Below are 122,814 nucleotides of genomic sequence, written 5' to 3'. Positions count from 1 at the left end.
GTGGAGGCTATACTGAAGATTTAATACTCACTAGGCAGTTGGTCTCGCTGAGAGAGGATACTTATAAAAAGAATAGGATTCTAGGAAGAGAGAGTAAAACAATTGCAAAAGGAAAAGCAGAACTAAGTGCAAATGGAAGAAAAAAAGATTCCCGGCAAGTAGGCAAATACCATAGTGAAAACAAGGTAAAAATGATAGTATTAGGCAATGGTGGTATTATCATAAAAAAAAATTAATCACAAAAGGTAAAATAAAATCAGCAGTTCAATAGCTGAAATAGAAATGCCAAAGAAACTGTGGACCCATAGACCCAGTTGGCCAAACTGTGTTTATGCTAGGAAAAAATACATCATTTTGATTTTGGATTATTGTGTGCAGTGGATCACAGTTTGCTTGCTAGGAGTTTAAAGATTTTGTTGAAGTGTGTGATTTCAAGCACATCCTGCAGAGTTCAGAAAATCCATAAAGGAGCCTTCTTGAGCAAAATTGCTAGAGTGGTACTAGAGAGTTAGATTCAGTTTAAGAGGTAGAATGTTTTTAGCCAGCCTATTTTACCTGCGGTCATGCTATTCAGAAATTTAGCTTGTGTTGAAATCAGAGGTAATGCTTATTAACGTATCAAATAGCAATCGTGAGAACCATTATGAAGAATATGATGAATTACAATTGAGAATCACCTGCGTTAAACCCTGTCTGCCCCAAGGGACCATATGTATGGTCACAAAGGGAAACCTAGGTACAAAAGACCAGCTTTCTTGTGAAGTTGCTGCTCATTCCTGTGAGGTGATTATTGGACAATAGGAACAGTAAAAGAAATCTGCTTTTTCCACAAGCCAAAAAAGAAAGGACACAATGTCAGTGATGAGAAACAGGGTGCGCTGTAGTCGAGCCAATGGATTGGACAGTGTTCAGGAGAACCTGAGCAGAGTGATGCAAAGATTAAAACTGAAATGCTTTATAGGTTTATGCTAGATAGGAAAAACTTGGAGAGCTTGATTGATAATGTATTGTGCTATCAGTATTATATGTTGTATCGTTTGCTGGGGGAAGGTCTGGAAAAGTATTAAGGTATCAGGCAACACTCTAGTTTGAGCAGGATGCTAGAAGAGTCAATTGTTTCTCCATCCCCCACGTTAATTTCTTGCACGTTTTTATTTCCTTGCCATGAGAGTAAGAAGCCGTCTACCTATAAGCTCTGGCTTAAGTTTTTTCTAAATAATATTTCATACTCATGATCTGTGGTGTTCTCAGTATCAGAGAATGGTGCACTACCAAATGTTTCTATTGTAAAATTAGTTCCTCAATTGAGGTATTACTATTCATCCCCCAGGGAAGACTGCAGCCTTATTTAGGAGTGTTTGTGCAGAAAAAAAACCATTCAAGTTCACATCTGACAAAGCATCACAGAACTGCTTTTTGGCCTTAGTCAACTGAGTGAAAAATCTGATACAAAAGCAACCAATTATAACAAAATAACATTATTACAATTCTAGAAACTTCAGCAAAATATTTTTACATGTTTGGTAGGGAGCAGTCTTCCCTGTGACACAGAAACACAACATTGACAAAAGATTGAGACAATTGTAGGAGCCATCATTGTAATTTAGGAGCCCCTGCCCTCTAAAGAACGTGCTGTGTGATTCTACACAAAAATCAGAGTAAGTCAAAAGCATTTCCTGCTGCCATATCAATTCAGCCATTTCCTGATAGGAATCTTAATCCCTGCTTTGCAGATGCTGCCAAACTGAAAGGAGGAATGAGTAGCCTTTTTTTCAGGTACCTTGGAGTTACCATAACAAACATAGTGAAGCTGAAAAGTGAGTTATGATCAGAACATTCACAAAACCCCACTGAAACTGGAACCTCTCCAGTGCTTCCAAGAGTGATCTTTTAATGACTATGTTCTCAGTGGATGTGGACATGGATTCAGCAAAATACTTAAGTTTTGGCCTTTAATCCAGAGGTGTCCCTGGCTAATGGTATACTGAAAGGACGTCATGCAGTTTATCTCATGAACCTCCTCTGTCAGAGAGGAATTTTGGTTAAGCATAGCTTTGCCAGGTACAACTTATGGCAAAAAAAAAAAAAAAAAAAAGAGGGAGAAAAAAGATGATGACCAATGGCCTTCTAGGAAGGAGATGTCACAAGAAGGAGCGGCTGCTGTGATGGGAAAGCCGCAGTGTAGGTTACAGTCAATGCTTCCGGAAGACATCCTCTAGGCTGAAGCTATTGCAGGACAAAGAGCAGGTGGGAAGACAAGACCACCAGGATTTTGTTCTGGTGGACTTTATTCATCCTGGAACAGCAATCCCTCCCTCAGTGTAGGGTGAACTACATCTCACCTCCTCCCTGTGAACAGGTAGGCAGACACACATCCTAAAACCTCCTGCAAAATATCATTCTCTTCTAGTACTTTAAATCTAGGTTTCTACAGATTTTTCTTTACGAGCATAATAAGATATAATCAAGGATGTTTGATTACAAGCACACATTGAATTAAAATGCTAAATCATAATAAAAATATTTCATAAATTACTGTAGCTTAAGATTTGTGCAACAAGTGCCTCATTACTCACATTTCCAGAAGAGAAGCACTTGGTTTAAAAATCATAGCCTGCCAGACCCTACTTCTTTCCTGGTGAAAACAAATGGATATGATTTTTCAAATCACTATTAGGGTTTTAGTCTTGGTTGAAATGGGTATGTTACCTGTAATAAGAAATATATTCTAATTTGGTGACTACAATGAAGCTGTGTTACTGTCGTAACTAATAACCAGTCCTCCAAAATAACACATTTCCCAGCTTATATAAATAATATGCAGCTGACAAGAACGCTAGAAATTTTATATCGCTGCTAAAGTTATCAGGACAGCCATAGCATGGCAAAGCGTGTGTTGGGAAGAACTTTCTCCTTTATGAATTCAAAATTCTTATCAAGAGCTCTTCCTCCAAGTTACTGCCTGCAAATAGAGGCTTAAGATTATTTGGCTGATATCACAGCAAAGCAAGGGTTACAAATTATACTGCTGCTTATTTAAATGTCTAGCTTCCTTTTTTTTTTTTTTTTTTTTTTTTATTTTTAGCAGGGAAAGTGGATGATAATTCACCAGCTTCCCGAAAAAATTCCTAGCAGCTATTCAAATTCAGAAACCATCACAACCCCATTATAAGGGCTTGTTTGCCCTGGCCTGGTTCTAACTGCAAACGTACCGCTGGGATGAAGAGCTGCAGAGACACAAACTCATGGAACGATTCACCTCTTGCCAGTAGCTGTCCCACGACAGTTCTCTCCAATGGGGAGGATTGCTGAGGCCAAGCTGCTTCCACAGTGATTTCTCAGGCTGCACCAACCAATGGCTGTGAAAGGGGTCTTGTGGGGTTTTTAAAGCAGTGCCTGGAGCCACGCAGCTGCTAGATATGACGGCTGCAGAGAATGCCTTACCTATCACTCAGAGGGAGGCAAGACTGTGTAAGTGATTTGCAGGTGTTGTTAGGAATTGTTTAAAATTAGGGCCTAATCAGATAGCCAAGTTTTTCTGTTAGAGAAGGGTTTGCTGGATTGTTGTCATGTTTTGGGTTTTTTTAAATATAATTTCCATAAAAAATGTAGAAAGCAGGTGTTGAAATAGTCCCTATGCCACAAACAAGAGTCAGGGAGTCCACATTCACCAGAAAAAAAGCCCTGGTGTCCTGAAAAAGGGCTACACCTTTTAGGTGATAATTAATTGTGAAAGGTGAAGTTCCTAGGAAATATTAAAACCTAAATTAGTGATCTCTTAAAGCTGTTGGTATGATCTGGGAAACTCTTTAAGGCAAGGGGTTTTGTTTGGGTTTTTTCATTGTTTTGTTTCTTTTCTTGTTTTCCCCAAAGAGCCCTAGTAATATGGTGCTATGAAGTGTATGAATATCAACTGGTGTAACATATGACTGAATAAGCAGCTGTGGATCAGAATGAGAAATTTCTTATTATCAGTCTTCTTACTACTGTGTGGGTAACTTCTTTCCTTGGTTTTTTTTAATGCCTCTCATTTGACTTCATGCCTCTCTTTCAACTATGTATGTAGACTACTTTTTTTTCTTTTATCCAATACAACTTTAAATTTAAATGCCAAAGGAAGATATACTTGTATATATGTGCTTAAAAAAAATCAACTTAGAGCTTGAAAGCAGGTGTTGGTGCTTCCATACAGCCTTGAAAGACCTTTATTAGTTACCTGCATGAAAGGGGGGTTATTCCTAGAAGTAATGATGTAGTCTATGAACTTGATGTGCTGCTCTATAAAGGTAATGGTGCTGCTAGCCTGAAAGAGTCAGGTAAGATTTTTTGTTTGTTTGTTTTTTTAAATTATATTTCCCATGTGAAATAAAAGCTAGAGCCTTTTGCAGGCTGACACATTAAATCATAATTAAAAAAAAATAGACTTAATAAGTGATCCTCTGAAAAAAATGAAGGTAGTTGGATTTATTACTTTATGGTGGTCTTGGCTATTTCTTTGTGTTTTCTACAAATGTTCCAGTAATCACCTTTCATTAGTAGAAATTATTAATCAAAAACTTGATGACTATATGTTTCCTTTAGAAAAAAAGCCCCCCAAACCTTCAGTTTTAAGGTTGAGTAATTGTTACCAGCCATTCACTCAGCAGCAGCAGTACTGGAGATTACAGAGGCTTTTTTTTTTTTCTGCCGTGGGGATTAAGAACAGGTTTTTCCAATGCATTTTTCCACTAGTCAGACTTCTTACCAGCTGCTTTCATAAAATTTCAACTCCCATCAAAAGACTTCCTAACATGTAATTTATGTCAGATTAATATTATTACATACATGTAATTCTCATCTTCTGTAAAAGGTAGCTATTTTCACCATAAAATGAGGAGGTTTCCTGCGACAGCCAGTATTTTTTATGAATTGTTGGCACTATTCTTTTATGTAGCATTAAGCACAGTTGTGCTGTTTTGATGCTGCATTTGTGCTGCTAAGGTCTCCCCAGACCTTCACTATTTTGCTTCTGTGTGGGTATGTCTGAATTCTGTGATGCCAGAGTAGGGCCATGTCTTGGCTTAGGCCCAAATCTGGTAAAGTTTCTTAAACACCATTTCTCTGCCCATTTTCCCTGCTTGGTCTAATCCAGAAAGTATTCTGAGGATGCATGATCCATAATCATCAGTGAGAACCTTTAAGAACCTGAATTTTTTTCTCCCTAATTTTTGTCTTCTGACCTTCTTGTAGAGGATTCTTAATGAACCTGAGCTGTGGAGCAACGTGTTGTGGTGCGGTAATGATGTGGGGGCAGGCTCTGTGCCCTCCTTCATGGGAAAGACTGAGTAGCACGAATCCATGCTGATAGCCAGAGCAGCTCCCTGTGCTTGAAAAAAATGAGCCACTGGATGGAGAGGAGTGGAAAAAGTAAGAAAGAAAATATCATAGTATGATGCCACAAACTGCATCCCTTAGGATTACCAAGTTTTCCTTCAAAAAATTATTTTAGAAAAAAGTCAGTTAAACTTGTACCAGAGTTGTGTCCTGCTATATTAATTTGTTTGAAGACAGATACATAAATAGTAAAATAAGAAAAAAAAGTCAGTTTTATGAAACAACAAGGAGTTTTATTAAGATATTTTATTATGTGTCTCTGTAAGGAATAGACCAACAACCATATAAAAGCTTACAAAGATGGTTAACCTTCAACACTATAAATGTGTTAACGTGACAGAAGTAGTTCACAATTTTGCATCTTTATTGACTTTTACAGAGTGAAGGGAGAAAGTTCTCAACTATGACATGCCAATGACGATCTTTGACAGGAGACATTTACAATTGCATTAAATCCTTTACCTTTTTTTTTTTTTTTTTTTTTTTTAGCAAGTCAATAACCCTGACTTGCAGAGTTAGGAGTGAAAAATACATTAGCACCATCATATTAGTCTTTTACACTTCCCTAATTTTAGTGGTCTTGACCAGCAATGACAGGAAAGTAGAGAAGCACCTTTGATAACAGAATACAATCCAACAATAAAATTACGGTGACAACTGACATTAAGGTATTAAACTCTTAAAATACACTGTACTTTTTCACAGCTAATCAGTACAGAAATAGACAATTTTGTACCAAATGATTCCACTGAATTGACCAATGGGTTTTGATTGAGTTTTGGTTTGACTCATCAGACACATCCCAGTTTCTGTCCATGTTGAGGTAGTTGAAACAGGGAGGTCTTTCTAGCTTTATGGACTGCATCTTAGAAAGAAGGGTGAACTTTGGTACTGGGAGCAATCAGTGCTTTGTAAATTGGCTAACATTCAACTAATAGAACACAGTGTTGTTTTATTAAGTGTTGAAGCTGTATTATAGCACCACGGAGACATGTTTTGAAGATGGAATTTGGTAAAAAAAAAATAGAGCAAAAAAGCATTTTTACTGTAGTTTGTGTAATAGCGAAAAAAATAACCCTTAATATCAAATTGATTTTTCCCCCAGAAATTTTGTTAATAAATAACTGGGATACAGATGGTCACCTGTACTAGCTGACAAGGCTAAAACAAAGGAGCACAGTTGGAGTGTGAATCTGTTTGCTGGGGTTTCAGAAAGAGCAGGGTCTTTGATTTATAAGAAGCAGACCGGGCCAATGTCCACGCCAAATTCCTGATCAGGACCACCAATATCTATGGGTGCAATATCAACCACAGGCAACCTCATTGTCTTGCGCGTTCTGTATTCAAAGACTGTTTTACCCCATTCACCAGTGTGTTTCTGTGAAGTTAAAAAGAAAAGAAAAGGAGAACATGTTAGAGAAATCAGTGTTGGGCTATGTGAAAGTTAGTTATCCTACAGTTTACTGGATTTCCTACTTTCTCTTTCCATATTAATGTGTGTCTCTCAACACCATGAAAACTGGTTGCAGTCTCTGTAGAAATGAACATGTAGATAGACATTCTTAATTTCTGGTCCTTTTATGTGAGGTCTTGTGGGGTTGTAGACCTTGCGACTCAGAAGGGATGGGATCCCTGATGGACACTAGGGTACTCTGGAGCGGTGCCTGTGCCCTGACTTAGGACTGAAACGTGGTCTGCATGCTGGAAGACGGTACAAATGGCTACTCTGGAAAGTGGTTTTTGGCCTCAAGAAAAAGCGACAGCAGTAATGAGGTAGCTCTTCACGTTCATGAAGAAATGGCTGCAAAATAGACGTGTTCATGCATCCTTAAACGGCAGGTTTGCCAGACACATCAGTGTTTGTTGGGCTTTTGGGACCTTAAACACAGCAGGAGACACAAATTGTGGATGGTGTCACACTGTTTTGTATTTGTTACTGAAAAGGCTGCAGATGCTCATAGACGAGCATGCTCATTGATGTTACCGCTCCTCTCCAGTACTTCCTGCTGCAGCGAGCAAGGCACAGTGAAGCAATGTTGCATCTGCGAAGTGACTGTATTTGCCCCTTCCCATTGCCCATGGCTGCCCATGGCTTGCATCAGCTAGCCTTGATTTTTTTGTATGAGTAAGATGATTCCTACTGCTCTTAGTTTTAGAGTTGACATGAGATAGATCAAAACTTGGTCACCGTGACTTCCCTGACTTTGACGCTAAAGCAAGGAGATACCTGTAAAGCACAGATTTAAATGGGAGTGCACCTCACTTTCTACAGGAGTGACACTTCTGGTGTACAGAATGGAAGTTTCCCCAGTTAGGTGCAGCTGTGTCCTTTCCTTACCCAGGTCATGCAAAGCACTCTCTTCCTTTATTACAGGTCTAGTCCTTGAGAGGGAATTATTTAGTAAACTGCCATACTAAAGTCTTGTTTACTTACAGTACAGCCATCTTCCAGAACAGCATATGTGAATTTGCTGTTTCCTTCTGCCTTGATCTCACTCTCCACAGAGCTCATGAGTTTCAGAGCTTTTTTCACATTTCCACTGGCTTCATCCATGTAGGCAATGCTGTTCTTGCAGTAGTAGGTGATGTTCTGGGAGGCACGGCTGGAGAGGATGCGGAGGAAGGCCAGCTGAACTTCTGAGACATCCTCTGGAAGCTCAGGATCGCCGTAGCTGAACTGCAGAGCACAACACATAAGCAACAGGTTTTGTTTAATCATGTCTAGGGACAGTCCATATAGTTATATTTCACCCACGAAATGTTTAGCTTAGTTTAATTTCAGGATTATTTTTTAGTACATTGTGATGTATGCAAGTACAACATGTATACTACCTTTTGGGCTGCTAACTGTGGTAATTTCTCACCTGGAAGCCTCCGTTCATAGATTCTCCAAACCAAATGTGTTTGTTTCCACTGCTTTCACTGGTCCACCAGTTTTTCCTTGGCACAGTGCTGGGGTTAGCATTGAGGCACGTCTCACCAGTTTCCATATTACAGTACACTTTAATAGCATCCATCTTGCAGCCTTGGTTAGGATCAATCCAGTACTCTCCTAGAGGTAAAAAAAAAAAAAAAAAAAAAGAAAAAAAAAAAGTGTTAAGGGGCTTAATATATTTGGGGAAGAATCTGACTGCGAGAGTGAAGCTTATTTCTATGCCAGATTCCTGAGCCAAATTAGGAAGCATATTAGTTTTGACATAACAGATGCCACACAGAAAATAAGATGATATAAAAATATACTGAGTTCATGAGAATACTGTTATATGACTGACATTAGAAATAAATATAGAACTTATACTTGTCATGGTTTTTTTTCCATAAAATTATTGAAAAAAAATGTTCACTTATAAGCATGTAAGGAGTGGAGTTGAAGTCAGTGTATATACTATGTAAATGCACAGTAAATTAAAGTGTAAAATTATTATTACATTTATCATCTTTATCATGACATTTGTTTAAAAAACCAAATTTTTATAGCAGATCTCTGCATTTAAATACTCAGAGACAATAGCATTCATGGGGAAAAAAAAATATATCAAGAACCGCTACCATTGTTAAAAATAAAAACCTAACATACCACTCTTGAGCTCGGGATGGCAGAATTTCAGATCTCTGCAGTTACGAGCTGGATTCTTCCGTGACCCATCAGGACTAATGATGTTTTCAATCTGGTTGTTAATTGATTTCATTGAAGATATGATGTCACCCAGATTGATTTCATTTTCTTTTGGCTCATCTCGATATTCATACCCATAGCCCACTGGACCTTTTTCACCACCGACCAGGGGAGAGACAGCACCACAACATGGACCAGGAGGACCAGAAGGACCAGGAAGACCAGGCTGGCCTGGTGGACCCTAAAAAAAATGGCAAACATAGTGCTAAATAGAGATCACAGGTTAAAACTAAAAGTCCATGTGGGCCCTAATCCTAAAAAATGAGAATTCTCACATAAACATTTAATTTACATATTCATTAAATAATGGCACTTGCTATAAACATCTGTTAGACTTTCCGGGCCTTTATTTTCCTAAAGTTGGAAATTTCTTTTCCTAATTTTGTCAAGTTGTGACTGTCCTTTTTCTGTCTGGGCTTTGAGAAGGAGAAGGAACCCTTTCCACCAAAATCCAGAGAATAACCATTTCTTGGCTTTAGAAGTGACTAGGCTAGTGACCTTTGCAGCACTGGTCTCTCTAGAGGAGTCTAGGAAACCCACTTCATAGCTTCCAAGACAAAGGGAGTCTGTGCTCTGAAGTGAAGAGGAGATCCTGCTTACCCTTGTATGTAGAAAAGTCAATGGTTATCTGAGACTAACACAATACCCAGTGTATCAATAGTTACACTGAACTACAAATAATCTGTATTTTTTTTTATTTAGCCTTGATAGCTAGATACCTCCTACCACAAATTCTGTCCATGAAATACAGAATTTTCTGAGAGAGATATTTAAATGGGAGAGCGCCCTATGTTTCATGAATAATCCCTACAGATTTGTTTGTTTGAATGAGCACAATTTACTTACTGCAGGACCACTTTCACCTCTGTTACCACGGGGGCCAGGAGGACCAATTGGACCTGCATAGCCACTTCTACCATCTTTTCCAGGCGGCCCGGCTGGTCCTGGGGGACCCTAAAACAATGTTGAACACAGATAATATGGTCAAAATTGTTTACCAGATAATCTCAAATCCAGAAATACTTTGTGAGATATTTCAAACATTTCTGTACAATTTATCAGGTGTTTTCTCTTTCTTCAGCTGTTGCTTGTTAAGATGGCCAATTTATGTTTTTATTTTTTTGTTAAACAGTCTGAATCTTCCTTCCAGTTACGTTCAGTAAGGATTTTTTCTTACCCTTGCACCTGAAGCTCCTGGACTTCCAATTGCACCTTGTGGACCCAGGGGACCCTATGAAGAAAAGTAAAGTCAGTCATACACCTCTCAGTAATACTTTGCAACTAGCTGATGTACCTTAAGTAAAGGCATTGAAAACATTTTTAAGATTATATGAAACACATTCTTATAAAAAGACTATGTCAGGTATGAGAGAGAATGGTTGCCATTCTTTAACCAGAAAATAATATCAAATGCTGTCTATATGAAAAAATCTTAGTGATGTGATACCCGAAATGCAAGCAAGCCAACCAAAATCAATGAGGTTTGGATGAAATCTTGTATTCATAAGAATACATAGCTATAGGCTCAAAATGCTGCAGTTTTAATCATATTACCAGTAAAGTTATTTAAATAATTTGACAAACACTCATGTTTTCAAATGCATTAAAAACGTGCTCTATTTATACACCACAAAGAACTAAGCCATATGTTTAAAAATTATTGATCATCTCGCTGCCATAGTGTAAATGAGAATTTATCAGTTTGGGGTTTTTTACTTGTGTTATATGTTAGACAACAGGTTATATTGTGTTGTTAAATAGGTTGGTATTGGTGGCATTTATAGTTAACACTCCCATCTTTTTGCCACCATTGGTACATTAATTAAGTTGGTTTCCTGATTCTCACTTGTATCATGAGTGCTAGTAATAGTTCTTTTCAGTATAAATCCCTTTTAAAATTTTTACTTGTTATAAATACCTAGGGCATGCCTGTCTATTACCCTTCAATTCTTTTAGCTATTAAGAACTGTTCAAAACGGTAATGCATGTTTACAGTTCAGTAGTTTACAATTTCATGCCCATTTTGCCCTAATATTAATTACTGCAAAAGATGCGTGACAGAAGAGAGGTATTTGGACTCGGAGTAGCTTTTTCATGGATTTAGTTGTCTGTCTAGCATAGATTTCTAATAGACATAGATATTTCAACCCCTATTTCTACCTTTTATAATTTAATCAGGAATAGCCTATATAAATGAATGCAAAAAGTGTTTGTTCCAGACACAGGCAGACACATAGCTGAAAGGGATTATAGCAAACCCAGCTTTAGCTCCTAGAATTTTCTCCCAGTTCTTTATTAATACTTATTTCAGGTTGATTCAGGGAATCTGGACTTTTGAACACATCTGACAATCAAATCACACAGGTTCTTTATAATTTTTTTCTTTCCTCAGTAAATTAGTTAAAGCTAACTAGTTACCTGGGACCTACACCACAGAAACTAAGATCAGCCATAATTCCCAATCCAATACAAAATACTCACAGGAGGACCAGGGAGACCGGGGCTACCAGGAAATCCTCTATGACCCTTTATGCCACTGCTGCCTCGTTCACCAGTTTCACCTTTATCACCACGAGGACCTTGAGGACCCTTTAAGAGCACGTTTGCAATAAAAGGAATATAAAAAGAAATAAGAGAAATGCCCAAATAACAGGAAATAGTGAATGTATGATATCACAAATACTTTAAATATGACTTACAGCAGGACCACGAGCACCAGCAGGACCAGCAGAGCCAGGAGGGCCGGGTGGACCCTATGACACAATAAGAATAAGGTGATATGGATCACTTGGAGTTGAATAGACCATTACTTTATTTCCAGATTAGCAGTATGTTCAAAGCCAGCAGCTGTTTGAAAACAAGGGGAAGCTATACACACACACACACTATATATAATCAGCAAGAATTCTAGCCAGTTCCTTTTTCTACCATGTTAGCCTTACTCAGCTGCTTGTAGGCACTGCTACATACCACATGCACTAGACCCCTCCTTCATTTTGTGAGGTGCTCAGTGCTCAAGCTGTGCTGGTGTCAGCACTTCTCACAAATAACTTGAAGGCTTCCAAAGTTACTCCCTTCGTTTAAATAAATAACATCACTTGTGCTGCATGAGCACCAGATGGGATGGAAATTAAGATAGGTCCTGGTGGGATGATGTGCTTTTTGGCATCCTAAGTAGTACGTGGATTTTGAGCTTAATTTATATACAGTTATCAGGAACATAAACTGTGATGTCTTTCCCCTCAATATTCTTATAAAAGAGGTCCTCAATGCCAAGAAACTATAACAGTAACAAATGTACAACTCTTCCAAACTTCCACTTTATTACTGCATGAAATGGATTTTGTATAGGAAAGGTATGTAAATAAGCAGTAAGCCATTTACTTTGGTCTTACCTGAAATCCTCTTTCACCAGCTTTTCCAGGTGCACCGCTGCTACCTGCAGGCCCAGGGTGACCAGGAGGTCCTGGAGGGCCAGGAGAGCCATTTTCACCACGGTCACCCTGCAGATAGTAACAGTTGACAGGATAATAAATTTAAACATTTACAGATCTACAATGTAAGGAGTCTATTCAGTGGAGCATAGAAGGTTCAAGGAACAAGTTACATAGCACAGAACTACGTAAATTGTCATCTCTACACAACATTTATTTGGCAATCTGAAGATATTGGCGATTTCTTACTTTGCCTCCTGGGGATCCATCACGTCCAGGCAAGCCATCTGAGCCAGGGTTACCCTGGAAAAAAGAGTGGTACAGTTTGTTCATAGACTGGACAGCAAATAGACAGCTTGTTTTCCAGTAAGCTGAAATAACGCTCATCAAAGAGAGAGTTTTCAAGAAAGAAGAGTTCCTGGAGGTGGAGTGAGCCCTAAAAGATCTGCAAGACCTGTATTATTTTGTAGGTGTATGGGCAGTGCCATCAGTTCAGTTCCAAGTGAGACAGAGATGTGGTCCACAGGCAGTAAAAGGTATAGCAGAGACAGCAGGCTACACTGCCTTAGATGAGAATGTAATCTGCCCAGGCCCCTGTGCATCAGGCACTTGAGTGAGGCTTTGTGAACCTTAAAGCATATCGACTCCCAGAGTCTCCCGTTTGTAACTCACAAGCTAGCAGGAAGGTCTAACGCATCCACTCACATCTCGGCCAGGCTCCCCAGGTAAGCCTCTTTGTCCAATAGGACCTTGCAGACCAGGAGCACCGCGTTCTCCTGGGACACCATTGGTGCCTGGTTTACCATCTTCACCCTGAACAAAAAGGGAAAGGGTTTAGTTGCAGATAATGTACTTAGGAAATACCATCACGTTATACATCTTTAATTAAAGATGCAGTGATTATGAAGGACACCTAATAAAGCGAAGGGCCAGTGTGACTTTGGTGATTGTGAATACTCAAAATAAGAAAGAGAAAAACTTGGCCAAACTGGTTTCTTTTCACTGCTGGTAATATTCATGCAAGGTCATTGAACCCAAGGAATGTTCCTTATGGTTTTGTCAACTAAGAAATAATAAATGGGTATGTCTCTTCTTATGTGTGCCAAAGCAATAGCCAAAGCAGTTAACAAAAAAATGCCGGTCTATCGCTATATTAGTGATAATACACAAACCAAGCCTCACACCCCCTTTTCTGGAGGGAGGTGAAAGTAGTCTGTTTGGGTCATAATATTTAAGCAAGAAACATACTGAGAATTAAGCAAAGATAAACAACTTGCTGTAGGCGAAGCTATGACTCAAATCTTGTCTCAAGAAGAGTTTATAGCCCATGACCCTCCTTAAGTGTGTGAAGGTGGTTATATACTTCTAGACAATGTGATCCAGAACTCTTGGTAATAGAGGTTAAAGACAGTCTCACATGCCACAGCTGCTGGTTACTGGACATCTTAAAGCCTGATCTTACAGATGTAAACACAAATAACTGTAAATTCTGTGGTCTCTGGACTAAAAAGCATTTAAAGAAACCCCACAACACGTTCATTACTTTTTGTATCTCTAAGCTATTTTTAGCAGCTGGATTACAGTTGTTGGGTTAGCTTCGAGGCTACTGCTGCAGTGAATGCACTCTCACCTTGGCACCTGCCATACCGGGTGGACCACTTGGGCCACGTAGACCTGGCAAACCTGTGTTACCCCGGCCACCGACAATGCCTTGAGGACCTGTTTCACCTGGTGGCCCCTGTTTAAGAAAAGGTCAGATCAGTCAATACTGAGCACCTTTAACATTCAAGAGGGGGCTTCTTATTCTTGATGGACAGAATCCCTGCCTATTGGTGTAACAGTCCCTGGCTGGATGTGTACTTACCCTTTCTCCTCGTGCTCCTGGTGGCCCTTTTTCACCTGGTGAGCCGGGCTCACCTCTTGTTCCAGCAGGTCCTGGACTGCCAGGAGAACCGGCACTACCGGGGGGTCCAGGAGGCCCATCCTTGCCTGCAGGCCCTGCGTTACCAGGGGGACCTGGACTACCCTAAAAAGAATTTTAAAAAGAAGAGTGTGAGCTGTGTTATCTGAAACAGTAGCACACGCTTAATGGCACTGATCTTCCTTCATGAAAGCCAACCTGACTTGAGTCATTGCCTGAAGGCAGATTTCAGGTCCAACCCCTATGCACCCAAATCTGATCTGGTCTTATAAAGAGAATCCTTTTGCCTACCATTTTCAAAACTGATACTTTTTTCTCCCTACTGTCTGGACATACAGTTTGCATAATGCAACACTTGCATGTTTTGGATGCCCAGTGGTTGTAATGCATCCAACACAGGATACACATTCCTCACCCACGGCTCTGCCACAGAAATTTGAAATAGTAGCAGACCTGCTGATTTCTTGAATTGCTCATGCCAGATACCTTTAAGGTGGTGTCCTGGACATGTGCAGCATAAAATGTCTTTCGTTAAAACTCTTAGCCGATCAATGGAAAGAATTACCTTGACTTTAATGGTACCTTAAATAAAATCCTACTTTTTTCTTTTTACTCAGCAATATTCTAATTTGCATCTCTCTGTAACTGTAAAACAGAAAATAAAAATCTGTTTATTCAAATATAAAAAAAAATTTTCTTACTTTATATCTCAGTTACCATACAAGAAAGGATAATTTATAGTTTTGATTTTAAAATGGGTGAATCCATTGTATTCTTTGTATTTTCTTAATTTTTAAACAATCAAAAATCAGAATCTAATTTTGACTATGTGAGTCAAAAATAGGTGCATGTTGAACATGCAAGGATATTATGAAACAGCTTTTCTTCACACACCGATATTGTATAAAATATTGGAATTAGCTGATACACCAGCATACCTATTTATAATAGGACACTGCAGACTGGTAGATTAAACTTCAGATGTAGGCCATATCATAAGAGTGAAACTTTGCCACAAGAATCTTTCCAAACTTCTCTTTCCCAAGATAATTAAATCTTATGCCATTCCATTCTACAGGCAACTAAAAAAAATTCTCAACAGGGATCTACAAAATGTAGTTTTGAAAATGCATACCAATTCAAGATCCTGAACTGAATATTTCTTGCATCATAGAAGAGCAAGAGAGAAAACAAGATGTCTGCCACCAACAGAAATACTCAAGGACCTGATCCAGGAGAAGGACTCCACTAACTCTGATGGGCTTTGGAAAGCAAACCATAATAGAAGAAGGAATACCAAGACAGTAAGTGAATGAATTGCTATTCCATATGACACAAGAAAGAGGAGAGTAAACTCGCTTTTGCAGAATTTTTTCCCTAAGTCCAAACATCATATTCAGAATTCTTTTGCTTATGTTATATTCATGTCAAGGTACACACAGCTTAATATAGTTTAATATATTAATATATGTCTAAATAGATCCACAAGGTAAGAATAAAAGAAAAGGGGGATAAGACAACTTACATTGCTACCAGGGGGACCAGGTAGACCACGAGCACCAGGGAAACCAGCAGCACCCTATGAGAGATGAATACTTTTAGTTGTCATTTTCTGCAGGTTGGAAAAACATGAACAAATTGATTTTTGTACAACAGCTGACTTTAAATTATATTTAGCTGTTTCACTTAAAACCTGAATTAAATGTCCTGTAACTGAACAAGAAGTTCACAATTATAAATTTTTTTTATTTTCTATTTTTTGCAAGCGAAGGTCCTGTATGTTCCTCAAAGGGTAACAAATGGGCTCTAAGAAACTTGGCAAAGATGGCATGTAAATCTAATAATTGTTGAGATAAGCCATTTTATAGATTTGGGTCACTGTGCCAAAAGCTATTTGGCCCCTTACTTATATTAAAATCAATGTAGTCCAGATCACTAAACACCTCAACTTTAATTACTCCTTCTGGAACACTTTAATTATTCTTGAACTGCAGATATTGAAGTCACTGAAGGTCTTGTTTTTCATTTACATCACGTTTGTTGTAATAGCTAAAGTCATTTGTCAGTGACTAAGTCAATGAGATACTCACGGGGCCTCCAGGAGATCCACGTTCTCCTTTTGTTCCTTGGGGACCAGGCGGACCCTACATGGAAGGAAATAGATAAAGGAAGTGATTTGATAAATAGATTAAAATTATAGGAAGTGTCATTAAGTTTCCAGTAGTTCAAATGCTTGCACTTGGGCCCCGCCACCTTGAGGCCGAGGGAGAACTGAAGAAACCTCTCTTTGTAGCAATAAGGAACAGCAAAAACTTACTGGTGCACCAGGACCACCCTGTGGACCTGCAGCTCCGGGGGGTCCAGCCTCTCCTCTTAGACCAGGTGGGCCTCTTTCTCCTTTCCCACCAGGTTCCCCATTTTGGCCCTGTAGAAAAATTATGTTGTTATATTAGGACTCAAAATATGCAGAAGATATCACTGTGATGAAAAATGCTATCCAGATACTCTTCTGAAGGGAATTTAAACATTCAATTAAATGTGAATGCAGTTGAATACTATTGGTCTACAGTACAGGAAGGGAAGAATAAAGAAATGTTGCTCTGTGTGTGACTAAGTACAGAAAGAGTAGCAAATGAATCAAATGTATGTAGCAGGTATGTATATTAAAGGGGTTACAGCAAGCCTTTCTGAGATGTGGATGAACTTAGAGAAACTAAAAACTCATAATCACATTCAATTGCTTTTAAGTATTTATACTTACTGGAGCTCCAGGGAAGCCAGCAGGTCCAGGAAGACCTTGTTCTCCTCGTTCACCCTGTAGAAAACAACATTAGCAGTGGAAGATGTTAGAAAGATAGGCTTCACTTTACAAGTTAGAGAACACTCCCATGAATACTCCTGAAGTTTCTTCGTCTTATCAGCCTTTGGAGGGGGAAAAAAACCCAACCCAAACCGGAAACAACAGCTGCTCCTGAGCACTAAAAATAACGGTTCAGGAATTATCTGATAATTATCTGAAGTGTGACAAACTAATCTCAGTTACATCTGTATAAACCCTGAGCAAAATCCATGGTGTTCCCCAGATCCAACTGAGATCCAAATGTGCTGTTTTATCAATCTAAAAAGTAAATATAAGAATAAAAGTACTAATAAAAGTTTACTTAACTGTAAGACAAGATGGAAACAACTATTGCTCACACTCTTGCCCTGAACTGTCACCATAGCCCTCTGATCCCTTTACAGTGTTAAAAGCACTGATTTTCTGAAGTCCTTAGCACCTGTAAATCCTAAAAGTCAACAGGAGCTGAATGCACTTAGTTTATTTTGAACTCAAGCCACCTGTGTTCCTGATCGGGTAGGTGCAACACTGATGCCTATACTAGGCTAGAGGAGCCATGGTAAAAGTTATACTGGGAGAAAAGTACTATCACTTACGGGACCACCACGGGAACCCATTGGACCTGGGGCACCTGCTGGACCAGTCTCTCCCTGTAAGGAACAAGAATGATTACTAGGTGTTTTTCTTCCCATGAGACAGCCACTGGTGTGACTCTTTACAGTATCAAACATCATTACGGTGGATGCTTTACCTTATCTCCAGGTGGGCCGGCAGGACCAGGAGGACCAATGGGACCTACATTACCCTGAAGAATTAGAAAATAATATATTTTGTATCAAAATATGACAATGTTAATTCCTCTATTTTGAGCAGTAGCATCTATGTTTCAGTGTAAACAGGTTGCTAAAGATATTTAAATGGAAGTAAGTCTACAATGCCAGTGTGTTGTTGCACACTACGTTTTGGAGTGACACTCCAAGATCACACCATTTTGTGACGTGAGAGATTTCCAATTGATTGATCCTCTTTTTTTTTTCCCCCACCATCTAAACTTAATCCAAAACCACATGAAGTTAATAGGTCTCTTTCAATGGTAGACAATCAAAGTTATCTATTGCCCTAAATTTTCATATAAATAATTGGTTCACATTTCTTCAGTATATGTTCAACATCTCTTGACTAGCTCCCTGACTTTTTTCTTTCTTGAGAATTTAATGTGTATCTGATGGTTTGAAATACAATTTTTACATTTCCTCCAACTTACACAAGCTGCGTTTTTTATATTTGTCATCCCTCGTTATTTTGATGTATATACTGCTTGTATGTACTCATTAGATACACGTGTATATTTCAAGTGTCTGTTTTATGTGTATATGCTATATAGATATATAAATATACCATATATAGTATCTGTAGAAGTAATGTGTATGAGAACACTTACTATCATAATGTCTTTTTGTGCTTCATTATAACCAGCATTTTTCTCATCAGTCGGCTAGATTTAGGAAGCTAGTAACATTTTCTCTAGTTTTGTACTGGTGCTTTCCCTCAAAAACATTATCCCAATTAATTGTAATCTTCTGCTTGCAAAAAAATTCTATTCCATCTACCCAAGCAGCTGTAATCACAAAAACTAGTATAAGTCTAATTTAGTTTATGAAACCAGATTTGCACTGCCGGAATGAAATACAATGGGATTACTACTTTACGTCTCCTAGACAGTACTTATTCACTGTAAGTTTACTTATGTTCTAAGTGTAGACTATGTGAAGCTAACTGATAAACTGCTAGATGTTTAAAGATGACTCACTCTCTCTCCTCTTGCACCAGGAATGCCATCAGCACCTTTGCCACCAGGTTCTCCCTAGCAAGCATAAGACATAAAAAGCATAAGCAAAAATCAAGCATTAGACAAGCATAAGGCAGGGGGGAAAGAAGAATTAAAACATTAGTGAGGAGAGGATCTCATACTCAGGGTCTCTCAATAACCAGATTTCCTTATTGTTATAATACAAATCTAAAATTGGGGATGACATTCTGCCCAGTATTCAGCATCAGATACTGAACACTTTGATGGAAAAAAACCCAAATTAACTCAAAATGGAGTCTATGCCAAAGTGTTTGCCCATGGTAATGAACTATTCTCATTGTTTATTAGCTTCATTAGAACTGTTTTGATGTACCCTTTCCCCAAGAGATCTAGCACAGCAAAATATCTAGCATATATTAAACCAGGTGAAAAATCCTGTATTTTTTTACATATAGGATCCGTATCACACAGCTAAATCAACAGTACTGCTACCCAGTCAGCACGTCTGAAATCAGGCCAAAAGTGAAGACATGAACAAACCCAGTGCCTTGTGGGAAGCTACCACTAAATTAGCATAAAATTGGCAGACTGTGGGTGTGTTACCTTATCCCCTTTTGGTCCAGGACTTCCAGAAGCTCCTCTTTCTCCTGGCATTCCCTGTAAGCCAGGCAGCCCTGTGCCTCCAGCTGCACCAGGTGGTCCAGGAGGACCCTAAACAGTAACAAAAACTAATTAGAAAAGAAAAAAAAAATTAACCTGAATGGTAGACATAATAGCAGGAAAGCAAGCAAGTCTGTGCGTACCTTAGCACCTTCTGAGCCAGCAGGACCTGGCCCACCTCTTGCTCCAGGAGATCCTGGAGGACCCGGTGCACCACGTTCACCTGGGATACCATTTTCACCCTGTGACAAAAAACCACATTATTCTTTGTTTTCAGGTTCATAGTTTGTTAATTCATTCATGTCATTATAGAAAAGTTGCTGTATGATTTACCTTAGGGCCTGGGAATCCAGGTCCTCCAATATCACCTTTTGGCCCCTGTTTATGAGAAAATAAATGCAAGTTATCCATGCATTTTACTTAGTAAATCTGCGTTGTGGTTGGCACTCTGTTTCTCTCACCTATCATCCCTAAAATCAGACTTCTCTGCTCTGCAGAGTGCTGATAGCTGTCTGAATTTGGAAATGTAATCTAGGAAGAACTCATGTATTTTTTGTTACTTAAAAAAAAAGGAATTACTACTTACTGGTTCTCCAGGCTTTCCATTCTCTCCAGCTGGTCCTGGTCCACCAGGCAATCCCTACGTGAAGGAACAGTATTATCATCTATGTTTCATAGATAAATTATGCATTTTCCTATCTAGCAAATTTTTTTGACACAAAGATGTGTACTCAACTCATTCCAATCCTTTACAAAGGAGGAGGTGCTAATTTGATAGCTAGAGGTTTTATGTGACAGAATCTACTGGGCTAGCCATCTGGTTTGCAATTATGAAATATAAAGCAGTAACTTTTGTCAAGCAGTTGATCTGTCTTACTTCAAAATATGATGACATGCACCCTAGTGAAAATGTTTAGATGCCTCCTTTTTGTGTGTGTGTGTTAGTCTATAAGAAGAAACAGAAACCAATAAACAATAAACACACAGCACCTGGAGGCCGGGTGGACCTGATGGTCCTGGTTCTCCTCTCTCCCCAGAAGCACCCTAGAATCAAACAAAAGAGAAAAAAAAAAATTGTCCAAGATCATTTCAGTGTATAAACACCTCCATACCACCTCTAATCTATGCCTCCTTATTGTCATCAGATGATGATATTGCACAACCCCAAAGACTAATGTATCCTGGTGTTCTGGTATTTGTTCTTTTCACTCACTGTGTTAGATTCAGCAGACACATTTATACTTGATGCTAGTCTGACATGCTATAAAGGGAGCAATAATATGCTTCAATTTGAAAAGGTGGTAGGACCCCAAGAGCTCTAAATTGACTTTTCATTTCAACTTATACCAGGTCTACCCAACTCAGATCTCTCCTAACAAAGTTTTGAGTATTAATTTATTAAAATAATGGCAAAGATTAGCTCTTTTATTTGTCTTCATAAAAGGAGATTTCTTTATATCATTAAAAATATTTTCCTTCCCCTAAATTCACAGTTTCTATCTGTAGATGCCAGACCATCTCGGCAATAATTGATAATTGCCTCTTATGGGACTACCACACTTACAGTAGGTCCAGGAGGACCCGGGAGGCCAACATCACCATTCTTCCCAGCAGGACCCTATACAAAGACAAAATTAGGGTATGGTTATGAGTTGATATAATTTTTACATGACTCACCAAGTTATTATTAATTAATATTATGTCATTATTATATTATAAAACAAAATGTTAATGAAACTTACAGGTGTTCCAGGTGGTCCACCAGGGCCTCTTTCTCCATTCTTGCCTGGTGCACCCTTACAAAAGAGAAAGATCACAATTAGAATACTTGTTCTGGTCAGTATACAATAACCTAAAGCTGCAGCATGAGATAGCCCCACTATGGAGCAATTTATTTTAACATTTGAATGATCAAGCATAAAGCACAGGAGAAGTGGAGAAATCCCACTCACCTCATTGCCCTTAGGACCAGGGAAACCCATTACACCTGGTTGACCACGTGGGCCTGGAGGGCCAGGTGGACCAGAGCGGCCAGATTCACCCTGACTGCCCTGGGATAAGCAAAAAAGAAATGAAGACATGACATCTGTTAGGTGAAATAAATGAATATCCATGACTATTAAATAGTGAGGGTGAGATCAGGCTAAAGACATTATCATTCAAAATTTATTATGTGTTTTGTATTTCAACTAAGCTTCTGTATAATCTGTATTTTAAATGAATTACAAGATTTACAGAATATTATTACAATGAGACAGGATATCAAGTACTCTGGTAAATAAAACAAACAAAAAGGAGACAATCAGACTGTGATAACAACCTGTCATGTAGATACTGTGGGATGAGGGTAAGGTCAGTAGGAGGACTAGTATAAAGTATCTGCACAATGTACATACTGGAGGGCCAGGTTTCCCGTCACTTCCAGCGCTTCCTGGAATTCCAGGCAAACCCTGCAATCGAAGAAAAAAAAAAAGTTATTCTTCAGTTTAAAATGTGTAGTATTAAGTTAGAATACTCTCCTGGTTTCAGCTGGGATAGAGTTAATTGTCTTCCTAGTAGCTGGTACAGTGCTATGTCTTGGGTTCAGTATGAGAAGAATGTTGGTAACACACTGATGTTTTCAGTTGTTGCTAAGTAATGTTTAGTCTAAAGTCAAGGATTTTTCAGCTTCTCATGCCCAGCCAGCAAGAAGGCTGGAGGGGCACAAGAAGTTGGGAGGGGACACAGCTGGGACAGCTGACCCAAACTGGCCAAAGGGGTATCCCAGACCATATGACGTCATGCTCAGCATATAAAGCTGGGGGAAGAAGAAGAAGAAGGAGGTGGGGGGATGTTCAGAGTGATGGTGTTTGTCTTCCCAAGTAACCATTACCTGTGATGGAGCCCTGCTTTCCTGGAGATGGCTGAACACCTGCCTGCCCATGGGAAGTGGTGAATGAATTCCTTGTTTTGCTTTGCTTGCGTGCACGGCTTTTGCTTTACTTATTAAACTGTTTTTATCTCAACCCACGAGTTTTCTCACTTTTACTCCTCTGATTCTCTCCCCCATCCCACTGGGGGGGACTGAGCGAGCAGCTGTGTGGGGCTTAGCTGCCAGCTGGGATTAAATCATGACATGTACATAAATATAAATATACACAAATACATTTTAAACTACTTGCTTGATTTTAACCTCTTTAATAAAGATTAAAACTCCTCCCATTTCCCCCCATCCCATTAAGGGGAAAAATCGGAGAAAGCTAACAAATTATTTTGTTAGGAGCTTATTGCTTTCTCTGAGAGGCATTGAACATTAATCAATGTGCACAAAAATTGTATTCTTTCATTATTTGGGAAGAAAACTAATTTCAGATGGTAAAAATCAAGGAATGAAACAATTTTGACTATGTATCTTTATAACATATTTTAGTTAATTTGTTTTATATTTTTAAACATTATTTTTGTTATATTTTGAGTAATTAATTTTCATTTCCAATAAAATCTTGTTTAGCTCCCAGAAGCCTGCAGTCAGGCTGACTTCTGAATTTCAAGGTATTTGTTGTCAGCAGTTGCTAATTCTTAGTATAGCTCTCAGAATGTTGTTACATCCTGTACATATTATGCAATAGGTTATCTCTGAAAATCTTCTTGATATGTACTATGAAAATCTGACCAACAGCCTATTTGTTGTAATTGGAAAGAATAAGTAATAAATACAATATTTAAGTATATTGAAATATTTAAATTAATGTATAATTTAATTATTTAAATGTTAAATTTAAGCCTGTTTAAATAATAATTTAAATATAAATCTATTTAAATACAATAACACAAATACATCTTAAAGATAATAAACAATGCATTTTATAATAAATTATAAAATCTGCTAAAATGTAAATAGATAATACAGAAAATCATCCGATGCTAATTCGCATTAAAGCTGTATCTCATGATAGTGCATGGCAAACTCTGAGAACTGGGGAGCGTGTTCAGCTTCATCCAAGTTTCCTCATTCTCTTGTGACAGATGTTCTCTAAATGCCCCGTGTCTCTGCACGGTTACCTATTGCACTATGAATATTTGTAGTCTACTTTACTTTAAGGAATTAATAGAAAAATTTTCTAAGTGGACTCCTCTGTTGTATCAGCTCAGATGAGGCATCTCTAACAGAGTTTATCACATTTTCTTGGAGATGTCCTGTCTTACTCTCATTCCGGGAAGACCTGGGCCTCCATCTTGTCCACGCTCTCCTGCGGGTCCGCTGGGGCCAGGAGGACCTGGGCTACCACGTTCGCCTGCAGGACCCTAAAAAAGAGATGTTGAAATTCACAGCAAGGAAATCAGCATCATAATGAATCTGAAATTGTCCATTCAAATTCACATGGATTCTCCAGAAGTTTGGGGTCTTTTTTAGAGGAAGACTTATACCTTTTCACCTGGAAGTCCATTGCTACCGGGTAAGCCACGGAAACCGGGGGAGCCCTGCCAAATAAAAGAACAAAATATGGATCGTAGGCAATATGACTTAGGTAATGGCAACTGTATGGTTTTTTCCTAAACTACTTACCATTAGACATATTATTATGAAAATTAAGGAAAGAAATAGATGGAAATGACATTTCACTGTAGCAATGAAGTCTACAGAATTATTTTCTCTTTGGATATAACCCTGCTGTTGAAATCATAGCCTGTCCTCCATTATTTTTAACCAGCCCTGCATTAGTTACTTTATTTATGAGTTTTCTAAATTCATATCAAACATAAAACAACACATTCAGTCTTGAACAATTATTTTCTTCTAATTCAATACTGAGAAGAGCTCTATTGTATTGTTTTAATATTTATATTTACTGCTATCTTCATTACTTACAAGAAATTTGAATTTTAAAATTTAATTTGCAGCCCCATTTATATATTTAATATGATTCATTTGTTCACTGTGCATCTTTGGTTTCCTCATAGCTTCAGCAAATACTCCAATCAATTATTAAATTAGGAGTTATAAATAGATCAGCACAATTTCCTTTCGTTCAGATGGGAACAGAAATCTGAAATTTGTAAGTATGTTGCTATTTATTTTGTTGAAAAATATCAATTCAGGAATTCCTTTGTAAGAATGCTCTTTGGAAAGTTATCAAATCTGCTAGCCAAAAAACCTGTTGACCGTAAAGATATTTTACCATAGAAGACATCCTGACAACATCGGTTTTATTGACATTTAAGATCTATTGACAATAAAGATGTTGACATAAAGACATATCCTGAATGTAGAAGAACTGGTGTTAATTTCACTTTCCAGAGCTGAAATTTGTGATTGATTGTTCATTTTTGTTAACTATGAAGCAATTTTGAAATTTGTATTTATTTATTTTTTTTCTGCCGTGTAGTTCTCACAGTTTTTGGTTGCTTTTCAGCACAAACGTTTCGATAAAACTTCCAGGTATGTAAGATCAGTGCTTCTTCAGTATAAAAAAATGAAAGAAATTAATTTTTTTCAGACTGAGATAGATCCAAGTGCTGCAATTCAGATGAGGAACTAGATAAGAATTCTCCCCAGTTTTGTAATCCAGTTTCACATCTGGAATTTGCTGAGAACAGATATGGAGCCAAATTTCTCCTCAAAGTATTTTGAACACCAGATTTTGCTGTCTCTGTATTAACTCAAAATGTACCTCGTGTGCATGGTCATCTACAGCAGCTTACCCTTTCTCCAGGGGTACCAGGTACACCATTCTGGCCAGGTTCACCATTTGCACCTCTTTTGCCTTCCTCACCAGGAGGTCCAGGAGCTCCTGGGGTGCCGTTTTCACCCTGACAACAACAACAACAAAGCCCGCCAGTGAAGTTAGAAGTCTCAAAAAAACCCCCCAGTGAGTTTTGTATGGGGAATGATTCAGGGTTCAGACTTCCTTGGAAGAAGCCTCTGAACGCATTTTAAAATTACTTACACGCTCGCCTTTTGGGCCTGGCTCTCCTTTTGCACCATTCTTACCAGGTTCTCCCTAAACAGGAGAAAATCCCATTAAAATCATGGGTTGCAACAGGGTATTATTCTAGAGCTATCAGATGTACTAAAATACTAAGAAGTAGACATGATAACTTTCAAATTACTGACTCATTTTTATTATTTTACATTCTGCAAAGGAATTAGCATGCACTGTTTGAACCTGGATGTGGAATGCATGGGGCTCCTTAAAAATCCAGTAACAGAAAGAAGTGATACAATCTTAAACATCACCAAGTAAAATTTTACATCTGTTTCTGAGCTCTTTCAGACATCATTGAGACTTTTGCTTGAAGTCCCTGAGTATTTTCTCTGACAAAGAACTACGTGTGGTGTAAGGCTGTCAGGAAAGATCCTGCTGGGGTAAATGACAGTATAAGAATAGCTACAACTCCCTACGTGCAGTGGACTGTGGACTCAGCCCGTGGGAATTTGAACAGGTGAAATTAGGTTTTCAAAACAACAGATTTTGTCTAATGTAGCCATTTTCGACAAGCTATTTTTTTTTGTTGTGTGTTTCTGAATTGATAGATAATTTAGGAAAGCAAATAAATATTATCATATTTATGTATAATTTTATATATAGCAATATATAAATGTGTGAAAGGTAAATATATATTTAGAAAAATAATTGCCTATTGTTATTATAAAATAATTTTTTAGACCATCTCAAGTGAAGAGGATGAATTCAATGGGGTTTTTTTAATGGTATCAGAACTACTTTCACCATATTTGTTTGAACAACCAGTGTAATGAATATTAGTAACTCACCGGAGTGCCTTTTGCTCCAGGGCTTCCACTTGTACCTGGAGGCCCAGGAAGACCACGGCCTCCTGGCAGACCAGGAGCACCGGGAACACCAGCAGGTCCCTGTAGAGAGTGAATGGCAGACGGGGATGAAGAAAGCATAGCATTGTTGGACTCTGCCCAGCCCAAACAGTGACCTTCACCAACACAGCGCAGCAATAGACAATGATATGAAAAGTACCCACCATTTCACCCTTGCTGCCAGGGCTTCCAGCTCTTCCAGGAGGGCCCTGAAAAAATAAGTGTATAAATAACCAATGCTGCTAACCTAGGACTAAACCAAAGGACGTGTAGGGCTTTGTGAAGAGCAGGTGGCACAACACTTCTCAGTTCCCATGTGGTATTTATGTACCTGAGGCCCGGGTGGCCCAGCATGTCCCTGAGGGCCAGGTTCTCCTCTCTCTCCAGGACTACCACTAGAACCAGCAGGACCAGGAGGACCAGCTTCACCCTACAGAAAAACAGTAAAGGGAGAAATGAATGCATTTGAGTCTTGTCTCCAGGGCAATCAGTATTAGCGTCATAGTTTCTTCCTCTACTGTGGCATCTTTGCATGATTTGGGAAGAAGGTTACCACCATCATCACCTGAGTGCAAGAGCCAAATCAGCACAGCGACCCTGGTGCTGAAGCACGAGTGACCCATGGACTCCAGCCAGCACAGGCTGCACAGGTCCTCTAGTTGTGGGAAGTTCACTTGAGCCCCTCCCATAATGCAACATAAAGCATTGGGTCTACCACTTAGTGGTGTTTTGGGGTGGGTATTCATGAAGGTGATGAGGATAGGGTTTGTCTCATGCTGCATATGAAAACACATCAGTTCCAGGCTTGCAAACACTGTAATAACAGCCAGAAAAAGGAGGACTCATAAAATAAAGATGTATAGTGACATAAGCTGCCTAACTAGAGAAAGGACCAAATCCTGTATTAGTATGCATCTTTAGCTGAATACCTTAAAACCCGGAGAGCCTGGAAATCCTGCAGTTCCAGGGGGACCTGGGGGACCCTTAAAAGTGAAAGAAATACTATTAATGCAAAAGGTAAAAGCCATATGGAATTAATCTTAAGTTAAAAAAAAAGTCTGATTATGGGATATTTCTCTGAGTAAGGAAACACCTGGCAAAATAGCAAATATAAATCATGCTGTAGAAGATGAAGTCTGGCTAGCCCTAAAATATCACACCTACATCTTAGTTACCCTGACTTTTACATGTTCAGCTAAATTTCTGTGTTGTAAATTTAAAAAACATGAAAGCTATCATTAAAGAGATTAAGTTATAAAAAATGTTCAAAATTTGTTCTAATTATAAAAAAAGTGTAGGAGGAACAAAAAAAAGCCAACGTAGCTGTTATACATATAAGTGGACACACTCAGGTTTCTAGGCAGATGGGAAAGAAAAACTTTTGTCCACCTCAGACAGCTAAATAATGTATTTGCTAAGACCATTCAAAATTTGATCTGCATAGAGAACAGCAATTCTATCTATCTATATGTTCTCAGAGAATAACCTGGCTTTGGATTTATGCAGTTTCTGATTTACAGTGTTAAAGCTCTCCTATTGCACTGTATGCTTCAAGTACCTTAACCAACACAGTTATGAAATATAATTAAATAAAATGCTCATTCTTAAATCAGTGCACCCCCAGTCTCAGGTTTGCTGGCACTGCAGAACATCTGCTAGAAGTAACTAGACTTCAGCAACACAAATACTTAAAGTCAAACATCTGTAAGTCATCTTACAGGTGGGCCTGCTGCTCCTGGAGTTCCGTCTTTGCCATGGGCACCCTACAGAAAGAAGAGAGGTGTTGGGTACAGAGCACTAACCTGGACACAGAACCCACAAGTTTTAAAGCCCATGACACACAGACCATCTTTTTGCATCTGTACATTCCCACTTAGTTGACCGAGACCCAAGGATTCCTCAACTGTGAAACTCTAAAATAATAATTAACTAAATATTTTGTGAAGAAATATACAATGCCTTGCGTGACTTGTACTGTAATGATGAGACAGAAAGATGCAAAAATGTATTCTTATTACATTTCTTAAGGAAATAACAGTTACGAAGCATCATCTGTATGGACAGTTCTTAAGGTTAAATAAATAAGATCACAACAGATGTATATTTCAAAGTAACAGTTACTTCTAATTCACATGAGAGACTAAAATTTCACTCCAAAACCTTAACAGACAGTGGTATGACTTAAATCCTCTTGCCTGTCTTTTAGACATGTTAGACCAGGTCTGCTGCTCAGGTTATGTAGTGTTTGTATGAACAAGTTGCTGGTTATTATAATTTAGCTGTGCTTTGTTGATTGTGTTGGATGTTATCAACTATGACTTCCTTCAAAGCAAAGAATGTACTCCCTAATCTCAGTCAAAGAGTAATTTTATCTTTTTCCTGCAACTTAACTTCTGAGATTGCATTTTTTCCCTCTACCTTCTGTTGCTGCCCTTTGCTTCCACTCCTCCTCCCTATTGCTCTTGGCTGAATCTGAGCTTATGCTGAAACACTGAACTCTCGCTCAAAGTGTAATCTATTCATTTAAAAAAGGGAAATAGAAAATAAGATGGTGAACATGTGAGTTATAAATGTTACGTCTTTAATTGGGGACTGAAAAGTTTTCATGTATGATTTTACTGATGTTATATAGTTTTCTAATCCTTTGCATTACAACTGTTTTAAGGTAAATCTATGAAGTAGGGAATTCTCAACATACTGAAAAAAAATATATGCTGCTTCTGGATAAGAACAACAGCTGCAATTACTTACAGGGCCACCAGGATTCCCAGGTCTTCCTCTTTCGCCAGCTGGACCTCTCGGTCCCTAGAAAACATAAGAAAACAAGTTTGTTAAATGGCTTCCAAAATAATATGGCCGAGCAAAGAGACATTGCTCTTATTTGCATATCTCAGTATTGTTCAGTGCTTGTGGTGGGGTAATTAAAGTTAAAAGAAAGATGAGTAACTCACTTAACGAGGATGTGCCATTGGCACTTCCATTTAAATACTACAGGGTACACATATTTACCGGTTGGCCCGGTGATCCATTTGCTCCAGGAAGACCAGTTTCACCCTGTTATGGAAAGAAAACACCAATGACAGAATGAACTTTGGTAAGAGCATTTTTTGCTTTACATTCAAGGGGAAGAGACATAGAAATGAGACTGCCTAATCCATTGTCCCTTTCTGTGTGGTGCTGAGTTTCCTCAGCATGAACTGAGGTCTGTGAGGTCTGAGAAGTCTAAACAAGTGCCAGAACAAAATATTTAAACGGGAAAAAAAAAAAATCAGGAAGACTCAGTCCTTTAACATTATGCAATAAAGTCAGATGATCCAGGCATGTCCTTTCATTTTGTAATCTCAGCTTTATTATGGCTGGAAAATTGGGACTTGGTGTGGTTCAGAAAGTCTAACTCCTTTGGAATGATTCTTATTCTTGTCATGGAGATATTCAATGAGTTTCTTTAATGTTAAATGGATTTTTGTAATTGTGTAATATGCAAAGCATAGCTATATAGCAAAAGATGGAGGGTATTACTCTATTACAAAGATGACACTATAGTTTTCTACCTTTGGACCAGGAGCACCGCTGTCACCTCTGGCACCATCTTTTCCATCAAAACCCTGTGGGAAATGAAGACCATATCTGTGAGTAGTACTCCTCTTGCATTCTGGAAAATGTGATTCCTCTTGGCAAAATATTAAGCTTCAAGTCAAACTCAAATAGAGGGCCATATTTTTAATAATGAGTGCTATCAGCTATTGGAACACTTTTTGAAAGAAAATTCTGAATCCTCCATTTCTCCACAGCCATTAGTTAACAGTGGATGCTTTTCTGGAAAGCATGCTTCAGTCCAGCATTTGGGATGGAGCTCTACAACTGAGGTAACTAGATAAAATTTAACAGTCTTTGTTCTGGACGGTCAGATTACATTGAAATTGGCCTTTAATTCCGTGATTCAGTCTCTTTAGCTGGGAATTGACGACTGAAAGAGCACAACAGTGCAACACCATAATTCGAGTGGAGTAACAGACTCAGCTATACTCAATATACTCAATACTTACTCGTTGACCTTTCATTCCAGGCATCCCAGGCATGCCAGGGTGTCCCTTGTGACCCTAAACACACAAATATAGAAAGTTTAATAAATCACATACTGTGTGAAGGGCACAAGCCAATGTTCATTGTGTGTCATGTTCACTTGACTAACTTAAAATGGGAAAACAAAACCTTTGATTAGAAGACCATTGTTACTGGGGGCTTTTCCATACCGGTAATCCAGGGATTCCACGGTCTCCATTTCTGCCTGGTCTTCCTGGTTCTCCCTATTGAAAGAAAGTAAATTTTTTTTACCGTTTTGCTGTTCCTTCAGTTATTGGCAAAGAACCAGTCCTAGCAGATTGAGGCAGGTTAGAATAAGCAGGTGAAACTTCCACCAAAGACAGTCAGGAAAATTATAGCAGGGTGATGGTTCACTATATGACTGCCTTCTGAAAAACAGTTGCCAGAATTTATAAAATCAATTTTTAACAAGATTTTGGTTAATATGTGATTTATATCAAGCCAACTTTTAGGAAGAGATGATCACAGAAAACTTATTTTTCACAGTGAAACACTCAAAATGGACAAAAACTTTAGCTGCTTGTCTCACCTTGTACTATACCTATTTAGGATTCCCAGCTGTGACACAAAAGATGGTTTTAACAGCCTTAACTCTCAAAGCAAGATTTGAAGGGAATGGACAACTACCACTATTATCTGCTTTTCTTTATAACTGCTAATTTATTTTGCACCAGATCAAAATAGCGTATTTCATGCTTAGGTTTTCTCTTTTTAAAAAATTTTATCAATCAAATTGCCTGCTAAAATTGAAACTTTTTTGGAATGGACATTTATACCTAATGTAAGCCAAATCTAGTTTATTATAGTGGTGTTGTCAAATTGAGAAATTAATTGAGATTTAATCTGCTGTCTTACCATTTAATGAATTTTCTTTCTTCCCATTTATTAATTACTGGATGAATAATAGTGAACTTACATCTTTTCCTGGTGGACCAACTGGGCCTATCATTCCAACAGGGCCTGGAGGTCCCTGTAGAAAAATAATTAATATTAACTGTAATAATAAAAAATATTAAGTCTCTTTCAAATTAAAAATGCATTAGGTATCATAAAATACTTGTACATTTGACATGCGTGATAGTAAACAGACAGGATGAACTGTAAAATTTCAATCCACTCCAGTGATGACACAGATTCATGCTTGTAAGATCATACCTTTAATATATATAGTGATAGGTAATGTATACGTACAGGAGGGCCAGGTTGTCCTGGTTCTCCGGGGGAACCTTGGTATCCAGCAGAGCCCTATAATGCGGCAAAAAAACAGTTGAAATGTGATCAATGACATGCATCATTCCATGGTGCTACTATATTTTATAATAATTTCATAATTGTAAAGAAAATGGTAGTCAGAACTGTCAACAAAGGACCAAAGGTGAAATTAGCAGAACCAAGCAGAATATGCCTCTATGAAAAAAGAATTAAAACTACTCCTTTAAAAGGAGATTTACATCAAAAAACTCAGACTGTGTGTTCACTGAATGTGTATTAGGATTCCCACTTTCCTTTATGTCCTGTTAAATTTTTGCATGAATAAACATTTGGGAATGTTAACAGAGGATGATAGGCAGTGGCATGTCTTAAGACAACACTAGCTGACATCCCACAGAATTGCAGAAAGCTCAGGGGAACACACGGACTTAAGCAAGCACAGTATATAGCCCTCAGCCATTGGGTCTTGGTGGTGCATAGATGGTACAGCCCAATTAACAGAAGATGACTTTTATCCGTAAAATTCTTCAGCATAGTATCTAGATTTATCAGTTGAAAATGTACCTAACATTTATGACAGAGAAAAGGAGAAGGAATATGAGATGATTATAAAAAGATTAATTTTACTTACAGGGGGACCTGCATGACCAGGTGGGCCAGGGGGGCCACTGGGGCCAGGGGGTCCTGGAAAGCCGGTCTATAGTGTAGATTAAAAAAATAGTCATTACATTAATGTAATATAGCTATAAAGCTTCATGTAGTTGCAATAGTCACCAATAACTGTGAAATATATGTTTACATATTAGTACAGAGAAAAATCCAAGGTGACATGTACTTGGTGCAGTAAAAAAGAAACAGCAGTATATATACACATTGCTGCATATATTTCTCTTTGCAGCCTTAGCTAACATACTCCAAAAGATATTTTCAAAGCTCTAATTTTTTCTTTTGAGTCACTATTCCCCTTCTCTAGACCCCCAGAAGTATGGTCACAACTCAGCTTTTCAGCTACCTAAACTGGAAGAATAGATAAGTGGAACTCTTAATCTGTTAAACAGAGTAAATGAGCTTCAGCATCTCTGCCATGTAACTGAGCTTTATTAGCCTAACACTACATCTTCACTGGTGGAGCCAAAGTGTACTGATAAAATTGCTTGCTAGTCTATTGATGCCAGATTTTGCTTTCTAAAACTAATTTTAAAATTTCTCACCTGCATTCAGGAGCTATATTACATATACATATACAACCCATGAGAACTTTGTATGATAAACCCTGTTTATGACCCTAGACTTCTTAAAACTTACAGGTATACTGAATTAAGGCCATATTTTTGTTACTGTCAGAAAGGCAAGCATTTTCACCAGTGAAACCTTTTCTGAAGTTTAATGGTACTAAGCCATAAGAAATAAATGATGTCTGGACTAACCAAAGGACTCAGAGGATGAAACCTCAATATACATATGGTTTAACTCAAATCAGTAATACTGTTCCTTATTTTAACTGGTCAAAAAGGGAGTAACATATTACTAAGGAAATTCTCAATTTGGGAAGAGTGCTAATCTTTCTACTTCCTGTAGCAACAACCACAAAAGCATTTGATACTGCAAAACGGAAAACATTTTAATATTAGCACAATGGTTTACTGCAGCTATATGTGGTTCTTAAAAAAAAAGGTTTTGTTAAATTAAACTTCATGGGTTTGATAGAGCCAAAACAATTGAAGTATATGAATTACATGAGAATCACTCTGTGCTGCAGTACTGGCAGTATATTCCTTAGCTTAATATTGCACATAATGCGTTTCATGGGATATTGTCATATTGTGTCAGAATAGGTCATGTATTGCAGATGTTACGTGAACCTAATTTTCATAATACAAGATTAATAGTATTGCTATACTATACTAGTATATGTAGTAGAGTATACTACTATAGTACAAATATATCATGTTAATATTAGTTCACAGATTGTCTTTTGTCTAAAAAAGAGAATCATTGTAATATTTGCTATTTTGTAGGAGAAGAAGTACACCTAGTGGCAGAGCAGTTAGTGTCTGGGTAAATCGGGTTGCCTTCAATGTGTGAATACAACGAGCAGTCCCTTGCTGTTAATTGTTAGAACTCATTTGGTATAAAATAAATCTGGATTCAACATGAATTAGAGCCGTCAACTCATCAATTGCAATCAATTGATTAGACATACGGCTATAAATAAACAAGACATTTTTTTTTCAAGGTGCACGCTGAGGAGATAAACTGATAGTTAGGTATGACATTTGCTTGCTGCCAGCACCTCCAGACTGTGAACAAATGAGCATATTTTGGTTAGAACATGTGTACTGGTGGAAAGAGACAAAGACAATAATATGTGGAGGTTATAGGAGCAAGTAAAGAGAAACTGTGATGTAAAGTACAAAATCACTCTACAAGCAGTGGAAAGCCACCGGCAAGACAGTAACGGAGAGATGTGTGACTGAGCAAATACCAGGCATGGTAACCACCCACGGATAAATGTTAGTGCTATATAGCTGGCATTTTTTATTTTATTACTCTTCCCAATTATTTCAGTTTGGATATTTATTCAAACCGAGTGTTTAAGTTGAAGATTGATACATGAAATTTATAAATTAATAAATAAATTAATCTATGTAATGTTAATGATAAACATTATTTAGTTCTAGTGATTTTAGACACATCTGCCTGTAACTGCTCTGTTACTTACTTTGCAGTCATGTATTGCATGATGCAATATATAAAAGACCACATGATGTGAAAGTATACAGACAATCCTGGCTGAAGACATTCTAGGGTGCCCAGTTAAGTTTGGGGTTTTTTTAACCCAAGTCCAGGGGTCAGAGCACAAGAAATCACTAAGCACCTCAAGGAAAAATACCAAAATAGAGAGGAGTAACTGTAATAGTTAACTGAAGGGTATCTCGGTTACCTGCCTGGTTCAACACATCCCATATTAAGACACCAAGTAACAAAACGTAGATGATATGATAAGCTGTGGGCAAAAACTGTGAGGAGCTGAATATGAATAAATGACTAAACAAATACAAAAACTGGTGCTTGAAGAAGACCAATGCATGGATGGATGATCATATTAGCAAATGAACAAGGTAGAAATAAACAGATTAAAATAAAGGTGAGAAAATAATGAACTATATTTCAGGAAAAACAGCTGCCATGATTAGTAAAATTTATTTCATAAGATGATCTGATGGAACCCTGAGAAATAACACATCCACTTGGAACTGCCTAGATATGTTACAACACATGATACCCAAACCTTGTTATGCAGCATTGGACTGAAAATAATGATTATGCTTAAAGAAGCAGCAGCAGCAGCAAATCTCAAATAATAGCAATTCACCACATCCTCTATATAGCAGATTGCCTGAATCAAGAACACTCCATGTCATCGATGGTGAATATCTCTAAATCCCAGTGCCTAAAAGGAAACTCATGAGGTGAACATTCAAATTTATTTCATACAGGAAGCATAGCATAGCATAACTCTTTCAGGCAATCCATGCTTTATCTCACTAAAAAACTGTGAAAAGCTTGGGGCTGGCCTAGCAGGCAGACACAGCATCCTTAGTACACAGTCTGAATAGCTGTGGGTAAAAAATGGTAATTGTAAAAAGAAAAAGTGAAAAGCTTTTGACTGCTTTCTAGGATGAAAAAAAAGATTATAAGAGGGGTTTGCTCACTTATTATCGGGCAAATTTGAGTTGTGGAAAAGTAAACAAGTATGGAGTATCATACTGAGTAAAGACAGAATGCTGCCGAATGGGTACAGGAAGATTAGGGACAGTGGAAGAGGTAAAAAAGTGGTGGAAGGGAGGGAAGCAATTAGTAGAAGAATACCGAAGCAGATAAATGAGGAAGGTATGCAAGGGAGAAAGGCGTAAATGTTTAGGTAGCATTAAGAAAGTGAATCAGAGGGAGATTAGGAAAAAGAAGGTAAGAAAAAGAACAGAGAGAAAAGGCAAAACCCCCAGATAATCTATAGTTACTTTCTAGAATGATATTGCCAAGCAATCTGCTGCCTTACATCGCATTCCACTTGCAGGCAACAATTAAATTAAAACTTAACTTGTTAAATTAAAATCAGGATACATACACACACATCCAAGGTATAATCTACGAGCAGAAAATTTGTTCTTTAAAAAAAAAAGGACAGAAAAAAGGCTATATCATCTTACAATGGGCTGTGGGTAAGCGATACCAGGTGCACCGGCCTTCACATCATAGGAGTCATACTGTGGAGAAAAACTCTGTAAAAGAAATAAAGAAAAACAGAAAGAAAAAAAAAGAAAAAAAAAAGAAAAATAAAGGTGATTGCTACAAATCAAATAAGTATTTTCTTACATTGGTATGGCAAATGTATGAAAATAACTCATTTGTATCTATTGAGTAGTACTTGTTTGACATATAGGTGCCCTATATTTAAATCATCCATAAGAGAAGCCCAGCCAATATCTTTCTTTTGAGGTCATGGTAACGTTAGCTCCCTACGCTGTGCACATCCAGTTTTCATCTTGACAGCTAGGCCTCAGCTGAACCAAAAAATTGCCATTCTCTCTCCTCTTAATTGTTTGACTCTTTTTAAGATTTTACCCCCATTTTCTTTATCAGTCTCTTTTCTGTTGGGCTTAGTTGTCACTCAAGGAAGTTGATGAAATATTTTCTGTTGCACTAAAGAATGCAACAGTTTTTATTATTATTTTCATAATTTCTTTTACTTGTGACTAATGAATGTCTCATTTCAGAATATCTTGTAGCAAAAAATCTCTTACCTATGTGTAAGTGTGTCCTTCCCTGAATTACAAATAATTTTTTTTTACCTCACGTGTGGGAACTTACACATCTCAGAAAACTGTATTACACTTTTTCCCTAACGCCATTTTCCATCTTTCCCTTTCTCCCTTCCCGTTCACTATGTCACTCCACATAATTCAAATACAACCATCACTTTTGAGCCCAAGCAGCCAAGCCTCAATGCTTTTGACAATTTATGTTGAAACAAACGGAAGCTCAGTCCAAGGCATGAAGTAAAAACATGTTCTGTGGGCCTTTCTGAGAGCAGATAGCATCTTTGACACACCCATTTACATAAAATACTGCTTAAAAAAAAAAGAAAATTATAAAGTCTACAGTAAGTTTTTCAAGGAATTTCCATGTAAACTTCTTAATTGGCATATATTGATTTTATTATGCAGATATTAGCAAACTCAGTTGAATAATATGGCATTAATGCAGTTTATGCATTAATGGCACATAGGTGGTTGAGCAGGAAAGGTTGAATACATGCAGTGTTCTGCCTGATAACCCAAACCACTGTGGAACCAGCTCCTTTGCTGACCAGGTACAAGATGACTCCTGTGCTACTGATATCAACCCTCTCGTCAGTATTCAACAGCACATCCTTGATACAGCGTTGGAATGGGTGACATTCAGCCTATCATCCTCTCTTGTGTCTGAATCTGCCAATTCAAACCCAGTAGCTCTCTCGATATATTATTGTCTGCCCATGTCCATTGATACTGGTTAACTGATCCATGGGTATCTCTCCCAGAACCTCAGTCCTTCAGATGCAATCCCTTCCAGAATTAAGTAATATCAAGACATCTTTCCTCAGTTTTTGGCTTACCTGGGAGTGGGAAGTGTACGTGGAAGCTATAAACAGTGGCCTATATTCAAAAGTAGCAACTGGTTTAACGTATGATTTTTAACAGTTCTGTCCTAAAGCAATCCCATCTTGTAAAGCTAGGCTTGCTTGATTGCATGGGAGGCAATGTCATCTCTTAACAAAGCGCTAGCTGTGGCTCAGCTCCCTTAACAAATCCAACTGCACAGAACCTTCAGTTAAATTTAGTTCTATTGGTGAGTCTGCCCAACTCTTCAGAAGAGAATGTAAGATTCAGTGGGCCAGAAATAAAGAGGGAGCATGACAAATAGTACTTACATGGCACTCCCCTGCAAGCAGAGGACCTGTGTTTTGGTCTAGTCTCCTGGGAATGTTTCTTTATTAAAAATGCATTGGATAAAATATAGAAAAGTAAGAGAGTTCCCTAACCATTAAGCTTGAGGGGACGTACTTCCTCCTGCACACTTTCTTTCTGGTCAGATTATTTCTGCGTTACGTAAGTCCTTCATCAGATCTGGCTCCAAAAGTTTTAAAAAATAAGATAAGGCAGAGATTTAATTGCACTCCAGCCAAATTTTATGGACAAAACCCCAAAACAACAACAAGACCCCACCTACCACTCAGCTGTGTTTTTCAAAGGCACCAATGAGAGACAGACACCATTCAAAGCAAAATACGTGTGAATTTGCAAGGGACAGGTGCCTACAGTCTTGCTTTGAGCAACAAAGTAGAAGCTGAATGATGACTTACACCTCCATTTATACTGGGACATGACTGGCAGATTCCGGGGGGGCCAGGAGCTCCAGGACTCCCTGGCTGTCCTGGAGGGCCAGGGGCACCGTTTCTGCCTGGAGGCCCAGGAGAACCCTGCAAAGACACAAACAGAGCAGATACAGATGTCTGCACTTGCCTCCAACTGCAAGGGCATCGCGGGATAAATCCTTCCATTCGTAAGAAAGTCTTTGTGATTGTGGTAGGAAACTTTCTCTATTAAACATAACTATGGCCACAACTGAACATTCAGGAAAGACATAGAGAGTAGACAAAATTCACACATGGAAACACTCCTTAGTTGCTGGAGCCTTATTGCAGCTGACATTTGATCAAACACACTATAAATATTAAACAGGTCAATTCCAGAATCTAAAATTAATATTGCTAGTGGAGTCCATAGATTCCCCCCCCCCCCCCCCCACCTAGGAAGAAATATACCAAAACCACCAAAAAATAACAAATGTAACACAGTTTAGACTAAACTCTCTCTCTCTCTGTTTTTCCAGTTTAAATTTTTGAGAGTTTTGTTGAAGCTAAAGGGCTACTTCAAAATAACTATATGGCACAGTCCTGCAGACAGTACAGACATGAATGAAAGCTGGATATCTCAGCAGCTTGAATGGGATATATAGCACTACAGGAACTGGCTCTTGATTTTGTTAGTTTCCTTGGGGAAAAAAAAAAAAAAAGCTGCACTTACAGGGTCTCCTTTGGGGCCTTGGGTGACTATTCCAGGAGTCTAGAAAAAAAGAAAAAGTAATTAAATTAAGAAAGAAAATCAAAATAAACCCCAAACCTGATGGTCAGTCTCTCTGCATTTTCACAGTTCATCCATAAAGCTACACCTCTCCTGTAAGCAAAAACATGGCACTAATGAAGTCAGTAGAGCTTTGCCATTGAGTACAATGGGGACAGAAGTCCACTGTGGAAAGCTGTAAGGGACAGTTTTCTTGTATCCTTCTGAGTCCAGCATGTTAAGTGTGGTAATGTAGCTAATTTTAATTTCTCAGATCTACTCCTCCAATTTATTTATTTTTCAATTAATAATTCAGTTACATATTACTATCTGGATTCTCAATTAATAGTTCAGAACAGTTTTTATGTGTTCAGCTGCCAGTGGTAGCAAAGAATATTGAGCTGAAACTATCTTGGAACTTTCAAGGTGGCATTTCCCTACACACCATCAAAGGTCAGCAGGGCAGCTTCCAGTGGGCTGACCAAACTCTTATATATCGAAGACAGAGGCTAGAGGAAGTAATCCACATGTCCTTTGTTATCAGGAACCACAGAACTGATAAAAGAGTCTCTAAACTCAACAAGAGAGGGAGCTGTGCTTAAATCTCCAGCATGCTTGTATGTACCACTCATTTACACCTCTAAAACTGTTCAGTGAAGTAGGTCAGGTAATCCTGGAAGCAGTACAGCTGCACTAGCATGGTGTAACTAACACTAGGTGACGTTATTTGTATATGACATTGCATGTTTAAGCAGATATAATATAGAGGTGCAGAAACACATCTTCTCCCTTTCTCTTCCATGTACACATCTCTTTCACTCTCTTCTTTTATCTTCTGGATGAGAATCTTCAGTGTGCCTGTGGAAATCTATGTACTTTAACAGAATCAAATGGATCTTAAACAAGTATGAAATGTTGAGATAACCTTAGAGGTCCGTATAGCTGGCTTGCTCAGTGAAGCAGTTTAGGCAGGGGACTTGGCATGCACTAACATTCTCAATTTTCCTGAGGTTAAGGTGCTGCAACTGGTTTAGATAATGTTGGTGTCTATAAACAAGATGATGATATATTAGGAATGTAGGGTTTGAATCACCTTTCCTTTACAGGGCATTAAGTCAGCAATAACTCTGCTAAAGGAAATTCACTCTGTGAGTTGATAAGAAATGCAGACTTGCAGTATGCTGTGAAAATTGTCTAACTTTCTTTAACTCTGTGTTGGCATTAGTTTCATGGATATTGATTGAGCATGCAGTCAACAAATAAGCTGTTTGCATTTTTCCTATGCTTCTCCGTAAAATGAAAATGTAATGGCTAATTGTTGCCCTCTGTCCCTTTCTACTATTTATCTGTGCCTGTTCTCTACGTAAAACTGGGTTGAAGGACCTCATGCTTTCAGCTGCATAGCTCAAAGGACTAAACTATTTTATCAGATCTGGTACCAATTATCTGATAGAATACAGAAGTATTCTTGAATTTAACAAAAAAGATAAAACTGTGAAAGTTCAAGCTGCTTTGTTTTTTATTTAATTTGGCAAAATGTGCCCATCCTAAGTATTTGCCTAGAGTCAGAAAGTGACAAGCCTAGTATTTAAAAGAAAAGTGTTTAAGTGCATGTAAAAGAAAAAGAATTGAGGTTGACATGGATTAAGAAGGTGGCAACACCAAAGTAACAACATTGAGGACAGACTTACTCTTGTAGGTTGTGGTGTTGTTTGTGGACAAACTGGACAGCACTCTCCAAACGGAATCTCTGGGTTGGGACAGTCCAGCTCCTGATCATCACAGATGATGTCATCACAGAGAACAGATCCCGAGTCGCACACACAGATTTGGCATGGCTCTGGTTTCCAAACATCCCTGTCAGCGTAAACCTGCCCAAGATGGGTACATCCTACGACTGGAAAGAAAGACAAAATAGTGTTCAATATTATTTCAAATGTGTTTTCCAAATCAAAGATAAATAACATGAAAGCTGTTGGATAGTCTGTTTTGTTTTCTACTGTAATAAGGTTTATGCATGTAAAGTAAAAGGCTAAATACTTCTCTTCAGACACTGGGAGGATCTGTTACATTAATTGCAGAGTCTGCTCTGAATCTATAAATAGACATCAATGGAAACCTCCTGGAGCTGATCCAAAGCCCAATTAAATCTGTGAAAATCTTCTATCTTGAGTAATTTTAGTGTCAGACTGAGTTACTGTGTAATTAGCAATTGAATTCTCTGCTGCAGCTAAAAAGGAAATGTGCCAAACCTCTCAAACAAGTGTATCATTTGCCCCCATGTGCGAACATGAGCACTTGCACATGGATGCGGAATAAGCCGTCTGTCCAGCACGAGCTCTTGCATTAATAATTAGCACCAAGTGTTTTCCAAGTGTTTTTTGAAAGCCAACGTATGCAATAGATCTAAAAGAATGTTCACATTAATTGCCCAAATGGTTTGCAATTAAAGTGTCATCTGGCCCGCTCAAATGTTACAGGTGTCTGTATTTTCAGAAAAAACATTCTTCATCTGCAATATTCATGGCTTTGTGAATTCCTTCCAACAGCTATTCTACTAAACAAATTTGTTGTAGATAATGAAGTTGAAGAGACTGATGAAAACCAGCTTCAAACATTAAAGTTTGGGGTTGTATTTTCTTAGAGAAACAAGATCCAGAAAGCCCAGTCATTCAAGAAACCAATATGAAAATAACACTACAAAGTTAGACAAACTCCTTGGAAGTTTTGTAGAAGTTATTAGAAGTATCAGATTGCAAATATAAATATCAGTGAATGCCTTGAATAATGGAACAAGATTTTTTCCATGAATAATTAACAATAATTCAGTTTACAAACACAAAATTCTGGAGAAAGAGCTACTGGTGTACCTTAAAACTTTAATATCAGAATAAGTTACCTACTACACATCAACCTTCAAAAAGAAGAAAAATGCCAAAAGATGTAATTCAAAGCTCTGACATTAAAATTGCCACTGGCTCCAGAAAGAAAATTTCAAATGCCATCAAATTGTTCTAATGGTCATGATTATGTAGTATGAGACTGAGTCCAGATTTATAGTTCAGTCTACTCCTATGGGTTATGCAGTCCCTTTTTCTTTTCTCACATGGCATCTTTCATCTGTTTTTTCTCTTTTCCACTACGACGTTAGCACACTGGTCTCTTTTTTTCTCTTTACATCCGTTGTTTTTCTTTCTCTCTGTATTTGTGGGTATCTGCTTCCATACCCATGCCCACACTCTTTGGCATGGTACACACTTGGACGCGTCTCTTCTCATGCTTCTGCTTCAGTCCTTTTTTTCTCTATTCTGTTTCATCTTTCCCATAACATGCAACTTCCCTTTTCATCTTCCCTGAATCCTCTCATCTTTTGTACCTGAACAGTTCACCTTCTTTATCGCCATGTACTCAACTGAGCTTAGTTTTTCAGATTCTGCTCCCTTCCCAGTGTCTCTCTCAGCTGCTTTTCCTTGTCCATATTAACCTTTTTCCTCTCTGTCCCCCATGAAATCCATCACCTCCTTGTATGAGCTCTGTAAGGGAGATGGGGAATACAACCAAGACCACCTGGCTCCTTGAGTGGAGAACCAGAGTGGGGATCTCTGAGCAGGGTACAGCATGGCATAGGAGGTCTCTTTTCCCTATTCAACCCCTCCACAGGCTTTCTGCATACACCAGCTTATGTTATTTCTGCACATCAACTATAAAAGAATCAAAACAGGAAAACGTTGACTTGTCAAGGCTGACGCTACTTATGGTTAAGAGTTGGGTTTGACCACCAGCTTGATTAGAACCACAAGAAGATGCAAAAAGCTTAAAAAATACTTTTCAGACATTTTCAAGCCAGTATTTTTTAATTTGCCTGGTATTTGGCTGGGAGCCAGCATTTTGCCTTCCTTTGACAACATAAAAAAAAAAAATCTTAAAAATCTAAAACATTCCAGTGGCATATGAAAACTAATCCCCCTCAGACATTTTCTATCACTTAGAAATTCACTTTTTCCTTTTCCGTTTGCTTCTCCACCTTTTGGGCCTCACCAGAAACTTCACAATCTGCGGAAGAGAAGTGGAGAAGAGCTGCTTATTTCCAGGACAGCATCTTCTTCACACCCACCATGACACAGGGTACGGCATCAGAGGATGCTGCTTCAAAGGATACCACCTAACAACCGCTACCTCTGAAGAGGATCTAGACATCCTTCCTTAGTCTACCAAGCTAGATTTCATTTCTAAAATGTTGCTTGGTTTCCCAGCTCTCACACCACAGAATCATGTCAGTGGATCCCAGGTAAATAAGCTGATTCTCTGCTTAATTAATTGCTGACTGTTTCTGAAAGAAACATTTTCCTCCTTCAACAAACCAGGATTTCACTGTGGGCACTTGGGAAAAAAACAAACTACCCAGCCTTGACAAGAGTAATGACAAATGTTTCCTGACAAACAAGAAGGCTGAAATGCATTTTAAAAATGAGAATTGTAGTGTTATGAATGAAATTGTCTTTATAATCTCTCTATGACTCACAAACCCCCCTGAATTATAAAGTGGCAAAAGCTGAGTAGCTCAGTGTACAAGTGGTTCGCTGTACACAAGAAGACCTCAAAAGCAGTATACTGTGGGAGGCAGAATAACATCAAAGCTATGGGGGAGGTTAGAGCTTGTTATCCATCTAAGAAGATCTGGCTGGATACACCCTAGAGAGAGCACAGGTGGGCATAGATCCATTTCACCTGAGAGCAATGTACTCAGCTGTCACTCCGCTTGAGCACTTCCCAGTTCCACAGGTTAAAACATCCTTCTCATTTACAAACATAATGAGGAAGGGAAGAGATGATTTTTCTTTTGAGTGAAACATAGTTTATACATAATTGTTAAATAAAAATACCCTGATACAGATCTAAAAGAATTTAATACTGTTACTGTGTGCACAGGTAATGTACGGTTATATTAACTGCATACACATATAAAAAAAATGCAGTGTACACACACTTTTGTACCCATAAGATGTGTTTGATTAATATTCAGATTTTCAGCTCTCAGTATCACTCTTACCCTTTCAAAACCATGACTTTTTTTTTAACTATGTGTTTAAGACAGCAAGGTTCTTACTCACTAGGATATTCATATCCAAGAATTTGAATTTTCATATGCCAATTTTTTCTTCATCCTTACTTCATTTTCATTGATTTGTATGTTGCTTTGTTATTTCCAGGGATGTGATCCTGCTGCCTTACAGTGAGGAGGAGAATTCAAATGGGGAGTAGAAAAGGGCTGTTTTTCCCGTATTTTTGCACTGCTGGTTAGAAAAGATTCTGTTTTCAAGACAGCTGCTCTTTTCTGAATTTTTCATACTGAGAATACTCACCTTTCCATATTTTAGGCAACAAAATCGATGACAATTATGGAAATTAACAATGTACCACAAAACGACTGACTCAATTTTACAGCAATAAGGAAATAAAGCAGATTTCTCTGCATTTTTACAAGGTTGTCATTCAGTTATTCTACAGTAGATGGCATCATTTAACAGAAAGAAAAGAGAAAAATTGAAGACATATGGATATAATGACATTCATATTGCATCTAACTTTCTGGACATTGTTAAATGAATTAAGAAACAAGCTAGGAGAGCTGCAATGAAAATCGTTGTGGCCTTTGGCAGAATGAAAGTATTAAATAGGTTTCCAAAGGAAACTTACATCTGGGAAGACTTAGTCTGTTCAAGACACCCCCTCTGTGCTCAGATGTAGATCTGTGTGTCAGCATGTTATGACATAATGCATTTTGCATTGCTCATAAAGATTAACCGTTAGCTCCAAAATCCTTTGGAAAGCTGATTTGTGCTAAAGCACTGGCAAGTAACATGTAGGAGTAATAAGGTTATAAAAAAGCTGACTTGCCTACTTCTAGACTTGTGGTAAAACAGTCACATACTTGCCTTAGCCAGCTTTTCTTATTGATTCCTAAACATATCTATTAGCTTAAGATTTAAAAAAAATATTAGAACTCAACAGTATTCACCTATGGCAATGCATAATCTTATTCTTCTTCCCAAAGCCCTAAAATATGATGGCTATACAGCACTTCACTTCTATGGCAGTTATTGCAGTGGTTTGTTGGAAGCTGTGTCAATCTCATATTCATTGTACAGAACATCAAAGTTTAATATTTGAAAGCCTGAATAACTTTGCATTTATGCTGTTTACTGAGCATTCATATTTTTGAAGATTTTGCTGTGAGTAGTATTTCTCTGGGCCAGCCTAAAAAGCAAAGCAAAGAAAAAAAAGCAACACAATCTTCATCATATGCTGGTTTTGAATTATTTCCCATTTTCTAAGCAGACAAGCAGCTGTATATAAGCAGACCAATAGGGAAAGCTGAAAGGAAAATCACCATTTAGTCTCAAAGGACCTATAAGTGTGGTACATAGAAGAGCTCTAATGTGTACAGGGGAAAACAAATATGGTCATTGTAGGCCTGAAGGATGACAGATGTCCTATGGGACATAATCCTGATTCCAGTGAGGTGAATGGGAATTTGTTATCGAGTGCTACGACCTGAGAAACTGACCTGTTTTGTAGTTGCCTTTGGCTTTGTATTTGTGCAAGTGCCGTGATCATGACTTACTTAACCACATTTATATGGCAAAAGGAAAAAAACTCCTAATAGTTTCCTCAAAAAACACAGGTTTTTCCACTTTGGACAACGCAAATGTCCAGCTATTGTATTAGTAGCAGACTCACATATCCCATTTGCAGAGATATGACTAATTGGTTAGATATTAAAGAACATCTTGAACTTGTCTGGTTCTGCCTCAGAAAGGGCAATAGTCCACATAGAGGTGACTCACGATACTCCAGCAGCCGCTCGATGATGGCTTGGGAAGCAAAACTTTGAGGAGCTTTGATCTGCGAGAATCTGATCACAAACACAATGAGTCAAGCAAACAGTTTTTGCTGTTATTTAAAGTGAATCTGGTAAAGGCTAAAGCGTTGAGATGAAGGAGGCCTTGCCTCTAAATTTGACCGGATTCAAAGTCTGCTGACACTAAGAAGGGTCTTTGTGTTGCTTTCTATGGACTTTTAACTGTACAAAGCCTGTGCCTCCTTACCCTGACTCGGTTTTGGTCATCTGCTTTACAGGATGGCTACTTCAAAAAGTGTTTTACGTTTCCTCTATAGTAAATACATTTCTTGTGTATTCCAGCACCGTTTTATACATTGTTTAACCAAAGGACAAAGTAGAAAGGAGGAATATTGTTCATTTTCAATGACAAATGCTGTAATTCTCCCCTACAGTAGAGTAGATGGAGGAATCCATCCCCGTGTCTGCAGCATTGCTGCCTTCCATCTACTGAGCAGAAAAGAATGCCACGCTGTCTACCTCGAAGCAAACGGTTTGGGCTCCCTGTCTGGTATTATGATGACATTTATAAGAGAATCAAACATTCTCATTCCATCCCAAGATTAGTAATGGAAACAAATGGACTCTCATAATTAACTAATTGGCTTGCTGAGCCGGAATGGTCTGGTTTGCCTGCATGTTCTCCTGTCAGATAAGTGCTGAGTACTCGCAAAGTCTGAAATAGTGTCTGTTTCACAGAACTCAGGAAAAGAGGTGGAAATATAAGAAAAGAAATGGTTTAACAAGATTTTTTTTTTTCAACTGCAAGGCCTGCAGACATTCTCTGAGCTGCAATTGTCTTAGAACAACCAGCTAATTAATGGAATCCATTTCACACAGTGCATGAGGACATAAGGGCCAACTTGGGCATACCTACCTATTAGGACATTTTCAGATTTAATGGTACTGATGTAATATTTTGTAAGGCTTGTCCACTACGTGATGGGAGGTATCAGGAATGAAACCTCAATTGATAAAACAAATGCAGGCTGTGAAAAATCAGAGCAGTTCCATGTTAAAAATCCTTTCCTACTCCATGTCCTGTAGGAGGAAGAACTGCTGTTGGGTAGAATGGAAAAGGAGTATGAATGAATGGTTCAGATTTCCCAAGCTTCACACCAAAAAGGATGGCTACATCCTGTGCTTTCAGACTGAAACCGAAGCTTTCTTACTTGTAGGGATGCTTGTCTGCCAAAAAAGCTGGCGTTTGAACAGTTCTGCCACTGCACCAGTCCCAGACATTTTCCTCCCTACTCAGATGCAGAGCAAGAAAGGGAAAGCAGCACAAAATAATGCCGTTAATCAAAATACTGTACTTGTCTGTCAGAGGTATTGCGGAAAGGAGACACACACAGTTTCACTGGCAATGTATAGAAGAGGCTGGATTCTCAGGCAAAGGATTCTTATGTCATGTCGCCAAACTGTCCTTGCTCTGAGACCCACCCACCAATCTGTCTTTCAGATTACAAAATGGAAAAAACCCCCAGGCCTGCACTGGTACAAACAAGTATTTGCATTTTAAACAAATCATTGCTTGTTCCCTTCATTCGTCTTTATAAACTCCAAATGCTGCAACCTTTTTACAGCTTTTAGAAATTTTAGAAACATCAGTATTAAAAAATATCCTTATAGCATATTTGCTACCAAGTAAAACACAAAATGTCTCTATATTCCTTGCAGGTTATTGGCTTTTTCCTAATCTTTCCAAGTGTGACTTCTGTTAAGAACTCTAATTTTTCTCCTTTATCATCAGAGAGCTATTGTTCTTCTCAAAGGTAATGTGGTCTAAAGTGACTGAATCTGTCACATCATTCTGTCTCAACATTTATGTTTCACAAATTACTCTATTCAGGCACATACGTTGACATACTTGAATGATGTTTTTCATGTAACTTCTAAAGATCATCCTGCCACATAAGCATTGCTTTGAAATAGGGACAAGGATATTCCATCGATGATATTGTTACACAACAGCCCCACTGGCTTTTGCTGGTGTTCGGCATGAAAAACAATGGCAGAAGAGTTTTCTTGTTTCAAAACCACTAATAGGAAAACAAAGTGCAAGAAAGGTATTTTTGTTTGTTTAGTTGGTGGGGGTTTTTTTGGCAGAACTGTCATTTCAAACTGAGTCATACAAGGGGCAGGATAGAGCAGACTGCTGTATATCTATCACATTGCTGCTTTTTTGGTGTTGCACAGAGAATTGTTATACCTGTTTCTGAACTTATAAAAGTCATTTTGAGAAAAACATCTGATGAATGCAAGAGATGGTTATACTCCTTTTGTTGTTAGCTATTCCTTGACAACATTATGGCCTAAATTGTTTTTTTAAGGGAGGAAGATATTCCTGAATGACCATTGAGATGTTATTCTGGGATTCCCTCTCCAAAGTCCTGTCTCAACGGGTTGACTCTAACTCAGACAATTATATTTATACTTCTGTCTTTTTAGAAGAGATAAACCTCTTTTGCTATACTCTGCAGAATGTGTATCATTCATTCCTGGTTAAGGGTAAACACTGCCTGATTAGAACCTCCCTTGATTTTACTGGGCTTTGGATCAGACCTACAGAACATCAATTTCTAATTATTCTGGTGGGAACTGAAGGTCTTCAGTGCCTGACCGATCAAACCTTTTAATAAGGGTAACCGTTTGCATTAGAGCAGGACGCACAATAAACAAGAATTTAATCTTAATTCAGTGCATTTAATGCCTTTTAGAGGGACCATTGCATAATTTTTCAGTCACTCTTCCAATTATTGGTAAAACGCCTATGAGATTTTTCCATCCCCTTTGTTCTTACATTATAATGTTTTTTGGCACATCACTTTTGTGCCATTTGGTGTCACTCTAAAAATAAGCAGCAGGCTGTAATCACTTTATTTGTGGCTATTTAGTTGTAGTGCTGCCATAAATTCTCACTGCTCTGCAGTAATCTGATTTTAATGTGCTTCTTGTCTTTAGAGTGAATGATGCCAAATGGCACAAAGACTTGTGTCTTAAACCAAGCAGAAACTGACATAAATTCAAGGTCTGATGTGATTACTGATGATTTTATGGATTTATTAGTTTCTTTAAACATACATCCTGCCCACTCCTTGGGCAGTCAATGAAGACTTCTACAGTCAGAGTCCAAGTGTCAAGGTAATCTTAATTTTGAACGCTTGAACACATGAACGCTTCCAATCTTATTCCATAAGAAGCTGGCCTAACATACTTCTAAAGAACAGCAACGGCTTCATGCTCAACATTATTAGGATCAATTAAGTGGAAAAATTTACCAAAATCCAGCACAACATTCTGTCAGAACTTTCAAAACAAAAATCACCCCCAAGGTATATCTCAAAGACATACTTCTGCATTTGTGATTTTAGCTAGGAACAGAAATAGTTTATAACATTGGAGCATTCTTCGCAACATTTCTTGCAGTAGGTCTGTCCTGGCAAAAATAAAGAAAAACTGGAAAAGTCATTGTGTACAAGCAGGTTTCCCAGACTGTACAAACAGTCTGACAGATCCAAAGCATCAGGAAAGTGAGATTCAGCTTCTGAGCTGCTAAGTGAAAGGGAATTATTGGAAATGGGTGATCATTACAGCTTGCTCTACATAGCACCTCCTGTAAAACACTGAACTACAACTACTTAATGCAGAACACTTCAAGCTTCTCACAAGATAAAACATGAAGGCTGTGTGGAAAGAAAAATGTATGGTTTTTGTTTTCATTGCCTAACTTTGTAATTAAAACCATTTTTATCAGGTGATTAAAGTTTCAAGTGGGACATGATCTTCTCTTTCCCCTTAGCTCAGTGAGAGGGCTAACAATTTTATGCAATGCTGCTTCTGTGGTTTGCTTTGGAAGAAATCAGCTTGATTCAATGCTTCTCTCCTGAGACTGAAACAGATGGGAAATGTTACAATACAGTATAGTACATATGGTAATATCATTTATATTTTCAGATACGTTGGACAAAGTCAGCCCCAATATAACTCCATGGCCATAGTGAATTTACATCAGAGATGAGTAAAGCAGCAGGAGGTCAAATTCTACACTAACATAACTCCCTGCACAATTTTATTGATTTCCCCGTAATTTCAGAAGTTGGAAGTAAATGAAGGGTTTGATTCTTGTATTTCATATTCCAGTGATGGATTAAAGAACTCTGGTGTACTGTCTAAAGAAAAGAATCATATCTTTGGCTGCCAATAAATTAAAGGTATTTGTAATTCAGAAGGTCGAGGGGGAATTCTGAATGCATAGACCATCATTAACCTAGTTTCATCTGCAAAACAGTTTGTATTCATTCATTCCCTATTCCAGTTTGTACTAATTCACCCCACATCCATTTTGGACAGTTTGTTGGATACAGATGGCAGTATTTGAAATTCTTCTTAATCTGCCTCATAGAGGATATTAAATGGCTATTTGTACACTGGATACAACGTTCTTATTGTCAACTTCCTAAGGCTACTAAAGTGAGTATTGTGAGGGTTTTCTCAGGGTACCAAAGACAACTTTCTTAATTTTGGGGCCACTTTAAGTGTCAAATTCTATGCCTATTTTTCAAGCATGAGGACCTAAGGATCTTCCTAACTCCCTCATCAGGTGAAAAGCCACACTCCTGGTGCGGTGAAGACCCTGCAAGCACAGAGCTGACTTTATTAATATCAGAGGTCAGAAGCATCGCAGCTGAAGTGGCTGCCTGAAGCCTGGCATACATTTAGCCCTCCCTGCTCTGTGCAGCAACAGCATCTGCTGGTACAGGGTGAGAATAAACAGCGCCTTGTAGCAGAGGAGGGCTAGAATATCTTCAGCAGACAGAGCCAGATCCACCAGAGTTTATCTGCTGGAGTCCTTAAAAGGTATGAGTGGAAGAGCCGGAGCCAGAGAACACCTGATAAATTAAGAGGCTTTGTACTTTTTTTTGATTCTTCACTTCTTTACAATGCTCTCTCTCTCTTCAGCTGCTCTAACAGGAAAAGAATCAGTTGGACTTGAACGCCTCTCTTCTTTCCTTTTTCTCCCCCCGCTCCCCGCCCATATTTATGCTATTCTGTTCATACAAAAAAGAGAGATCTACAAAGAGGACCACCCTGCCAATGACTAAGCCACCAACAGGCTTAGAATATTGTGCAAAGAATCTTCAAAATGTCTGAGCAGATTTCAATTACTCTTTTCAAAGATTTGCAATTCCCACTACACAGCCTATTGTTTGCTTTCACTAGGACATTCTTCTCTTAAACAGCTGGCAGAGAATGACTACTGCTCTGTAGGGAAACAAGCAAACACCATACAGTAGAATTAAAGCCACACACAGAAAAAAAATACATTTTTTTAAAAGAGCCTCTCATGAACATAGAAGTGTTTTCCAAGATAATATGAATTCTATTTTAGCTGCTTATAGCTGAAGGAAAGCATGGGGGATATAGCTCATTCTCCTCCAATGCTCAGCGTTGCTATTACACTGAACATCAAAGGAACAATGAACGATGCTTCCCACATTTTCCATTAGCTGTGTTCGGCTGAGCAATTGTTTCTCTCGTGTCTGAAAAAGGAGCTGCAATTTTGCTTTTGCCTCTTTTCCTAAAAGAAAATGGAAAGCAGGAAAAGAAAAGAAGCACAAAGGGACAGAATAGAGGAAAATAGATGTTTGCAGCAGACAGCCTGCTAATGCACTGACTGGTCACTGGGCGTGAATTGTGGGGAATTTCAGTGGGAACTAATTATGTCCAGAAGTTTTCCAAGAACTGCCAGTGTCGAACTGCTGTGGGAAGTATTTTCCAGACACAGATCATCCTTTCATATCTACTGCTGCAAATGTACATGGGATGTTCCTGCGATTCTGCTGCCCTTCACAGTGCTGGGGCTGGGAATAAAGCAGCGCCTGAAGCCACAGAAGTTTTGCACATGGAAGGAAATCTTTTGCTGCCTGGCAGGAGAGCAGAGGTGCCTGTGCCACCCTCCAGGGTGGGATGCACAGTGACCAAAAGAGAAAACCAGCAGCAGAAAGGGATGGGTCTCCTGTGGCCCTGGAAAGCTTTGTGTTATGCTGCAGGCCATTCTGGTACCAACTCAGCTAAAGTCTTAAATCTACAAGTCACATCCCCCATTTCTTGAGAGTCACTTGGGTGCCCCTTTAGCTGTAAGAGAAGGCCTAGGCTTTCAAAATAACAAAACACATTCAGCCTTAAAATATGTATCTTTCCATTATGATCACATTCTTCCTGCTTTCTCCTCCCTGGCAGACATCTCTTCACAGAGTACTTGTGTGAATCAAAGCAAGACAAAAATGTGCAGACATTGTTAAAGGAGGTACCATTTTCATCCTCATTCTAATAGTTCATGTTTAAATGAAGGGTTTGATGTAAATGAGGGAAAATGGAAGTAGTCTCTTAGCTAATCTGAAAGGAATCTCTTCTGCTGTACTTTCACTAAACAAAGCCAGAAGTCACAGAGCTGAAGTTACTAAAGCCAACAAATGGTTGTTGTTGGAGGGGGTTATATCATGTTTTCCATTGTCATTTTGACATGAAACAGGCAGAGGCTTCCACTTTGCAAACTCGGAGACAAGACTGGCTCTGAAGTGAAAATAAATAAAAGCAGTGGTTGGAAGTGGGTTAGGTTTTCTCAAAGCAAAATGGAGAGAACCTTTCCTATGAAATACAAGATGAGAAAAAATGACGACTGCTTGAAAATATAAATTAAAAATAAAATTTACTATACCTGTGCATGAACGATGTGTTGCTCTACACTCAATGATGGAACTCATTCCTCCTTGCACACTTCCAGCATTTAAGATAGATAGGATAAGCACACCTCTCTCTCTCTGTTATGCTTACAGAAGAGACTTGCTGACTCCTGTAATATGTAATTTTTTACTGCCTGTGGAGATTATCAGTTCATTAACCACAGCCAGGAGCAACGTAAGGGTTAATTTTCGAAATTGTTATACAATCTCAAAGCAATGTCAGAAATATTAATGGCATAGTCCCTACACATAAATATGGGACTCTCATTCCCCTGAAACACAAACTGTCTGACTGTGCTGAATGGAAAAAGATCAGGAAATTCTGTGGGAATTCCTCATAGATTTTTCCAGGGACAAAGCATCTATTGTCAGGGAAGCCATGGAGAGGACAGAAAGTAAAGCTTCACAAACCCTGTGCACTGAAAGATTCAATGGAAGAAAGACAATCCATAGAGGAGTAGCTGTCCTGCAGCAGTAACTAAGCCAGAGCACTGGCTCCTGTATCTCGTAGCAGCATGGCCATGGGAAGCCAACTGCAGTGAGTCACCATACAGCATCTCTGTAACAGAGAGAACACGACCGTGAGCAGCACAGCCCCAAACAGCCTTCTCTCCAGGAGGAATCCACTGGATCCCCTGGGCTGGAGATGGGCAGCATGCTGAGGGCCAGGGGCTGCAGCATTCTTCTGCACCCATCCATGCTCCCCTCAACAGCCTGACCTGAAGGTACAGAAACAAAATAACGTTTCTTGCATCACTCCTGGAGACGGAATCGCATCTGTGCCCAGTTCTCCTCCTGTACAGGGTATATCATCATGGATGTGTCGAAGGAGGGGCAGGCTGGTAAAATATTGCAGCAGGTAAAATAATGACACTAAAATTTTTGTTCCATTTTGGGTTGAAGGTTATTTACCATCTGCTAAAAACCAAAATCAGAATGTCTCAAAACTGTAGACATACAGGTGGTAGGTACCGAACTCTAAACCACGTTAAAATTGTGCAATCTACAATTTACCAAGCTACCACAAAGAGAATTAGCTAACAGTTCTCATGTTGAATCAGAAAAGATTTTATTATACCCTTTTCAAGGTTGAGTTTTATTTTTGTGGGTGTTGCCAATAATAAATTGAATTTTGCTCTATCACATCGAATTTCTGCAACAATTTGTGAATCTAATCCATTTACTTCAAGACCAAAAAACCCCATTCTGTTAACAACGTATCTTTGCCATTGCCAACAGTTTTTCTTTTCTAGGCTGAGATCTTTTGCCTAGTTTCTTAAACAAGCATGACTAAAAGACAGCATAATCTGGAGTATTAATGGACACGACCATTGCACTAATTTCCACTTTTGTGGGTTCTGACGAATTATTACTTCAAACCAACAAATTAAAACTTGCAACTGTTACAACAGCTGTGGCTTGTGCTCTTCTCCAGACTACTAACCTACCGTAAAAACATCAAGAGCAATATAGTTTTCATGGTGCCCGCTAGCCTGGGAAAGCATGCTTTGTTATTGTTTCCCCCTACTGGCAGGCTGAACCTTTCAACTCTGAAGAGATTGCTTTTAATCCAAAATGCTCACAGTCTGCATCATTTATGTTACTGACCTACAGCATGCTTTCCCAATTATGAAGCCAGGTATGTCCCATTTTCTGCACATTTCTGATTAAAATAAAGTTTGAACAACATTAGCACATAAATGGGACAATGACTAATAGATCCACGTCAGTCTGGTTTATCAGCCAGTCTGTGAAACAAAAAAGTGATAGTAATTAACTCCTTCCTTTCTCTTGAAAAGCATTAATTAAAACTAACACCCAGCTGTTGTGTAAGGCTGGCATCAGCTAAGATTTTGTAAGTGACACCTGGCTGCCTATTTCAAACCTCAAAACTTTGGCAGAAGCTGGAAGAGGAAATAGATCTGCTTGTAATCTGCAGCACTAAGAAGGGAGCAAATGTATTGACGCTGACTGAGGCATCAACAGTAATGTTCGTGCCAGAGACAACACCCTTCTACCTCTGCCTCTTCCCCCTGTAATAAAGCAGTGGATGTTTCCAACTCCACCTCCTCTTTTAAAAAATCAGTCTACGTAGATTTGGTCTAAAATCAAAAACAAATCTGGAAAATAATGAAAGGGATATATAATGGTCTCATTTTCCTAAGGCTAATGTCTTCCAGGGATGTGTGATCTAAAATGTTTATGAAATTTGTCATATTTCCAAGAACATATATATAACGTTTAGAGGGGGTGGATTCCCCAGGCTTTCATTTAGCATGATTTTTCCAGACCAGAAAGGAATGTTTCAATTTTCCTAGGCATAACCTTGCCTGCCGTGTGCTTGGTATAAAACAGTTAGGAAAAATGGAAGAGCAGTAGATCCCTGATTTTTCATACCTTCACATAGTCCAGGTTACTTATGATGGTGTAATTATCTATTGGCACACAGACACGCATCATCTGGTTTTACCTTCAAAACTCTGGAGGGGGGCTTTTCTGTGTTACCAAAACCTTTGAGGAAAGATAGTTCTGACTGTCATTAGCATTACCCTTAAACTAGCTAATTTATCAACAAAATGCACGTGTGCAACGTTGCATATAGGTAAGTGCTAAAAATATCGGTCTGGCAGTCTCACAAATACACTGCATCTATGCAGTACCCATCTACTTCATTACCTATTCCTTTCCAATTAATAAAAGAAAGAAAAATGGCTAAACCAAGCTGTTTGCAAGTTTTCTCCAAATACAACCCTTCTTTTCTGGGGGATCAGAAGTGGGTGCTCAGCATAAAAAGTTCTTTGCATGGTGCTTCCTGAAACCTATATGTAATTGTTTTATTTAATTTTAAAACTGTAATTTGTGACTGAAAGTAATATGAAAGGTCAATAAGTCTTCTCAGAGATATTTTAGGATTCAGTCATTACCTCAGAAATGGGCTTCCTGACCAAACATCCAAGATAATACTTACAAGACAAGGAAAACACTAAATAAATTAGAGCAAAAAATTATTTGGAATAATAATGAAGGCCTTCTGGCTCTGCTTTCACACTGCTTTTTAGAGCAGTAGAGTTTTCCTGATGACCTCAGTGAAGTTCCTGAAGGACTATGGGGTGTATGTATGAAAAGTGTCACACTCCAGGTGACTGAGATGTCCTTTACCATCTCAGATGGAGCTGAGACAGGCCCAAATCCATCTGACCTCCCTTTTGGCACCGATGTGAGTGGGGCTGTGCACATGCTTCCTTCATAGTCAGTGGAAACTGCCAAATACCTCCAGTCTATCTAGCTACAATTTATGCTGTCTTCTGGAAGTAGCTGTTTTGATTGACTACAAACTCAGCATAAATGGGGTGAATGTAGGCTGTAAGGCTAGCAAATGCTTGCACAAATCATGCTGGCTGTGTAGAGGATAGATTTCTTTCCTAAAGAAGCATTCTAAGTTCTTACACTTTTTGGTAGTTTAATATGCAGGATGTAAAGATGCCTTCAAATGGTGGAACTGAATATACATTGCTGGAATCTGAATCACCTGTCATGTCTGAAGCACCAGCTTCATGTCATGTCAGCCACGAGGAAGCACTTTATCTTGAACGTGGTCAGGGCTTGTAAACACCTTACACTAACTTGACACACATCAGAAAACCGGAACTGTGTCAAGGTGATTTCATTTGCAGGCTAAAAGCATCCCAGTGGGTTACCAGGACATACAGCTTTTGTCCATGGAAGTCAGAAAATTCCTTGTTCCACAATACCCAGATCCCAAGCTTTTGAAGAGGTTCAACCTGAGGCTGTACTCAAATCTCCATTCCTACCTCTTACAGCAAGACAAAGAAACACATAGCCCAGAGGTACATCTGACTATCCTAGACTTAGTGTATACTGAGCAGTTTCCTTAATGTCTTGCCAAGTCTGGTCCACTGGCAGGCTTTCCCAAGGAAAATTTTATATTGACTTACATTTGATACTAACCATATAAACATTTTTCTTGACAAGAGAGAACATTTTAGCATGTCTGGAAATTCTCTTTTGAATCGTGGAAAATTTGGTTTCCCAGTCCATCTGCTGCCCTGCACATGAATTAGTGAAGCTAATAATCAACTACTTCAATTATTATTTTCTGTGAGTAAAGCATATTCAAATGTGTGGAAAGGAACATTCGACAGGGAGGACAGAATTCGATATTTTAAGGGATAAGTAGTGTTTTATCAGCCTCTCTGTGTAACTTCATCCCTGTAAGTAGTATGGAAGTTAGCCCAGTAAGGAAATGTTACTACACCATGAAACAGGAATGTGGCAGAGAAATGAGAATACTCCCTCACACTTCATTTGTATATTGTTCTTCTACCCCAAATTTACCATTTCTTGAGTCAAATATGTGTAGCACCTCAGAAATGTCCAGGGATAAGACCAGAGTGAGGGAAAGAGACCTGGCACTCGGGGGATTTGTTTATTCGGAGAAATAAAACTGATGTTCCTTCTTTTTGTATTGGATGTTCCCTTATTCCTTATCCCTCTGAAGATATATATATGTACATAAATATACATGATGCATATTAAATATATGCAATATGTTTATTATTTGCTGCTGTAAGCAGAGAAAACTCACAGCATACGATTGCTCAAATTTTATAATATTTTCTTCACTGAAGATTACTGAAGAGATAGTTTATATACTGGAAAAGCAGAAACAGAAAAGCATCAGTTCACAGTATATTATGTTTATTCTCTACAGAACATCTTTATATGCATTGAGGTTTTCTTAAGATACTTTACAAGGCTTAGCCTGTGTCTGTGCTTGGTGAGGGAGGCTGGTATTTGGGCACGCTGCTGTTGCAGATGGTGTTACCTGATTTGCTTATGCACAGAGCCCCCTGAGCTCCAACTGCTCCGCTGCCAACACCCTGCTGCTGGACTCACAGTCACCCCCATTGGCAGAGGTGCCTTTCCAGGTACGCTGAGGCAGATAGATTTGACATGAAATGGCTAAAGTAATCGTTTTCATTATTTGTATCACACAGAGTAGGGTAGGGTGTGGTTTTAAAGGCATTTGGCTTTCCTTTATTGCACTACAGTTTATTTGGCTGCTGCTTATCAAGTTATTTGTAAAGTTATCCGTTGCCTCAATGCAGGAATAAATACATTGCAGATCTTTTATCTTTACAAGAAAGAAAAATGTTTTATCTTAAGGAAGGTCTGGTTTACAATGTCTGGCAAGCAGGAACAGAGCACATCCAAAAAAGGTCAGCTGTACTCATGGAATGTCATCTGTTTAACTTAAATACTCGTACCACACTTATCTTCACTCAAAGTTGAATTATTGCATACAAAGTATTTTTTTCCCCCTCTAAATTCCATGCTCATTTGATTTTTGGTGTTCTCGCTCTTTGTAAACATGCACATACTCGCACGGACTCCCAGATACCATCAGCTGCTAATCAGTCTCGTGAGGGACTGAAACAGCCTGCAGATGCACAATTCAAACTACTTCAGCTGAGGGAATTAATTTATACCCTCCTGCTTTATGTCAAAGTAAAAATCCCGTAAGCCGACATATTTTCATATAACGCTCTTAAAAACTGTTTCATCAAAACTGGTTAGAATTTTAAGGCAGTTTTCCACACCCAAATTGTTTAAACAAAGCCCTACACTGCTAGTGGAAAACACACAAGTACAAAGGAGAACTCCAAATAAAAAAGCTGCTTGTGACAAATAACTTCCAGGCAGCACAGAGCTAACAGTTAAAATGTTATTCTAAGAGTTAAAAGAAATAGTTAAAAACTCTCCAGTGTCTGTAATAGGAAAACAAGTAAGAACAAGAACAAACGCAGCTAAGGCAGACAACACTGTACAGTCCTTTTAACCACAGAAGAAAGCAAAGCAAACGGAAACCTTTGGGATGGTAATGCAAACTCCTGCAGCTTTCAGCTTCTGCATTAAATATCTGACTCTGCTGAATTAGTGAAGGAAAAGTGTTCTGGTGAGATTTGTGAATACACATTTCTTACAAGCTATTAAAATCATTGGTGAAAATAAAAATAAAAATAAAATAAAAACATTAAATCATAAGAAGCTTGAATTACTCACCGTCTTGTTGTGCCAAAATAACTGAGGGTTGAAACACGGCAAGAATGAGCAAAGTTACTTTTTGCACAAAGCTCATCATGTCTAAATATTAGACATGAGACTCTCTGTGCAAAAATAAAAATGGGGGGGGGAATAAAAATCTATTCAAAATAGCAACATCGGTTGTTCCTTGCCCTTCCAGCACCGGGCCATGTACAGAACTCAGCCACAAGCATTCCCCAGCTTTGGCCTTAAATAGGAAAAAAATTGGCTTACTTTACTTTTCCACCCCCTTTACTGAAATATGAGAAGAAGACCCATCCCCTAACAGTAAATGAATGATTAATATTTCTCTTGGCTTTACAGAAGAATAAAGTCAACTAAACAAGCTACACAGCACATCTGGAACTTTTGTGTGCATACAAAATGCACACTGAGACTATATATGAATAGTTGGTGTGCGCTGTATGTGAGATATATGCATGTGAAAAAAGAAGTCCTGTGGTAAAGCATTTTTTCATGTTAATTAGGAGTCAATGGGTACAGCCCAAAGAGGATTTTTAATTCTTAGTGCTCCCTAACAAAAATAAAAGGTAAGTACCTGATGTGGCCACACAAACTGAAAGAATCCCAGAAGTGGAAGAGCAAACCTGGGTATTTCTGCTGATGAGCAATCAGAGTTAATGAAAGGAAGACCTGAAAATTGCAACAGTTCTGTTCCAGTGCTTTTCTCACCATCTCTGCCTCACACCATAATTTTGTGTGACTTGGGGAGAAAGCAAACACACAAAAAAAATTATGAAGAAAACAAGTTCCCAAATCAGAAGCACCAATCTCTCAAACTAAAACTTTTCAAATTTTTTTAATTCAGTTTGATGCTGTCACTACAACATTTGAAAGGAATACAGAACAAGTACCACCTTTTTCTTTACTGTTTGCTCCTCAAACAAGAAGGTACAGCAGACAAAAAAAAAAAAAAGAAAAAAAAAAGAAATCTTGAGACTACTAATCCATTTATTCCATGCAAAACTTTACTGAGAATAGGATCAGAACAGACAAACTTATTTTCCAAATAAGATGTCTTAGGCAGCTTTTATTATAAATGTAGTTTTGCTGGGAAGGTAGCTTTAAGTACAAGTTTGGAAGACTCCAAAGTGAATGCAGAAAGTTGTCACAGTGTGCATCTCTGCTAAAACAATGACCAAACTAATTGCTACTCTCAGTCGATTAATTTCATCCAGGTCATTAACTGCAGGAGTGCTCATTCATTTGTTCTTAAGTGTTGCTGAGATTACAGCGACCCAGGAAACCATCCCTCCCAGCAATGATTCATTTATGTAATGAACTGTCATCCCAAAAAAGGGACCCACATCTGTGTATGCGTAACAAAATAAGAGCAGTTTGAGATTACCTTTTAATCTGATAGGTATTCAGTCTCATTTCAAAACCTATTTATCTGAAACACATTTGCACTTAAACGGGAAAGTCCTCTTCTGCTGTGGTCACCTGAGGTGGAAGAGGTTGAAGCAAGTATGAAGAGATCTTAAATAATTTGATGCCACTTTCAACATACCCTGAGTGTCTCTTCTGTGTATTATACACCCATAAGGTATGAATGGCTTGATACATTTCAAAGGAATTACACACCACTTTTCCGCATGAATTAAATACCCCCCAATTTTCCACGTTGTCTGAGTTCGGATGGTGGAATTATTTCATGCAGGTTTGGGTTTTCACATCCAGTATCATATTACTTATCAGGTTAGGTTATTTGGTTTATAAACTTCACGTAGTTACAATCAACAAACAGACAACCACCTCCTGTTGAGCTATCCTAGAATGTAAGACAAAATGCTTCAAATTTTTATGCAGGAGTCTATAAGGTTTTCTTCTCTTTTGGAGATATGCTCAGGACATAAATTAGAACCACAGTATCTAACAATACCTGAATTGATTTGTCTGGCTCTTTTCAATAGAAATGTACAAACAGACCAAACACTGGATCCAAACCATTCTCAGCTATGGAATGAGATTTAAACTAAACTAACTGTTTATCAAAATCGCATTCAGATCAGTTTTTTATTGCCACTGTGTTTTCTGTATTAATGCCTATATGTTCGTCACAGTAATTGTTTAATTTAGATGAAACTTAATGAATGTTACATGGTAGGTTTTCACATTTAAATAGCCAAGGGAAAAATAAGAGAAATTTGGCCATGGTCTTTGACTGAAAGCCACTCTCATATTGAATTCTACAAATTTTTCAGCCCATTTGACCACAATAAACATCTCTATATATTTCTTAAGTTTATCCTTTCAAAAAAAGAGAACATCCTTGGTGACTCCCTTATTTTCACTAACACTTCAATTTTTACAGAACAACACTTGACTGTTCAAGTAAAATTAAAATCCTAAGAACAGTTCTGGATTGTTCACCTTGGATATTAAACTAGTCTCTAACTAGATTAAGAACCCAGATTTATCCACAACACCTACTATTTCCCATAGGCATTGGAGTATCTGTGTTCTTGAATTTGTACAGAAATGAATCCTGAGGTTTCCGTAGAGAAGCATAACCAATATTACTTAATGATTACATCCCATAAAAACCAAAATAACCTATGGACCTTATCTTCCTTGAGTTCTGCAGTATATTTGCTGTGGTTCAGCAAATAACGAATAGCAATGCTTAGCTGCACTGGAATTTCTCATTAGTGCTACCTTCACATAACAGTGGTTGTAGAATTGATTTTATAATTCTAGTGTAAAACCATGAGGCAGTTGCCATTTGCTGTCATGAGTCAATTCCTTTTGACTGGGCATTCACCATTTTGTTTTATTTTAATTACCTGGCCTGAACAGACTGTGGCACAACAACTTTCCTTGAACATCGATGGACACTTCATGATCAAAGCCTTCCTTTTCACATCCTCTGCACAGAAACAGGCCCTCTAGAAACCCAGCTGACTTGATTCTTGAGTCTTGCAGGCAGTTTCGGAGTATTTAGTAAGTAGCTCTTGGTTAGCACTCACCTTCCCAGGGATGTAATGTCTTGGCACCTGGACTAAACTGGAAAAAGGTACTCATATCAGAATCAGAGCATTTTTGCATGGGGGCATCTGGAATAATTACTTGTAAAAGTTGTTGAACATATTTGCGCTTTACTGCTGATACCATGAAAGATGTGTAGACCACAACTATTGACCAGCCACTACGTCAGATGACTGGAGTATTCATGCTGCTCATGCAATTGGGGATCCCTTGTGTATATTTGAGGCTTGTGGTTAGTGACATTCTGCCTCAGAATGACAAATGAGTGACATGCTCTTACATATTTATTAGGTGACTTCAGGTCCACCTCCCCAAAAGGTCAGTCCTTAAGCAAATGATCTAAGTGTCACTTTAAATGTTCCCAAAGTTCTGACCTGTCGAACAGGCTGGCAGCTATCCCCTGTTTCCAAGAGAGCTTAATCTGAACTGAGAATCTTCAGTTTTTGTCATTGGAATTACCCCTATGTCAGGAACAAGATATTTATTTTTTGTTTTTCATGGATTTTAATGATAGTAAAGAATCTTGGAATTGAAAAAGGAGTGTATAGTTTCACAGAAATAAAACACTGTAAATAGTGCAAATAGTGACCAAAAGCACAGGTGGGGAAGGGAAAGAAAACAAAAAGGCTGCATTTAGTTAAGTAAAGAAACTTCCCCCCCCCCCCCAAATTATACTTAGTGAACCAACACACGCTGCTAAAATGCATCTATGGCGTTCTTTTCTCTTAAAGCCTACTTTTTTAAAACACTTGACCTACAAGAAAAGCTGAATCTAGAGCCACTAAACAAAAAAACCCGCATGCACTTCTTTAAACATTGCTGTTTATGACCTAGAAGTAATGCAAATTATGACTGATGTCTTAACAGACAATTACAGGAATTAAGGTGGCCAAGGCAATGAAATTGTTTCATTCTTCTCCCATCTTTCCATTGTCACTGAAATTATTTCCTAAGACAATGGGAAGTAAGCTTTTGAGATGCAGTCTCTTGTTCACATGAGCTCTGTTTTCAGCTTCACACAGCTTCAGTAGTTTTCACAAACAAAAATTCTCTTTTTTTGCAAAAGTCCTGTGCAGATTAAATAAAATCTTTCGTCTGAGTCATGTTGGGAACTAACTGTGTTACAGCACAGCTGTGAAGGCTCTTAAGGCAGAGCCAACATTATGACTGCATACGGGTGAAGCAGACAGCACCCACAGCATTTTCTCTTCACAGCAGGAGGGACACAAGCCAAACTAGTTTAATGACCTTTGGGTGTACCGAATGCTGGGGAATTCAAAATCTATGGCCAGGGCGTGGTTCTGTACTGAACATGCACCTACTCTTGTCGCCAATGATGGAATCTGTTAATTTAGAACACTGGCCCAACGCCTTTGTGAGGATGCTCCTCCTTTTCACTGAGGTGTCAAAATTATTTTGCAAGGAATCCTTTCTTCTTGTCTCTAATTCAGATTTCCACTGTACAACTGAAAAAAACCAGACATTCACTTTTTAAAGAAACACCACAGTCCTATCCATCTAAGGAAGTACTTAATGAAATGGAAACGAGATTTTGTGGCAGGAGAGTGTCTTTTAAAGGCTTTTGTGCTCTACAACTTGTGGTTGTTGGACATCAAAATAACATTAAATGGCAGAAAATATTTATAAATTTAAGAATAAACTTGATTGTGAATCGGTGCCTATGTTTAGTTTTACACAATCACAAAAAATAATTTTTTGCTATATCTCTAAGCAACAAAAACCTGTTAAATCCATCAGAAGAGCAGTCCAAGAACAAATTATCTTAAAAAGTAGGCTATCCTTTCCACCACAGGGTTTGTGTAGAAAGTGGGGGTGCATCACAAAAAGCAAACAGTCATTCTGTTGGCTCTACTCAGGGACCAGTTGCTGTTTCTGTTGTTTCTGCTCAAATCAACATTGCTCCAGACAGTACATGTAGTTCCCAGAAGGGCTCAAGTGTACTGTACTTCAGCTATTGGTTCATATGGGACCTCAGCATAGAAAGGTCCCAGGTTTAGGCTTCAGCACTAGCAAATAAGCACATTTTGTGAACACTTTTTTTTAGTCTTTTTTAAATAAAAAAAGAACAATGGATGCAAGACACAGCAAGGTTTTTTAAAAATTATTGTTTCACATTTTTCTGTTTGCCGATTTACTGTTTTTCTAATGGGGGAATAAATATTCTTTTTGAGTTTACTAAAGAATAACAAAAGGCAATCCGTACTCATATGACTCATCCTTCAGAAAAAACAGAAAACAGAAGAACGCAGGATTAAATGTTTTAACTCTTGATCTGTCCAGTATTAAATGATTGGAAGGGAAAGAAATTACCAAGGCAAAACAATTGAATGTTTGAAAAAAAACTATTCTAAAAGAAGGCCACTGGAGATGTGCAAGAAGGTCAGAGAACATGGCAATACGAGAGTCTTCCACTAAAAATTAAATCCCAGTCTGAAATTAAAAATGAAATAGCTGTCTTCAGGACTAGTGTCAGGCCAGTTCTTACTAGCTGATGTTATGAGGCAGGTATGACGTTCCCTTCTGGACCGTAAGTGCTCCACGTGTCCCAAAGAGCACACTGATTTCCTAGAACGGAGAAACAGTGTCCAGCTGCTTTTCTGGAAGGAGGGGAAGTGTACCACGCTGGGGCCAGCCCTGTTGCTGCTCACCCCTGTGGGTGGGTGGCCTGGGAGGCTGACTGCAAGGATTCTCTCGACATCTATTTTGTGGGATTTCTTCTGATCTGTGACCTCTTGTCACATTCTTTTCTCTGCTGTTAACTCTAGTATATTGTCATAGAGCCCATCATACATCTGCTATTGGAAAGCGGCAGCACTTATGAATTAATCTGTCCAATGTCATGCATACAAGAACAACTTGGGACCTTAGTTTAGATATATGTGTTGATTTGTTCTGCTTTTCAAAGGTAGTTTTAAAAGTACCTTTCCTTTCAAGATGAATCCTGTCCTAAGAACATTAAATCGCCACCTGGTATTTGAGATCCTCAAAGTCTGTACTAATAACATCAGGTATAATGGCAGACAAAGAAGCTATTAAAAAACAAAATTATAAACAGGTATGTAGTTACACTACTGATCTGAACTCATTTTATGGCTAGGCTCTATATGAGCTTGCAGGTTTTGTTTTAATAGCACAGAACAGAAAACCCTAGTTCAAACGTATCAACTGTATGTCGGTAAGAACTGTTTGGGCTATTATAGGCAAGTCTGGGAAAGTTTTGTTAGATACTCAGAGTAAAAAGATACCACAAAACCACCCCAAAGTAGTAACAACAAAGTTGTGGTGGACTCTGGTGACCAAGTTAAATAATTAGGAAGAATCATCTGGAAAACAGAAAGAAAATTCCACACATTCATTCTTTTTCATCCCTGCAAACTGTGGCATGAAGAGTGGTAATAATATAATTATTTTTTATATTTTTACTTGAAACACTTATGCTAATGAATTGGATTTAAACTATTCTGTGAATTGAAAAATTGTTATGCCTCATTCGAGATCCATTTATTCTTTGTTTCCTAAAGACAAGAGATAATTTCTAACTCCTTTTCTAACAATTGTCTCATGGAAAAGTGGAAATAAATATAATAGAAAATTTTTTTTTTATTGGAACAATATAACAACAACTTTTTTTAATAAACAGCTTTGAGGTGTGAAATCTTATTACTCCTTAATATAAGAATGTATTCTTCTCAGCAGATCATTTTCTACACACATGGAGAATTCAGAAAAGTGTCTACTCCAGTTAATTAAATCCATATTTGAAGGTATTAAAGATCCTTTTTTCAAATGGCAGAAAAGTGAATAGACTGGTATGAATATACTGAAAAACAAGATGATGAGGCTAGTATTATGATTACAGAAGAGTACCATAGTCATGATTTTGAGAGCAAAGAATTAAGACTATGCCTTTAAATGAAGATACATGTAACGCTACCTTCCCAGCCCCAGCTGAACTCCCTGTCCTCAAAGGAATATTCCACCAAATTCTTGCTAGAGATCAGTCAAGCTCCAGGACCCACACTATCGAAGAAATCTTGCATGCAGAAAATTAAAAGAAACAGCAGTGGAAAGAATCTCTCAGTAAATGCCACTATACCTGACTAATATTTATTTTAAGATTAGAGATCTGGTCTGGGTCATTCTTTCCTGCAGTACATTGTTTACTGCAGTGGCAGTGTTCAGCCAACTCAGTAGACATTGTAGGAGAGGAGGGTCTCGACTGCAAAGAGATCCCCCTTTCCCCTGGGTAACTCTGCATCTCATTGGCATGCAAAGAGCGCCAATCCCCAGCCACCCACCCCAAATCTCCCCCACTGGCTTCTGCTTGTTTCCAAGGCCAGCAGAACACACAGCTGTCGCGAATTTATGAAACAAGCGGACACGTACACACGACTGAAAATCTGACCTGCTGTTACGGAAATCTTGGGTTCTTTGCACAACAGAGAATTAAGTCTGTTTCCATTCCCAGAGCTTCTGGTGCTGTTTTTGATTTAGAAATTGCACTTCCTAATTTATAAATGTCAGGAGGTCAATGTTGTTATTGTACTATCTTTCCCATAAGCTGCCTTACTGTGCCTATTTACATTTTGCCATTGTGAACAAAACCACAGCATACTGTTATCTTTCCAGCTCTCAAGATACCACCCATGACCATTTTAACTACTCAGAAAGTGGAAGGAAGATTTTCCTTTGGAAGAGTAAGGAAATTTCAAAATGACTAATTGCTTTACATACACAATCTCTAGATCTCTGAGAACTTTATCAAGTGTCATCTTTGCATTAAGCAAATGGGAAACTACAACATAAAGAAGACAGAATATTTTCTAAAAATACAAAATAAAGATGTGAGCAGAATCCTGGTCCTGATCCAGTGCCATATTTAATAAATTACAGTTTATGGAGGTTGTCATGTACCTCAAGTTTGTCCTCACCAGCCAAATGACACTCACCATTATTCCTCAGGAACATAACTGGCATTGCTGTCAAACTCTTGGTACCTTTGGAATCAGAGTTGTGCCACCAGCGAGTTAAACAGTAAATCCTTTTGAAGCTCTATGCTGCTGATTCGTTAGTCCTCTACCAATGTTCAGATAGTGCAGATCACCAGGTTCAGACCTTATACACTTTTGGCTGCACTTCTGAAAAAAAAAAACCCAAACCAAAACAAAAAAACAAACCAAAAAGACATTTCTTAAATACAGGCACAGTGTAGAACAAATTTCTGAGGATGCATTTAATTAACATTCTTATAATGGTTAACATCTCTAAAAATTTGCATAAGTACAATCTACAGAGAGCTGTACTGCTGTTGATATATGTTCTGAGCTAAATCAGGCATTGCAATGCAAAAGCTATGAACAAACTAACAGATTTCACTGACTGATACAAAAAATTTCAATACAAGCGGTAATTGATTTTTTGCCCCATGCCTGTTCTTCTCAGTAAGCAGAGTTCCTTCCATTTTCATGATTCAAGGTCACTGCCTTAGGGGAACAACAGAAGAAGAAGGATCTTGCCTGATGCTTTCTATCAGTGTCTGCTCTGTTGCCTTTTTGCCTGCGGCAACCTCAAGACGATGTTTTGTAGTAGCCTTCTGTGGGTGCGTGCATGCACATTTGCCTGGGTGCGATATAGATTTTGGCGAACAGTATGATAAAAAACAAGCACCCTGTAGGTTATTAATTATGAAAAAAATACCGATGAGCATATTTACTTGTTCCACCTCACAGAACAGAATAAAAGACCGTTCCCTTTTAAACAGCCTTGCAGCTTTTTCTTACACACCCTTCACATGCACAGCCAAGTGGCAAGGTGCCCGGCTCTGGGACCTGGGGGCTGGAAAGCAAAAGACCCACTGAGGGCTGCTGCACGGGTGTAGGAATGCATGACAGCACCTTGAAACGTTAGTGTAAAAAGAAGCAAATTTGCCACATGTTGCAGCAGGTTGCCACATGATATAGCGCTGCTGTGAGACCTTTATGCTATTTTATAGTCACTTTCTGTTGTAAAATGGTGAAAAGTGTTGGCATGTGTTATGCCACTGCTACACATCACTGTTAAAACTTAATGACAAAGCAAGACCATGGAAAGGTTTATGAACTTCTACTTGGATTGCTCCCGACTGTCCTCCAAGTTAGAACTGCCCCTGCTTTCTGTGTCAGCAGCTGCCTCCGAAGCAGATACCCCCTCCTGCCACACCAGACTCCTGGCTGCCACAGGGGTCATGCGCTTCGACGGAACCAACTGCAAGGGCACACATCCTCAAGAAACGTCAAGAAAATGGAAGTTGCATGATATATTTGGTAAGAATTTATAACAACTACACCATGCAGTCTAAAAACTGACGCTGGGGGATGTTACCATAAAAAAGTTTTGAATGTCGGTACCTCCCATTTAAAATAAAAACCTCACAAATCCTGTCAGAGTAAAGCCTGAGCATACCCACCTCTCAGTACAGATGATATTATGATACAAATAAAACAGTAGTTACAGGATTGTTTTTGTTTGTGCTGAGGTAGCTACCCAGACCCCAAAGAACATGCCATCCAGTAAGACGGCAAGCTATATAAAGTGACGTATGATCTGAACATGACTCTGCAAATAGAGTTGGACCACAGGCATTATTCAACATACTCGCCATAGGCTCATGATTAGCTTACTTAGCTATGCCCTGTAGTACAAGGTGTGTGCATGTTAAGTGCAGATTTACGGCACCATCATTTTACCGATCAGGGGATTTTTGAATTTCAGCTTAAAGCAGCTTTCTAATGAAGATGAACAGACAGTATTCAAAATTTTGACAATGGATTTTGGTTGTATTCTTTTTTGCTAACCTGTGAATAAAATGTCGTGTAGGTGAAAAAACAACATATATTTAAATCAAACATCTCCTATATGCAAGCATGGGATGTGGGGGGAATGGGGTCTTTTCTATTTTATTTTTTTTAAAACCTTTTCAAAGTTAGAATGAGGTGTCTTTTCAGAGCTTTTCTTTAAAACCTTATTGAAACACTGTTTTCCAATAAGTGACCGTTAGGAAAATTCACCTCATCAGTATCTTTAGAAAGCTGCAAAGCTGTCAGCAGCTATACTTTAATATTCATGGGATATTTCTAATGTGGTACTTGTAAAAGTACACAAGTAGTGTGGATTGCAACTTATGCTAGGCAAAGAGTAAAAAATAATTCAAACCATAAGAACTCAAAGAATCTGACCTCAAATAACTTCCAATGTTATCAATCTAACAATGTGCACTAGCTTTCCTTTGGACCTAGTGCATTGGCTATTTTGGAATACAACGAGCAAGCCAGTTTTAATCTATTCATGCAGAACTAATAATCCTTCAAAAAGGAAAAATAGCTATTAGTCCTTCCCAGAAACACTGCATCTGGTTCTTTCTGGAATTGATACTGAGGTCTGATATTTTGATAGGCTTCAAGCTGAAAGGAAATTTTGAAGATTCTTTTTAGAATAAATCGGAAGTCCAAACCATGTAGATGCTCATTATCCAAGTGTTAAAGTAGATATGAATTACATTTATAGACACGTCAAGGTCTTTTTAATGAACTGAATAGGGGAAAGAAAGCATAAACAAGCAAGAATCTTGCTCTATTTTCTGTTTCTGTGGAAGAGCCAGGCAAAAATGGCACAGGAAAGAAAAAATACTCTCTCATTGTAGAGTTATTCCTACCACTTCAGGAATGGCTGCGGGAAACAACGTAGGATGTAGAAGAAAATGAGAAAAGACTGTGTTCTGCAATTTTTAAATGCAGTATATTCTTTTCAATAAGCTGAATAACACATAAGCCAGACCCCTGAATATGTCAAATACAGTATAAACATCACAGCCCTATCATGTCAATACAAAGAGACTTACCACATTCCTTACTGTTGAAGCACTTTTGACTTCCCCAAAGTTACACTTACTGTATCTAGGCTGGCTTGATCTCCTTGGGAATCCAGGTTCAAACCCATACGAACCATGCCTTGCCAGGCACAAAAAAGATTTTTTAAAAATTACTATTAACTTGTCTTGAGAAAGCACCCACGAGGAGGTAGAAATAAGACCCCTGTACATACTGCCTTATTTCCAGCAGTAGGAATCTGTGGCCACCTCTAAAAGACAAAGCTCTAAACAGCATTTGGATGGTGTATATACCTGCCATTTTCACTTACTGCATTTTCTTTTTTGGACCTTCTGATCTGGTTCTCACTCTAATTTGATTAACAAAGAGCACCACTAACATCTAGAGTCAAATTGGAAAAAAGGAAAAACCCCCAAATGAGGCTTAAGATGAGCTATTCCGACCTGTGATAGCTGAAGACCCTGCTCTCCAAACCTCTCACCCCCTGTCCTCGGAGAGGTGTAAAGCAACCCCACAGTCAGCCGGCAAGGTACAATCTAGACACTTTGCATCAACAAGTCACTACTTGGCTGACCCTGCAGTCTCTCAGCTATCTCAAGGGAATCAGGAGCTAGAACCTGCTCTTTCTTTTAACATTTCAGAGTTTCACAGCCATCACACTAATAATTTTTTTTCTTAATCGCTTAACAGAATAAAAATTTAAGGACATATAAATCAGGGTTTCTTCGTGTGCTGCTATTTAACTGCAAGTATATTTGTAGCATGAGCAGAAAAGTTTTCCCCAAAGAGCTTACAGTATTTCTTCTTTGCCTTTTGCTTTGACAATTAGGTCAAATTCAAATTAACTACTCAAATTTCATATTTTCAACATTCATTTCAGATATAAGAAATACCTCTGTTTTTAAGGACACCTTGTAATTTTTAAGCCATAAGTATTGTAAAATGGTCTTCACAATGCGTAAGATTGTAAAATAAGTATTGTAAAATACTCCTCTTGCATGTGATACATTCACACATTAATACAAATATTTTTAATATTTTCACTAGTGATCTTTTAGACAGCTCTATTTCCATGAAAGCGTGTTTGTCTGCAAGAAGTTACCATCTAACCTCTCTTAACTGGGCAGTTCTGCCTTTTTGTTCTCCTTTGAAACACGACTAATGATAACCATCAAAACTACCTGTCAAAACAGATAACTGTAAAAACGTACAGAGAGCATCAGCTATTCAAGGAGCGAACTATGAAGGTGTGTAGGATGCGTATTGCTGGAGTGACCAAGAAAAGGGATGCAGGGACTATGAAACTCTTAGGTTTTGGTAGGAACCAGACCAGGCAGTTATGCAGGCGGAGGTGGACATTTGAGCCACAGACTCTGTGAATGGAAGAAAACTACGACCTCAGATCACACTAGGACAGAGCAGAAATGCAGAAGGGCTGACACCTCAGCCCTGCCAGCCCGCCTGGAGCCTTTCTGCTCTGCCCTGGGAGCAGAGAGGCAGAGGCACGGTGGGAGCATGCGGGAGGGCAGGAGCAGCTCTGCTGCTGTCTCCTGTCTCCAAACTCATGGGGCAAAGCCAGCAACAACAGAGCAGCACATGACAATCTTCACCCATTGAACTGAGCTGGAGTCAGACATTTTGACAAATTAATACATGAAATGGATGTTGTCCAAAATTAATTAATATAAGGACTGACCCATTCGTGCTTCAGAACACACTCTGGAATGAGATAACCCTACAACAGAAACGCTTCATGGACCTTCAGCCTTTGCAATTTAGTGCATCCAGAAGTTTAGGGATGTGCAAGTTTTGAGCTTTTAAAAATTTTCTTAATAGAAAGACCTTGGAAATCAGGTGTGGTTTTTAATTCCATTGATTTTTATAATGATAAAATTATATATTTGAATATCAGACAAATAACTTATTTTCTTAATGAAAAGGACAATAACAGTTATATTTCTCTGCATTGTTGAGAGCCTATTTATACCATTTTATGTTTTTAGCATATTCTCTTGGGCCAGCTCTTTTTCCTTAATTGTCTTTGACTCACTTACCTGAACCTGAAATTCCTTATCTGAAAATATTAACTCCCAGCCTGTTTACCCTAATGACACAAACCAACTTTTTCAAAAAATTCATCTTCTTTAAGGTGTACCTGTCCCTTCTGCTTTTTAAAAATCTTTTTATACATAATATATTTTAATACAATATGTTTTTACAGAATATATTTTATTATAAATTGGCCTTGCTTTTCAAAGGTTTGGTCTGTTTTGTGAGATGACTGCCTTGGAAAGCATATTTGGATATCTAAGTTATTTTCACAGTTGTTAGTTATCCATTCCCAATCTCTGTGTACTTTGGGAAGTACAGGGCCTGGACAGAGTCAGAGCTATTCAGCTGAGATTTTGAAAAGCAAAAGAACCACCCACAAAATGACCAGCCAGTTACTTCAGATATTGATGTAGCAGAAGCAGAGAGGTATTGATCTGTCTGCTAACCTTTCACCGATCCACTCACATTAGCAAATTTCTGGCATGTCTAGGAATAAAAAGACCTTACAGTGAATCTGATTTTCTGCATATGATTTTCCTGAAGGACACATGTTTATTTAAAAGCTGCTTTGATGTTTTTGGAAAATTTATGGCCAATGTCTTGACTGAAAAACTGCCTGGAGATTTCTTTTATAGGGCATCTATTTTTTGCAACATTTCTTCATAAATTTATCAAGAGCAGAAATAATGTGTGTAAACTCAGGGATTATTCTAACTCACCTGGATAAATTGGTCTTTTTGGTGCTGCAGACCATCACGGTTGAATGTCTTTGAATTCTCCACTTAGAAAATCCCTCTGATGATCAGAACACACAAAACTGAGCACTAATTATGTAGGGCAGTGTTTGCAAAAGCTGTTGCGCATTTCTCTGGAATGTTTGGATTGCAGTTCCTTTATCCTGGCCAAATCTGCCTTTTCCATTCTGGGCTGAGTTTTACACCTCTGCCCTGTTCACTGTCCTGCACTGTTTTATTTCTGTCTTCAATGTTCCTATTTTATATTTTCTATTCAGATAACACAAGCAAAAATGTAACTGATATTTTTTTAAGAAAATACTACTAATGCACCATTTCCTGCAACCTTTTCAGTAAAAATATCCCTGGTATTTTCTAATTAGAGAATTTCAGACTATGGTTGACTGAGTTTTCTGAGCCCATTAAAAAATCCAGATATCTACACTGCATCTGCAAAATTAGCTTCTGCCTATACTGGCATATATAAAATAATGATTTTGTTTACTATGCTTAAAAATTCTTCTTTCCTAAAAACACCCATAGTAGTATCTGGACATAAAGTTAGTCATAACTCCTTTGTTTTTTGTTTCATACTTCATCACTTTGGTCTTCCCTACTACCATAATCTTCAACTGGCCAAGCGTCTTTTTTCTTACAAAACATTTCACTGCCTTCCTCTACAGTGTTAATTATCAAATGCCCTTATAGTACCCTTATCTAGCTCATTAAAAACCACTTTCCAAGCTTTTTTCCTAGCTTCTGTGAACTTAACCAAAAGAGCAATGTTTAGACGCAACTCTTTCTACATGTCTACGAAAGTTCCCACTAATGCTCCTCTCTTTTTTGGAAGTCTTAATGTCAGAGAAACATGAAAGTTTTACAGAAATCATACAAAAGCTCTCACAAAAGTTAAGACATTTCTCTTAAAGCATTTTCTTTCTTTTTCTGGAAGAAGTGAAAAATATTTTCTTGACCTCTATATTAAATAATACACATTTTGTTACTGTACACAGCATTTTGTTATTGTACACAGCACCTCCTTTAGTTTCTGAATTCACGTCTACTGAAAGTATCATCGAAGCCCCTGTATAGGCAGCAAAACTGTAGACTTCATCCAAGAAAACAATGCAAAATTTATAAAGTCCCATGAAAACTGATATATATGGAAAGTTTGCTGTAAATTAAGTTGGGAAGACTTGTGTAGAAAAAAATTTGAACCTTCAGTGTTCTGTTTATCTGATACTGAGGCTTCAGTGTTTACTTTACATCAGTCTGTGTTTACAATGGGTTTGTGGACATTAGATTAGATAGCAGTAAGATCTATAAAAGCCTGGGAAAAAATGAACAGTTGATTTCTTATTTCTAGAAAACACTTAAACTGTCAGTAACTTTCAATATTGCAATGACTACTAAATGTATGTTATAAATAAGGTGAGGCAAATGAGTTTCAGCTGCTGAACAAAAGAAATCAGTTCAGAATGAATCACTTTGGGTTTTTTGTGGTTGTTTTTTTTTTTTTTTTCAGCTATAGGGTATTCTTTTTAAGGCACTCAGAATGAGAAGAGCTTCTGGCCCTTTCCCCAGAGCCTGAAAAAAACAGACTAGAATTTGCATTTTGGTGTCCTAGATTTATGTCCTATCTCATATATAAAAATAGAACATTATTATTATTGTAACTAATATATTAGAAGAACAAAGTTCAAAATTACTTTCTTGATTCAGTGGAATGATTTGAACCAAGTCTCCCGCTTTCTGGGTAAACACCCTTCAAGGTGAACAAGGTATTTTGAAGTAATAACCTCTTGGTTCCTGTTGTTGAATCTGTTTCACTTGCTCTCATGAAGATCAAGCAATCAAGGCAACCTAGAAATTAGTGTTAGGAGAGGTTGTGAGCAACTGAACTAAAAATGTAACTGTTTGTGGAAATACTGTGTTTATGTACGTCACAAACAATTACTTCTGTGTATAAAGTATATTTTAACAAACATCTTTTGACATTTCATGTGTTTTCTAACCATGTGTAGAAACCGTGTTCAATTCTGTAACTGTGCTTTATATCGTCAGGCATTTACGCTGGGGCTTTTTTTTTCTCCAAGGCTTTTACGAAAGTTAGAGAAAACTGAAACATAAGATACAAGGTGTTAATAGCACACAATATGTGTCCACATGTTAGGCAACTGATTTGGTGGATAAACAGCACAATTTAGAGAACCACTTCTGAGTCTTGAAAGAAGAAAAAGTTGGTCAGAATCCCCAAAGAAACTGAAGAGTTATTTAGAGAACTAACTTAGTGTTTTCTTCATTTTAGAACAGATCAGTTGCAGTTTGTTTGCAAATGCCTTAAAAGATGCAGGAAAGATGAAAGAGCAGACCCTGGATATCTATGCAGATATTAATATACCAAAGCATAACAGCAGAAACTTTGGACCTTCTATGTACATCCAACTAGGAAAAGACATTAATCTTTGATTATCTGGAAACCTTATGCCCAAAAGGATTTTAAGTAGCAGAGCAAGCTACCATTTTTATGATAGCACTGATAGATCTTCTGAGGATCCTTAACTACCTTGTATCTTGCTACATTGATGAAAGGTTTACGGGAGCCTGGTTTCGGGGACTGAATCTCATTACGATTCCACTGACAGGAACACAGTAATTTTAAATCAGTCAAAATCCAAAAAGCATCAGCCCTTGTGCAGGAAAAGAGAGCTGAATCAGGACTGAGATAGTGTGGGAGATGGCCCATAGAGCTTCATCACCACATTGTTATGACTTCTTGAAGACAAGAAAAGCTCAGGTCTGGGGACTTTGTCAATAAGGGCAAAGCTCTGTTAAAAAAAAAAAAAAAAAAAAAGTAAATAAAAGAGAGTAAACTTTATGTTTCTGAACAGTTTAAACTGCTAATTTTACCCCTTACCCAGTTCTACCACCTAGAGAGTGAATCTTCTGAACAGTATAAATTTTTAATTTTACCCTTTGTCCTGTTCTACCACCTAGAGAGGGAACTATGAAAGTTGTGGCGCAAATGAATTTGATGAACAATTGAAGAATAAGCCTCAAATTTATTTTTTTTTTCAGTTTCAATGTAATTTTAAGCCAAAAATACTGAGTTGTGGTCTCAGTCTGAAAGGAGAACATGCAAAATCTCCCGGTCTTTATATTGGCTAACGTAAACAAGACATGCAGAATCTGCAAATGAGAGGCTGTTCTCCACAGAATTTTTGTCTAAAGTGATAAATCCTGCTTCACTATAGATGTCACAAAATGCCAATAGCCAAAGAATTAAAAACTGCACTGTAGTGCACAATCATGCACTGGCAGACGGGTAATGATGACCTAATAAGCACTTTCCACTTCCAGTCTCCAAGATTACGTGAGTATACTCAAGAGAGTAGACTTTTTATTAAAATGCCAACTGAAGATCAGCTTGTTTGGAAAATTATCAATATTTGTAAAGGAGAGGAATAATTCTCCAGGCAGGCTTGTGAGCTGTCGACACAGCATTTGGTGGCATCCAGAGCAGTAGGCAATGTCTACAGGCAGGCCAAACCAGAGAGCTGTTTTGACTACAGCAAACCTAATAAATATTTCCCCCCTGTATGCCAGGGATGGAACAATGGAGAACGGCATGACACATCAACTTTTTCAGTTGTCAGTAATCTGGGTAACATTTTGTAACGGTTCACATAATATTTGATACAAATGCAATGCTCTCCTTCACTTCTCTACTTTTATTAGATATTTAGACTTTTAGCCTACTGTCACATGTGAAGACCAATCAAAATAATCCTTTGCTAAACTACTTGCCAAATGCTATTAAAATGTTTATTTCTGCACCTCTTCTTTGTAGCACACTAACAAGATGAAAATGAAAAAGTGACCTTACAGGGATTTGTGGAGTATTTAGATTTGGAGTGTAAAATCAAATTAAACTATCTGGTTACACTTAGCTTAATTGTTTTACTGGAGCTCTTGAGCAACTGTACTATTCCAACTGACTTCATCATTTCAGCATTACACAGTAGATGCAAGTCTGTTTCTTGCACGGTACATATTTTGCTTCTCAAAAGAAATGTGCCTTCCTGGGAAATTGGCTAATGTTTACTGTGGATGATTTGCACTGCAAATAAGTGATGTGTAAATTTTGTTAAATGATTTTGAAATTTTCTTAGATAAAATTCAATCAATATTTGTGTGTCCCCTGATTTCTGAGTAGCGCCAAACACTACTGTCTGTTGATGTGAGCTGGTTAATACTTAGAGAAGGCTCTGCTTGGCACATACATCTATGTGAAGCTGAAACACACTTGAGTGAAAGCAATGAAAGTTTGATGGACATGAACAGGCCATAGGAAGATGTGAACAGTCTTACTATACTCTAAGAGTGATAATCATTTTTTAGGTAAACATGCCCTAATTCAGTCAGACTTTGTGCCATAGATGTTTTGTTTCTCTGAAGATTTCCTACCTGCTTCCTACCTGGACTGTATGGCTGTTGAGGAAATAGTGCAAAAATTTTTGTTGCGAATGTCCAGAGTTTTACTAAAATGAGATCCTTAAAAAACTGCTTGTGTTCAGTATATTCCACTGTTAATACTTCCACTTTCTACTGCCTATGTAGTACTTGAAATATGAACCGAATGTTGTGGTACTTCAAGGTACAACAGTCAGAAGTCTGATCTTTCCTCAAAGACTTGGCAAGAAAAGAGCTACTAACGTTAGGATATGTTACGGCTCATTCTATAAACATGATTTGGCTCAAAAGGAGTGAATAAATTATTAGGCATTACCATTTCCAGTTCCTATTTGCTACTTTTTTTCACAATGCTGTAAACAAAAAATCTGGTGGCATTTTTCACGTGCAAGCCTTATGACATTCAATTACACCACCATATGCTGTTGGCAAGAACAATAATCTTCACCAGAGACAATGAATGAATGGGTCCCTTTTTTTTTTTTTGCAGTCCCTAACACAAAAATGCCTGTTTTTTTTTAAATTTCTGTGCCATCATTGGGCCCTGTGGAACAGATTCTGGATTGGAAGACGTCTATACAAACCCAGTCTTCTCAGATGGGGACGTTCTGCAGCTGTGAGCAGCTACGGATGATGATAACACACGGTGTGGAAGTGTCCTCTGTACAGACTGAGGGGTGGGTTTTCAACATTGAATACCATGAAGGAAGCAGCTGCTGCTGCTGCTTGGTTTGGCAAGAAACACATTTACTAACTTAAAAGATTTCTAAAAGATGTTGATTTAGAAATTAAGACTCAAAGTTTCAAAGTAATAGGACTATGTTACAAACTCATGTATCCTATAAATATAAACAGTTAAATTAAGGCTGCTTTTGATGAATTTAAGGCAACATGATGTGGTCTTAAAGGATTGTAGTTCTTAGACCACATGTTTTCTTAGGGGATGTGAAATGCTACCTAAGGGAAAACATATTTCCTGACGGCGTGGGTAGCATTAGATTTTATATTGAACCTTTTGTAAAGCTCTGTGTTGTAGAAGCCAGTAAAAAACATACAACTCTTAGCTTTGCTAGATAGTATTGCTCCTTGAATTGGTGTTGCTTTCTTTGTTAAGAGAATAATTCTCTACAAGGATGGTCAAGGAATAAGATTTTAATAAATATATGTTTTATACCAGAGACCATCTCAGTGTTTATTTGTGATCACTCAGTATGTAAAGAGTTGTTTATATAACACACACAGATATTCACTGTGTAAGTATGTTCATATTCACACTTCACAGTCCATGAATCGGGAATTAAAAGTAAAGAAACATTGTTACACATTATTACATGTCTCCAAATCTCCATAATGGGGTAAAAAGACATGAACTAATCCAATGGGTGATATTGCAAAGCATTAAACTAAGTATCAGTATAACAGAAAATGAAAGGAGAAACCTTGTCTCACTTCTGATGCTTGACTCCATGCAGCATTACAGTACATGTGGTAAGGTTGGGAGTAGATTTAAGCAACTCTAAACTAGAGATGATGGTGAAACAACAACTTGGCAATGGGAGAAGAGAATATGTAACCAGCAGGGAAAGTCAGATTATCCAAAACCCATTCCCTTAAAAAACAGCTGTGGTCACAACTCAGTATTAACTCGTCATAAGGCTTATGCCAGTCTATGAAGAGAAATAGACCTAATTTTTAAACACAGACACGAGAAACAACAAAAATAGCCAATTCATGTCTTCTCCTGAGGCAGATTAGATAAAAGTTTTAAAGCAAAATGTACGCATCAGTTAATTGGTAATGAAACAGAATAGGACTCTTAATTAATTCAGAAAACAAAGGGTATGAGATCTGTGACTGGTTGACTACTAGCTTAACTACTTTTTGGAGCAGTATTACTCTACTGTGAAAACTGCAGGGGCTTAATGCTTCCATATTCTCAACTGCACATCATTTAACCAAAGACTTGGTTAGAAACAAAGAAAACAAGTAAAGCAAATCATCATTAGCCCTTTAGTCTTGTACAGAATGAAGAAGAGTATGAAATGGATCTATTCAGTAAATTAAAAGAACAGGCTGAAAATCTTTTCTGAATTACAGCCTTTGGAATGAATTAAAATAACATACTGTGCATATTTATGTGGTCTGTGTCTTGCTCGCTCTGTCTCCACAGCAAATTTCATCTGCTGTTGGCTTCTATGCAGGCAAACTACTTCACGTCCTAAGCTGATGACACAAAGTCAATATTAAAAATGAGTCTCCTCTTTTCTCTAAGAGAAAGAGCTTCAATTTTATTCTGTTTTTACATATTCTGATTTCTGAAAATTCCTGTAACTGTGAAAAACAATACTATGTGTCATTCCTATCTAAGCACACTGATAACAGTAACAGCAATCTTTTAAATGCCCTGGTCTTGTTCTTGTCACCATTAACTGTGATGTACACAAAGCTGTACAAAACCTATGAACTCAGTGCATGTTTTATTTCTGCAATCATAGATAGACGGTTACTACATTATATACTTATGTATCCTCTATAGTATATAAATAATTTTCTTTATTCCCTCCCCATTTCTCTCCCAGTATTCCCTGAAATAATCTGCTCTCATGAGACTTTGATTTCAATTTTAAGAACTCAATAGTGAGAGGGACTGCTTCACTGTGCTTCAAATAGTCATCCAAAATCTTGAATGCTTTTTACTATAATAACTAGTGATTATTTATTTATATTTTCACACAGCCCTATGAGGTTATTAACACTTGTAAATTTAATTGAGCTGTAAATAATAGATGCCTGGAGATTTACAAGAGAAATCACTTGATTCATAAATATTTCTAGCCATTTCAGACTAACACACAGACTAGCATTCTCAGTGTGGCCTTATTTCAGGAAGAAACAAACATAACAGGGAATCTAGGTCACAGGTAAGAAAATTGTCACTGTCCTAGGCAAAACACCTTTGTAAATATGCAATGCGAAATGTCCAGCTCATGTGTTATGAGAAGTTTCTACAGAATTATCAGGCAGTTGCAATTTAGCACTCAGTTAATTAGTCTGACTGCTGGTTCACTACTCCATACCCCACCTTCTTTCCTTCATTGAATGTGTTATGTGGTCAGAAACATATTTAACTTCACTTAACGCTGCCCTTTTAATGATGAACCACTGGGTATCAGGGATTTTTCTGCAAAATACAGTATGCATCACTTATTTAGAACATTATTTTCCTTATACTGGATCAGACTAAAGGCCCTGTTAGCCCCATATTCTAGTTTGAGCAGTGACCAACAGCAGATCTCCTGGGATGAGCGTTAGAGCAGGGCAATTATAAACTGATACTCTCCTCGAGTAAAATTGCTTCTAGCGATTTACTGCTAAGGGATTTCCTAAGCCACAAGTGGTGTTTTGTGTTTAATAGCTTCCAAATGTGATTTTCTTTTTTTTTTTCCTCATTGAGTCCTCCGGGAGCATTCTGAATCTATACAAACAGCTTTCAGAGCATCCCATGGCAAGGCCCATGGCCTTGGCAATTTCAGCTGTGTTGTGTTGTGTGAAGAAATAATCCTTTTATGCAGTTTTATACTGCCACTTGCTAGTGTCATTCAATGCCCTCTATCTAAGGGCAGCACACAACCATTCCTTATTTACCTCTTTCATTCTTCTCCACTACAAAAGCTTCTTCCAACCATTTGCCTTTCAGGCTGAGGAGTGCTTGTCAAATCGTTCTCTAGACAACGTGTGATCTCAAAGCCTCCTCTGGCAACTGGGAGACAAAGATATGAAATTGCTCTATGCTCAGGCAACAGGGACCTGGAGAGAAACAGAACGTTTCCCTTCCCTTTTTTTCCCCAAAAGAATTCAGCATGTCACCTGTACAGTCACTGTTTGGTGGACAGATGATTGATCATCATGCCAGGAATGACAATTACCCTCTGACTTTTGAAATAAACTTAGAACTTACCCAAATCAACAGTGTGGGATGGGTCAGAAATGGGCAGAGAAGTGTCAGAATATTTCATGTAAACTGTACCTGAGCTTGTTCTTTGCAGAATCATTTCAGTTGTTCCTTGTGACTTTTTTGTTTTGTTTTGTTTTTATCTTTAAAAATTATAATGTAAGACTGCATAACCATAAAGGTCACAAGACTGTTCCAAATCTTTGAAAAACAGAGTGAGCAGTTTGGTACTATGGACAATAATCGCTAGAAAGTCCAGAACATTTTTATGCAAAAATTAGCTGGTTTGGTTATGGTTGTTGGAATAATTGGGCTGAAAAGGAATCATCTGGCACATTCATGAGAAGATACCAAAACGCAAACAATAATTTTCTGAAAAGAAAACCTAACAATATACATTTAATTGTTGCCTGCTGTATATTTCATATAACGAGTTCTTTCACTCTGTTCATTCAAAATACTTCCTAACTTTTCATTTATTGCTCAACATTTAAACTTCAGGCCAGTCATGAGCTAGAGCTTCAGTAAACTGAATGACATTCATACTGAGTGACAAAGCTGGGGTATCATCCCTTCCATCTGTGCACTGCCTCAGCTATCCTTCATCCTTTAAAGTGCTGTGTTCATAAAGGGATATGAACATTTCAGATCCAAGCCTTATCTGTTTCAACTCAGTTCTCCATTTCAGGCTCTGTTGCATAAGCTGGCTAACTGTTTTCTGAGAGGTTTAAACACCAAAATCATACTAAATGCCCCCCAAAATGGCCAATTTTAAGGAAGCAGAGAATCACCACAGGCTGCAAAAGCATGACATCACAAACAAGTCAGCCAGCCCCACCTTGGTTGAGCTATATTTTTCTACATTTGGCAAATCAGAAATTAGGATATACAGGAAGAAGAAGGATTTCAAAATGCTGGTTATATCTGTTGGTACACGGATTTGTTTAATTATAACTTAAACACTAAGAGATGTGTAGCTTTAGAATTGCCTGTTCTTCCAAGGTTCTCAGAAGTTCAAAGTTGTTTAAATGAGCCAGTGCTCCTGAATTTTTTACTGAGATTGCCTATAGTAAATGCAACAGAAAACTACGCTTATTGTTCTCAAAACTGAAAAATAAGATAGGAAATTATTTATAGCTGATATTAGGAAAAGATGCTATCGGAGTCTAACGGATTACAAAAGACTTGAGCCTTGCCTTCCGAAATTGGAAATAAAAGATTACGATACTACAATAATGGTATGGGAAAGCAGATATACAGAAGACCCACACAGGAAAGGCATCGTAACACCAACCTTCCAGTTTCGTGTGTTTTAAACACAGGGAGTTTATTTCCAGGAGCAAAAAAATATTCAAACTTACTGTCCATTATATGAAAAGTAAGAGCCCATCACCACAGGATATTGTGGCAGCCTTAACTCCTACTTTTTTTAGAGATGCTTACTCTGTGTGTGCAAGGAAGTTTAGCCTTACAAGCTTAAGCCTTAGTTGCAATGTGGGTAAATAGGGGTGGGAAGATTTTTGAAGCTAGTAATGCTACAATTATTAAAAAAAAAAAAATTAAACCATCTCTTTATTCTATAGGGGCTATTGGGATTTAATGTTAGTAAGAAACACAAAAAACATCTCTGGCTTAAACATATTCAGAAGTTTCTGTGTTATCTTTCAAGAGAAGCCCTTTACTCACATTCACCTCAAATTCCATTTCTCAGATGTTGCTTCTTGTTTTGTTTCTCCTCTCTGTCTACAGATTAATATACCAGGGAAGTTGCACAGATCTTGTTTGAGGTTGTCTTGTTTAGCTTTCCCATATTCCCCCCTAATTCTGTAAAAGCAAGAAAGGTATTACGGTTAAACAAGGTCCTAGTTCAGCAAAGCTTTTACACTTAATATTAAATACCTGAATAATTCCAGTTAGGCAGGACAACATTTCACAAAAGTGCTCTGCATGGTCTAAAGCCCTACCTTCTGGATTTTCACCTAACCTATTTAGGCTAGATTTAACATAATTTATTAGGCTAAACTTAATACTCCAAATTAAATACTCTAAATTGAATCTTTATTAGGATGTGAACAGTTCTATTCAAAGAAAAAAATGTGTACTGAAAGAATGGGATTAAAATATTGGCATCATGATGTGGTCTCACTAAATATTTTGTTAGATGTATCCAGTGATGAAACCTGAAAGAAGAAATACAGTAGCCTACAGGAAAACTCTGCTTTTTGTGTGCAGGTAGCACTTAACAGGCAACAGTGCTGTACTACAACACAGATTATCAAGAAAGTTATCCCTCTGAGCTCACGCAGACATTGTTTGCTACGTATGACACAGTTAGCAGTAAAACACAAGCATGTAATCTAACCAGTAAAAGGTGTCCTTTCACATTATTGTTATTTATCGTGTATCCTGGCAACAAGAGACTAAAAAGGGGGCTAGGATAAAGGACTGCGACAACTATCAGTATGGTAATTCATAAATGCAGAGCAGACAGCATGGTCTAAGGGTCTTGAGCATTTCCCTGGTGTTCCAGTTCGGTAAGTACTTGAAAGAGAAAAAGAATTTGTGGCAAAGAAGAAATTAAACCCTATGGATTTCTGAATGGCAAAGGAACACCTGAAGTAAAAAGCTTACATACAGTAGACAAAATGTTTTTCCTCTCCACTTAGTCCAAGGTTTTTTTGGAAGTATGTTTTGTGAAGGCCAAGATACTATTAGCAGAGACCAGAAGGAATGAATGGAAAGGTCAGTCACGTGCAGCAGCCATAGTTTCTTCTGAGAGCCTCCTGTTTTGGAGGACTCATTACTTTACTCTCTCCAATCACAGTCTTTTAAATCAACTTATGTCAGCTGCATGGCTGCCTTCCATACATTCTGGCTCCGTAGGAACAGGAGTTAGTTAACTTGCCAGAGACGTGAGCTGAAGTGTGGGAAGGTTTGTGTCCTATAAAATAATTCAGCTATGCCAGAGAAAAGTAATAGCCGAAATCAGAGGAGTCTGTATTTTTTAAAGTGAATAAAGCAGTGAAATACCTACTGGAGAGGCTAAGAGCCCTTTATAGCCTCGTTCATGCAGAACTGCAAGGCTGTGATATGGGAAGCTCTAGCGACAACAGTGGTGCTCCAAGCGATATTGAGCTCTTATCCTTATTCCCTATAGTGACGCTCCTTGCATGATTTTTATGCAGTGCAGAGATGATGAGTGGGAAATTCTACTAGTGCAAAGGCAAGACAAAATAAAACAAAATCATAAGTATATAAGAAACAAGAACATATTTAAACTAGTCACAAGGAGACTTCAGAAAAACTTCCAGGTAACTGCTGTTAATGTGGCTTATTTTTTTTCTTTCTGCCCACCTGAAAGTCAAGCCAGACACCTTGCTCTTCAATTTGCACTCAGTATGAATTTTGTCTTTGCAACCTTGGAGAATATAAAGTATATACATATATGCATTCTTAAAGCATTTGAAGAACAAAGCTTATGTACCTCCTGAACAACTTCGAAAACTCAGAATTTTTACAGAATACCAGAAGGAGATTTATAAATAAAAATAATTTACTTCAGAAAAACAGGCAATTCTTTCTACTCTTTACTAAATACATAAGTTTTCTCAGCTAGAACTCTGTCAAGATTCTTTTAGGATGACGGTTACCAAGAGAATTAACTTCTGAAGTTAATAACTAGCATCTGAACCCGACAAGATACGTTATACATTTTAGAGAAAAGTTTCTGTGTTCAGTATCTTTTAGGTTTGGTCCATCAAAAGCTAGTCTAAACCAGCTCAGGTTCCTGAGAGAAAACACTTTCGGAAGAGCATTCTGAACACAGGAAGAAAAAGATGATTTTAAGGAGCACAGGGGTCTAAAGAAAAAACCAGAAACAAAGATAGAATGAAGGAAAAGAGACAAAGAAGTCCGAATTATTCAGAGGACTTCTCTTTTTTCCTCTAAAGACTTCTGAGAGTAAATGCAGTCTTCTACATGAGTAATCAATGGGACATCTGTTACTTTTTGGCTAAGAGTATACAAAATCAGGACAGGAGAAAGCAAGTAGAGACAATAAGAGGAAACAGAACTAAAAATATTTAGCATATGTATCTAAGTTTAGAATAACAACATTGTGGAATAAATGAATAAAACACATTTCTTCTGTATTTCATAAGTGATGAGTGGATTATAACAAAGTATGCATAGAAAATACCTTTGACATTTACAAACTGGCATAAAGAATTTAGTTGTGAAAAGAATTTTCTCATGAAAGTACAAAAATCATAGCATTATTTTGAGTTAGTTACATAATGGTGAACCATCCCATGAAACTCTTCTAGAAGTCCAGTTTCACCCTTTCTTAGTGTGTGTCTTCTCATGCATGACCAAAAACTGGCAAAATTGAATAAAGCTTTGTTGTGTGGCAAGCAAAAGGAGATCATAATAGGATGAAAAATCTTATTTCCACTCATGCCCTTGTCTAAGATACAGAGCTACCTTCCCAGTAATGAAGGATGAATGCAGTACCCAGCTCAGCCTGACAGCCAGCAATTCTGAGTGGCTTGCACTGAATCATGGTCTACTGTAAAAGTATGTAATGGCAGCAAGCATCTAATGTCTGTATCACTTTACAAAGAAACAGAATACCTGAACAGCTTCCCTAACCTGAGCAGAGCCAAGCTTCTGCCCACAAATCCTTACCTCTGCATGGATTTGCACTGACATCATTGAACTGTGTAGGTAATTGTCCATGCAAACAGATTTATTTGCAGGTTATGGGCCACAGTTTGTGTCTGCTGGGTTGTCTGGTTTGCTCTATTCATCTGGGAGTCTTTTCAGTTTTGGATATTAAATTTTGCTGCTCAGCCCCCAGAAATTTTCCCTTCTCATTTCTCTCTCCAACTGAATGCTGAATTCTTGAGATAGAAAATGCCAGAGAGAACAAGATTTTCTGAAAGTCATACTTTGTGAAGCAAGACTTTGGCCTTTTCCTATGCCCCCTGAAATCTTGCTATGTGAATAAAGGAAGACAAATACAGGAACCCAAAGAACTAAATTCAGATTTAGGCTTAAAAAAAAAATATTGGAGAGACGATAAATGCTACAAAGACTGTTTCAATACCTAGGCTTCACCACCTCTGTTAAAAGGCAGCCCTGAAAGAAATTCTAGTCCTATTGTTCCTTCCCATGTTTCCAGCAAAGCAGTAAATCAGAATGTGCTACTTGGAAAGTTAGTTATAGAAGTCCAGGTTATTTAATGGCATTTACAGAGATTTGGCTCATACTTAGATTATATACTGTATTTAAGAAAGAGAGATTCATGCCATGATACACAATAATTATAAGCAGTATTAAAAGGAAAAGGTATTTTAAAACAAGAACTTATTATGATTTTCATAAATTTGGAAAATAGCCTCCTAAATGACAAAATAATGCATCAAGAAACCTTGTATTTCATTTATGCTTAAAAAAACCCACTACCAAAAAACCCCATTAAAAGCCACTCTTCAGGAATGCTTACTTCTATTACTTGCAAAGTGTCCTAATAAGAGAATAGAAATGTTTGCATTTGAAGACTTGACTAGTTTTACATTCCTGAGCATTTTGCATTTGATCCTGATTTATGATTTCAGAGAACAGGATGCTTCCAAAGTATTTTCTTTGAGTGCTTCATTTCTGCTCTAGTGGATATCACCACAGAGTGTTTCTGGTTTCTCATTATGAGACTGATAATTTTAAGTAGGAAATTAGTGAGCAGTAAAACTAATGATACATTTCCATTATGGCTGTACTTTTAGGGAGACAGAGAAAAAACACTAGGAGATAACCAGAATCCGGTACTGAATGTGACTTCTTCTATAGCACAGATCCTTGCACATTCCTTGAATAAATACCCAGGTCAATCCAAACACTTTCCTGGAAGCTATGACACTTTTAGCATTCATGGATACCCTGACTGATTCTTCACAATCTCTCGAGTATTATGCTGTGTAGACCACTTTGAAGCAGGAAGGGCTACCGGGCAAGAGCTGAAGTTCGCCTCTTGGAGAGAGCAAACAGTACTTACATGTCTTCTTGTTCTGGACCGTATCCAGAGCATTCTGGGTGCGTGACTGAATGAGGTTCATGCTCCCTATGACCATACTGCCAAGGGCTGCTGAATTAATGCGTGCCTGCCCTGGGAGCACTCTCCTTCTGGCATAGACCTAGGTGACTGATCTTCTGCAAGTGCTGCTGTTTCTGTCTCACTCCCATTTGGCCTACAAGTTATAGAGACTGAGCTTGCCAGATTACAACTCTGTGCTGTAAAAGTATGTTTTTTACATTTAGGTTGCTTGGCCAAATGTGTCTGTCATTCTCCAATCATGATAACTGTTAAAGGTTGAAAAACCAAAGAACAGAGCTGATGGTTACACTTGGCTGATGAAAGCGCTTTCCTATACCTCTGCAATGGTCACTTTTAATAGCAAAAAAGCATAAAAGATGCAGTGACTGAGAAATCACATGTAGAGGTGGACTTAAGCCACAGGATTCACGTCTGTGTTATATTTCAGTTCCTTCCCACACAAATTTGAGAATGTTTAGCTCTGTGATTCAGCTTATGGTGAAGTGGAAGAGAGCCATGACTTTCAGTTGACAACACAATAGTCCATATCAAGAGGGAAACAAGGGTTTGATCTCTTCTCCTTTGCAGTAAAAAGGCTTAATGCAAATTAAAGTGGTGCTGAGCATGAAGGCATCGTGAAGACTGAAATTAATGTTCACGTCTGTCCCTTCCCCCTCCGTTCCCACTTACGTGGAAGTGCAAAACTGCCTCACAACATCAAATCTGACAGAACTATGTTGTCATGAGGCAGCATATCAAAGCAGCAGCTGTAGCTTCAGCCTGGTTTCCCCTTATGTTTACTTCTGATGTAAACTGGGGGTGGGGGTGGTGACCGAAAGCAGAGTAATATGAACTCTTAAGAGAAATGTGTGATATTTGTTGGGGATATTCTGAGAGAAAAGAATGTTTTTAAAGTGATGGAACCTCAGACTATTTTTTTTTCTTCCCAGATGCCTATTTTCACTCAAATATTTGAAAATTGTTACTTTGTCTTTGCTCATCTTCCATCTTGCTTCAGAGGAATTTTGTAGGGCCTGCCTAGAGCCAACATAAATCAAGAAGCCTCATTTCAAAGTGTCACTGTAATACCAAGGGAGACTGGCTACCGCAAGAAAGTACAGTTGTTAGTGTGTATTAAAAAAAAAAAAAAACCACAACAGATTCTCAGAGAAAATTTTAAATTGGGTTTCAATAGATATAAGCTCTGAGTATTTAGGACATAAAGCCCTGCTGGTTTCAGTCAAATTTAGCCACCTAAGTAAGACTGAAGTACTGAAAGGAAGCTAATCAAAGTCCTTTTATTCCTTTCTCAAATACTTATCAAGAAAAGATACAGTAAAGCAGAACAGACACATGCATCTGTTCAAGTGCTAGAAGGAATGACTTGTATGGCATGTTTGGCAAGCAAAAATGAAAGAGAAGCTTGATCACAGTGTCCAACTATGCCACGATATATGCCAAAAATCCAAAATCTTGAACAAAATTACTGAGACAATTTAACTGTAAACTTCATATTGTGTAAATAGATAAGAGAAAAAGAAGAAATGAATAAAAGTGCAGAGAGGAGGGAAGGAAACCAAGTACACTTAGACAATGGCCTAAATAAAATGGTAGCTATGCCTGTTTTACGCCTGCAATTACGAACTCTTATGTAATATTGAAGTACACCTACAATTATTTAGTAAAATTAACTTTTGTTCCAAGTACAAAGCCATGAAATATATAAATGTAAACAAATAAGAAATTATTCTGATTTATTAAAAGTTTGCAGATTCTGAATGAATCTGTCTCCTATAAGGCAGCTTTGAAACATATACTTACAACAGACACACCTCATTTCAAGGGGAATAAATAATGAAAAAACCTAAACAGATTTAAAGTATTATTACTTCTAGGAATAAATACAAGAATTTTATTTTGTGCCCCTGAAGAGACCTTTTCCAAGCTAATGCATAAAAAGAAGTGGTGTTTTTTTCTCATGACTTGATTTACCTAACATAGACTTCTGAGGGGAAAAAAAAAAAACCCACCAGGCAAAAACATCAAAAAAAGCAGAAACAGAACATGCATTGCTTGAGGGAAATGAGTTGATGTTGTAACTCAGATCAAGTAACACAAAAAGCTACAAAGGAGCTAGGTAGTAACTTCTCACAGCTAGCAAAAAAAACCTCTCAGTGAAATTGTTTGTATCTTGCAGTGGTAAACCAGGTCCTAGGCACTTTGAATCTTGTTTTTACATAAATTTCACTTCAGCCACTCCCTAAAAGATTTCATCAGATTTCATTAGCGTCCATTGACACCACTGAGGCCAAAATTGGACTTAAGGCATAGTGTGCAAACAAAATCTAAGAGCTTGAGAGCTGCAGCAAACAAAGTATGATAATTGAGTTTGGATGGCAGTATCCTTTACAAAAAGGATTGCTTGCCCATATATATGGACTCCATCAATATTACTTTTAAAGCAAACAAATTTTCTGGAAACCAAATTCACCCACAAAGCTCTACCTCTTTATTAAGACTGATTTGGACTATTGCCATTTTAAATGCCTGACAGGTGGACCATAACAATTTTAGTGCTTTTATTTTAAATAATGACATATAACTTAAGATGTCATTGCAGTGACTTAACGTTCTTTCTAGAAATGTTATATACATAGCACATTATTTTTTCAGATCTACTATGCAGAGAGGACAACAAGTGAAAAAATCACATTTTATGCTAATGGACATTAGTCTCTCAGCAAAGGTGTCCTCCTACTTGCACAAATGGCAAAGCTGTGGAGACCGCAGTAGGAATAAACCCAGAACCTTTGGTATATAGTGGTGCTGATGAAAACACTGAAAAGGCCCAAGGCAACCAATGGTGAAAGTTTCTCCCTGGGAAAACAAAAACATGAGTCCTTTCAGGCTGATAAGGAAATGGAAATCACATCTGCAATGGCCTACCTAACATGTATAGCAGAGCTTTCCTTAGAGCTTTTAAAAATAAACCTATATGAACAGAAGTCAAAAGTGGTCCCCTGCAGTATGTATGTGTACTCCTGCACGCATGTTCCATATAGCGATAGGTAACTCTTTTGGTCTTGTTTAAATTACCACAACTATTAAAACCAGAAAGTTCTCAACTTCCGAAGAATGTGTTATTTATGCTCCTAGAGCACGTACTGCATTGGGGATGCCTTGTGTTTAGTTGTTCAGCTGTCTAGTTCTTGGATCAAAGTCAAGTCTGGGTAGAAAACAGGCTCTGAGTTATCCAGATAAAGGCAGTTCTGGGCATGCATGGGAGCAATGCCCTGGGTACATAAGGAATTGTCATGTCAAACAAGAAGGTGCCTATGTGATAGCTGGCAGCAGCTTTTACTCTCTTTTCTCCCCCCCCCCCCCCCCCCTTTTTTTTTTTTAATAGAGTTTTGGTCTTAGAAGGCTCAGTTTACCTAGGTCTTTCTTGGGATCCTAAGCACTACTTAAGGTGAGACTTACAGTCTGGTACATATGACCCTGAGCCATCAGCACGGTCAGTCAAGCAATGCTTGAGAAAAGTATAGCACCAGGAGAAGCAGCATCAATTTGAATTTCTGGCACTGCTGCTATTTTGCTGATTTGGTGAAAGTTTGGCCTCCTCTGGTCCTGCCAGCCAGCAGGATTCAGTACCCCAAAGTCTTCCATCCTCCTCCTGGCAGCAGCAGGCTAGACACTGTGCAACTGTTCCTAATGAATAAGTATTTCCTTCCTATTTCATACAAACCTCTCATTTTTTAATCTGGACACTGGAAAATTAATTGCATCACCATCTGTTACAGGGTCATACAGGTTTTTGACATTTTTGCATGCTTTTTCAAATGTCTTCTAAATTGTGCTTGTAATTTTAAAACTAGTATTAGATATATGAGCATATATAATACACAAATAAAAGAGATTAAACAGTCTACATTTATTAGATGACTTTTTAGAAATTTTGATGAGCTATTATCATATGACTCTGAAAGAACTCTTGCACATACTCCAAATAGCTTATGCAACTGGAACACATGAACAGAGGAAAGTCCAGTGTCATGCTCAAGGTTTGCTCATATCCAGAGCTGACCCTGCAGTGAAACTGAAAAATAGACAAGTTCCTTTTAGAACAGCCCTCATATAAATCATACAAACCTCTCAAACTCTGTAACAGGAGTTGCTTGTTCAGGAAGCTAAAGTGTTTATTTAAAGCTGCATGCACATACATGAAAAATTCAGACCATAATAAGATACCCTATTTTATATCCTGCTTTGCTAATCAGTTATCTATCTTGGATAAAAATAAGTGTTGATTTACTTGTTTAGCTTTGCTTAAGACATTCCAGACTGAAGCTAATACCACAACTAATACAAAATATGAAAGACAAACTAAACAGACTTAAAAAAAAAAAAAAAAAAAAAAGTGCTCAAGACTTTGCATTTGCTTCTCAAAATTAGTCATGCAGAAAGTGGTATGATTCTTGAACCATGTTTTTACTTCTCCTAGCCAAATCATCAATTTGCATTATTTCTAGTGTTCAGCATGTGAAGCAGAACACACAGATGTATGCCTGTCAGCTTTTCCAGTGCAACACACAAATATTTTCCTTCCACAGAGAACTAGGTCCTTGACTCAGTGTCTTAGTAAGCAGACGTTATTCATTATAACACAACACAGCTGTAATTCAGATTTCATTTACATTACTTTCTTTCAATGAGTCAAGCTGCACATTTAGATGAACAGAATACCATGTCCATAATATGTTTTATGGAAAAGCATGGAAAATTACTCATGTTTTTTTAAGGGGTTCAAAGGGTTACAGAGATGGCTTTTTCAGCATGCCTAACCTAACTGCACTTCATTTAAAGATACTAATAATGCTGTTTATGTATATGTATAACACTATCGTGGCCTATTGATTATAATGTGGAAGATTTAAGCATGTTACCCTGCACAGCCTTTACTATCACTGTGCAAACAGCAAGGCTATTTCCTTTCTCATGCCTCAAGAACATGGAATATACTGGGTGGGGAACTATTTTGGTTTTGCTTCTTTTGCCAAAGGCTTATAATAACGATGGATAGAATGAAAACAACAGCAGAATTAGTAGTGAAATAAGTATAAAAGCTAAATCAATCTTTGCCTATTGGGTAAAATTCCCTATATCCAGCAGAACACTGGGGATAGGTTTGCTAATGTTTTTAGTACCTCCTGTTACTTTTACAGCATAATGTGCTGACATCATATAGTAGGTTCAAGATATTTTTTAGTTATGACTTTGAATAAAACTGGGGCTTCAGCTCTATTAAAGTCAAAGTAAACACCACCCCTAGCCCCTGCTATTATTTGGTTTTGATTCAGTCTGTGTTTAATCAAAGTCTCCTTGAAATAAAAGAAGACCTTAAGTAAAGCTGGAAAATCTGAATGAATTAATGAGGATTTGCCCTATTTGATTTGTGCCTAACACAACATTGGTATGTAACATTAAACAATACAGATAGATCTTAACTTTCAGTGATTTTTAAAGGTTTCTGTGCTTCCACTTGCAAGTATCAGAGGATCAACATTACAATAAGAAAGACATAAAAGGAATAGGGGTTTGAAAATGACGCTCCAAAAACGGTTCTGAGAAGGTAGACTACAGAACCCAACAACAACATTAAAATGTGCATAACAGGGACCGACGTGCAGTGTGAGCCAGAGCTGTTCCAGAAGGCACAGGAAGAGTCATCGCTTCTATGGACATTATCTAAACCTCCTAGAGCCTTGAGGCTCAAGATACTGCATATCATCTGTAAAACAGCAACCATCACAGATGGCTAAGGCTATCTGAAAGGCTTTCTGGTATGAAAGACACTTACTACTTCCAGCAGGGGATTTGGAGGTGAGGACCAGGCGGCCTCAGCTTTGCTGCAGCTCCCAAAAGCACACTGCAGTTGCTTGCCCTCCACCTCCTGCCGCTACTGAAGGTGGCAGGTCTGGCTCTAAGCTGCCCCCAAAGCGTATTCCTGCCCTCCAGCACAGTCAGGGCTCCCACAGTGCACAAAGTTCTCTGTGAGATGGGCACAGTACAATGGCAAAATTCCCTATGATTCAAGACGAAATGCAATTTTCATTCTATTTCATGCAATACATGTTCATGCAATTTCAGGAGGGGATGGAGGCCCAGAACAGGCCAGAGTAGGTTGCAAGGTGAGCTCCATAAACACCATACTGTACTGGTCTGAAGCATGAAAAAAGGGGATTTTGGCTGGGCAAGGGCTAGGCAGTGTCAACTTTTCCACTGTACACTAGGTATCTCTCAGACTTAGGATAGCAGCTATACTCAGGCTATAATAGCCTCTAACTCTGGTCTGGTAGACACCTATTAGGAAATGCAACCCTGAGGTCAAGCAGTTCCATCTAAGTATCAAAGATCCTTCATTTAAACCGAGGGGCATAAAGGTATATTTTTAATCTCCTTATGCCAAGGACAGTAGCTGCAGGCTAAGAAATTTGAGTGATGCTTCAAAATTATTCTGAAAAGGGAAAATCTGCCACAGGTTATCACCTTCAACTGTGTACAAATGTGAGCAATGTGTACAATGCAACAGATGTTCCCTCACCTGGAACAGCTGAAGGAAAGACAGGATTTAACCAAGTATTCATTACACCTGGAGGCTGAAGATGCTGTGGATCATCTCAAGCATAGCAATTGCCACAAATGTGAAGGCTCAGTATTATTACAAGGGACTCGGAGAGCTGATACTATCAGTAAGGATGTAGAAAGTGTGCAAGATAATGGTAACGCCACACAGTATTTAGGAGAGACAGTAACTCAGATGTGGTGAAGATCCTGGGTTACAAATCCCTATGGCATTATAACTATAGATCAGTGAAGTATATGCTGAACTTCCAACTGAAACCCAATTCATAAATGCATAAGAATGGAAAAAAATAACCAAAAGCACAACTAAAATTTCCCAAGCTCCACAATAGGCCAATTAATGAATTTATTTATTACTTCTGTAAAAAAAAAAAAAGAAAGAAAATCTTTAAAGAGTTCTTCTATGAATTCTCAGTTTCACTGTCACTCTACCCTACCTTCTTTCAATCCTACTGTTTTGCCTATTTTAACAGCAATAATATTACAAGTTCTGGTTATCTAAACAGGTGCAGTCACCCATAAGCTGCTAAAACTGACTGTATGAAGTCCCTACATTTTGTCTTAACCAAGCAAAAGAAAACTAAACTCTTAAAAACAAAGGATTTTTATATTAAAATTGCTTATTTGAATAACGCTTGACACAAGGTCTGTCCAAAGTACAATGTAATTCATACAATTCATTCACATATAGTTAGCTTAAATCTATGTAAAACAAACCCTGCCCAGCAAACCCCTGTATTAATGCCCCTGAGGAGCTCAAATAGACTATCCATCCCATCTGCATGGGACCTTAATTTTAATTTAAACATTCAAAAAATGAGAAGCTAATGAAGAAGGGCCATAACTGGGAAGACCAGCCTAAATCACACCCAAAGTCTTTGCAAAGAATGTGCTATCATTTGAAATCATTAGAAAGTGTATTTAAGAGTTATATTTTCACAGACTAAGATGGAACCTGTAAACACTCAAGGTTATTTTCAGAGAAAAGATTTGATGTGACATTACTCTTCGGTCTTTCCTGGCACTTATTTTATAATGTAAGCCTATAACCCAGCCTTATGGATTTGCAAGCGAATGTTAAGCATGCTGTTACCTTTTAGGATTTAATCTTACATGGCCTAGTAAAAAGGATTTTTTCCTCCTCTATATCTCAGGACTGTTTATCTTTTCTCAGGCAGCTTCTGCAAACATGAAATTGCAATGGTAGAAGTTGTTCCAAACTTAGATTGTGTTTACTTTTCATTCTGCAACTAATCAGTCTATGGATTAGTCACAAACCGTAGGGGATCTTCTATCACTCCAGAAATCTGCATGTTCAGGAAGCTCTTTGGAAGGTTTTTAATTATAAAAATTAAACAAGCTTAAGATTTCTCCATTTTCATTCACCAAAATAGTTTGGGTTAAGTGGTAACCATCTGCCTTTTTGTGTACCGTAACCTTTACATTTCTTTCATGAAGATATATTGCCCTCCTGTTGTACTCTTGCAGAAATTGTACACTTGGCCAATGAGTCACAGCTAAACATTATATCCAAGATACGAAAAAACAGGGAAGAACAGGTTTTGGTCATACAATGAAACTGCTGTATTGGATCAGAACTCCGATTGCTCTGATTTCCACCTCCCATAGTAGCTGGTATCACTTGCTTCCAAGAAAAGCATAAAACTTTCTTGCAGAGCAGCTACAGAATAACTAACCATAAAATTAATCCTTCCTCCCGATCTGTCATTGCCAAAGGTTTGTTTATATACAACTGTATATAATTCCTTCCAAGTCTTGTTTCTTTTTGTGCTGTACTGTAAATATTTTGATATCTGTAATTTACTTCTGAGACTATAAATTAAAATCTGCGAAAAATTTTTGATTCTTTAGTATGCATTTTTATTGAAATTTGAACCAGAGTATTTTGGGAAGCAAATAAAAAATTTTAATTCAGCATCTTGCAAATTGTCTATGGCAAAATGCCATTAGTGGCTCTTGCTGCATGCCACGCATATATAGCTGAACAGCTTGGGTGTGGGTGCTCCTAACTTCCATTTCAGGCATTGCCTGCTACTACATTAAGCAAAGCAATTCATTCACTAAGAACAGCCTTATTCTAGTACTTTATATGTAATTATGATTTCCTTGTGTTTCTAGGATGTTTAGAGCACGTATTTAACACTAGGAAAGGTAAAAAGATGAATATTTTTATTTTTGTAAATATATCAGACAATTCTCTATGATAACGTAACACTAAACAACCCACTGAAATTTTCAGGTTTCCTTCTTTCAACTGCTTCTCTTCCATCACAATAAACAGAGCAAACATGTTTGTTTTAACTCCACTATATCCACTCCGGTTATAATGCCACTGCCTTCAGTGGTCACTCCAGTAAGGGCTCTGTCCTGCCACTTGCACTAAAGATGTTGGGCTCCGTGATGTCATTTTTTCCCCAGTTATATGTAAAAACTCTAAACTCCTCAGACTTCATATTCCGTAACAGAGAAAGATACTGTTGCAATACTTTTTTACACAGACTTGGTGGAGAAGAGTGAATAAATTCTGTATACAGGCATGTCAAACACTATGAAATTTGATGAAAGCAACTTCAATTCTTTCAAACTCACCCACATTAAATATGGTAAAATTTATATAGCAAAGGAAAGGATGAAAAAGAAATAAAAATTAATTAGTTGCAGAGTACAGCAGTACATATCTACCTTCATATGTAACAGTGCAACACACACTGACTGAACTAATTTACTTTTGGAGTTAACCATCCAAAGGAACCTATGGAGGCTATCACAAGTACACACCTGCATCTTTCAAGCAGATTCCTGACCTAAAAGTTGTACCATCAATTTTGTCATAGAAACGTTTGGGCCAAGGACTCACATAGCAGGCAGGTAACTTGATAGTAGAGAAAGGAAAGGGTGTAATATTCACTGCAGAATATCCTCTCACAGAACTGCAGACCTCAAAGGCAAACCACCCTGAGTTCCAGATACTCACCTTGGGTCTGATCCAAATCAGGCCCACAGGTACCCTACTGCTTAAAATTGTTGAAAGCTACAGAAATGTATGGACAGACATATATTCCTAAAGGTACACAGTACACTGAGAACTTGATGTTTTTGCAGATTGTATGTCAAACATTACTATTTTAAAGTAAAAATTATCATTAAATTTCTGATGGATTTTCCTTCATTCAGAAAGAAATCTGAACAATATGAAGTAGTTAGAGATAGGTAATAAGGCAAGAGGGTGACTCACTGCAATGGCATAATGGTTAGCCGCACTCATTTTGAAGCTCAGAAGCTCTTAGTGATAGGAATCTGAGTGCTACTTAGTTTTTCTTTCAACATAAACAGATGGGATAAAATATAACATTTGGTTTTACTCTTGTGAAATCACTGATTCTCTCTTTAAAAATCTTTTTCTATAGAGTGTCATGTTTCTTTCTGTTCACATGTTGTGGCCTTTCTTTTCTTTGACTGGGTCATTTTTGTTTTGTTAATTTTTTTCCGTCAAATTCAGCTTTTTTCTCGTTAATATTAAAATGCTTTATACGTCCTCTCTCCTGATGTTCTAACCTGGGCTCTACTTATCCCAACACTTCATTTTTTGCCAAACTGTTCAGGCTAAAATGGAGTTGTAAGGAAAGAGTCTGGAGAAGCAGGGAATACATGTAGCAGCCCACCAGAAAGAAAGAGTCCCAGTGACAGGTTGCCCAGTCCATGCTTTTATCATGGCATCCTGAGAGGCAGTCAGTATGCATCACATAGTGACTGGAGAGGAATGGGCTCCATTCATCTTCCTCCCCTAGTGATTCTTAGGGATACTAAATCCAAGACGCCTCTTCACTTATTTCCCACTGTTCAACATTCACACTCTCTTCTGAATCTCTCAAAACACTCTTTCTTCATAGAAAACCCTTCTGCACTTCTCACTAAAAATTTATGAAAAAGCTTTCAGCTGCATCTTGTGTCCTGCCAGAAGCTTCTAATCTAAGTGGTTTTGGATCCATTAGTAAAAAGAAAAGGGAAAAAGCACTCATAATATTTTGTTGATTATTGCTTCTTTTTTTTCTTTAATGGGTTTTTTCTGCTTAGAATCCAGAGAATACCCATTTATCCACATATTTCGATGTGAACTATGATTGCTGCTACAGTGTGCACAGCATGTATACCATGTTCTTAAATCTTCTAGATCATGAGAACTTTCATCCCTAAAAAGAAAGCCAACGAATTCTGAATAGTGTTTCTGCTTTGCCATGTGAAACAGAAATTGTTTTTCTCATCAATTCTAGGAAATTATTTTAATGATTGAACCAGAAGAATTTGCAGGTTTTTGATTAATTTTATTAAGCACTCTAACAAAAAATGGAGACACTGATAGAGCTTTTTGAAGCTAATTTTATCAAATAGTTACATAATATGACTCACAGAGTTGAACTGAAACATATAAATGGAATCAATCACCCACACTGGCCGATGGGCTAATTCCATTGACCTCAAGGGAGTACAATATGCTCTAATAATTGGCCTTTTAGGAAAAAGGAATTTAGCCTATGAGAAGATTAATTAGATTTCAGAAGAAAACAAACTGATAGTGATAATTTCCTCTTCTAAAAATGCAGATATTCTCCTTTACACATGATTGTTTCTTGGTGAAAAAGTTGGAATACACTTCTACTAATAAATTATGGCCCCACAGAAGCACTAGATATGATGTGAAAAAAAGAAAGAAAAACAGAGTCCCCAGGGAAAGATAAATATTTATATTGCAGAAAAGTTGCATGTCTGGTACAGTAGTATTTCCTTATCAGGATAAGACATTGCTAAATTGATGCTTCATTCTCATTTGGCATTTTTATCCCCTCCCATGTGCCCTCCTCCTTGGCTTTGTCTTTTAGTAACTATAGGTACATTACACATTTATAGACATCCAAAACTGACAGGATTTAAACATAGCTATTCTATATAACTATACCGTCAACATAATTCCAAATATTTCTAATTTTACATTTGTAAAGTAAAACCATTGCTCATGGCATTAATTTTTTGCAGAGGAACCTTTCAAGTGAAGTAGATTTTTATGATTAACATGAATTAATGGGAATACATATGCTCCCTAAAAACGGTTGTGTAACAGCCCCTGGTGCAAAATAAAAATTAGAATGCATGATTGCATTAACCAAGAATTCCCATTTAGCCTTGTTTTGCTCTGCCTATTTTAGGACTTAACTATTTTTATAGCTGTTTAAAAATAAACACTGATTGCTTTCTATAATAAAGATAAAGTAACCCAGAATAAAATAATAACGATAGAAAAGTCTGGACAATTTGGGTTTAAATGTGTAACACTGGCATACCAACATGTGCACAATTGGTTTTTCTTTTCCAAATTCCAACTTGTGTGCTGGAGAAGCATATCAACGTACCATCTTATACACGATTACTCAGAGCAACGGAAATCAGACCAGGTAGGACAAAAATAAACAACCATCTATTAGATCTTTCCCACTCTGGATCTGTACTTATGTAGAGTGATGGTTGCTTCTTGTACTTGTAGATATTTATGTGATTCATGCTGCCCAGTAGAGAGCTGGGATTTAATTTTTCTTTTCCTTCACTTAGTTTCTAAGCATCACTGGCTGTATTCTCATAAGCTTTTGTGACTAAAGAGACTAGGGTCAGTCTCCGGTTTTGCTAAAGTACTTTGCTTTGTTTGCATACATACGGCTGGTTTGGCCCACTCTTTCCATTCAACACTGTTATAGACCATTTAGATTCTACATGGTTATATTGTAGTTTCCTGATGAAAAATGTAATGCTCTGTCATTGTTACTATAAATTTCTTTTACTAGTTATGCAATTTTTTTTTTTTTGGTAGCAATTTGCAACTGAGTATGAGAAGATTGCTGTATATCCAAATGCCTGCAGACAGAAAGACACGACTATCTGAGGGGATGAAGCCCTGAATTCCAAAGACACATACTACAACAAATAAAATGGAGACAGAGGTTTTAAACATCTCATTTTCTTTGGTTCATGCTTGCACAGCATTTATGTATAATGGTAATATGAACCATGCTAATGCATATGTGTGTGTAAGACCAGTCCTTTGGAAATACTCAAAATTCCTAATGGTCCATTATCTGAAATGAGCTCATTACAGAACTACTTCAGCTGCTTTTGGCTTAGTCAGAAATGAGCCAGCACACTGACTAATACGTGGCTTAGTTAAGATTAGTTCTGAAAAGATGACTGTAATCATCATCAGCACCAATGCTTTACTCTCAGCTGGATTAAATGAGTTGCTACCTGCTTCCAGCCACTGCTAGGTGCAAGATGAACTCTTCTAAGCTATTTTCAATTTTGCTCTGGTTCTTTGTACAGATGTCACAGTCCCATCACATTTGCATTATTTGTCCTTTCTTGGGTGCCAAATAAATGGAATTTCTGACTCATTTTTACACAATACCTTCCCCAGCTGACCTTCATGAATCTTTTTCAAAAGATCTGTGTATGTTTGCTTTGAAAGCATTATTTTCTCCTAAACTCCCATTAGACTTCCCTTCAGGTCAATGTATCATAGCTTTCATTTTTGTAGTAGCTGTGTCAGTTTGATCATCCTTTAGAAAATTCATGTTACGGTACATTTCTTTGATCATTTTTACAAATTTATATAGTGGTAAATTTTGAAAACCTGACCCATTCCTCCACTGTTGCATCTTATCTCTTGATGAACCTGCATAAGAGGTTTCTACAGAGTGTCAATTCTAGCATTATCTACTGATTTTTACATCCACTCTCCCTTCCCTCTGTATTTGTTTCCCCTTCTCAGCACTGTCTGTAGTCTACACGTAGAGAGGTTGTGATGCCTGGCAATCTCTTGTATAATACAAAGTCTTAAAGACAAGGCAATGACATCAGCTCATTTTAAAGTTCTTTGGGAAAGTTAAAAATTTTGGTGTATTTTAATCACATCTGATGAATTCTGAGATAGGATCAAAGAGCTTCGCTGAGTGACGCAGATGCATACAGAAGACATAAGTCTACAGGCACCTGTATCCATCTATTTTCTGACTGCTGTCCTCATGGCTGCATGGTCCTGCTGCCTCTGAACTCTCTGGATTCTTGCTGACAAGGTGTGAGTCTTTCTTGACTTAGTACAAGATCCAACTAGCTTGTGAGAAATCTCAGAGGAGGGATTTCTTGGAAATAGGGATGGGAGAAGCAGCACAGCAGCCAGCAGTCAGACTGACCTAGCTTTAAAAAACTTGCATTTTACATGTGGAGAGGCTGTGTGAGTTCAGCTGTATGCTGTCAGCTGGAAGTAAACCATCATCTATCCACAATGTGAATAGATCTTGTGGGTGCTCCATGTCTACCTCTGTATAAAATCAGAGTGACTCAGTTTAAGTCACTCATGGTTTTTAATTTACATTTCTTAACCTAATATGCCCTGTATCGCATAAATATTGCTCCTGCCATTTATAATACGTTGCAAGAAAACTCTTCAGAAACAATGTTAAGCAAGAGAAGATTTTGCTGCTTGTGGTATTTGCAATCTACGCTAACTTTAATGACATTGTGTTGGTTCTTAGCAGCATTTAAGTTATGTAAGGAATAAATTTCTGCAGCTCATGCTTCCTTGTTGGAATATATTACAAGCAGTCAGTGGATGCAAAAAGCACTTTCTCTTGACCAGGGAACCGGTATTATTGATGGAATACTTTAGGTAGCCAAATCGAGGGCTGGATTATTCTCAGCAGTGCGTCAACTGGCTTTTTTTCATTTTTTAAATATCTCAGATAATGATCCCTCCATCACTTTCTGATGACTGTTCCACCATCATAAAACCAACCCCAAACTGTGCTTTAAAAGGCTATAAAAATCAGTTTGTCATTCATAAGTTTTTTATTTGATCCTGAGATCGAATCATTGATTATGAATGCTCACAACACTTCCATAGCACCCATTTCATCCTTTAAGCAACCAGACAAGAACTTACAGAATGTGGCTTTTGGCTGACCTTGTGAAGTTTAAAAGTCTAGCCCATTTCTCCTCTTGTCTTCCTTTTGACAAACTACATTCCAAGAAGCATAGCAATGCTGTGATAACTCTAAGGAAGCAATCAAGAAAGCATAGTAGAATTTTTCAAAACATGCACAAAAACAACTAACCTGGAAATGAAGCTAATGCTAAAGAAACTTTTCTTTCATGCAGCTGTGTTACAGTAGAGGGTCACTTTCAATTGATGTGTTTCTCTCTACTGTTGTAAAAAACCTCTGCACATAAACACCAGCTTTGTCAAACATCTCCAATCTATAAACACCATAAACACATAAAATGAACTTGATTAACGTCAGACACATACATTTCATTTTGTTGACAGTCTTCCGAATTTTTTTTCCCCTCCAGATTTTCTCCTAGAACAAGCAAGCTTTTTTTAAGCAAAAGCCTCTTTTGCATCTAAGATTTTCTCCTGTATCAAGTTAAAACAAAAACCAAATCAAAACCAAAAAAACCCAGATGTCCACATCTAAAGTCAGGTTTAAAGGCCAATTTAAAACCCATTCCGCTTTGTGGTGCTCCTCACGCTGTGAGTTGAATGAAACACTGATGCTTCAGTTTCTAAGGGCTGTCTGGAACTTTTTCTCCTATTTCAAACAGTCTACGTCTATGTGGAATTTGCTTTGCATTTTGAAAACAAAAGGCCTGACTAAATCCAAAGAAAAATCTATCAGAATAACTGTTCCAGCAAGGCACACCATTAGTGTGCTGCCCTTTGCAAAATTGAAGCCAGCTGTGCTGACCACTGAAGGACATTTGCAGGCTGATCTCTGCTACGGGGAAGTGAGCTTAACAGCACTACTCCCACCCCCAACTTCAGCACAGTCAGGACAAAATGCAGGAGATGGCCAGCAGCTCGCTGCAAACCCTCACAGGGAGTCGTCCAGGTCACAGCTCTGCTTGCTCCCCTCGCAAAGCTGGAGAGGGAGCAGCTGCTAGTGTGCATGGTGAGGAGAAAGTGGGTGGCCAAAGGTTAGGATCCGGAGTTCACCACAATGTGACGTGAATTCAAACGTTTATGTGGTTTGCTTGGCAAAGGTTAGGCAGCTATGCTCGCATCCGCACCTTCCCTAGTTAGTAGGGCTTCTTTTTCTTATTTTTTTTCTGATGAGGTAAAACAGTGTCTTACAATATCAGTTTTCAGCTTGCAGTCTCAGTAGGATGAATTCAAAGAGCAGCTGCCAGCAGTTTTACTTCATTCTGCTTCACACTTAATCACTTTTTCATACCAATCTGCAAGAAATATTCCAGCCAAGAACTTCAGGCCCAAACCTGTTGACTTGAGCTACTTCAAAGGTGATTTACGCTTGGGTTTACACAATGGCTTCTGCAAAAATGTTATGCTTCTTAACGTTTTTGTTCTTCCAAAATGTATTCCAGCCTGCATCGCCTTTGCACTGAATTTCAATGGACTGATTAGTAAGTGGCGAGCGATGCCTGGCCACCACAGCAGTCAATGCCTATGCAGAGCTGCCAGTTAAACTTGAAGGGTCTTGTTTGACAGAGTTTTAATCCCCAGCCAACAGCTCTCAGAAGCTCTAATCTACATAAATTAGAATTATATACGTAGCACTGCACAGTTTCTTGAACACTCTTAACTCCTTAGTTCAAGGATATTTTCCTGACAATGTAATAGTGGAAAAAAAGCAGTGGAAAGCATAATGCATTTACAATGCTGGTGCAGAAGTTCACATACTACCCTGAACACAGACTCACACATATACACACACTGTAGACCATACTGGCAGCATCATCTTCATCACATTTGCCCCAAGTGTGTCATCACATAGTTCTGCTTTTGGAGCTTTGTACAGCTCTAGCTCCTTATGTTGAAATTATCCAAGACCAAACTCTCTATCTCATACTGATAAGGAAGCAGTGGAAGGGGAAGGAAGAATCTTAGCCAAAACAGTTCTGTCACTTCTGAAAACAATGCAAAGGAGAAGAATAATGCTTTTTCTTTGAAAACCTTCCGCATCTCTGCTAAGGAGCAAAGTGTTGAAATCTGACAGGACGTGGCCTAACACTTTTCTTGTGAAAACCCACCAAATCTGCCAACTGTATAAACATTTGAAACACTAAGCCTGCGCATGCTTATTGGGATTTGCCTCATCGTCATTACTCCAGAGATTCCATCTGTCCTGGAATCTGGCCAAGGATTCAGCAGCGATCCTCTGCAACTGGAGCTCTGGGTTGCACTGGTATCTGTAAAGTCACAGCACTGGAATGAAGTTCTCCCGCTCCTGTATTTTCAGTTATTCGTATTAGTCTTTAGTCATTGAACTGTTATTCCTAATAATTACAGTTCTAATCCTTACTAAGCTGTTATCAACACCTCTGCAAGCAATGTGGTGCTCAGCTTGGCCTGATTGATCTTAATCTGTGCAGAAACCTGATGAAGAGGGTTCCCATGTGCTTGAAAGTTCCTTTTGTGCCAAGAAAACAAGAACTACTGAAAATGTAAGCATAGCCCTGGATGTTTCTGCCCGCTGTTCTTCAGGCAAGTATGGGAGACCATCTGGACCTATTTTAGTTCTTATCAAGCAGCAGAGAGGTGGATTTTATTTCCTTTCTTTCCAGTTCTCTAAGTGACTCATCCACTAATGTTGTTCAGCCACAGCTTTCTGTCTTTGCCAGAATGAGTTTCCATTCAGCAGTACACCAATCGGGTGAAAAAAGAGCTTAATTGCATCTCCGGCTTTGTATGTTTCGTGCAAGAAACCTCACTGTTTTAATAAAGGGTATTTCAAAACGCCTTCATTTAGTTCTTCTAAATAATATTTGCCCAGGTTTCAAAAGCCAGAGAGATCATTCAGGAAGGGCAGAAATGGGTCAAGCAAAGTAACTTAAGTAAAATGGACTGCACCTTACTTAGAACCTTTTTAAAATTTTTTTTGGGGGGGGGAATTCATTAGAATAAAGGAATGGATAAAATCTGAAATTTCATCACCTTCATGAGGTCACACTTGATGAGAATCACAGGAAGAAAGGTTTTAGATAGAAACGCACAGGAAGGGAAAACGAATAAAAAATTAACTAGAAAGTGACCAAGTTAAAGTTAGAAGACATTTGCTCAGCAGAAAATACCAAATACTGTATTAATGGAAAAACATTCCTATCCTCATGCACAGGAAGAGTCAAAATGGCTCACCATCTGATGGATCATCAGACTTCACTCACTTTTAAAAGCTCAATGCATCTCCCCAGTTAATAAAGTCTTTTGTGCAACAATCACAGTAAATAGATGGAAGATGACAAAAAAAAAAAATTAAGGCAATTTATACTGTATCACAAACAGAACAAGCTAGAAAGCAACAGACTAACATGCTAGATGGTTAAATTTCCATAACAAATGTTTACTAAAAACTATAAATAATAGTTATTGATGTCAACTACCATTATGCAGAACATTGCAAAGGAAGGGAAGTTTGAAGCACTGAAGAATTTGCTTAGTGACAGCTAAAGAAATCAACCCATTCCTACTATATATCAGCATATAGCTACAGACTTTGGTTTGTCATGCAAATGGGGTCATTCATATACCAAGACAGGATATACCATTCTCAACAGAGGGGTATACAATATATATCCCTGTAGCTCCACTCACATTATACAGTGATAGTTACAGATGGGTATGGACAAAATGTTTAAATATTTTGACATAGCAGCAAACTACTGAGGGAGCACGGCAAGTAATTCCATACAGCTGAACGGTTGATCCAAAACATGCATTATTTGCATTTTAAAAATAATTAATAAAAAGCATATTGGATATAGTACAAGATTTTTCTTGTCAAGCCTGAGAGCAAACATGTAAGTCAATGCTACATGGCCAAGATATTCCAAAGTAACTGATCCTTTTAGGTGCCAAAGCTGACACGAATAGAAGACCTTATTTACAGGAGATACTGCCTACCAACCTCCTGAAGGTCAAATTGTGCAAGACACGAACTTAATTTTCTTTTTTCCTGTATTTTGGCCTTATAAATGCTTGTGATATTAACAATGTTCTGGACTTGGACTGGTTCTATTTGGAACAATTGGTCTTTATAAGAATCAATACACAAATATGGATATCTTGCATCTTAATATTTTATTGAGATGAATGAGGCAGATTTCTTCTGTTCAAGACAAGGGTAGGTGATGTAGCCCAGACATGTCTGGCATAACTGAATCAATCAGAAAACATACCCATAAAATACATTATCAAGGTTTACCCTTTATGAATATATTTATAGCAGTGGTATATATTACTTGCCTTCCAAACAGTAGATGAACTCTACAGTCCTTCCAAATATTCCCAGTGTCCCCTTCTTACCTTTTTACAGCTTATCCCTCTCACTCTCCAGCTTGAGTTTCTGCTAAATATTTAACTTGTAATCTTTTTCCAGTTCAAATTCCCTTGACTGTAGCATGTAGCTTTTTCAAGTAGGCATACTGCTTAGCAAGAATGGTATCCATACAGAATACCAACAACACAGATGCTCCCTACATCTGAAATACCCACCTAACATCTAAGCGAGACTCTCTTTCGTCATGTTTTCTGTTGTAGTTAGAACATCTACAGCCAAAATGCCTGATAGGACACTTTCAGGGTGTCGTGGTTTAACCCCGGCCAGCAACTAAACACCACGCAGCCGCTCACTCACTCCCCCCCACCCAGTGGGATGGGGGAGAAAATCGGGAAAAGAAGCAAAACCCATGGGTTGAGATAAGAACGGTTTAATAGAACAGAAAAGAAGAAACTAATAATGATAATGATAACACTAATAAAATGACAACAGCAATAATGAAAGGATTGGAATGTACGAATGATGCTCAGTGCAATTGCTCACCACCCGCCGACCGACACCAAGCCAGTTCCCCCGAGCGGCGATATCCCTGCCCCCACTTCCCCGTTCCTATACTAGATGGGACGTCCCATGGTATGGAATACACCGTTGGCCACTTTGGGTCAGGTGCCCTGGCTGTGTCCTGTGCCAACTTCTTGTGCCCCTCCAGCTTTCTCGCTGGCTGGGCATGAGAAGCTGAAAAATCCTTGACATTAGTCTAAACACTACTGAGCAACAACTGAAAACATCAGTGTTATCAACATTCTTTGCATACTGAACTCAAAACATAGCACTGTACCAGCTACTAGGAAGACAGTTAACTCCATCCCAGCTGAAACCAGGACAAGGGACAGTGCAGAACTTATTGGTATTAACAGCAGAGGAAAGAGGCTCCATGCATGCTAAAGACCCACAGTACTCGGACTCTATTTCTACCCTAATCCCTCAGTATGGAATCACAGCTGTGACACTAAGATTTTCATTCCAGTCTAATTTCATATTTTTAACTTGTCTTGATTTTCCCATGGAGATGTATTCACCCCCCCCCCCCCCCCCCCAAAACACTGAATGCTTTGCAGCAGTCGTGGAACTGTTCTGGAGAAAAACTGGAACTAAGATGAGCCATTTGAGTTGGAAAGTTTGAAAATTAACATCTGACTGTTCATAAAATGGCTTGTGAACTGGTAGCTTTGGTACGAAGAGTTTGCTAAAAACTGTTAAATTATAAAGCCTTTATTAACAAATTACTTGGCAACATTTGCTTACATCCTCTAAAAATCTAGGATTTCCCATTTTGCAGGATGCGTGAGAACACAATAGCTCCTACTCTAACTATTAGAGTTAAAAATAAGAGTCTTGATCTACCTTAACTTCCATCTGTGCAGTCCAGCCCATTCCAGTGCAAACTGAGGCAACTTGTTGACATGATCAAGGGCAAAGTTGTTGGTCTGAATAACAATATAACAGACCTAGACAGGCCAGAGGAATGGGCTTACTGGGCTGTACCAACAGAAGCATAGCCAGTAGGTCAAGGGAAGTGATTATTTCCCCTTGTTCAGCATTTATTAGACCACATCTAGAATACCTTATCCAGTTTTGGGCCCTTCCATTCAGAAGAGACACTGGTAAATTTGAGTGAGTTCGGCCGGGAGCCACCACAATGGTCAGGAACCAGACCACTTGGCCTGTGAGGAAAGCCTGAGAGAACTGGGCTTGTTTAGCCTGGAGAAGGAGCAGCTTCAGATTAATTCAGAAAATGCAGCCAGGCTCTTTGCAGTAGTGTATGGTGGGAAGATGAGGGGCAATAGGTATAAGTTGAGAAAAAGAGGTCAGATTGGATAAAAGGAAAAGCTTTTTCATTATGACGGAAACTTTGGAACAGGGTGTCCAGACTGGTTATACAGTCTCTACCATTAGAAGTTTTCAAAACCTGTCTGGATAAAACCCTGAGTGACTTGGTCTGACCTCAAAACTGACCCTACTTTGAGCAGAAGGTTGGACTAGAGACCTCTGATGATCCTAAATGTACATATTAGCATACATTTGTCTGAAAGTGCTTGGCCATAAACACTGTGCAAGCATATGCAGATAATATAAATTATAATCTACGCAGCATTAGACTTTGGCTGGCCTCGAGTAAAATCCAAGCCATGGGCTTCTCATTACTTAGGATGACCTGCGCTTAGCTTAAATTAGGCCTCCGTCTTCCCATGACCTAGGGCCCTGGACAGTCTCCCACATTGTTTCCTCCTTAGGTTGTTCACCTCAGTGTTGCAAACATATAGGATATTTTTAGGGATGGTTAGAAAGAAGAATGGAAATCTCCAAAAACATACAAGGAAAGTTAAAAACCAGCGCACTGAGCAAACAAAACCTAGATAAGCTATTTCAGTATTTCCCACTGGTACTACTGTGCCATTTACGTTGTGATGAATGCAAGACCGATACATTATGAGAGCAAATCACTTTGCAAGGTAAATTAGAATTCTTTTAAGCCAGATGTCCCTGTAGTTGGCCTTTTTATGCTTCTAAAGGGAGTTTCCAACTAATAGATGGCAATAATTTAACAATAGGCATGTGACTGGGCAGATAAAAGGAACTGGCTGTATCTGCAGTCGACAAAGGATCCTACACAACTACAACTTCTGTGTCTGAGAAGACCTCTGCTTGGTACTAACCATGCTTGCCTGACTCTCCATACTGCCTGTTACTTCATGCCATTGCCAGGGCCTCATTCTGCTTGGACTATACTATATATGTATAGGGGACATGTACTGGAAACTCCTGGAGAGCTGACTGTTCATCTCTGCAAACATTATGCTACCACTACCACAGAAATTTGAAACACTCCATTTGTCTTTTATACACAGAATGCACCGTCTCTGAAAAAAAGCCCATGGTGAAACAGCCCATTGGGACTAAACTGATGCCTCTGCTGGGAGTAGGTCTTAAAGGACAGTTTTAGAGACAAGTGCTTTGCTGGTGATCAAACCTCTGGTAACTGCAAAGCAGTCTGTGCAATAAACCATTGTTTGGAGGGAGAAGTGTTGCAGTTTTTGTGATGATAAGATCTCTTTAAATTAATAGGACCTAACAACACTCACACTGGAGAGGTTAGAACCCTCGTTCCGCATAGCAGCTGTTCCTAGGAATGACTTGTTATTCTTTATCAGCTGCATGATGACTCTGCCCAGGTCACAGCACACATTTTTTTAATCTAAAGACTCTGGCCTAGTACACCGCAGCTGGCTTGAGAACACTTCATCTTTTACTGCAATCGCAGAGAAGGAAAATAGTCCTCAGTTTGGCTGATGCCTATAAAACATTGGTTCCAGATAACTTCCCTTACTTGGAAAAAAAAATTGTGTTTGGCTTTTACAAAATTTATTTGGAAATGTACAAAGTTTGTCAGGCTAAAACACAATGTCGTGCAACTCTATTTGTATACAGCATCCAACTGAGGCCGCCTTATGTTGGGACACAGGTGTTATGCAGCCATGGACATGCTGCATGTGTCTTTATAGGTACACAGAATTCATCTTAGGCATTATCAGAAGATAAAAACTTCAGCTACCTGTGTAGTGAAAAAGTATAAATAGACAGTATTGTTTAGTCACCATGGTGGCCAAGTGGACAATGCACAGGGAGGGGTGAATTATTTTCCCAGTTTACATAACTCATCTCTCCTACTTCTGATTTCTGTCTTCTCTCTCCAAATTGAACTTTTTTTTTTTTTTTTTTGAGAGCTTATTTATTACATGTACTGTTGTTCTGTAGAACGGTTGTGATTAGATTTGTCATGCTTACAAACTCCTGAATTTAAGCATAATTTTAAATGACCCATGCTTACATATTCTTTTCAAAATTGTACAAGTTGTATGTAAACTTAATTTTTTTTTTTTTAATTTGTTTTCCCTGCCTTTGGCTGCTTTGTAAGGAATATTTGTCAAGATTTTTTGACATGAAGTGTTACTGTGAGGTAATTTTTTCCTTTTAGAAAATGTTATTTTCAACAGGTTTTGAAAGGATTCTATAGATGAGATTTATGTAACTACGCTATTGATTTTAAAGGAAGGTAAACAAGAAAATTGAAGCTCACTTTGCCTATCCATGCCAGATATAGTAGTAAAATATTTTATATGTGCATAAAAGAGAAATGTTTTTGACACAGAGTGGTTCCACAAAGAAGGAGAATTTGCTTTGGCCTTTGAGCAAGAGCTACATTAAAGGGTTTCAGTGATTCGCTGTTCACTTACTGACTGATTAAAAAAACACCACTCCATCTGACCAACCAGACAGCATAAAGGAAGCTATAATTTTATTAAGTACTAACATAACCTTTTCCATAAAACTGTACTAAATAATTTAAGTCACAATAAATAATGATAATTTAGGTGCCTCTCTCTGTATATTCCTGATGAGAACCACCACAAAGTCTCTTGAATCTGAAACACAAAATACAGCTGCTTTCATTCCTAGTAATGATTCATTGTTGAATAGCGCCCAAGAGGAAGAACTATAGTACAGTGGAATCAGGAGTTACCAATGTAATCATGAAAGATCACTGTCAGGATGGAATTACTGTACTCCATGTACTCTCTCACATTAAAGGGAAGACAGTATGTTTTACTAGCTGCGAGCATCTTGCCAACAGATCCTTTGCAACATTTCGTGGCACTATCTTAAGAACTGCTCTACTACAGAGCCTGCAATTAATGCCACAGGCATAAATCCTAAGGCCTCAGGCAAGTATTTGCCTGATTTGACAAATTTGCAATGGTTTGAAACAAGGTTCACAAAACAGTCTTCCGAGATTCAGAGTATGTCTTAAAATTGGACCACATAATTAATTGATGAGTGTCCTCTCTGGACAGGGTGTTCTTATGGGTAAGAGTCAGTCAATGTGCCTAGTCCCACCCTGAGCATGTCCTACAAGATGTGTCCCACTCTCCCACTGTGTTCTCATCAATCGCATGACTGCCATTACTTGGTGCCTGCAGTAAAATCACAAAGGCTGTGCAATTGCATTAGTCTTCAAACAATGACCTCTCTATTATGTGAGAATATTGGAGAAGGAATCTAAATTCTCCCTGCTTTTATTATATTTGTAACGGTTATCACTAGTACTTAAATCTGCTCATTTTAGTTGAACATAAGAAATCACACACTAGTCTATTTGTTCACAATTTGTGCTTATCATTTCCAGAGCGATGAAATTTTGCAGACATTCATTTATTGGCCTATATCCACTTTAGGCAAAATCACCATTACCAGATTATCACCACAGCTGGACACAATGACCTTCTCTTAACGTTGTTATTCTGTTTGTGGGATGGAGCATCAGTTTCATCCTGGTGAAGGTAAATGCCTTCTCCTGTCATCTAACGCCTATTCCAGTGAAGAAATAGACATAAATTCTATTTGTGCATATTATGTAGGGATGCAGATTTTGTGGCTAAAGAAGAACAGAGGGGGGTTTGGCATAAAGAGGCTTTAAATTTAAATTTGTCCCTCAAGATTTTAGAAATTCAGAAATACGGAAAGCCTACCATTTAGTTCCAAAAATGGATGTTTAAAAATAAGAATAAAAAATAACTAAACATTCATTTAGAAAGGAAATTTATGAATATGCACATTTTCCTCTCTAATTTTGTCTGCATTTAGGACTCCAGGTCGTTAGATTAGTTACGACCATGTTGCTGTGGCAATTTGCAAAATTGACAAGTAGAGGTATTGGAAGAAAAAGAGACACTGATGACATAGCAGACTGGATACTATAGGATATTTTAAGCCCTTTAAAAAAAAAAAAAAAAAAAGGAAAAAAAAATATATGCAGAACCTTAACATGAGTAAAAGTTGCTGCTGGCACAGACAGAACACAAGAGGTGGAATAACAATACAACAAGGTATTATTTCACTTACAAATCCTTTTAGATGCTGCTAAACGCTTACAGTGTAGAACCCCAGGCAAGATTAATGTCTTATGCCAAGCAGTAGACAAGCCCTAAGATACCATCCTGAAGAACTCACAGCATGGATTCATGTAACTGAGGATTCAAATGTAAGTGAACAATTTCAGTTTTAGGCAAAATACCGCAATGTCCATTCTGCACAAATCTGAGGCAAACAACTCAAACCTCCCCAAATACTTAAATCTATTTTTCCCTCTGTGGTTCTTCTGTTTTATCTTTTCTTGGAAGATACAACCCCTACAGTAACTGCATAATTAGAAGGTACTTTCAAGAACTGTTGGAAAACTGTTTGGGCCTTTTTGGGTTTTGTTTTTTTTTTTTTTTTTTTAAATAATAAATATACAATGTAGTTACCAAATTCCAGACAACCCATTACATCAAATGGGAAAGTCTGAAGCAAGAAGCTGAATTCCCTAAAGAGTTACTGGAAACACAAGAGCTAGCCATATACCCATTTGGGATATGAAAGGGTTTGCAGTCCTTTCCACTGCCAGAGAGGGACTATCAGACAGAACGAATGAAGTGTTCCCTAGCAAAGACAACCACAGTTAGTCACTAAAATATTTTCCTGACTATGAAAGAATAATGTGGTTTTTTAAATGTCCAACTGATAATAGTAATAGCAGTTTGATATTTGGAATATGCATGTTTTTCATGGGAACATGCACAATAATTCTGTATAGATCTTTAATTTCATTTACCACAGATGTTACTTCAGCAATTGTGTAGCAACTTCACAGAAAAACATCAACAGTACTTGAAATTTTTTTTTTTTTAAATCTATATTTAAGAGCCTGAAAGCTTACAAGAAGACGTTAAAAGTAATCTTGACTGGACAAAAATCTTTCTGTAGCATGGTTTGAGCAGAGCAAACAAAATGCTGCCTCCAGAGACAGAAGGCATAAGCTGCTAATACCAATTTAATGTTTTCTACACTTGACATTATCCATGTTGTATCTAGGTATTCCTCTTATTGGCATCCTTGCCATTTGCCTGCTGTTCCTTTCCTTTTCTGCCTCCAAAGTCTGACCTGGCCCTAGTGGTTTTTGTGAGAGCTTTGCCACCAAATTTAGTAACCACCTGGTCTTTCTCCCCTTACAATATTTAATAATTTCAGCAACATCTTTTAGTACTAGTGTTTCTGATGTCTGTTACTGCCCTTCTTACACTTCTATTTAGCAGTTTAATCCCAAGCCAACTCTCTTTAAAATGAGCTTCCAATATTTCAGGAAGTCCACACCCACCTTTTTAAAAAAAATAAAGATTTAATAAATAAATAAATAAACGTACCCCACCCCCCAACCAAAAAACAACCCCCCAAACCCCAACCAAAACCCCATTTCACTAATCTTCCCTGTTTCCAGGATCATCATTTTGGTGGAATTGAGAAGACTTCTCCCTTTCTCTTTCCCTGTAAACTGCACATATTCTTCAATTTTCATGCATTTCTGTCTTCAATCTCTAAATCTCAGCCAGTTTATAGCCATTTTTTCCTCTGATTATAGATAGCTTCTCTCAGTCTCACTGCAACTGAGTCTTTGCAGAATGTCCAAGATGAAAGTATTAAAATTAATTTTTCTGTCTCAACATCGCTAACATTTGTCTTTTTCTAAATCCATCTACCTTGTGTATTCCAGCTCCAGAGTTAAGCTCCTTATGCTTGTACACAAAGCATGTGGAACGTGCCACTTTCTCATTACAGCATTCATTACTGCATTTCTGAAATACTGACATTAATCTAGCAGTTTACAATTTCAAGTTGTTTACATTTTACATTAGCCATCTCATTTCATATTTGTTTTAGAAGTCTTTATTGTTTTGGTTAATTTGTTCTTTATTTTGGCAGCTCTTCTATAAAAATTCATTGCAAGGGTACTGTGAGATTTTTTTTGGTTTTGACTCACCCATTTGGATACATACATAGGAATTATTACAGCATTGATGATCAGCTACATCCCCTCTCAAACATGTTTCACTTTACTGAACAAAATTCTGTTCTTTTACCAAATCCTAATTATGCTTCCCTTAGTCTTTATTTTTGACTGCTGAAAATTACCTGTCTGGCAAATACTGATAGTACACAGAAAAAAATAACATGCAAGTCTTCTGGTTTTGTTTCTTTTCCTCATGTTGAGGTTTTGTAGCTTTAATTCCCATGTTCAATTCCATGGGGAAGACTGGCTTTTCAGTCCATTTATATTGTCATCTCTTGGGGACAAGGGACAGTTATATTTGTTATTTAGAAAAGGTCAATTAATTCTATAAATCCCCTAAAACTACAGTATTAAGTCTTATATCCATTTAGCCCATTGTGTTTACAGCTCTGCAGGAAGCCCACAGGAATAGCTGGCATATTTTCCCAGCAAAATCCTGATCATTGATGTCTTGAACTTGAGTTGTATTTTAGTGCTGCAGAACATCATTTCAGGTTTATACAAAGAAAGCCTAAAATGTTCATAAGGAATGGCTGCCAAGACTGTAAACAGCTATTACCAGAACTGGTGACTTAAAATTTAGATGCATTAAAAAACCTGAAGGTGAGGTTACTCTTTCCCCAATACTTCAACTAATTTGTAGTTTGTAGCTGCTTTCTTTCTTGAGCAAAGCCATAGTTTGCTTGATGTTAAAGACAATGCTTCTACAGAAAAGTAAATTGAGTATCGTCAGCAAAACTCTCAGCTGGGCAGCTGACCCCTTCCTTTCCCAAGAAACACAGAAAGAGGAGGAACCACACACTTGGTACTTTCAGCATGGAGCTGACAAGCCAAACTACAACTTATTCAACCATTCCAAGCAAACATTCAACACAAAGTATCAGTGATGGAATTTATAAAAGTCCTTGAATCCTACATTAATAATAAAAAGACTGTGCCTACTGTCTAAGTCACTGGCAAAAGAGATACAGAGAACCTGTTCCCCTGAATCAACATTATTAGAAAAGTACATAAGTTGTGCAACAACATGATCTATACAACAACCTTGATACTATCTTTACATTGATCTCAAGTCTGCCTCATGCAGGAGAAATTCCATATCAGAAATCTGTTTAAATGGTGACATAGTTATCCTCACTTCCCACCATGTTGGGGCAGTTTGCAGGAAATTACTGGTATGGTATGGTAATATCACAGAACAATCACATTATCTCCAGTAAGCACTGCCAGGAAAGACAGTATCTGGCACTGGATTATTTTCTTGTCCTATTTATGTATGTTAATCCACATAGCAAGCTGGCTGATTCACTGCAACAAACTCCAATACAGAAGCTCTATACCTGCACTAGCATAACGCTGTAGCTGAGTTAAGACCACCTGCCAGGAGCATCACGCGACACCAGCCATCTTCTGGCCAAAGCTGAGCTCTGACAGCCAATTCAGGTAAGGACAGAGGAGTTCATGTCTGTACTTCCTAGTGTTGACATCCCTGTGCCTGGCATAACAAGACTTCTAATGCTTTTTTAATCTGTGGAATACTTCTATCCTCATTTCTCTGCATGGAATTTTCAAAGAAGGCTCAGAATGTGCAAAATATTATTTGAATGGGTACCTGAAACCATGCTGTGTTGCTTCTCAGTAAGGAGACCTGAAGCATTCCAGAAGTAAGAATGTCAATGTTCATTTCAAGGTATGTCCATACTGAATCTCTTTTCTTCTATTTTCTTCTTTTTCTCTCTACCTTCGTCCCACTTCTGATGTATGACCCACATTTAGATTGAGTGGGCAGCATGTTTGTGACTTATTTTCCTTTCAATGATACCACCAAAATCATCTTTTCTCCCCATCAAATATGTACCAAAGCTTATATACAACTCATAATACTCAGTTACACATCTACTTAATTAGTACTGCAGAGCAACAGTGAAAATGAGGTAAAATGAAATATTAAAACCAATGGCTTTTACAAATATATATAAAGTGACACAAGCTCTTTGTTTGTTACTGGCAGAGGTGTTATTTGCAATAGCCTTATTTTGCCCTGGATATTAAGACTGTGGTTAGGACAGACATTGGATGACTGCTGCATAATAGTGTCAGACACATCAAGGACTATAAAGAATTTCTCATGGTCTTTTAAAAGAATTTTCTCATGATCTTTTGAAAGAACATCTGGGCTTGCTTATGCAGAGATGTTCAGGAAACACTCAATTAGCTATGTGAAGCTAATGAACATAAGTTAAAGCATATTCAAAATCCAAACAGGATCATCTGCAAGGGGATTTAAAATGCTGCAGCTCATGACCACTAATCCTCCACCAATCACTGACTCATCCATAGCTGCCCTAAATATTTCCACATGGAGCTAGCTACATTAAGAATCCTGTATTCCCCCTCTGGATTTTACTGATTTCCATAAAACAAGAGCTAAAGTCTCATCAATTGCACTATTCAAACCACAGAATTTCACTTTTTACACTGGAAAGACTTACTCTTCCCTCTTTTGTAAATGAAAGATGACTCACCAGAAGTCTGTATAGTACTATCAGAAAATGAGTAACAACACATTGTTAATTGTTGCACTAATATATTTATTTTGACCCACACCAAAACCATTTCACATTTTCTCCAGTGAAGCTAAACTTCCAAACCAGGGGATAGAACAGTGTTTACTTACATAAAACAACTGTTTAACAAAAGAAAAATATGTATCCAAAACCACTCAAACATCAAGCTTGTTGGCCTGCGCTTTTATTGCTTTAAGGACATTTTTCTTTTCATGTTTTTCTCAGCACAGCAATCCCAAAAAGCTGGGCTCTACAGGCTCCACTGAAATATAATATAAATTTAATTATTTATTTCTGCAGAAAGGTCTTGTGTTTTCAGGGGCAGAAAGAAAACCAAAAGGCAGTATCACAATGCCATACAGGAATGGAAAATTTTGTATCTGATTACCTAACAATAAATTTCGCCTTCACAGAGATAAGCATGCCCCACAAAATGTAAAAGAAATCCCAGTCGTAATAAATAAAATAACTCTTACAGGTGATAGACTTTTGGGTTCAGAAAAAAGTGTGGCGGCTTCAAGAAATCACTGTCCACAAAAACCAAATATATAGATCTTTTTTTGACTTCAGCTGTCAGTTTTCTTATATTTTTCTATTGTATTCTCAGATAGTCTATGTAATTTTCATTTCTGCATTTAATACATCTCTTGCTTGTACTATTTTCATGAAACCTTGTGTCAAAGCCTATGCTTCATATAACTATACTAAAGTTTGAGAAAAGAAGGAGGATAAATAAGCCACTGAGGTCTACCTCTCTAAAATGAATGGGATCTTGGAAATATATGCTTGTTCTTCCTGACAAGAGAAATGCACATTCTGTTAGCAACAGGTGTTTGACTAACCAGATGTAGCAAAAGTTAAAGCAGCAATGGGCAGCTTTGTACCTCCATATAGGATGATATAGGGAGTACCAGCAGACTGACTAGAGAATAAAATATTTAATGAGAAAAATGACAAAGACAATGAAAACCCCCACATTTTTTCCAACAGCTGCTGCTTGGTTTTTCGCAGCATGAATGTAATGCCACAAAAGGTGGCTTTTTAAGAAAAAAAAAAAAACAAAAAAAAAAACCCACAAAAAACCCCCCAAAACCAGCATGACTAAACTTTTCAGTTTTGCACCAGACATACAACAAGAATAAATTTCCAAACCTAGACTATTACTCTTCCATAATGGAATGGAAATATGATTGCTACAACAGACACCTACAGTCTTATTAGACTAACCTCAGCAGTATGTGAGATTCAGGACACATTTTAAGAGAGTATTTTAAAACACTGACATAACTGGAAAATGAGGTACAACAAAACACAGGCCTCACAAAGATATATTGCACCGGATTAAGTGGGTATCTTTCATAAGACAAATGGTATTCAAAACAAAGGAAATTAAATAGATCTACTCTTTCTAGATTCTACTAAAGCACTTAATATTGTATCACATAGCGTACTGCTAGTTGTCCTGGATTTCATACACAAAAGTAGTTAGGAGGAGGGAAGTTTGGCTAAATGGGAGGTAACTTGCAGTACTGTTGGAGGAGGAAACAGGACTCCCTAAATGGTTAGTTATGAGGCACACTTTTATAATGTTAACACTAAGTAAACTATGGAACTCGATGAGTTAAAGCTGGGAACATTGTCAGCAACTATGCAGCAAAGTGACCTATCAAATTTGGTATCTCAACAATAGGTGCGATAGAAGTGGGACTAAGCTAAGAAAATGTAAACCCATGCACTTCAGGAATGCACAAGAACAATCTCATTAGTTAAAACCAGAGGAGGATTAAAACCTGGATGCAATAGGCAATGACAGTAGGAATATGAACCATCAACACCAGTTGATGCAGTGTTGGAAACTTCCCTGTAATATTGAACAAGCAGAGTGTGGATTGTTCTTGTTTAAGAAAAATGAATTCAGATAAGGATAGACTGAAAGATTTTTAGAATTACAGGAAAACAGTCTGCTATCTTACAAGGCGAAGCAAAATTCTGCTTGTTCAACCTGATGAAATAAAGACTAGAAAGGCTGTAATTGCCATCTAGAAGTTTATCAAAGGGATTAAATGGCAGAAAAAAAGAGGAGCTGTTTAGATATAAAGTACAGGTTATAGCTATAACAAGAGGAAATGGGTACAAATTGCCATAAAAAAAATTAGCCTATGAATTCATGAAGATTTATAATCATCGGGGTGGAGGGATTTGATCCATTTAGGAACAATTCATTTGATTTTATTCACAGTGGTTGAACAAAAACTTCAAGACTGCACTCACTGACTCTGGAGTGGTCTCCTGCACTACATGTAAAGAGCAGCACGTAGGAGTGCACAATTTCAAAACAAAAATGTGAGTTTTCAAATTGGGAAGAGGTCCTGTGTACAGGAATGAGGAAGATGCAGATAAGTTTTCTGGTTTGTTTGATCAGGAAAGCTCCTTCCATTCTTATTCCAGTGTTGGCAGATGCTTAAGTCTGTGACTCTCATGTTCCAGATCACTTTTCTAAATGCTAAATCATAAATCTCCAGAAGAAGTTTTGTACTTACCAGACTAAATATCTTCTAAAACAAATTATTAATGAAAAAAGCTCTCTTTGCAGAACACCCAGTTTTGTCAAAAGGACAATATTTTACTAAAAGCACATTGAAGATACTTTGGCTAGCTTTTACTAGTCAAACTTCTAAATGAAAAGGGTAAACATATCAGAAGTTACGATGATGGTCAGGATCAAAGCATGAAATAACATCTTACAAACAGTTTATCAACTTTCACACAATGAATCTGCTCTATGTTTGCATTTGTGAGATGGCAAAATTGAGGTTATTGTATTGATCACTAATCATAAGAAGCTGAGCTTGTTATTTTACAGAATCTTCATTTTTACTGGTTTCAGCTGAAAAAAATTGCACATATTTGACTAATTAAATAACAAGAAGACATTACGTCTGGTAATATTTAGTTAATTAATAACAACATATTTGGTTAATTAAGTCGGAAGGGCAAGGCATATAGGAAAGCAAACATTTCATTTTGTATTTGGGAGGCTGAAGAAGCTTTGAGTCATTATGCTGAATATTATTTGCCAGATTCCTTGTTATTATCTATCACCCTTGTTATGAAGTCAATAAACTAAACTTACACTAACCAAAGATCTAATCGTCATATTATAAGGAAAAAGATTAATATGTATAATTATAGAACATCAAGCTGCTTTTTCAGAGTAAACCATTCACATTTGTTCTCTCTGTTCCTGACTAAAATATCTTCCCACTTTGTGTCTTACAGTGTTAATTGCCTATCCTCTTTATTTTTAGCCTTTTATTATTTTCATCTATGTTTACATGGAAAATCTGAAGATTTTCTGGCTTGGGTGATGGGTGAAAACCAAACACAATTTTCATTATGAGGCAGAATCCCGCAAAGCCATAAATGGAAATCAAAACAGCTAAACATATCTATTAACAAAACAGCGATTCCTCAAGCCATTAGTGTTGACTTAATTCTTCTCCCATCAGAAATCACTGGAGGACAATGACTTCCCCGAAACCAAACTAAGCCCACAGCAAGTGCTTCTATTACAAGACTTTACACTAAACTATAACACAGAGGTGTCTATTCTTGCTGTGTATCCTGTGGCATTGGCACATTGTTTTCTGTTTGTTTACCTGTTCTTTTCCTTATTAAGACTAGGGTTTTTTTAAACAGCAGCTATTTCTCTACACCTCAAAATACATTTTCATTACTTAGAACTCAATGGTTGACATTACATTAGCCCTGATACTGTTTCTTAGACATTTCAGAGAAACAGATGCTGTCCTAAGTAAAAACAAACAAACAAACAAAAAAGCCCACAAAAAAGGAGCTGCTGTTCTGGTTCCACAACTGTCAGCTTTTCCCAATAACACTGGCGTCAACTGCACAGTTATTAGGCCAGCTTTTCCTAGGAATTGCAGGTATCAGTTCACTGTCTGTTCTACAAACGTGCATAGTACATTTTTCTTTTCTAACAAATACAATGATACTATACTGCTTTACAGATACATGGTCTTTAACAGGTAACAATTTAATTTTCTCCAATCATCTCTCTATGAGCCCAGTAACTACACAATTATTTAATTTTTACTATTTATTTCAGCTGGTCAGTCATCATTTTTGCAGTTAGAAAGCATGACAATAGTCATTAATAATGTGCTACTACTTCTTAACCTCTTCCTCTTGGGAGGTATGCCAGTGCTACCAATGAATAGAAGCTATTCTGAAGTCAGATAACACCGAAATGAAGGAAGAAATCAATGACTATTTCTGCATTGGATTGTATCACCAAGTACTTGGACTCTTTTTTTTTTAAGGAAACTATTTACATTAATAATCAGTCACAGTCTTAAGAAAAGGGTAACAATGAGGTAGGCATCTCCCAGAGTGGTACTTGCCCCATGGCACTACTCAGTCATAGCAATGACTCATTTTATGGCTTCTTCCAGTCACAAGAGGTGTGAAAATTATGACCACATTCACTTAATTTAAAAGTATTCCCTCTCTGCAGTCTAATCTTTTGATTAACTTAAAAAAATCTGACTACCCTAAACAAATGAAATTTGGTAAGGATCAGTACTGCTGGAAAGTGAAATTCCTGAAGCAATTAAAGAAGCATACTAACATTTAGTACTCATGGAAGCAGCACCTTTGCCTTGTTTGTAATGAGACTGAGCAGTGTGTTTTGGTACTGAACCGATGGACGGCACAGCCAGAGGACTTCTGTGTAAATATCAAAGAAGTGATAGCCAAGAAGCAATAATGCTAGCCCAACCTAGCAAATATTTCCAGTATACTGTTCTTAAGGTTAATTGACTTGGTTCATGCCTTAAGAACTCTCCTGATTTGGGGATTTCATGTAAATTTTGTGCAAGAGCTTCAAAATTGCATTTGGGCATGAAAACACTAATTAGGAATGGAAGTTGAGCATTTGCCATGATGGTCAGTTCAAGGGGCAAAAATCAAAGCCAGAAATGGATACCTTGATTTATGCTAGTCATGCTGACAGTCTCACAGAGCATACATGAAGGAATTTTAGACCAGCACCCATGCTTTGCTTCAGTCAACACAAATAATTTTGGTTCCTTAGAGTCTGAGTACCACAGAGTCTAAGTTTTGGTGCATGCAGGATAACCCTACTAAGGTGTAAAACATATGAGAGAAAACAACTATAGATATTTTAGGACAGCTGGAGTCTAGTCCATGCTTTACTTTAAAATTAGGATTACATGACATGAAACAAACCACATGTTTAATGTGGTGGAATGCAGTAAATTCAAACTGATTGCACCATTCCTTATTTATTAGCGCTCTCTGAACTAATAATATGCAGTTAGTTAATTCTATAAACAGCCAGTCATTATCTAAGACACTTCACTAAGTACTTCATGTGACCATAGCATTCATGGAAACAACTGCATTAATACTATCCTGCAGCTGTTGGTGGATGTCCTGGTTTCAGCTGGGATAGCATTAATTGTCTTCCTAGTAGCTGGTACAGTGCTATGTTTTGAGTTCAGTAGGAGAAGAATGTTGATAAAACACTGATGTTTTCACTTGTTGCTAAGTAGTGTTTAGTCTAAAGTCAAGGATTTTTCAGCTTCTCATGCCCAGCCAGCGAGAAAGCTGGATGAACACAAGAAGTTGGCACAGGACACAGCCAGGGCAGCTGACCCCAACTGGCCAACGGGGTATTCCATACCATGGGACGTCACATCTAGTATATAAACTGGGGGGAGTGGGGGCGGGGGGACTGCCGCTCAGGGACTAGCTGGGTGTCGATCTACGGGTGGCGAGCAACTGCATTGTGCATCATTTGTATATTCCAATCCTTTTATCATTACTGCTGTCACTTTATTAGTGTTATCATTATCATTATTAGTTTCTTCTTTTCTGTTCTATTAAACCGTTCTTATCTCAACCCATGAGTTTTACTTCTTTTCCCGATTTTCACCCCCATCCCATTGGGTGGTAGGGGCGGGGGGGGGGGGGGGGGGGAGTGAGTGGCTGCATGGTGCTTAGTTGCTGGCTGGGGTTAAACCACAACAGTGGATGTGCAAGAAAATGCCACATCGAGAAGAACACAACTGAAAATTTGAAGCATTAGAAAATGTTCGCCTTAAATCAGGGAAAGGAGTGAGGCTTAAGAACTTCTCATCACTGGTAGGTTAAAAGACAGCTGTATACTTCTGGGTTGCTTAAGCAGCTATGTATGAGTTTAAGCATCATTTTCTAAGCAAAGAAAAAACTTTGGCTACTGATCCAGAACCTGACTTTCATACAATGCCTTAACTACAACAGTAGGTTCCTTTATTATAGAGGC

At 38.0% G+C, this 122,814-nt stretch overlaps 1 protein-coding gene and 2 long non-coding RNA genes across 3 annotated transcripts; 2 read left to right on the top strand and 1 right to left on the bottom strand.

Moving 5' to 3' along the window:
* Positions 1-5,584: 5,584 nt before the first annotated feature.
* Positions 5,585-58,970, bottom strand: COL3A1 (collagen type III alpha 1 chain). Its single transcript, XM_052792447.1, has 51 exons — positions 58,738-58,970; positions 40,698-40,903; positions 38,971-39,009; positions 38,247-38,363; positions 36,052-36,123; positions 32,472-32,537; positions 31,820-31,873; positions 31,545-31,598; positions 30,778-30,831; positions 30,571-30,624; positions 30,076-30,129; positions 29,534-29,578; positions 29,276-29,329; positions 28,243-28,287; positions 27,454-27,507; positions 26,856-26,954; positions 26,689-26,733; positions 26,468-26,566; positions 25,641-25,694; positions 25,396-25,503; positions 24,121-24,174; positions 23,899-23,997; positions 22,110-22,163; positions 21,666-21,764; positions 21,456-21,509; positions 21,278-21,331; positions 20,704-20,757; positions 20,300-20,353; positions 20,047-20,091; positions 19,857-19,955; positions 19,657-19,764; positions 19,054-19,107; positions 17,995-18,048; positions 17,840-17,893; positions 17,166-17,219; positions 16,722-16,829; positions 16,495-16,548; positions 15,930-15,983; positions 14,348-14,509; positions 14,114-14,221; positions 13,189-13,296; positions 12,733-12,786; positions 12,445-12,552; positions 11,749-11,802; positions 11,531-11,638; positions 10,227-10,280; positions 9,896-10,003; positions 8,951-9,230; positions 8,238-8,425; positions 7,808-8,050; positions 5,585-6,751 (listed from the first exon to the last, which is right to left on the bottom strand). Exons 1-51 carry the CDS (start codon positions 58,814-58,816, stop codon positions 6,605-6,607), a joined length of 4,380 nt encoding a protein of 1,459 aa, XP_052648407.1. The 5' UTR covers positions 58,817-58,970; the 3' UTR covers positions 5,585-6,604.
* On the top strand, positions 22,376-26,586 carry LOC128144096 (uncharacterized). The gene is made up of 3 exons (XR_008235970.1): positions 22,376-22,641; positions 23,914-24,221; positions 26,488-26,586. It is a non-coding gene; the product is annotated as an uncharacterized LOC128144096 (long non-coding RNA).
* A 56,256-nt stretch (positions 58,971-115,226) lies between the features above and the next one.
* On the top strand, positions 115,227-119,815 carry LOC128144170 (uncharacterized). The gene is made up of 3 exons (XR_008236000.1): positions 115,227-115,341; positions 115,473-115,588; positions 118,705-119,815. It is a non-coding gene; the product is annotated as an uncharacterized LOC128144170 (long non-coding RNA).
* Positions 119,816-122,814: the final 2,999 nt, after the last annotated feature.

Source organism: Harpia harpyja, chromosome 7 (genome assembly GCF_026419915.1).
Source record: "Harpia harpyja isolate bHarHar1 chromosome 7, bHarHar1 primary haplotype, whole genome shotgun sequence".
Lineage (NCBI taxonomy): Eukaryota > Metazoa > Chordata > Aves > Accipitriformes > Accipitridae > Harpia > Harpia harpyja.
Note: the sequence above shows the minus strand (reverse complement) of the source record. Positions and strands in the feature narration are given on the sequence as shown.

Coding starts and splice junctions, on each gene's coding strand:
- COL3A1 (XM_052792447.1), bottom strand. CDS start 58,816: ATGATGAGCTTTGTGCAAAAAGTAACTTTGCTCATTCTTGCCGTGTTT. Junction 19,765..19,856: donor CTGGCTCAGAAGGTGCTAAG/GTACGCACAGAC, acceptor GTTACTGTTTAG/GGTCCTCCTGGACCACCTGG. Junction 10,004..10,226: donor CAGGAGCTTCAGGTGCAAGG/GTAAGAAAAAAT, acceptor ACATTGTTTTAG/GGTCCCCCAGGACCAGCCGG.